The sequence below is a fragment of the Vigna angularis genome, chromosome 5 (genome assembly GCF_016808095.1).
Source record: "Vigna angularis cultivar LongXiaoDou No.4 chromosome 5, ASM1680809v1, whole genome shotgun sequence".
Taxonomy (NCBI): domain Eukaryota; kingdom Viridiplantae; phylum Streptophyta; class Magnoliopsida; order Fabales; family Fabaceae; genus Vigna; species Vigna angularis.
This window is the reverse complement of record NC_068974.1, coordinates 33,991,930-34,136,108: the sequence shown is the minus strand read 5'-3', so window position 1 is coordinate 34,136,108 and position 144,179 is coordinate 33,991,930. Positions and strand designations below refer to the sequence as shown.

Sequence of the window (144,179 nt, the reverse complement as noted above, 5' to 3'; positions counted from 1 at the left end):
CACAAATTTATAATTAGTAACTCAATTTTAATGCAAAAACAAATTTAAACCGGTATGAAACTACTAAAAATTTTGTTAAGAACATTTTGTGATATCTTTGTGTGAATGAAATCTTATATTTGACTAATGATAAATATAATTTAAGACCATTCTCCTTTATTTATATTTGAATTAGAAAGTTTTTGTTGTTTTTTAATTGATCAAAATTGTGTAATTAAGTGAGTCAATTTTTTTAACCCACCAACCCGTAGTGGGCCGGGTCAAGTTCAAATTTTTTTGGCTTGCTAATAAGTGAGTCGGGTTAACTCACTAAATAGTTAACTCGTGGTGGGTCGAGCCGAATGATCCGTTTTGACAACACCATTAACCTAATTAATGCTAATTTATTTTTGTTAAACTTACATTAATTTTATTTATCTTATTATTTATTTAAATTAACATTCATAAGACTAACACTAATATAATATATTTTTAATATTTATTTAACAATAGTTTATATGCTTTAAATTTGTGTTTTTTTTTACAACAATTAGGTATAGTATATTATTTTTAATCCACATGTCCAAATTTAAAGATGAGAAAAGTTTCCATTCATAATTTATTTTCTTTGAAAACATTATTGCCTTAGTTTATTGATTGGTTGTAAATTATTGTTTACACATTTGAATTAACTATTTTTTATTTGTATTCAATCTTAATAGAGTTTGATTGTCTGATTTGTACACGTGTGTTTGGTATAATATTTTCTTGTTAAAAATATTAATGTTTTTGATTCTCTTCTTTTTGTGATTATTGCTCTTATTCATAGTTATTATCGTTTCTTATAAAATTTGGTAAGTTTGAAAGAATTATTTTCACTTTATTGGAAGTCTCACATCGACAAGAGATAAGATCAATTTAGAGTATATAAGTGGAGGTAAATCTCACCTTATAAGTTAATTTTGTAGAGATGAGTTAGATTTATAAAGTTCACTTCTTAACACATTTCATACTTTTATACTTTTTACTGTTGTTTTTCTCATCAAACTATTGCATGGGTCTCTAAATATTAAAAATAAATAATAATAATCTTAGCCTAATTGAAGTTAATTTTATTTATTTTTAGCATTATATATGTATTCTAGTAATTTCAATTAAACTCAAATTAAATTTATTTCTCTTATTATTTATTTAAATTAAGATCTATTAGACTGACACTAATATAATATATTTTAAATATTTATTAAAATAAGTGTAAGTTAAGTTGACGCTAATTTATATGTTTTAAATTTGTGTCTTTTTGAGATAAGAATCAGGAAGAGTATATTATTTTTAATCGACATAACTAAATTTAAAGATGACAAAAATCCTCATTCATAATTTCTTTTTCTTTGAAAACATTATCTTTTTAGTTTATTGATTGATTATAAATACTTGTTTACACATTTGATTTAACTATTTTGTATCTATATTTGATCTAAGTAGAGTTTAATTGTCTCGCTTGTACACGTGTGTTCGGGATAATTTATCCATAATAAAAATATTAATGTCTTGTTTTGTGATTATTACTCCTATTTATTGTTATTATTGTTTCTCGTAAACTTTTTTGAAGTTTGAAAGAATTATTTTCATTTCATATTTTGATACTTTTTGATTGTTGTTTTCTCAGGTCAAATTATTATTATGGGTCTCTAATATTAAAAATAATTAAGGTTAATATTAACCTATTTCACGCTAATTTTATTTATTTTTAGTATTATATTTATTTTACTGATTAAACTCACATTAATTTTATTCATTTTATTATTTATTTAAATTCACATCTATTAGAGTGACACTAATATAATATATTTTTAATATTTATTAAAATGAATATTAGCTAAGTTGACGTTAATTTATATGCTTTAAATTTGTGTACTTTTTTGGGACAAGATTAGGAATAGTATATTATTTTTAATCCACATGTCCAAATTTAAAGATGACAAAAATTCTCATTCACAATTTCTTTCTTTTTTAAAGCATTATTATCTTAGTTTATTAATTGATTGTAAATACTTATTTGTGCATTTGATTTAACTATTTTAAATTTTATTTGATCTGGTTGATTGTCTAGTTTGTACAAGTATGTTTGATGAAATAATAAACAAACTCTAGAACGGTGGGACCTGAATAGAGTTTGAAAACTTTTTGAAGAAAGTGTTAGACGCTATTTGTGGAGATTAGATGATCTACGAACAATGTTGAATACTTGAAAATTTGTGTTTTTTTTTTCCTTTTCAATTCTTATTTATCTTGATAGTTTAAAAGGGTTCAATTGATAAATTAATTCTTATTTATCTTGATAGTTTAAAAGGTTCAATGAATAAGTATCTATAACATGTAACTTGATTAAAAAGATTGCAAAACAATATTTACACTTAAAAAGATTCAAAATTTTAAAATATCAATTTACCTCCTCTTGATCCGTGAGTACTAGTTGTAACAAATTTAACATATGCTAATTTATATATTTTGGGCTAATTTATATGTTTTGAATTTGTGTGTTTTTATGGACATGATTAGAAATAAGATATTGTTTTTAATCCACATGCCCAAATTTAAAGATGACAAAAATGTTCATTCAATTTCTTTTTCACTTTTTAAATAAATTTTCTCATCATACATTTATAAATATTATCATATTCATCGTCTTCTCCTAGACTCATATATTTCACCCATAATTATATTCATTAATTCATTCACACTCTTATTCCCATCACTACATCATCTCATTCGTACTAACTACAATTTTGTCCTCTATTTTTTTTTAGTATTTTATTTTGTTAAATATGAAGATGTTGTAAGATAAACAATTTCTTTTTAAATTACAATAATTATCATCAACTTAATTAATATAAATTAAATTGATATTAAAAATAAAATTTATTTATTGTTAAGTTAAATAAGTTATAAAATAAAAATATATTAGCGTCGAATAAAATGTTAAATTACTCTAATTAAAATATTAATTTAAAAATTAGTGATGAATTAATATTTTTTATTAAAATTGATCCAAAATTCAAAATTATGAATTAGTTTATTTAGTTTCAGAGTCACATGTACATAAATTACCTACATTACCTACTTATTTTTTCAAAACTCTTTTGAGCTCTGCAACGTTACTCTTTCTTTTCTTTTCTTTTTTTTGTCAAAATTACCTATGTAAACAAGGTTTAAAAAAATTACCAAAATAGATAAAGCTGTATATAGAAATACGATTCAAAATATTAAAAGTAACAAAATCGTGTTCCAAAATCACGAGTTTGGCTTTTATACAAGAGTCGTACTTCATGTCGAGGACTTCTCTTATTACATTTTAATATTTACAGTTTTATATATGTTTTTTTTATTTACATAAATCATTTATGACTTTTTTTTATTGCTTATATCCTCTAAAATTTAAGATTTTATATTTTTAAAAATTGTATATAAACATATCTTTTAATTTTAAATTGTTTCTTAATAATATAGTTAATGGATCTTCCAATTTTTTTTTTTATATTCCTAGTTTTGAAATGTTTGTTAATTATTTATGTTACTATGGGCTTATTTCCGACCAAACAGTAAAGGTGCAGGAGAGTCTCTACCTCACTTTGGGCTCATGAAAATTTATGACTTGAGCATCAGAGTGTCTTTTGCAGGTCGCCCCCTACTCGGTGTTCAATTGGCTGGAGCTAGGAGAAGAAGGACGCTCAGCATCGACAGGAGGACGTTCGACGAAGATCCTCGTCCCGTTTCAGCAAAAACATTTTGGCACCCATTGTGGGGCCGAGGATTTTCGAAGACACCCTAGCAAGACCACAAGGATGGCTCAAGATCCAGCGGCGTTTATGCAGGAGATGCAAAGGAGGGTGGAAGTCATGCAAACTGAAATTGAAACTCTAAGGGCCGAGCAAGATGCATCACGTAGAGAGCGTGACCCGGAGCGGAGGGCCCCGCCCAGTCAAAGGTCGGTTGCACCCACTCGGACGCCCATAGGGAAAAACAGTTCCTAGAGGAGTTCTGCTCGTCCGATTCATGCCGCTCGGCCCAGGGCACTTCATCCCTTTACAACTGCGATCATGGAAGAGCAAATGCCGAAAAGGGCACTCCCACTTCTGGAAAGTTATGATGGATCGGGGGACCCGGAGGAGCACCTGAGGTCATTTTTTGACGCCATGACAATCTATTCACCTAGTGAAAGGGTTTGGTGCAAGGTTTTTACCATGTCGATTAAAGGAGAAGCTTTGGAATGGTTTCACTCTCTTCATCCCATGACTGTTGATAGTTTTGCGACTTTGAGGCGCCTGTTTGAATGACAGTTCGCTTCTAGTAAGACACAAGACCTTACCTACATGGAGCTTACTAAAATCAAACAGGGAAAAGATGAAGACCTGAGGGACTTCATGGACCGGTTCAACCAGACCGCACAACAGGTGAAGGGTGTTGGCAAGAAGCTCATCATCAACACCATGCCGACAGCCTTAAGGCCGTGCTCCTTTGCAGATACCCTATTTGCTCGGCCACCTTCAACCATGGGAGAAGTGCAGGAGAGGGCCGCTGAGTTCATTCGAATCAGGGAGATGCGGGCTATCCAAAAAAGGCAGCACGAAGAGAATGATTCACTCTCGGCAGGCCGGGAGCAAAATGAGGGCAAGTGAGCGTGCACGCAGGACCGAACGACATAGTTGTGGCAAGAATAGAGCTAAGTTTTCTATTTGCTTTTTTCCAGTTTAAAAACTGTTATGTAATTTGCAAATCTGATATTACTATCAAATGATTTCCATCAAAATTTGGAGCAAGTTATGTCAACCGTTCGACCAAAGGAAAAGGTTCTAAAAAGAACTCCAATCAACTGTCCGGTTCAAAGAAAGGGTTCTAAAAAGAACTAAGAAAACTCTTATCAATCGCTCACATTGACATCTTCGACCCAGGGAAGGTTTCAAGTGAACTCCTAGTGTCGACCGAACGGTGAGGAACGTTCCTCGTGAACTCTCACCTTGATCTCAGGGCACGCTCCTAGTGAACTCCTAAGATCTAAACCAAATGGTGAGGAACGCTCCTCGTGAACTCTCACCTTGATCATAGGGCACGCTCCTAGTGAACTCCTAAGATCTAAACCGAACGGTGAGCAACGCTCCTCGTGAACTCTCACCTTGATCTCAGGGCACGCTCCTAGTGAACTCCTAAGATCTAAACTGAACAGTGTGGAACGCTCATCGTGAACTCTCACCTTGATCTGAGGGCACACTTCTTAGTGAACTCCAAAGATCTAAACTGAATGGTGAGGAACGCTCCTCGTGAACTCTCACCTTGATCTTAGGGCACGCTCCTAGTGAACTCCTAAGATTTAAACCGAATGGTGATGAACGCTCCTCGTGAACTCTCACCTTGATCTTAGGGCACGTTCCTAGTGAACTGCTAAGACCTAAACCGAATGGTTAGGAACACTGAGTTCTCACCTTGATCTTAGGGCACACTCCTAGTGAACTCCTAAGATCTAAATCGAACGGTGAGGAACGCTCCTCGTGAACTCTCACCTTGGTCTTAGGGAACGATCCAAGTGAACTCCTAAGACCTAAACAGATCGGTTATGAGTGCTTCCATAACACTCACCCGAGCATCTTCGATCTTGGGAAAGTTGTAAGCGAACTCATAGATTCCCTGCTCGGTAAGGAACGTTTTTGTAGTGCTCACTCGAGCGTCTTCGATCTAGGAAAAGTTCGAACTCCTAGATCCCCTATTCGGTGAGCGATGCTTCCGTGGCTCTTACATTAGCATTTATGACCTAGGAAACGTTCACAGGGAACTTCTAGTGTAAAAAAAAATTGCTCGGTCGGTAAGGAACAGATGCTAGTGTATAAATCGTCATGACCCTTGAAAACTCGAGTAAAATCCTGTGTCGATCGGTATAACTTGACAAACCCAATGCAATATCAAAAATTTTGCTAGGGCTTATGTTACTATGGGCTTATTTCTGACCGAATGGTAAAGGTGCAGGAGAGTCTCCCTCACTTTGGGCTCATATACTACCGATCGGTTAGGACGACATACGACCCTAAGGAACCAAACGGTCAACGTGCAGGAAAGAGCCTCTCAACCGTTCGGTCCCGACAACCGTTGAACAGAGTTAATGCACAAATAAATGTGATAACGACTACCGTTAAACGGTTAAGGTTTGTATTAATGACCATTAAGAGGTAAATTAATTGGTCAAATTCTTTTAAACTCTCTAAATAAGGGTTTAGGTTCGAGATAAACTCACGTTTTACTCACTACAAAATTATAAAGGCCTATACAGAAATTGTCTGACTTGAGCATCAGAGTGTCTTTTGCAGGTCGCCCCTTATTCGGTGTTCGGTTGGCTGGAGCTAAGAGAAGAAGGACGCTCGGCAATGATAGAAGGACGTTCGGTATCGACAGAAGGACGTTCGGCGGAGATCCTCGTCCCATTTCAGCAGAAACAATTTAATTAATGAACTAAAAATAATGTTTTTATTTCTTTTAGCCTTTAAAATATAGGTTTTTTTAAATTTTAAATGAAAATATTTTTAATTTAAAACTTTTAGATAATTTTATTTATTAAATTTATATTCAAATTTTTTTATTTAAATATATAAAAAGCTTTCCTTTTTAATTTTAATTAAAAATCAAATTATTAATAAAATATTATTTTATAAGTTTAATAATATATAAATTTATTCATCAAATTATTAAAAAATCTGAAATTAAATTTACATTATTAAAACTATATAATAACACTTTTTGAATGATTTCATTAATAAATTACAATTAAAAATACATATATTTAATTTTTAAAAATAAATGTTATAAATACAATTTCAAAAATAAAATAATCTAAAAATTTCAAAAATATTTTTATGTAAAATTATCAAAAAATTTAAAGATGGAAGAAATAAAAAAAAATTAATTCATTAATTGAATTATTCACAAATGTTTCAAAATAAAGAATCTATAAAAAAATATTTGATTAATAAAAATTTAAGAAAACGTAAAAAATTTGAATAATAATTAAAATGAAGATTAAAACTAGAAATATAAATTTTATATAGAAATTAAAAAAGTATACATAAAAGCTATACAATTTAAAAGAGAAAAAGTTGTAAAATATAAAATAAAGAAGTCGATAATGTAACGATTTCTGTATAATATATATATAAATATAAATATAAATATATATATATATATATATATATATATATATATATATTTATTTATTGTAAAGATGAAGTAAGGAAAGAGAAGTGGAGAATATAAAATAGAATATTTAAAAATTTAAGGGTAGGATTGCATTATTTTTAATATTTTGAAATCGTATTATTTGAATACCACTTTATCCATTTACGTAACTTTTTTAAAACCTTTATATATCAGTAATTTAGTTAAAAAAATTACACTAAATCTGTAATAGAAACCTATTATTTCCCATTATGAAAGTCAATCTGGCGATACACTTAAAAGTAAATTTAAATTACACAATACAAGCACTTTCTATTTTTTACTTTATTTTGGCAATATAATTCCCAACATTAAATTAGTTCCTCCATACAAACTCATATACGGTTTATAAAATCTAAATAAAATTTTATTTGTCGTTTTTACACCATTAACAAATGAAAAACATTTTAGATGAATTTCATAAAAAGCATTATAAACTTATTATAATATTATATAATTAAATGAAAATATAAAAAATACGTCGGCTGTCTATGTAGATTAATTAAAAATCGAATGTATCGGATTACATTATTGCTATAATTAATTATATGTATATACTTATTATAAATCTTATCAAAATTAAATTTAAATGGATAATTTAATCGTGGTGGATGCTGTTTGTTCTTAATTTTTCTAAATTAAATTGTAAAATTTAAATAAATATATAGAAATAAAAATGGAAGCACATTCCTTTGTCGTTTGTTGCGTTTTTTCTGTAATTTTGTTTTTGTTTTTCTCTCTCTTAGTTTTGGTGATGAATGCTAAAGAACATGTTAAGAAGAAGAAAGATGGAGACATCCGCAAGTTGAAGTTAGGTTTTGTGTAGTTGGTGAGTTATGTCCTAATGAAACGGCATCCTCATGCCTACTTTGCACTTTCCATTACCTTTTTTTTCAAATCATAAAGAGAGAACAACAAAACTTTAACGTATGTTTTCTTTTCTTCCATATTCAAAAGTCGGATAACTTTCTTTCTTATCTAGTTTGGTCAAAAAATTAACAAAAAAAAAAGTTTTGGTATTTAGACCAATTGAGAAATCTTTTTAGTTTATATTTGTCCCTAACCACCTATTATTATAAGGTATATACTTATGTCAAAAATATCTTAGTTTATGTCCGTAGTATATTTATTCTCTCTCTATATTTATTGCTCTTATAAAAGAAAACATCATTTTAAAAAGATTATATCCATCGTATTAAGGAATGTATGTATGTAAAAATACTTTAACGCTCAATTAAAAACTTTTTCGAATAATAATTATGTAGTAGTAGAATAAGTGATAGTTGTTTATTTTTACTATTTTAAATAGAATTTTATCTTCATGGACCATGAGGATGACTCATGTTATTTATAATCTTTATTTACTTGTTCTTAGACATGATAATTAGTTTTAATGCTGCTTGATTAGTTATGAAGATCCCACGTGTGTAATTATGTCAAGATAGTTTCGACTTTTTCCAACACTTTTCGATCTTGATAATTTTTTTGGAAATTTGTAGTCTCAATTTTCAAAATTGTGTCGTGTTATTAGTCTAAATTTTTTTGATTTATGAGATTATATATATTAAATATTATTATGCATTTAAGATTGAATTGTTAAGTATGAATGATATATTTATAAATATGTAAAATAAAAAGAGTGGATATAATAAATATGGAGAAAAAGGAAGTGTTGTAGGAAAAGTCGTGGGAGCATGATGGGGTTTAGGTGAAACGACATTGTCGTTACTTTCAATTAGATCCATTTATGATGAATACATGTCTTTCAGAAAGAGTTTAATGCATGTTTGTGCATGCGTGTATCAGTAAAGGAAGATAGACATCATGAATATCAAATCAATAACCAAAGAAGAAAAACAAAAACAGTTCATAAATCGACCCAAAATAACAAATCAACTTGCTACCGACACATAACATCCAGACAATTAAGAGCCAAAGATCAAATCATCAATGCCAGAGAAAAATTATTTTAACCAATCTCATTCTTTTCTTTAACTCAACCTAATCCCTCACAACTTCTTCTCAGAAATTTAATCATTATTATTATTTTTATTTTTATTCTCGTGCCTTTCTTTTCACTGTGCTTTTGGAATTGCTGGCTCATTTGTCTTTTGTTTTGCTGTTTTATATTTATATTATGGTCCCTTCCAGTTGGTGCTGAATAGACTCTTCCTTTTATTCCAAAAAAATTAAAAAATTATTCTATACTAAGGTTGTATGTATCACATATTATTATTATTATTATTATTATTATTATTATTTTTCAGTTTCTTGTCTGTTGCCAAGAATATTTTCAATGACTGACAAAATGGTTTGAATTGCCAAACTAGTTACATTAATTCATTACTTCGGGGAAAATGGAGATAAGGTCATCAACTTGTTCATTTTAGCTCATGAAAAAAAGGTTCTAGTTGAGGAGGGTATTATGTAAATATTTCTTTAACTAGGTAAGAAAAGTATAGAATTTTTATACTTTATTTAAATATAGATTGTGCTATTTCTAGGACTTAATATTACATTAGGATCTGTTTTTTTTTTTTTCGAATATTACCAACGGATAATCCTTGACATTTTTCTCTTCTTCATCTACCTATTTAAAGTTGTTCTCATACCTCATCATTAACAGATAATCCTTCTATTTGATGATATTGAAAAAAACCAATTTTTTTTTACTAATTTAACATTTTAAAAATTAAAACCGTAATTATTATAATACAGAAGAGCATAATTAACTACACAAAATAAATTGAGATGACTCGTTTTTAAAAACTACCTTAAAGTATTCTTTTTTAGATATATTGTACATAACGAGAGTCTCGGTCAACGGTCAACCGATCAGCCAACACGGAGTTGACCTGCTCATTTGCCAGTAACTGTGTTAACTAAAGATAAAATATGATTATTACTCCTAAACCAAATTAAGCACGTAATAAAGATTAAAACATGTTTAGAATGTAATTAGATCATTCAAAAAGATAAAAATTCAACACAAATAATATAAATACATAATCAAAATAATAAATTCAGTTAATTACTCTAACATTTATTATTATTTGTATTTAAATTTTTTCTATTTTAATATCGAAGTGTTTTCTATATACGATTAATAAAGTGAAGAGAAAGCACAGTGTGCAGATCCAGTAGAGAGAAACACATGAATTCCACATCACATCTCTATTATTACATGACAACTATATAATATTAATTAGCTTTCCCCACTTCTTGAATGTATTAAACCAAAAACAGAAGCAAATTGAAAAAAAAAAGGAAGAATAATTGAGTGAGAAAAGTTGATAAAAACTGATTTTGGTTGAGGGAAATTATGCAATAAATGTTGCCATTTGAGGAATTGGGTCCCAAGAAATTGACAAATGAACTGAAAGCTTTGCCATTTGTGCTTCTCTGTCACACTGCACAAAACAACAGGCCACCACCGCGCTCATTTTCAAAACTCAAAACAACAAAATAGGACCCTCACACACTCACTCTGACAGCAACAATTCATCGTAAACAAACATTTCTTTCCTTTTTCAACACAAAGCATCATTCTTTTTTTCATGTTTAACAAAGGGTTACTGTTACTAAATCAAAGTCAACATTTTTACTTTTTGAAGTGGAAACTAGATTAGTTGCAACGAGACCAAGTAATTAGCGACCACGATGTCGAAGTCGAAGAGGTGTTTGGCTTTACTTGAAAAACGTTGTTGTGTTGTGTTGCGTTTAACGTATGTGTAACAGTTTGATTTATGAAGGAAGAGAGAGTGGGGAAAAAGGTGAAAGAGTGATGAAGAATGGTACAAATGTGACAGCTAGAGACAAGTAACCCCAATCTATGTGCTATGCTATGATGCCATGGTAGGTGTGTCAAACTAAGACAGGGTCTTCTTCCTCGTTACCATCGATGCCATACGTAACATGTGGGTCCCACTGCATGTTGTTGGATTGGATTATAATTAGGGTTAGGGTTAGGATAGAGATAGTGACATACGGATACCTTTTTTTTCTCTCTCTTAGGTGCATGCAAGGAATCTCTGTCGTTGTGTTCTCTTTGTCACGGGTTGGACTCACACATGCACCAATGTCACACAGCCTTCACACCCTACTGCTACTACTACCACTATCCTCCATTATTAGTACATTACCCTTTTCTGTACTCAACCTAATCCATTTATTTCAACACTCAATTCAATGGGACCAATCTCTTGTTGAACCAACTAGGTTTTCTTATGATAATTCAGTTTGATTTTGTGAATTTTAAATATTAATCTTTGAATATTATAGTTTAGTGTGGAATTAGTTTGCTATTGATAGTGTTAACTAGTGATGAACGAGTGTGTGACTGATGTGATAGTACTAGGTAGCTATATGAGTAGGTAAATTGGTATGTGTGTTTTTTATGCTGCAATATCTGATCTTCACATTCATCTTCATATCAATATCTCCCTCTGTTCCTTCCTTCATCTTTTATATTTGCAGAAAAATGTTTGTACGTGTAACGTGCATAAACACTATTATATCATCTTGGAATTGTTTATATCACGTGTTTGCATGAATTTTTCTTTGAAAATGGACTCTCATGTTAGGTCTAGAATCAAGGAACATATATATATATAAATTCTATCAAAATTAATTTATATTTAAGAATTTTATCAAGAACACATTAATTAATATTTTAAATGACAATATTTGTATATAGAAGTTGAATATGAAAACGTCAATTTGTGTGCGTAACAAATTAACAATTGAAACTGAAAAAGATAAAAGATTAATCTTATTTATTGAATCACCATGCATAATTATGCAAAAATTAAATATATAGATAAAAAAAATAAATGTTAAAATAAGAAAACAAAATAAATAACAAATAAAGATAATCAAGTACCATAACAAATATAGTTTAGTTAGAAACTAATTTGAATAATAAGACGTATATTAGCCTCCTCAAATTGGAGAATGTATATTAATCATTTCTAGTTTGGAAAATATAGATCTAAAAGGTGCAGGTGTCAAAGATTTTGTATAAATGTCAGCCAATTGTTGTGATGAAGGGACAAAAAGAAGATGAATAAGGTCTTGGTTGAGTTTTTTCCCGAACAATGTGACAATCCAACTCAATATGTTTTGAATGTTCATGGAAGTTATGAGCAGTATGAATTGCTGAGCGGTTGTCATAGAAAAGTGGCATAAGAGACGGTTCATCAACTTGTAAATCCTACAAAAGATAAGAGATCCATTGTACTTTATACACTGTTACTACAAGTGCGCGATACTCAGCTTCACATAAGGATCATGCTACAATAGTTTGCTTCTTGGATCGCCACAAGATTAAAGAGGAACCAATGTATAAACAATACCCAGTAATCGATTTTCTAGAGTCAATGCAACCAGCCCAATTAGAGTCATTGTACGCGATGAGCTTGTGAGTGTTTGATGATGGATAGAAAAGGCCATACCCAAGTGATCCTTTAATATATCATAGTACTCTATGAGCAGTTGCTTGATGTTGATATGTGGGGGCAGATAAGAATTGACTAAGTTGATTCACCACAAAATTTATGTATGTCCGTGTAGTTGTAAGATAAATAAGTCTTTCTATCAATCTTCTATAAGAGTGGATGTCTGAGAGTAATTCTCCAGTAGTAGCTTCTAGCTTAACAAAGCTATCCATGGGTGTTGTTACTGCTTTACAACATAGAAGACCATAATTTGGTAAAAGTTCTAAGGCATATTTGAGTTGGTTAACCACTATGTCTTTGAAAGACTGTGCAATTTCTAAACCCAAAAAGAACTTGGCTTCTCCAAGATCCTTAATGCGAAATTGTTCATGAAGAGACTGTTCAACCTTATTGATTTCAGAAATGTCATTTCCTGCTAACAAGACATCATCAACATATAAAAGTAAAGTTGTGAAGGATTTCTCTGTTTTCTTAGTCTACAATGTGTGATCAGCTTGACTTTGAGAATAACCAAGAATTTGTAGAGCATGAGAGATAGTATTGAACCATTGTCAACTAGCTTGTTTCAACCCATAAAGAGATTTCTTTAATAAACAGACCTAGTTGGGCTTGGAAGTTGAGAGACCTTGCGGTAAAGCCAAATAGATTTCTTTTTCTAGATTTGCATGCAAGAAGACATTATCTACATCTAATTGGTGTAAAAACCAATTTTCAGAGGAGGCTAAAGCCAACAGAACTCTTTGAGTGATCATTTTTTCCATTGGGGAAAAGGTATCCATAAAGTCAATACCTTCTATTTGAGTGTAACCCTTCACAACCAATCTTGCTTTGTATCGTTCTATTGTCTCATCCTGTTTGTGCTGGACTTTGTAGTCCCACTTGCAACCAACAAGGTTTTTTTAGATGGTTTATCAACCAAGACCCAAGAAATATTTCTTGCTAGTGCCACTAGTTCTTGATCCATGGTTATCCTCCAACATTCATATTTGGTGGCCTTTGAATATTTGGTGGGGTCAGGTGTGGTGGTGATATTCATGACAAAAGACTGATATGAAGGTGTTAAACAATGATAGGAAAGTACTTGAGAAAGAGGATAGAGATTAACTTTGCTTGAAGATGGATGTGGTAGTGCAATGGAAACAACAAGGTTGCAATGATAATCCTGCAAACATGAAGGAGGCTTTCTAATTCTCTTAGGTGAACACTATGGTGTTGGTATAAGATTATGTGGTGTGGCTACTGCATCTGATGTTTGGTTTTCAGGAAGAGGATTTTGTGGTATTTCATGTTCTAATTCAGTTTGTGATAGAGTGTAATCGAAAGGTTCCATAGGAAGAAAGGTTGGCAAAGAAATATTAGAACAAGAAGTAACGTGGGTAGATGATTTCAATTGGTATGAAAAAATGTTTTCATGGAAGATAACATTCTAAGATACTAACAATTCTCTAGTCTTGATATCATAAACAATATAGCATTTTGTGCCACTCTTATATCCTAGAAAAATACACCTTGTGGTTCTAGGATCAAATTTGGTCCTATGACTAACAAGTGTGGAGGAAAAACAAAGTGAACCAAAAACCTTGAGGTGAGTGAGGTTAGGAAGACATTTATATAGGAGCTGATAAAGACAACTATTATATCCAAGATTGGTGTAGGAATTTTGTTGATGAGATTAACTGAGTGCATAATTGCATAAGAGCAAAATATTTTGGGAAGGTTAACTTGAAAAAATAAGGCTCTAGCAACATTGACAACATGTTGGTGCTTTCTCTCTACTATAGAGTTTTGTTGGGGATTTCTACACAACTTGTTCGGTGAACTATGTCCTTTTTAGCATAAAATTGGTTAAATTGAAACTTTTTACCATTATCAATTCTAATGGTTTTAACTGTTGTTTGAAATTTGTTTTCTACCAATGCACAAAAGGCTTGAATTAAAGGTCTAATTTTTTCCTTATTCTTTAGCAAATAAATCCAAGTATGTCTAGAGTAACCATCAACTATGGTAAGAAAATAAGAATGATCATATGGACATCATAGAAATTGGACCCCAAATATCAACATGAATCAACTCAAATATTGCAATGGTGAATGAAAAACTTAAGAAAAAACTCAGCTTTCTTTGTTTTGCAATATCACATATATCACAAACATGATTTTTATTACAATGAATGAAAGGAAATATTTTATTAATTGATTGACCTCTATCAAAAGACGGATGACCCTATCTATAGTGCCATAAATTGAGCAGACAAGAAGAAAAACTACAAGAAAAATTTTCTGAAATGGTGTTGCAAATAATAGAGGGTTGAGAAGAGTCGGCTGTTTAGGTGAAAATGTAGAGACCTCTTTCTGCTTTAGTTGTGCCAATCATCTTGCAAATATTGGAATCTTATATTAAACAAATGTCATTAGAGAAAGTCAGCTCATAATGAAGGGTTTGGATTAATTTTGTAACTGATATCAGATTGAATTTGAAGCTTAGGAGAAATAATACATCAGTTAAAACAAAATTGGATGAAAGGTGAATTGTGCTAGAGATGGTGGCTAAAACTAAGGTACCATTAGTTAGGGACACTTTGAGAGGTAGTATGTGCCTATATGTAGTAAAGTAACCAAGGGAATTTGAGATGTGATCCATGACACTAATGTCTAGGATCCAACTAGAGATTAGTAGATTACCATTGCTTATTGGAGTTGAATTAATACAAGCATTCACATGAGCAGTGAGCAGGGTTGAGTCTCTTTGATCTTGTTGTGGTAGTAAAGCCAATAGATTATGATATTGGCTTGTAGTAAAATCAAATTGTGCACTTCCTTGCGTGTTTTTTACCGATGATTCTTCTGGATAGTTGATCTCATTTTCTTCAATTACCACCATATTTGCAGAACTTGGAGGAGGGGTTTTGGAATTTCTAAACTTAAAATCAGTAGGGAAACCATGTTTCCTATAACAAACGTCAATTGTGTGACCTATTTTTGCACACCACGAACACTTCTTGGAAGTGTATATGCTATTCCAAACATTTTCATGTCCTTGATTTTTCTTGGAGTTTGAAGCTTCATTGCTAGCCGCAATAAGAGCCTTTGACATAGTAACACTATGAGTGGTAAATTGTCATTCTTGTTGTGAAAATTAGTGCAAAAACTTGATTCACATTGGGAAGATTATCCAGGAACATAAGTTGTGATCTAATACCTAAATATTGATCATTCAACCCTTGCAAAAATCTAACCACTTGATTCTTATTTCTTTCTTCTTTAATTTTATAGATTACACCACATGAACATTTAGGGTTGCATGTGCAAACAGGAAGGGGATTCAAAACATTTAATTCATCCCATAGAGTTTTCAATGTAGTGTAAAATTTTGATACAAAGTTATCACCTTGTCTTTAGCTGAAGATTTCCTCTTAAATTTCTAAAATTCTGAATAGATCAGCATGTGAAAAATGCTCGTGGAGCTCCCTCCACACATCTGAAGTCTTCTCATGCCAAAGAATGGGAAATCTCCACGTTCATTGACTTTATTAGCCAGATAAGAACAAGCATGTTACCTCGTTCCCACAAAGAAAAAATTGCACGATTCTTCGATAGTTCTGCAATCGTGTTGTTAATGAATCCTAGCTTGTTCTTTGTTAACAAGCTCATTTTTATTGCACGAGATCAACTGTGATAATTTCCATCTGTGAGCAGTGGTGAGACAAGGACAATAGAGAGACTCTCATTTGGGTGTATATATAAGGGATGCGATGAATTTTGTGCATCCTACAGAGTATAGGGGTAGGTGGCTTCATTAGCCATTGGTGTGCACAATAGAGCTCTCTCTAAGAGAGCTAGAGAGCGCTCTGATACCATAACAAATTAACAATATAAACTGAAAAAGATAAAAGATTAATCTTATTTATTGAATCACCGTGCATAACTATACACAGGGTTACATATATACACGAAAGAAAGTAACAAACAAATAAAGAAACATAATAAATAACAAATAAAGATAATCAAGTATCATAGCAAATATAAATTAGTTAAAAACTAATTTTTGACTAATATGTAGTGGATTCTAATTTCTTTTATGTAGAAAAACAAGAGAAAAATGAAAGACATTATACAAACAAAATAAAATTTAATTTTCTATTGAGATTTGTGATTCCTAATGTGAAAACTTAACAAAATCAAAAACACAGAGTCAAAGTAAATATTTATACGTATTAATAAAGAAATTTAATTTTGTGATCGTTAATAATTAATTTTTAGTTTATTAATTTCATTTTTATTAATATAAATTATTTTATTATTTTATTCTTTAAATTTTATAATTATTTTTTAAATTTAATTAACCACCTATAATAAAATTATAAAAAAACATTTTTTCATCTATTTCTTTAATAGTTATAACCAAAGTTACATTTTTATCATTCTAATAAAATAAATAAATACATATGTGTGTGTAAACGTATGGGTTCACTAATATTAAATAAAAAATAATTGGATTGTTATAGTAATATAGAAACTATCTTTCACATTACCTTGCAAATATGTTTTTGTCATGAGAGATCGTTCTAACCAAAAACAAAATTTTACATCATAATTCATATACTATATTAGTCCCAATAACACATTTATTATTGGACCCTACACACTCAATTCAAATAAAACAAGAATCCATGTTTTTTTTTCATCCCTGTTATATTTTCTACTTAACATCCTAAATTTGATGATTTTCATTTTTGCTTCCAAATGAAATAAAAAACTAAGTCAGTGCTCACACAACATACTAATACTTACTATTAACCAATCTTGAATCTTTTACCTAAAAAATTATCGGATGAGAATTTTTATCTTGCCAAAAGAAAGATATACAAAGTGACACTCAGCTTACTTATATGGTAAGAATTTAAGCCCTTGAAATTTTACATACCATTTATGGAAAACCTAACTGAGCAGCATAAGAGAAGTTATTACAGATTTAACTCTAATTTTTGTGATTTGTACTTGGTCACCATAGAAAGAAAAGGAAAAGGAATAATTTTGTAGAGCAAAAGCTAGCAGAAGGGACATTAATGATTCATACGATGATGATGAAATTGGAGTAAGAAAAGATGGAAGTTGAACAAAATTGAATTTAGTGGGAAAAAATGTTTATGTAGTTTGGTTTTTATAGGGATGAATAGAGTAGGGTGAGAAAGAATTGGGAAAATGTTAGTGTCTGGAAATAGAAAGTGGTAGAGATGGAGATGGAGAAGATTATGAATGGTATATATTGGTAGGTTAGGACATGCATTTGTAGTGTTTTAGAGTGGCAGCTAGGGCAACACAACAGAAGCATCTCATTAATTCAGAGTATATGGGTACATTGCAATTCACTGTTATTTCCCAAATATGGAACATGATGCACAATCAACCCATAAAACGAAAACCTACACATTTCAAACATTTAAATAAATCCAAATTCAAATGCTTTTATTTTCTGCATCCCACAAATTTTTAAAATGACTATTTTATTACATAAAAGTGTGTCTTTTGGAAATTTTCTGAAAAAGTTTTTTGGAACTTTTGAAAAAAACATTAAAAGAAAATTTCTGAAATAAAATTTTTGGTGCAAAATTTTTGAAATCAGATTTTTGAAACGCATGAAATATATTCTGAGAAAAGTTTTCTGAAATAGAATTTTTAAACAAAATTTTCAGGATATATATAATACTTTGCGGAATGAATTTTCCGAATCATCCTTACATAAAATATTTTTCAGAAAGAATTTTTCAAAAACATATAAAACACATTCTGAAAAAAACCTTTTCAGAAACAATTTTGTTGGAAGGTTATATTAAAGCGGGAGTGTAGTTATTATTTGTGTAATGTAGGAAGCAATAGCCTAAAGCATATCCATAATAATTAAAGCTTCCTTGGACTATAAATATTAGTGCAACAGTTTCTATTTACAAAATAAAACATTTTCAACTAATTCTCACCTTATACGTAAATGATTTAAATTAGTTAGAAGTAATAAATTTATCTGTAATTCATATTTTCTTTTCAAAAATTATTCTTACATATTCAAAGCTAAAATATTTGAGACTTTGGTGTTTGTAAGTCAACTGATTTGTTTCTTTTAAAGAATCCTTCAGTAACATGAAAATAAGAGTTTGATTATATTTTTATTTCTGATAATTAGGGTAAACTTTTTTTAGTTCCTCAAATTACGGAATATTCATTTTAGTCCTTTATTTAGTATTTTAAAACTAAAATTACATTTTTATTTTCCAGTTATGAGAAAATAAAAAAAATGTCTTTTCAAGTTTTTGGAATAAAAAACCAGAATTGTTAGAAATTTTAAGGATTAAAAGCGTAATTAAGAAAAATAAAAATAACGAAAGACAGTAGATAAAAAAAAGTAATAATTAGAAAAATACATAGTCAAGAATGAATAAAGAAGAAAAATGGAGAGAAATAAAAGGATGAGTAAAAATAAGAGAAAATAACGCAAAGGATAACTAACACCAATTTCAAAATTAATTATCCTCTACACTATAAAGAAACAGCAAATAATTTGTATCTGCTCAATTGTTTTCATCATCTAAACCAAAATATATTACAAATGGCAGTGAAACTACAATTCCTATTGAATAACAACACCAAAACAAAGTTAGGCCTTTTATTTAATTCTCTCAGAATTTTCAACACTGTCTCCTTGAAGGCTAAGATGCAGTGAAGCCACTTCCAATCAATTTAGATGAAACAAATTATGCTAATTTGCTAATAGCAATGTAAGATTAAGATGAAACCATAAAAAGAGGAGAACAATAACAAAGGATGTCCTAACACAATACTATCCTAAGAGAGAATGTCCAACAAGGTTCATTTAACTGTCACATGGGTGTCTCTGTTTCTAATTTCTAAGACCTTCTTGTGAGAGTTAGAGTGCAATGATGCTACAAAAGTGGGGCTAGCTGCAGGACGGTATTCAGCAAAGAGCCTGCCAGAGCGGTACCGAACTCCACAAGCGTTGCATAGGGTCTTTGGACCCATTGGTCCCTCTCTCCATTGTGGTGTCTTTGTCACCTCACAGTGCATGCATTTTCTGATACCAACTGATTCCTCTGATGAGGATTTCTTCATCTCAATTTTGTTACCTACCATGGGAATGTTCTTTTTCCTCTGCTTTTTTATCACGCTTGAAAATTTCCCAAATGGTTGTGCTTCAAATTCTGATTTTTGAAAAACTGGTGAAGTAAAGATGAAAGGAATGGAGTATAGTAGGGTGATGTTTGAGAGAGGCCTGCGTTTGCTTCGGGGACGCTTTGTTGGGATAGCAGGTAACTCCAAGTTAGAGTTCTCAACCGAAGAACTACTACTACTGTTTTCAAAAACAGAAACTGGGCTGTTAGTTTGGAATTGGTGCAAATCTTTTGCAGTGAAAGAGACTTTCTGGATAGGAACATTTTTGCTATATTTAGGACCTGCCGTCTTCGCTGTCTGTTTTTTGAGAAAAAACAATCGAATCCACCAAAAGGATAAAACCAATCAGATTCATAGACAGTTAATATGTGTTTGTACACAAAAACAGGATAAAAATTCAGCATTAGTTCATGTTTTGAGTAATGAGATAAGAGCATGAGGTAATATCTTCCAGCATTTACATGTGTGCCACAGCTCATAAACATGTGTGCTACTAAATTATCAGATGCCATAGCACAAAGTCAATACTATAATGGAACAGAAAAGAACCTGTCAATACTATAATGCCATATACTCATAATTCAAATTAACAAAAAGACTCCAACTTACAAGCATTGCGTAGAACTTCTGTCACTTTTTGAGGGCAATACCCATAAAGTTAAGAGGCACGAGTAACAAGATAATTTTGAGACAGATTTTCAATTTTTCATGGTGTAACTATCATTCTTCACAACTAATAGCTGCAAAGTATGCATACAAGATAAGTTCAGGATTTTGGACAACAACAAACCAATAAACACTTTAAGCATACCTTTAACTCCAAAAAAGTCCCCTCTCCTATTATTCAAGTTCGAAATATACAAAAAAGAAAAAAAGGAAGACAAAAAGCATAAGCAGGACACTTCAAGGGAATTCAGAGAATCACCACATGATTAGCTTTAGTCTTCTTGTCCCTGTATTGGAGGAGAAACCTAAGGAGGATGGAACAAACTCACTCGCTATATATACATGGCAACACCATTATCACAAATAAGTACTGTGTAACTTTCCCAAACTTTAGTTAGGCAACTATTTGAGCCATCTAAGCTTCTTCTTGGCTATAAAACTACATACTTTGTTTTCGTACTAGACCAAAATACAACATTTTTATTTTTTCATTTTTAAGAGAAGATCGGTGGACCTTTTATTAATGGAGGAGCCTTCCCAACTTGCCCTCACAACTCAAGTGTGTCCTTTGTTTCGTACAAAGGACCCTGACCCTTTCCAAGAGCTCCTCCAAAAATTTGAGGAGTTTGACACTTGGATCCAATAAGGTGTCGATTGTTTTGGAATTTTAGATTCATTTTTTTTCTAGAATATCCACTGCACACTTCCATTAAGATATGATAATCCCACTTTAGAACTATGCAACATATCTATCTCCAATAAATATTTTAGTTTGCTAAGATCTTTTGTTTGGAAAGGCTTGAAAGGATGCTCCTTCACTCGAGCGATACCAATATGATCACTACCTATGTTGACAATATTATCAACATAAAGAACCAGATATGTGCAATTAGCAATTGAGTGACAATAGAAAACAGAGTGGTTAGGCTTTTCTCTGAGTCACACCAAACTGTTGAATCACAATACTAAATCTGCAGAACTATGCTCTGGAGGATTCCTTGAGTGTAACGTGCACAAGAAATGTTGAAGAGAGAGACAAGGAGGGAAAGGTTGTTAGGAAAAAAAGCCACGTGGCAAGGGATCTTCAAGCTGAGGGCATTAGGAAAAGCATGAGGCAACAAACAAAGAATGTTTTATGGAAGGACTTTGGGCAGTGAGAGATGTGTATGTGGTATGATTCTCTAATTTCTCTCTGATGCTCTCTATTCAATCTCAGACTGTCTGATCTCTTTCATCATTATTCTGATCAGGTTCTGCAATGCCGTGGCCATGATGAACGTTCTGCCTATTAGAAGTTTCTGTTCTTCTCTTTGGATAATTGTTGTTGAGATTTTCAGTTGTTCTTTCTGAATATAATCTGTTTCAATTCCAGCATATTCTTTGGCTGTCTTTTAAACATTATACTATAAAAGAAACTGTTACATTGAGCACATATAAAGAATGTTGCAATCAATATATATCATCAGAAGAGTGCCACCGAGCAACAAAGCAAGATGATTGATCCATATAGACTTCCTCAAGCAGATAACAATGTAGAATGACATTCATTATGTTCAACTAGTAGAGAGGCTAATGTCAAATGGTAACAATGGACAAAATTAGTCTCACAGGAGATGTTTTGGCAGAGGAGAAGCATTACAAGTAAAACGTATATCATTTTGAAGAGCAATGGGAATTTTGAATTCAGGAGGTGGGATTGGAGGAAGATGTGAAGGAGTCAGCGCAAAAGCTGGGTTTGTGGAGTTGGAGCTAGGTGGCAGTAGTACATGAGGATAATATTGATACAGCTACAATGGTGGAGAAGATGGGAGGGGATGAAGACTCCTCTAGAGAACAAAAGTGGAGTGGAATAGAGGCAGGCGTGGAAGGAGAAGTCTAGGATACAGATGGTGCAGACCCAAAAATGAAACTATGTCAAAGGGGACGACATTAGAAATCAAATGCCTACAAATTGAAGGGAAATAACATTTATACCTGTTTGAGATTGTGGGCATCCGAGGAAAAGACACTTGTGAGACCGAGGAGAGATTTTGTAAAAGCCAAAACTAGGAGCACAAATAAACATGCAAAGCCAAAGACCTAAGATGGTAAAGGACGAAGAGAATAACAACAATTAATGGTGTGACTAGGTTTGTGGCAATGGTCACACTTAATTTCTTACAATATAGAGGAAAAAGTATACATGAGAATTCCTTCAGGTTTTAGGTCTACTGAAGGAAATAAAGTGTGCAATGGAGAGACATCTACAGGCTATGTACATAATCTTTCAATATTTGAAGACAAGTCCAGAAAAGGGATTATTGGAGGTATACACTTATGCAAATTATGTGAGGTCTATCATAGATAGGAAATCGATCTCAGGATATTGCATCTTCTTAGGTGAAAATTTGTGACTTAGAGAAGTAAGAAATAAAAATGTTGTTGTAAGGTCTAGTGCAGAGGCTGAATTCCGAGCTATCACACACGGGGTGTGTGAATTATTATGGTTGAGGATTATTTTTAATGATCTTAAAGTGACATGTGAAGAGTCTATGACTCTTTATTGTGATAATAAATCAGTTATTAGCATTGCTCACCATTTTGTTTAACATAATAGGACCAAGAGCTAGAGATAAATAGACATTTTATTAAAGAAAAACTCGATAATGCCTTGTCCCTACTTCTTATGTGCCATATGGACTTCACTTAGCAAATCTATTTACAAAAGATCTTTCCACAAAACATTTCATGATTTCACATGCAAGCTGGGAATGATAGATATCCATTTACCAACTAGAGAGGAAGTGTTGACTTGGAAGAAAATATGGTTAATAAGCTACATTAGGATATTAAGTGAATTGTTAGAAGCTGTTAGAAGATTCTAAAGATCTCTTCACTTCATGGTTAGAGTTATTTATATATAGAGATTGATGTACTACTTCATATCATTTCTTTTGTTCAAATTAATCCTTTTCAAGTTAGAGGATAGCCAAAAATTCCAGTATGAAACATACTTTCCACATGAATAGTTTTGGCAACATAAGCAGGGTTTCCGACATGAATTACGTGAAACAGAAAAAAAAAGAAGGAAAAACACAAATTGAACAACAAAAACCATTTCTAAAAAAGTTTACACCTATGAGCTATTCAATTTCAATTTATAGGCGAGAGAATATAATTACAATATTCAATTACCATATTTTAGGTTAATAACATAAATATAGAATCAACCAAATTAATCCTAATATCATCAATTAGTATATCAATAGGATCCTACAAGATTCTAACAATTCTAATAACTATGGCTTGGACACTGGATACGACAACATAATTGTAATTACAAATCTTTTCATTGTCTATCTAGGAGGAGGTTCACTGAGGAGATACAACACCATATCTGAGTCCAACCACATAAGAAATTGACACCATTCTCTGCCCAAAACCTTAAGGCAATGGGTTAATGAGTTTTTCACCTTTATATAGTGCTCTATTTTCTCATTTATATCCAATGTGAGACTTGGACTCACACTTGATTCCCAACACACTCCCCCTCCTGCGGAAGCATTCCCAACCACAAGTCCCCTTCGTATCGTCGTTCATCTTAACGGTACACACTTACCTGGAACCCTTCCCAGGAAGACTTTTGATACAGGGACCATTGTACTCGTCTGAGTCAGTCACCAAAACAAACTATTTTGATACCATATATTTTCCTCATTCCATGTCAAATATGTCACAAAAAAGGTCTCACTTCCATGGAATTGCCTACTATTTACTATTAACTTTTAGGATACAAAAGAAAGACATACAAGTAATTTTGATCCCAAACAAAGCATTAAGAAATAAAAACGGAGCATACTAATTGGGTATTTAACCAGGAAACCCATACACACAAGTCTCAAATGCGGGTAGCATTTGGGTTAACCTGTTTATCATGTAAATAAGTGGTGTTAGAATATTTATCATTTATCGTATTTATCATCATACTGTGTTTAGGATTAGGATTACTCTATTTATCATGTATTTTATATTAAACTTTCATATGCATAGAATGATATCATGTATTTTATATTAAACTTTCGTATGCATAGAATGAGAGTGAGAGTGAGAGGGATCTTTTAAGTTCTTGAGAATTATTTTACACTTTCAATAAATGGAAACCAAAATCTTCAATATATGATTTTACCACAAATTTTCCTTCTAAAAGTGTTAGAAAGTCATCTTAATTGTAGCCACTCTTCACTCCCCTTACTTACAACCATTTTGGAGGTTTTTCGAAATTTTTAATTTAACATTGAGAAGTGATACAACCACTGGTTTGGTGAGCCTAAATTCAAATTTGAAATTAGAATCGAAATCTATTATCCTAAATCCATTGTTGTTCCACTTGCAACAGAGGCATAAATTAATGGAGCGTAAACTGAAGAAAGAAACTCACAGAAGCATAGAAACTCGTTTCGACTTTCACATTCTCATTTTGAGTATGAGCACAGAGTTGAGACGATTGTCCAGGAAAAATTCCCAGTGAAGGCTCTTCAAGGAATTTGAACTGAGCATTCCAATCTTGCTCCGCACCATCATCAGTTTCCACGTCTTCAAAGGGGAAATCGAAAAACTCGATGTCCATGACATCATCGAGTAGGTTGTCCGACAAACCATTAAAATTCTTGTCGAAAAACAACCAGTCCTTCATGCTTGCAAGACCTCCAAAACAAACATTAGAAAACAAACCATCCATTATTGGTGGAAAAATTAAAAAAATATGATTACTGTTATTATTATATTTCGACTATTAAACCCAGGATACGTGAAAGAAACATAATGAGAAGCAGCTAAGGAGACGGTCACGTAGATTGCCTTGTAAACAATGAGGTGGTCGAACATTGTAGACAGGTAAGATTATTGTGAAAAAAAGATGGAAATGAATAATGGAGCAGAAAATGAAGAGGTACAGAGAGAGAGTGAGCGGGAAAAGGTAATTGAGAATGGAAAAAGAGAAGAGACTCACCGTGACAGAGAGAGGACAGGTGAAATTGGCACTACTCAACCGAAACTGAACACAACAGATTGAGTAGATTCCTTGGAATCTCTGTTTTCTTTTTCTTTTTTTTTTATACGGCGGTGGCGCTACCGGAAGCCCTTATCTCTTTCTTTCTCTCTTTTTTTTTTCAATTATTTCACATATATATATATATATATATATATCTCTTTTCTATATTTTATTCTACTTTTTCCTTTAGAAATAGTTACCTTAACCTTCAATTTTATATTGGTAGGATAAATTAGTATTTTAGTTTGTGTATTATAATAAATATTTATTACATATAAGAAGATATATCATATTCAGGACAATATTTAAATTTGAGATAAAATAAGTTAGTTCTCGTGTATATTTAGTTGATTGAGTTGTTAGTTATACATTGATACTGCATTTTCAGTGCAAACAATAATAAAATACACCTACTTTTAATTAGATTATACAAATCCAAAGTTGAAAAATATGTTCACGTACATTTTTCATACGCTGTGTAGCACGAATATTTACAGAGACACAAGTACTTCAACATATATATTCTTCTAGGACACGGAGACACAAAAATCCATATATAAATTAAAGTATTTATATCCTCAAAATCATTTATAAAAAAAAATAGTCTAATATAATAATTTAAATATATTATCAGTTAAAAAAATAAATCTAATTTATTTATCTAACATCCGAAAACAAAATATAGTAATCATATAAAATTTGTTTATTATTTCTATAATCATAATAAAAATTATACAATAAATTTACAAGTTTCAGTTTTTTTAAAAAATTATTGTATTTATAGTTATTAATATTGTGTTGAAATTATATAAAAATCATGTTAAAGACAAAATATTTTTCAAATTAGACATTTCACCAATTGTAATACGAATATTATACGCATTTTGGTGTTTAATAATGGATATGCCAGCTTAATAGTTCATACGTGATAAATAGAAAAATAATTTTTTTTTCATGACAATTACTTGTTTAAACGACTGTGTAGAAATTAGTAAATATTTGATTTATCAATTTAGGCAGATTTAACTCCCCTTTTCATCGCCCTCGGATAGAGGTAAATCTCAGGAGCCATTTTGTATATTATAACGTTCACATTTCTTCTTTCTTTCCTCATAATTCATTATTGGTAGTGAACGTGGGGACCATGCAGAGGCGGTTGACAATTACCATGTTCAATAAATTCAAAACCATTAATGCTTACAACTTCCAAAAGGTTGTGATGTGCTGTAAAATTTTGAAAATGTGTTTGTAAAATTATTTTAAGAAATTAATGAGTCAATAGCTACTTACGACCATAATTAATTTAGTGCGTTGAAAAAACAAAACAATTTGTTGTATCTTTTTAAATCAACTGAAATCTGAATAAAAGTATCAAACGTACTTACACAATACTCAATAAAAACTAAAGTTACTAAAATTCAACCCCATTTTAGTCGGTGTAAAGTAATGTCGTCAAATCAAAAGGAAGAATTGTAACAAAAGTGAAAGGCATAAACTCGAGAGGCAATGTTCTGATGAGGGACAAAACTTGGAGGAAAATCCAGTTTGAACTATACGAACGGGTATGAGAATATCGATCAAATTTTGTCTAAAATATATGTTCCCGAAAATATCTTTTAGACTCTGATCCCATAAATTATGAATTAATTACTTTCACTTCTTAACTTTCCACGTTCTTCTTCTCGCGTTTACAATTAGTAAGAATATGAAAAAGAAAAAGACAAAAGTAATTGCTAGTGTAACGACCCTCCAGAGGCCATATGCAGAGCTAAAGTTGTCCCAACTATCCTGCAATGCAACATAGTAAAATAAATCAAATTCAAGACAATTTCGGTGCAAGTCACCAAAGTCTTCAGGCAGTTGCCCCCTTCCACGTGCATATAGATTTAAGATTACCAAATGTGGTCGTGAGGCCAGCTTTACAGAGTAATACCTTACTCATTTTATGCTTTTTCTACATATAAATAAACTTCATTTCATGGATATACACACATCCTTCACATATATGTTTCACAAAGAAATATCGGGTTTTAAAATTTGTAGATGCCTTTCATTAAAATTCCAATGTAATACAGATGAGCCATATACAACAATTTGTTAGAAAGTTGTCCCAAGATTAAATTTAAAGAAATTATACGCATAACATAGTAACTATAATCAAGTCCTCGAAGTTACTATTAGAATGCTTCATTTTTTTTTTTAATTTCCAGTTGTGCAAAATTAAGACTCCCAGTCTTCTTCAACCATTAAATCCCGTGAATATGATCATCTTAATAGATAAAATGTATAAAACCAGCATCATACCTCATTAATCAGTAACGACGTTTTATGTTGTTTATTGAAAATGGCTCTTGCATATTCGTAGAGCTGCAAGTCGAGGTCATTAAGAGATCGTATCTCATGGAGAACCTCTTCAGGAACCTGAAGACGTGCCTGTAAAATCACAAATCATTAGAAAGGCACAACGCAATAGCAAAAGCTAACAGGAAATTTCCAATCTAACTCTAAAATCAGATGTCAACATTAATCAGACACTAAAGACTCGGTCTTTAATAACTAAAAATCCAAAAGAAAAAGGTAATAAATGTTGAAACAATTTGTCAATGTATGACAAGTTCAATACATTCATATCATATATTATAAATTTCTAAAATATATTAATGCGGTTTCACTTGCATACATTATAAATACCAATGAAAAATGTAACGATATATGCATTTTACCTATATATTTTATTAGCCTGTCATTGACTTCTAGAAATAACCAGTGTATGAACCCAATATACAATGCACGTAAATTTCTATGTCAAAACATCCTTGCTGATTTGAAAAGCCCGTCAAATGATTTGAGATACAAAAGTTAACATAATGAAAGAGTGCACACAGGTATCCCAGACAATACACACGAATTCAAAACCGAATTCCAAGTCTAAATAGCTCGAAATACAGGCATCACCAATCCATGTAAGAAATACATATTCTGGACAGCCGTTCGTGTCTATACCTGAAGAGTGAGTTGTGGAGGAATAGAAATTCACACCCACATGGTAGAATGACATTATGTGAACACTAGAACTACTAAGCTTACCTCCTTTGTAAAGTTCACTGGAGAAATCCTCTTCAAGGAAGCTATACGTCGGCGTGACTGAGCCTTCCGTAAATTGGCAATACAGAGTTCATAAGCATCCATTAGTTCTCCAACAGTCATCTAAAATAAATAACGGATCAACATGCAGTTTAAATATGAGAAACAGATAATAACTAGCAAGCCAATGAAACAGCCACACTTGCTAAGAAAACAAACTTACATTAGATTCTGTTGCTTCTCCCCCTTCACTTGTAGTAACCTCACTTCCTTCCCTGTTCAAGGTGCTATTCTGTTTTACAGTAAGAAAAGTTGTAAGAATGCTTTCCATATTCAAATTTCAATAACAAAGCTCTTACATCAAAGAGACGCTTCTAACCTGATGTTCAATGGTATCCAGATCAGAATTCGAAAATGAACTCCTTTCTGTAGTGCAAGTACACGATCAATGCCATATGTCAATGAAAATACATCACAATATATATCCAAGACAAGACTATAAATGTCAACACCAAAATACTACTCAATGGTCATTTCAAAATGTGATACTACACACATCAGAAAATGTAACACGTTTTGGTGCAAGCAAGAATATGATATGATCCTCAAACAAAAAAGAATGAGTGCTACCATCATTCTCAAAATTGTGCAACATTTTAGACACCTTTGCTTTTGTAACATCAGAAAAGGTTTGACACACAAAGTGTTTAACCACACTTACCTGTATTATCAGTAGTTTCCAGGCTAGACTTCGGGGCATTGAGCTGTGATATCACTTGAGTACCAACCACATTTGCAAATTTCGTTGCAGATTCTCTGTGTTCCTCTGTTAGACCAACGTACAACATATCATCCAGTCTCTTCTGCAATATATACAAGCATGAGTCGCTATAGTGTTGAAGAAAGGATCAGTATGGGAAGCAAAAACTAAATGAATACAACTATCTCACTTGAAAAGCTTATTTAATACCTTTGCAACTTGTAGCACATATTTACCAAGGGTTTTGTATTTCTGTACACAATGGCGCACTTCATGTGCCTCTGCTATATAAGAATTGTTTGTCAAACCTGCAACCTGATAATTGAGCGGTAAACCAAACTCAATTACATATAATACAGACAGCATTATCAAGAAACTCCATGCATACATGATTTCAGCTTTTAATTACATTTGGGGATTTAGATTTGGCAGGATATAAATACAACTAAAATTAAGCACTGCACATCCTATCTAGTTAGCCTTATATTTAAATGAAAGCTACGGTATTGGTGTTTGTTAAGGCATAAGGCAAGAGTAGATCATACAACAATAAAATGGGTAAGCAGTCTCGTGGCTAAAAAATTATATGCACCAATTTTTTATTTTTTATTTTTGCATTGATTATTAGTGATATTACAACACAGAGAAGTTCTAGGAAAGATACAGTTGAATAACGATGTCAGAAAACAGTGAGACATTCTAGTATTTCCTGAAAATGATGAAGCATAAGAATGTCCACACTGCTAAACAAACAGTTGCTGTAGTACCTGGAATGTGGCTCCATTATGTACAACATCCACAGCCACAGGATCATTGATGTATTCTTGTAATGGCATTGCAAAATCTTCCATGTCATAAGAATCATTGCTCTCATTGATATTCTGTCCCCTACTATACCTGGCATCTCTCTGTCAATTAAGATCTACATCAATCATGAATACATCACATAGAAGTACAGAAAAACATGTAAAAGTAATAGACTCTTAAAACCTTATACGGATTTAGAAGCTTGGAAATAAAATTCACAAAAAGGCCAATGTCAAACAACAAAATAAAATAAACATACCCTAGCAAATAGATCTTCTCTCATCCATGGAACGAGATACTTCCACGGCCATATATCCAGTGTGCTTACTCCTTTAGTCTTAGAGCTTAAGCGTAGAGCCATCTTTGTTGCAGAGGTCAAGTTTGGATGCACCAAAAATCTAGCTGCAACCTCTATTGAAAATTCATATGTACTAAATACACGGTCAACTGGATCCCTAAGTATGGTAACAACAGAAGTTCTCTCCCTTGGAAGTTTGGATGTCATGCTATAGTCATCATGTGTAACTAACAGCCTGCATTTTGGTTTACTGCAAATTCCAAAATACAATAGAACACAAAAATAAGTATTATGTTGGATTTTATAGTGTACTTTTTTTAATCTAAATTATGGGTTTTCAGCAATGGACTAAGACTATGGTGAGAGTGTTGTGACCTTATAGAAGTTGCTATGCTTTAGATGCGAAGAAAAAACAGCTGTGATGATCTGTCATAATTTTATTAAAAATATCATAAAAACTGCTGTGAATTCTGCTCATTTTAGTGTGTAAAATGAACAGAAAAGGAGCTGAAAATGTCCAGATCTACAGAGACGTGGGTTATAACTATGTGCAACAATGTCCTAAACTTGGCAAGGGAAATGTCAGCGAGCTTAACAAGTTCTGAAGGCCATTATTGATATTATAATATTGTAGACAGCTCAACAGTCACAAACTCACATCAGCTCAAAAAAAATGCAATTTAAGCCATTCCTAAAAAGCTTTAGTGACCTTTAATGTCAAAAAGCACCAGCATCAAAACCCACAAGCCCACAATTAGCCAGAGGGGGACTACTACTCACTAAAAATGCGACCAACTTTACTCCACCAACACCCAAAACACTCAATTTAGCATTTTAAAATATTTAGAAAAAAAAACTCACATGCAAGCATAATAATTAAAGAACAACAATGACTAAAATAACGAACTCAGGCAGCACCTTGGATCAAAGCGCAACTTATCATAAGAGCGAGGACACTCCAGATAGCTGGGATACAACTTTTTCAAAAAACTACAGAAACAACAGAACAACGAAACAGGTTAACAAATTGAATTAAGGAGAAAATGCTCAGAATTAAAACACACATCAGGAATTAAATTACCAGTGAAAATACGTTCTCCCTCCCGTTCGAGGAACATGCAAGAAAAACAGCAAATCCCTCAGCATATGTTTATCCTCCTTTGTCGTTTCCTCATCTAGCGAAGTACGTGTCCATCTCTTAACAACGCTTTCGCACTGTGCAAAATCATTTTCCGCAAAAGAACCGTTCACTGACACCAAAAAACATCAAAATCAACCACAACTCAATCCAAAAAAACCAGAACAGGACAAGCAAGTCCCAAAAAAAAAAAACGAGCAATGATTTTACCTAATCCGACAAGAACGAGGAAGAAGGCGCAGAGCTTGAGAGTAGGATCCATACACGAAATCCCCCTACACTACTCCTGCAAGAAAGAACAAGTAAAAACCCTAACGAGGCGTGTAGAGAGAGAGAGAGAGACACTGACATGGATGAATGAAAAATGTTAGGTAATGGACCTACCTGTATCGAATTACGGGATCTCGTGCTCATAAATTCGCAGAAGTGTTTTTGTGAGTTGGGACTCCGATGCGGTCCCACTCGCTCGCCTCGAAGCGCCTTTTATGTTTCTGAGAGAAACTCTGAGATTTTCTGGCAAGCCAAACAGAAACTTTCCCGGGAAAATGAATGGGAAAGAAACTGGAGGCTCGCGGCGTCGTAATTTAATTCAAAATACAATACGCAAGTCTCATCGGTAATTGCTACAACTACTTAAAGTGAGAGTGAGTGAAGCCAGAAACCCTTTTCTCGCGCTCAATGCGGTAAAAACTTTAGGAAAATATTTCCTATTCAACCCTCTACCACTGTTGTTGCACCGGAAATGGTTAGGCAAAATGGTAAAAACACACTTCTCAAGTCTTTGGTCAACTAATCCAACGAAAATCTCATTTTTCTCTGTTAACAATTTTTTTAACACTTTTTTACAATAGATTGTTTCATTTCACCAGTCACAAACTACCATATAAAATAATTATAAAAAAAATTTGTTAAAAATATATTTTTCTTATTATTATTGACGTGGAATGACTTATATGTCCCCGATGTTATAGTTAGTGGATCTTCACCCACACTTCTCATGACTTATCTAAATTGAAAAATGATAGTTGCATATGCATTGCATGTTACCAGAATCTTACACTCTTATCTTTTCTCCTTATAGTTTCAATTATCTTCAGTGACAATAGCTTAGAATATGTTAGACTTCTTCTATTTCCCACTAATTCAACAGTATCACATTTTCTGTGTGCTATAGTGTTTTTTTATTTTTTAATTTGTTATATCAGGTTTTTCTTATATTTATTTGGTGAATTAAAAAATGTATACAATATTTAAATATAAAAAAGTAATTGAGAAGCTACAGTGAAACGTTTTCCACTTTAATTTAAATATTTTATTATTTTCTTTATTATAATCAGTATTGCATCATCATACTTCGATTGTATTCCGTAGTTGCAGACGAAATAAAGAGGGTTAAATTTTTAAAATTTAAAATAATGAAAACTAATAATTAAAATTGGAAAAAATGTTGAAATTGCAACCGGAAAATTAAGATGCATATAAAATTAATATTTTTAATTTACCACTATCACACGTGAAAAATAAAATATATAGTTTTCGAAAATAATATTAATCAAATAGAAAGTGGTTTTGATAAAATTATTTCGTAGGAAAATTTCACAAAACTTATAAAAGATATTTATAAGAAATGACGAAGTTTCTAATGTTAATAATTTGATTAATGTTGCTATAACTTAAGAGATGAGGAGATCTTTGTCGTTACAATTTTTTTAAAGACGTAGTCATTTGATTTAATAAATAATATTAACTATTATGCAAATTATATATATTTGTATTATTCATTTCAAGTAAGTATTAAAGTTTCCATAAGGTTTGATACATATATTTAAGTTGTATATTTAAGTTATAACTTAAAAGAAAATAAAGCATAGACGAAAGATTTTTAGTGAAAATATCATTTTGATCTATATAATTGATTATTGGAATGGGTTGATAAAAAATCTGACGAATGTATTTGTTTCGGTTTATCCTTTCAATCATATGAAAATAAAATAATATAATAATTATTTCTTTCTATGTTAATATTTCCGTCATGAATAATATGAAAATAAAATAATATAATATGTTACTTTCTTTGCTAACTCTATTATGCATTGAAAATTTAATTGTGGATGGAGTGTTTAAAGACTAATTTGGTTGAGATTAAAAAAAGAAGATGCAGTGTGTTTGGGACGTGTGAGAGAAAAAAAAAAGGAAAATATGGTAACCTCATTTCCTTCTAATATTTAATTTATATTATATTATTATCATTATATTATTATATCGTTTTATTTCATACTATGTATACACGAGAGAAAGTTGACAAAGATGAATCAAAAGTAGAGCGAAACATGGTCTTTACAATTCTTTTCACAATCAAAATTTCCGTCTTCAAAAATTCATTTATTATAAGAAAAAGATAAAAGTATTTTTCATATCTTTCTTTCATCCCTCATTTTCCATCTTAATACTAATATAGAGAAGTCATTCTCCATCTTAATACTAATATAGAGAAGTAATACATTTTCTATCATACAAGGTTTCATAAGGAGTTATTCCAATATTCACGTGGTAGTTATAGGTAAATTTCACTAAAGGCAACACCTCATTCCAAGTGTTCACATGATCCAACATAAGATCTCAACAAATCTTCTATTGTCTCGATTGTTCTTTTAGATTGACCATCCATTTAACAATGATACAAAAAGTTCATCCTTAACCTACTCCCAAAAGCATCTTATAGAGTTTGTCAAAACCTGGATGTGAATCTAGAATCCTTGTCTGATATTATACTAGAAGGTACTCCGTATAACTTGACTATCTCATTGATACACAACTGTGCTAGTTTGATTATATCCATCATCGACTCATAGGTAGAAAATAGAGACTCTTTGTCAAACAATCCACCACCACCCAAATAATATCATGCCTTCTTAGTGACTATGGCAAGTTAGTAACAAAGTTCATTACAATTTATTATAACAAACCTTCAGGTCTCTAATGTACTATCTTAACTTTTTGACAAGTCGAACAAATTATTATATATTGAGCTACATCCTTCTCCATACCTAACCACCAAAATAATTTCTTTAAATCCTGATACATCTTAATCATGTCTAGATACAAATTAAGTCGACTTTTGTGTCTTTCATAAAAAATCATATGTTTCAACTTATCATTGGTACACACAATTTTCCTCTATAAACTTCAATATATTGTTAACTCCCATATTAAAATCCTTACCTTCATCAATACCTAATAATTAAGTGATCTTTCTCAAATTACAATCCAACAAATATTTTAGCTTGATTGTTTCCAAAAAAAAAGAAAAAATATTGGTTATAACCAATTATCCATGATTAATGTGATAGGTACCCAAAATTTAGATTTTTACATTATATTAATTTAAATACTATATATTTGGATGAGACGGTTGGCAGAGAAAGTAAATACATTATTTTATTTTCATATTATACATCTATACAAAGGTTTGCGGATAAAGAAACAATCATTATATCATTTTATTTTCATACACGGAAAAGTTAGCATAAAAGAAGCAAAGGTAGGCAACATAGAGTGGATGATGTATGGTTTTACAATTTTTATTATTATAAATATATAATGAAAACTAATTTTATATATATATATATATATATATATATTATATTACCCTCGTTTCTTCACAAATCTTCATTAGTGCGAAAAAAAGAATTTTGAACTTTCTTTGCATATCCGTGCCTGTATTTCCGTCTTCGAAAACAAAGAGAGCGTTAATAAACATCAGAAGAATGGATAGTAAAGTCAAACTTATTTTTTCTTCATCAATGACATATCAGTCCTTAAACAAGTCTTACACTATGCACAATGCACAACCAAGTCTGTTTAAGATTTCCTAAAACAAAAATTTAGGATAATGATATTTGAAATTCACTTCTTAACTATTTTAAAAGAGAGTTTAATGTACTTGAAATGAAATCTAAAAAAGAATTTTTAAAATCTCATGTTCTAATTAAGATCGATTCTATTTGGAAGGATTCCACAACACAAAGTTGGCATATAGCTACGTTACTTAAACTTGCAGAAAATCTTAACATAGTAATTTATGAATATCAACAATTAATTACAATTGTATCTCTGGGATTGCCTCTTGGGAAAACATGAGTTACCTCATTCTTATTCCCCAAACAGCAAAATTGCTGATCCTATTTTCCACTTAATTTAAAACCATAGTACTACAAATCATTCTTAACTTGAGCATCAGACAAAAAAAAAGAAAACAACAAAGAATAATTAATTAATTAATCAAAATAACGAAGTCTTTCAGAATTTGGAGCAGGTACGAGGTAGACCCGTGTCTTGATCAACAGCCACAACCTCAGTGACATTGTTGCATCTTAGCACATCCTGTCCCAGCTTAGCTCCAGCAGCTTTGAGACCCTTCAGAGAAACTGGTTGATTGAAGAGGTTTAAAGATGGGAGCTTTGATGCTGGAGGCATCTTCATTGCTGGCAACAAGTTTCTGAAGTCTTCTTTCAGTAGTGGCACCTCAAAGTCCTGTATGTTATGCTTAACAACGTTGTCTTTTGCACTGATATGTGCCCCTGGCTCCATATGGTTGGTTGAAAAGCTTGATTGTTGAGGGAAATTTGGGTAGAGACTGACATACCCTCTCAGGTACATCATGTCTATCAGGAACTTCTTCCATGAAGCCTGCCATCCATTTGTTCTAGATTTTGGAATTTGAACAGGGTTGGATTTGGCATCCTCAGTGAACCTCATGTTCATGTATACATAGAACTCTCTCCAATGCTTGGGGAAGAACACTGCCCCCCAGCTGCATGGTAATTGGTGAAGGTAAGGTGTGTTGGGGTGAATGTGTTTGAAGAATTCTGTGGCATTCCATTTTGGTCTCTCTTTGACAACTTCAACGAGCTTTGGAGTGTAGAGGGAGATGGAGGAGAGCTCTGGGAGAGAAACTTGAGGGTCATAGTGGTAAGCCATGAGTGCATATTTGATCCATAGGTAGTAGTAAGGGGAAACTTCAATGTCATCTTCCAGTAGGAGACCAAAGTCATCATCTGATGATGGATACCAACTTTCACTCACAGCACGAATGAGACCACCTTGGATTATTCTCCTTCTCAGGGTTTTGGGTCCATGAGGCCACTCAAATGAACCTACTACTCTTATAGTTTCCTCATCTACCCTGCTATCCATGTTGAAGGTAATGGGAATTTCATCTCCAAGATAGTAGGCATTGCTTAGAGATTTCAGAAGCCTTGTTAGTGAATTGGCTCTGTTTTGGGTGATGATGTTCACAGAAATCCTCATCCGATTCCAATCTGCAAGGCAAAGTTGAGTTTAATACGTATTCATTGGTTAAAATTTTACATGATCAACCATAGAATTATCATGCTTTCATTCTCTGCTTGTGATTAAATAACATGTTAAAGTGAATGCATAATTGAATTAGCTAACCAATTTTCACTAAGCAGAGACTCATCATCCTTTATGCATTATGTACTAGTTTGAGTTTTTATATTGAAGATAAATCAAGAATAAACTAGAGATGAACAATTGTATATTGAATAGTCTTACTTGGTAATGCTGTTGAACGCAGATCAGCCATCCAGAGAACTTGAGACACTGATGCCCTGGGTAAAAGAACCAATGTGGTAGCGTTTGAGTTGGTTTCTGAGGCCATCTTAAGAGCTTTTCTCACATGAGGGTTAATGTCAGCAACAGTGATCACTACACTGGGGTTGTGAATTTTGATCAAACCCTTCATGCTGGTATACACTGCGTGTATCACTGGTGCCTCTGAGTCTGATACCCCAGAAAGTGATCCAATGGCCAAATCAAAAATCTTGAATCGACGTTCTTTGCAGACCATTGTAGGCCATTTGAGAGCTGTTGCAGCATCTTCACAAGTGCAGAAACTGCCTCCAGAGACAACAATGTAGGCCTTCTTGCCAACTGTGGACCTAAATTTTTCAAGAAGTGGTGCCAGCACTTTCACTTCATCAACCGAGTGAGCATAGAAGAGTGCATCAACTTTTTGTGGGTACATTGCAGCCCATTGAGTCACATAACCAGTGGATAGTGCTTTCCACCATTGATCATCTCTGACCTGAACTATGTCCTTGAAAATCACTGTGGTTTCAGATACATATGCAAGCCTGTGTTCACTATCTCCCCAAGTTTCCTTGTCCTTAGGGTCTACTGGAAGAACAAAGGAACCAGCATTTTTGTACTTCTGAAGCTGATAGCTGCAGTAATAAAAATGATAACAAATTTTCAGCAAGTATAATCATGCAGAAGTATAAGAGTGGTTCCAGGGAAATGCTTTGTTGAAATTAATTCATGGATCAAAACTTTGAATTAAAAAAAGTGGCAAAAAATTGTCTTCCTTTTGTGAGGACAAATGAGGAAAAAGATAATTGGACTGTCCATGATACACGCATTTACTTTGTTTGACATTTGACAAACAGTATATTTCCTTTTATGACGTTTATTGCAACTTGTACTACTTATTAGTGTTTCTGAACCTAATGTCATCAACTAGTTGAACACTACCAGATCCTATTTGGCTTAGTCAAATCATGAATGTTTGACTTGTATGGGTCAGCTTTCAACTCAATTTCGCAGTCAGTTGGATCTTTTATCACCAAATAAAGTCATAATTTTTTATCACCCCAGAAGAAAAAATCTTCGTAAAATGGTAGAAGAAATTGTCGACATGATGTAAGAGTGTAGAAATTGACAAACCTGAGGTGCAGATCTTCACCAGTTGAGAAGGTAAAAGGTGTCTCAATGAACAGTGTCTTAACAAGATCAGCAGAGAGAAACCATGAACTAGATAGAAAATCCACCTGCACAATTTTATCAACTGTGATATCGTAAGCAGGATCGGGTAAATACAACCCTGCTTCCTTAGATCGAAATTTTCTGTAACTTGGAAACGTGAAATCCTTCTGTCTAAAAGGCAAAATCCTTCCAATACTCCCCAAAACAGAATTCTTGTATTTTTCTGTCCCAGCCACGTGCGCCAAAATCTGCAACATCTTCCTTCCAGGAATCATGTCATCATCAATAACGTACACAAGATCAGCATCAGTCTGAAGAGCCATTTGGAACCTTCCATAGTACTTGAAATCATAGCTTGAGCTTATGAAGCTGATTCTTGAGTCATTATAGGTCTCCACAATTCTCCTCAATGAGGCCTCATTGGGGCTCCCAAATGAAAGAACCCAAGCATGATGGAAAGGAAGGGTCTGTTGGAGCAAAGAATCAAGCTGAGCACAGAGTGTCTTTCTCTTGAAGTGGTTCAGCAATACAGTGATTTTTGGGCTGTTTGGACCCTTCAAGTCCCATTTAGATTTCATTGCCATAAGCTCCTGAAGAGTCTCAGTGCCAAATGTTTTGCTTTGGAAGTTCAACACCTCATCGTATAAATCTCTCTTTAACTTGATCATTTGGACATCATTGGACTTCTTTTGCTGGAAGTCTATCTTCTCATTCTCACACACCTGTGACGGACTTGTGGGAAGAACACCCTCCATGACGAGAGAGGAAGCAGCTTCTTGGTAGCGGCCAATAACGTGGGGTGTGATCATAAGTTGTTTCCACTGTTGGGCAATTTTGGTAGCCCATGTGAACTCTGGTTTGGTTCTTAAATCAATGGAAGGCCCCATGTAATACAATAAGAATGTTGCATAAACTGCAAAGAAAAACTGAAGACAAGTGAGTGCTGCAACAAACTTTGTGGAGGAAACTTTCTGAGCCTTCACTTTGTTTCTTCCTCCAACATAGTCATTAAGCATCCCTTCCAAGTAATCTCCACTTCTCGAGGTCGAAGTTCGACCAAAACCCATTTTAGATGATTCAATATCCTCTAACCTGCAAAACAACACAGACAAAGTTAGTACCTACACCTGGCAGTTTTACTGTCACAATTTTGCAAGAGAAACTCCAACTGAGTCTAACCAATAAGGATGTGTTTGAAAATCTGTGAAGCTTTGCACTTTTCAATGCATAAACACAAAAGCAACGTGAGGGATAGATTGAGTTAAACGTGAGATGAGTTGGATCAAAATGCAATCCAAACAAATTATCAGTCTTTCTAGATATATAACTGTTTCTGATGGAAATTGAAAGAGAAGAGAAAAGCAATGGGTGGTTTGTGAAATATGAAAAACCATGGTTTGTGTGCTTTATATTATATATTAGTAGAAAAGGTGAGAGATAGTTTAGAAGTTCCCATGAAAATTGCATCACGGGTCACATGGCCTAAACGCTTAAGAGCAAGAAGTTCATTAGCATACGCGTTACCTTCATTCACTACACACTACTTCGTGCACACTTTTTTTAAGAAACCAATGAAAGCCAAATTTGATGCCGTTGAAAAGGGTAACCCTTGTGTTTTTGGCACTGCATGCCCTCCTAATATAACTCATTTTCGTGTTCCGTATTCTTAAGTCCATGAAGATCACAAGATATCTCAAACTCCTAGAGAAGAAAAAAAAAAACATACATTATTCATTTGCATTTTGATATTCAGGTTTTAGATATTCAAGCATGATTTAAGGGCCCTAGTCAAAACCGAAAATAACCTCTACGTAGGAAACTTTACATAGCAGGAAAAGACATATAATATAACCTTAAAGGCACAATCAAACATGAGAAAGAACATGGGGTTGAAGTAATACGTACATTGCACACTATCTTGAAGGAAGGAGATAAAACAAAAGGCTTAGCTTCTTGAGCAAAACAAGTAACAGCCCTAAAGCTAGAGAAATAGGTATATGTATATGTATATATGATTCAGCAAAATAAAAGGGTTATTTGCTGTCAAAGAGTGAGGCCTAATAAATCAGTCAGAACTCGTTATATGTTGCATAATATATATATTAAGCCATCGATGGTCTGCTTGACCTTTTGAAGAAGATACGTGAATGAAATTTGCAGCAAACTTTTGTTAATGGCTGATCGCCGAACTTAGGCGGGTTCTGCGCAAGAAACTCATGGCAAGAAAATGGTTAGCTTGTGCATGAGAGAATTCAAATGTATCTTGTTCGCTTAGGCTATAAAAAAAGGGTATTGAAATAATGGGAACACAGCCTTTTTATTCCAATGAAAATACTTAGCCATTTTTTCAGTTTTCATTTTCACTTTCCTCCTTTTCTGGTGAGTTGCCATTGAGATGGAGAGAGAAGACACATGGGGTTGACATAACATTAATTGAATGGGACAAATCACCAGTTATCTTTCGAAGAAGTTAAATATTCAGGGCATGTTGATAAACAAGATGAATTGAAAATATTTCACAACTTGAAGTGCCTAATTGACATTAGTATAACTTTATTAGTCAATTATGTTCAATAATTAGTGTAAGTAACATATTTTATCAAAGAATTATTTCACAATCAATAAATTTTTATATTTAACTTATATGTATTATTTTATTTTTTACTTTTTTTACATATACAAAAGTTTTTTTTATCATTACCTTATAAAAATGTTTGCTAGAAGTACGATAAATCATAGGTAGGAATGTAAAAAATCATTTCTTGATAAATAAATAAAATTATTGGATGTTATGCTCTCTTTTATATAAAGAGTCAACTAAGAATGATTCAAATGATATTCTTAATTAGAATTAATGGTGGGTCTTCTACTAAAAAATGAAGAGCAACATGGAAGAAATGCATGTAGCTTTAGACCAAAAATTCATTATTTCCAAAAAAGACATCTTAATCTACATGAAAATTTAATAATACAAGGAGGTAGAAAAATTTATTAGATGAAAAGTAAATAATGATTACCGCAGTTAAAGTAAATAGTCAAGAATGAATTTGAATATATATGTTATCATTTTTTTTTCCTTTTTTTATTGTCTTTTCTCTGGTCATTTTTGAATTTTGCATAGTTCAATTATTTAATGAATAAAACCATATTAAACTTTTTTTTCCCATTCAAAGTATGCACGTGAGGACTTCTCAAAAAGTTTCGAGAAAGTCAACATTTATAATTTACAATGATTTTCATTTGATTAAAAGAATATATATGGTCGTGATGTATAGAAACTGTTGGAGGAAGTCAAGATTGGTGTATAAAATGTTCGTATTCCTACATTTGAGTTTGGTATGATTACAATGATGTTTGGTCTCTGTGTAGGAATGAACCACTTTAGTGGAAACCACGTAGAACATAGTTGGCCTTGGTGAATGTATTATGCACTATTCGAGTGTGTGGGTTAGGTTGATATTTATAATAGTCAAACCCTATGAAATAATATTACGATTTATAAAAAGAAACAAAAGTGTACTCGTACCTAAACGTAAATCTTCAAACCATTTAACCATTTGCTTCACAAAGTCTTTAACAAATCTCTTTATTATGAAATTATTGAATAGTTTCTTCGTTAGAAAAAAGAGAAACACTCTTTTAAGTCAAAAACTACATTAATACGCAACTATTAAATCACGTCAATTAACTTTGTAAAAATAAAAAACTATAATGTTTTTGTAATTTCAAAAACATTTTCTATATCAATTTATTATTTTACTCAATGTAATATAAAAAATTATATTTAATAAATATACTATTATTATGTTACATAAATTATATGAATAATCAACACATGAAAAAAAATTAAATTGATTATTGATGTAATCTTATATCAATAATGTCGAATGATATTGTTAGGGTTAATCATCATATTTGATATATTTTTTGCTGTGAAGCATGAAACTTTGTCATGATTTTATCTTAAAAGATATCTCAAAAAATTGAAAGATGAAGTTTTAAATTGTCCTTGATTTCGACTCTTAAATTATGTGAAACTATTGGAACAAGCCCACTTGAGGGTTAAGAGAGTTTTTGTTCACATAAAATGTGTCAATGTTATGATCCAAGTTTGATGAGATTATAACATTGCTAAGATCAACAATTCGAGTATTTTTAGGTTTTTTGTGTAAGCTTGAGCCTAGGAATTATGGTCCATTTGAGATAACAATTCTTGGTTTTTAAATTATTATAAGAAGTTAATAATATTTGAGTTTAGATATTGAGCTTCAAGAGAACAATAAGTCCTGATAAGAGTACTACTATTTCACTACTTCTAAGCATTAAAATGGAGAATAACTACCATTATCTCTATTGAATAAAGTCTGGTACTATAATTAAAGGAGATGTGCATATTTTTCTTAAATTAATGTGATATCTTTGTACTACATTTTACATAAAATCATATTATACATTATTACAAACTTTTACTGTTAGAATATGAATATAAGTATAAATATAACATTAGATAAAAATAAAAAAATAAAATATGTAAAAATCTAGTAATATGATATTTTAGGTTGAAAGTAATTTCAATCTATATGATTGAAAATAGATATCATTAATGTTGAACTCCTTTTCTAGTAAACCTAATATTTACATCTAAATTATATTCACATTTGAAAATACCACCATCACTGCTACACTAATTTACACATTAACCAATATTGAAAAGCTTTGATTCAAGTTGAGGTAATATGTCTTTTCACTTTTTTTTCCATCTTTTCTGTTTTAATAGCTAACACTCTGAATATAGTTCTTCAACCGTGGCAAGCAACATCCTTTGTATACAAGATTGTAGCCTTCTCTCTGGTTGCATTTTATAACGTGATGTTATTATAGACTTTTTTTTCTTAAGTTCGATGTGTGTGTGTATATATATATATATATATATATATATATATATATATATATATAACCCAATTAATGCTTTTAAATGTACGAGTTACATTAATTTTAGCTTAATTAAATTTTCATTAATTTTTATGAAATAACGTGATTTGTTGTTCATTTAATATGAAATTTTATTTTATTTCTCTAAATACTATTGTTTCATAGCATTTGATATTAATTTAAATTTGAATTGGAATTTAAATCTGAAATCTCCACATATCATATGAATGTGAAGAAATTTCTTAAGAAAGACTTAACTCAATGAATATTGTTAATTTAAATTTAGTTTTCAAATTTGACACACCTCACCTCATTGACTAAATGAAAACGATTATACACTTTAATTTAAATAATTATTTCCATATTTTTCTCACCAATTAACAAAAAAAAACGCATCTATTTAGTTTAGTCCTCTGTATACAGGTCTAATTGTATAACTTTATACAATGATTATAGTTGAAATGAAGTGAAATTGACTCAATAAAAACAAAATCTTCTCAAAACTCAATTCTAGTTTCACAGCTGAAATAAAAAAGAGAACAATTTCACAGTGTGAAATTACAGTCTCAAAACTCAAATTTTCAGAAACATTATGTTAGAAAATGTGATGTGAAAAACCAGAATTCACATTAAGCAGAGTAGTTAGGCTCGACAGCTACATTGAAGTCAGTTCTGTAGTTTACACTAGCAGATAGTTGCAATAGCATGAAACAATTATGGCCATAATAATAATAATAATACTCTCTTAAGCCATTAAACTAATAACTGTTTCTACACATATTCTTCCATAATCCTCTAATCACCTAGACATGTCACAACTTTAGGAGTAATCTATCTGCTCAGTTTCCCAGCTCAGCTTAGAGGCAACTCTTTCATGCTGTGGAAAATATTCCTGTAACCATCAAACAAAAAATCAGCAAATGAATACAGACATTTACATGTAAAAAACAAACCATCATATTTTTCCACAAACATAGTCTATAATATTAATCGAAAGAGAGATTGCAGTTACCTCCATCTTTTTGACAAGCTCTTTTGATGATGGGGAAGATACAATTATGTGACGAGCTTTGGGGCTAATGAAGCCTTCCTCCACAGCTTTGTCAATGAAAGACAACAAGGAATTGTAGTATCCATCTACATTCAGCAACCCCACCTTCCAAAACCATGATCATCTTTGTTAAGAAATTACCTTTTCATTAACAAAAACCATTCTTCAACTTAATACATTGTAAATCTTTGAACATTAAGAAGGGTCCTTACTGGTTTATCATGGATGCCAAGCTGAGCCCAAGTTATGACCTCAAGAAGCTCCTCAAGTGTTCCATAGCCACCTTCACACATATCAAGAAAACACATTATTATTAATTAATTTTTCTCCCTATTTCTTTCTGTGCCTCATTTTAAAAGTTTATATATATATACACAGAATTGAGTTTCAAAACTAGAAGATAGCAAGCAATTATTTATTTATTTATTTAATTGTTTTCTCAGCCATTGTTGTCGTTTTCCATTTTAATTATGTTTTTGGATATGGATATAGAAACTTGGAACCAAACAATGATAGACTGAATGACCCCTTTTACAGTTCTTTTATTGAATCATAATAGGGAAAGAAACGATATGGGACCCTTGGTTTTGTTTTTCTTGGGCCTGTGTGTAATCTTTGGAAATCTGTCCTGTTTCCTTTTACAATTTTAGCTTTTCAATATTTCAATTTAATAATAATAAATAATTTAAGAAAAAAATGTTTTTAATAAATTCTCTTATAGTGTATAATATATTTTTTATTACAAGATAAATAAATTTAAATAAGTCTCACTCTTTTTTTAATTAATTTATTTTTAATGTTATTTTTAGTGAAATCTTTCTTTAAGAATATTACTAGACTTTATAGATGGTATAACTAAATTCAAACAGGAAAACATGATTTAAACAGAAGAAAAAAAACTGGTGATGGAGTATTCTACACTGGATTTGATGTTGTTAAACTTAGATCCCATCTACAAATTTATTGATGCATTAGAGAAATAAAGTAGAGCATCTGCATCACAGAAGTTGAACAATCTCTCATAGATCATGTGGATTTTGTCCGAAACATGTCTATAAGCCATCTATGGATGAGTTTTAAAGTCCTGACATTCTATCACATAATGATTTGCAGTTGACATGTCATATGTACATTTTCATTGACACGTAACATCATCAAGAAAGTAGTGTGTATTAAAAAACCTCACATTCATAAAAAAAACTGACACGTAACATCATCAACAAAGTAAACAAAGTAGTGTGTACTAAAAAAACTCACATTCATACAAAAAAGAACAGAATTTGTACAGTGAGCATCAATTGCTTTTTCCTTTTGAAATCATAATCAGTGATAAAGAAGATGAAATGGAATTACATGAGGGTGGTTTTTGTTTTGTTACTCAGAAATCAAGATCATTGAAATGAGGCAGTGTGAAAAGTTAGATAGAGTGTGTATAATGTTGATGATATGTGAGTTTAAGAGGGAATATGGTGTGTTGTACGAACCGGGTAAGGCAATAAAGGCATCAGAGTGGCGAGCCATCTCTGCTTTTCTTTGATGCATGTCTGCTACTGCCATCACTTCCCCCACTGTCTCTCCAGTGATCTGCAAAAAGCCACAAGCCCTTCAAATGAATCCAAATTATCACTGAAACCATAAAGAGGTTTTTGTGTGAGTGAATGCATGGACAGGAATGGAAGAGGGGTAATGATGAGTACTGCAGAAGTGGGCTCAAGAGGGAATCGTATAGCTTGACATTTTCCTTTGGGAGATAAACCAAACAATAGACCAAACGAAGAAAGGTTGAAAAAGTTACTGATCAATGATAAGAAAATGGAGATCAAACAAGGGTTGCCACAAGAATCTAAAGAGGGTACATGGAACTTGGAGAGAGAGAGACAAAATGCCTCAGAAGGAATGACCCCAGGTTGCCAGGTGTATTGATAGATAAGTTTATAGAAAAAGACTCTAAAACGTGGAAAGCAAGCATTACTCCCACCTCAAAACCTAAAAGAATCACCACAAAAGACAAAGTGCAAAATTCATACACTGTCATTCGTAACAAAACTAAGGTGCAAATTCACTACACATTAACTTGTTCAAATATATAAAGGTTTAGTTTTACTACACTGATTATGTATCATAATTTACAAATTCTTCACACTGTCAATTTATAAAAGAATCATGTTATAAAAGAAGATGTTATTGGAAATCATTTTCTGAACAGTATCTCAACACTTTGTCTAAAGAGGATAGGTAGGATTGGATCAAGAAAAGCATATTGTGGTGGAAAGGTAAAGCGTCTGTAGATAATTCTCTCTGTCTCTCGTTCTGTGCCCCTCTCTCTGGGTGGATATTTAGTCATTTTCTTTTTATTTCCAATCATGATTGATGAAGTGCGTCCAAAACATCTTAACATTACCTCTCTTGGCATGAGTGTCTTGGGAATAACCCTGCAGACAATATCATGACATGAGATAGTTGAAATTAATAACATATCATACAATCCAACAACACTCATAAATCACAGCCAAAATTCTGCTCACCCTATTACATGGCGACCCCCGTCATAAACAGCCTGGGAAACCAGCCCCATCAAACCAATGCTGCCTCCTCCATAAACCAGATCAATATTTCTTGACACCTTTTCAAGATTTAAAACAGTGCCCAGATAAGTTAGTTCAGTTAATAATTCAACAATGGTAGTTACTCTTTCATTAAACTCTCCCACCATCAGCAAAAACTCTGAAACTTCCAAAGGTAGATGCTTAAACTCTGTATAGACCATACTACAAAATATGCATGAAAAAACCATGAAACTTAAAATTAATTCTCTCTCTCTTGTGAAAAAAAAAACAAAAAAAAGGATTTTTTTTTCACCTCGCTTTTCTTAAGGGGTTTTGTAGTTGAAATGTGGATGAAGAAACCATGTGGGGTACCGAGAAACATATGAAGAAACAACAAAGGTTAAATTGAACATTTAACCCAAACCAAGACCACCAAAAATAACAGGATGAACCAAAAACAACATGTGCCAAGTTCAATTTCCTTGAACAAAACAAGGTTGGCATTAAGAAGCAGAGTTTGAAATTAGCAGAAGAAACATGAGAGTGAGATGTTACCAACTCTTTCCCAAGCTCAACAGCAGCATCCTTATAGCCAGTCTTGTTCCCAGGGCTACTTCCGCAGAACACACAAATCCTCTTGAACCTGGATTGTTCTTTTATCTCAGTTTCTTCACCCTCCATGTTTCCTTTTTTCTCACACAGTGTCTTCTCTATCATCACCCCAAGGCTTGAGTTGAGAATTTCGATGAATGAACGGTTAATTGATGGAAGTACTGGTGCGTGGCTTTATATAAGGGTAGCAGAGGCACAAGCGAGGGTGCATTCTATTGTGGAACCATTATCACATCATGAACGATGACGATGATGATGACTCCTCCCAAGTTGTACGTAGGGGAAAACTTGATCCACAAACGTGTGTTTGTTTTCTACTTTACTATGGTCCCCTGTACCAGATAAAAATATAAAAAAAGAAAAAAAAAAGCAATACAATCCGTGGTCCTATGTCAAGATCATTGTGCGTTTTTGTTTCACCAAAATTGAATATTGGAATGGGAACACTACACTGGACGGTGAAATTGAACTCTCTGTTTTGATGTTCTAAAATACAGTTCGAAAGGGTTGGTTTGATGTTTGTTGCGTGTTGATGGATGCTATTTGCTTAGACAGTTTTTCCACAACATCGAGACTCGTATAATATAACATCTTTTAAGACTTACCAAGATTATATACTAACATACATATAGAAAAAGTAGAGGTAGAAAAATGAGATACGTGGAAGTAGTAGTAGTTAGTATCTTGGTTGTTTCTATTCGTAATATCCACGTGGGAAATGAGAGCTAGTGGAAAAGTTTAGTACAATGGTATATAGGTCCTTTTTATAGCAATGGAAAATGTTTGGTAGAGATAATTCGGGGTGAAGACACCTAGACAGGGATGACGAAAATATGAGAGAGAACTGATAAATGTCAGCCGTGACCACTGTAAGAGTGTTTATAGATCAGAAATGCATAACTATTCTACTTTAAGATGATGAAAGCTTTTCTTCTGTTGAATGTTGATCACATAAAATATTAAAGTATGTTTCTTTTTTATTGTGAACATCTATATGCTTTTCAATGTTAACAGATAAAGCCACTGGTTATACTTGAGCTTTAGAAAAATATCTCTGAGGCTGCACATGATTTTCTGATATCAATTTCATTTCATTGTAACCCACAAAATATCTTCCATTTGATGTATAACCAGATATTGTTAAGATAGAGGAACATGGCCCAGCACTGCATTGAGTAATCTCCAAATTTGTGGACAGATATTATGGGGTGTTTTCAATTCTTGAACCACAGTATCTAAATAAGATCTTAGTAATTTTATGAGAAATTCAACCAGTTCAAGGATAAAACAGGAGTTAATCCTTAACTGGCCATCCACAATGGCATTTGCTGTTTAAGAATGGCCCGTGATACTCTTTCCCCCTCCACAGTTCTTGCTTTGACACGACCAGTTCTAGTGTTTTTAGCTAAAGCATAGGTATCTTAAATCTGGGTTGACTTTAAATCAACTACTTTTTTATCACATTCTCTTCATTTTGGTATCCAACTAATGTGTCCACTCACCAACTCCCATTACCTAGCTCCTTGACTCTCTGTAAAAGCTCCAGAGATAAGACATGTAACTCTTAAACCACACAGACACACTGAGAGAACGTGTGTAGATCATGTGCTGCCTTAGATTGTAACGTGTAGGACATAAAATAAGTGTATTGTTATACCCTTACACCGAGACAAGGTTTAGATTTAAGCTCCCAATCACATGATATTCATCTTCCACTTTGTGATGTGTGTGCCCTCAACCACCTCTTGCTAGACAAACCTGATGCATGCCTAGGAAACATCCATTTTTTTTATCACTCAGATTTAGATTGGACATAAAAAAAATTACCCCCTTTGTTCCTGTTGTTTGTAGACAAAGCCTTGCTGTCCCTATTCTTGTAGACTCCCTTTGTCTTTCTAATGCTTCTTCAATGCTTGCATTTGGTTGCTAAAAGGATACAACAAGGATACAACCATACACAGGTGTGGGTATTACTGTTTATATTATCTATTTGGTTTTTTAACATGAATGGGTAGTTTATCCCATTATTAACAAAAATTGAATGGTTGAATTAAAATTTACAGTCGTATGGAGTCATGACGATTCCTCCATCAATGTTTTTTAACTATGATAGATGAAATCTAAGTGTTATGTAATATTAATAAGGTTAACCGGAAAGACACAACATTCATTACTGATACTTAAATCCAATCATATAAGGAATTGATGTCATTCTTTATTTAAAATCTTAAGACAATGGATTAATGTATATCCTTATATGGTGCTCTACTTTCTTATTTTTATTTAATGTGAAACTTAAACTTATACTTGGATTCCCAACAATCTCTCTCAAGGGAGTCCTTTTCACATTGGTAAACTCCCCTCCGGTAGAAGTATTCCTATTCACAAGTACTCATTTTCATACTTTCATTCATATGTGGATACGCTTACCTAAAATCTTTATTAGAAAGACTTTCGATATAGAAACCATATTGTACTTGTCTAAGACGGTCACCAAGACTAACCATCGACTCTTATACTATTATTGGATTTACTGAGAAAGGAGATTAATTGGACAGATACAACACCAATAATATTTAAGCTTAATCATATAAAAGATTGACACTTATCTTTGTTCAAATTCATTTTAAAATATTAAAAAATTTATTAAAATTGAAGTTGTCATGAGTGAAGACAACTTTAGTTTAATTAAAAGTATTCACGACTATAGACAACTTTTTCTAAATTGAAAGTTGTTATCCCTCGTAATGATTTTGATTCAAAAAATTTATAAATAAATTGTTAGGATTAATGACGATTTGATTTTTTTTTTTGATTTTATTGAATAAGTCGTCCTCACCCTCATGACAATTTCAATATAAAAAACTTATACTATAAATTTTTAATTAATTATCTTATTTTTTATAAGTAATGGGATAAACTATCCCATTCTTGTTAAAAAAAACCAATCAATTTGCTTTGTTGGTTTGTTTCTGTGAAATGAATTGAATTGAAGAGTGAAGAGCCCCAGTTGGTAAGAATATTAATAATGGTTTCCAAAAGGAAACATCACATCAAACAGGGTTTGGAAATTACAGTGGAGGAACATGTAGATTTATTTGTTTCTTACAAGCTACAGAGGCCTTGGGTTGATTTCCTCCCATACTCAAAGTGTGTATGTTTTGGTCAATCCACTAGCTTTTGGTGATGGATTAATTAAAATATGGAAGTTTGGATGGTTTCAGTTTCGTCAATTCATCCGTGCAATAATAGATGTCGATGAATTGAGAGCTTGATGAATAGAGAGGAAATAACAGTGAATGTGTACTTCACTGACACCAACGTTGTTTTCCTCTATTGAGACGATATAGATAGGAACAAGCACGTGGAGCCATTCTTTGTGGAGAAAATTATGGCCTTCTTGTGGTCACATAATCCCAATGGGAAGGACCAGGACCATCACCATTCTCTACTTCCAATTAAAACTTGACGCATATCTCTGTAATCCCATCACCATAAACTTAATCAAATTACCTTTTCTCATTGTTAAAGGAGTTATTAATATAATATGTTTGGTATTGAGGTAAGTTAAAGTGTAGCAGTGCATGAATAAAAATAATTGAAATGAAGTTGTGATTGTGTCTTTATTGAGAGGAATAAAATGTTAGTCCAAAGGTTGCCTTTTCGGATAAGGCAAGCATCTCTTTCATCAAATTGAGAGCTTATAAGAATTAGACCAGTCCATGCATAATGGAATCGCCATGTTCTCAGAAAATGTTGCTAATCAAAAGACTGGTCAATTTTTAAGAAAGTCTTTGATGCGAAATTGTTTCAGTGAAGGTGTGAAACTAAGAACTGGATAGAATATTATCAATGAGTGAGAAAGAAGGTCGTTAAAATAATAATTTTTATAGCATAACCAGTTTGCATATATATAATCAATGAATAGGGAACAAACACACCAGCCCTTTAAAGTTATGTAATGTGCAATTGGTCCTCAATGTTTGAAACTGTGACATATGCTAATTCTCTTATGTGTATAGAATTGGAATACACACTCAACAGGATATGGAAAAATTGACTGTGACTTCCGTATTAGAATGTTACTTTTCCGGATTATAGGATCGTATTATAGGTAATTCGACGTTTAAATCAGTTAAATATATTAATTAGTTATTATAATTAAATCTTAAATGTATGTAATCATTTACTTTTTTTATATTTTTTTATAAGTATTAAAATAAATTTTTGGTTAAAATTAGGCTAATTATGACCCAATAATTCATAAGTGAAATTTATTTTGCTAATCCTATTAAACTTATGTTATGTTGATGCTTCTAATCAGTGACTGAAAAGTTATATACAGAAATAAACGTTGATTATGTGATTCTAAAAAATATTTATGAGAATTGACCGATCTGTTACTTGATAGCGATGATATGATATAGTTATCATCATAATTTTAGAAATTAAAATAATATATTTAAGTTAAATTAGAGTTTATTATTTATTAGTTACGAGGTAATATGAACATAGTATCTATTTTATATGTGAACAAATGTAAAATAATTATGTTTTCTTTAGTTATCAATAACAATGATTTTTTATTAGGACGATGATACGGTCAGAGTTTATTTTATTTTAATCCATCTCATAATATCATATAATATTTGGTCTACAAATATGTGGACTAGCGTCCGTAACGAATGATTTGTTATAATTTTTTCTACCAATTATAACATGCAAAATATCATAGTGCGCAATATTTTAGTAACCTTAATTTTATTTAATTAAATTATTAAAAACGATAAATTTTATAAGTCTATTTTTTAAATAAGTTTCAATTTTATAATTTTGATTTTTAAATACAAGTACGTTAAAAAATTCATAACAAATATATATATGACTAAAACAATAATGAAAAAAAAATCAAATATTTAAAATTGTCATTGAAAAATAAGAAAAAACACTCTAAAAAATAAATTTAATTAATAATAAAATTACAGAATACTCGTATTAGTAGAAGGAAATTAAATGAATTAACGAGTGAATCCAACATTTTGTACGTTATCATTCTTATTTTTATTCTATCATAAAAAAAATTGAGAAATTATGAATTTAGCAACGGATTGGATTGGGAGGCCATTATCTCCATCCTTTATAAATTCCGTGGTTGAAAATGAGGTAGAATCACTTTCTTATTGGTGGAAAAAGAAGAAAAATATGCAGGATTCGTGGCACTGGACAGAAACGCAAGACATATATATGCTGTGTCCATGATTCTTAGGAACCAAAATACGTTTTCCGAGGGACCAATTCTTCCAACTCTTCTAGAAAACTGTTGTACTATTTTCTCTCTCTTTTCTTTTGTTAAATAATAAAAAATTGAGATAATATAAATTGTTGAAAGTACCTAAAAATAAAATAAATTCATAATTTATAAAAGGAGACAAGCCTCATTCTACAAGCCAATTTTATTTTATGGATTGAATTAAATTTAAAATTCACTCTTAACCTAAATTTAGGATATAAGTTACAAATTTCTTATGCATAAAACTGTCCAATATGGTGAAACTTATATGATTGCTTCACCTTTTAATCACTGTCAAAAAAATAAGCCAAAATCTTAGTGCAAAGTTGCGAATTAATATATACTTTTGATAATCTTGTCTAAATACAAAAAAAAAAAAAAACATTATTGACCCGTATAAGACTTTAGACCCTTCAACCCAATCTCATAATGTTCAAGTTACAAAACTAAAAGAGTTAATTAGTATAAGGTAATAAACTTAAAAGATTATTTATAATGTTTTTTATATAAAATTCCACAAATTTAAATATGTTAATATTGAATTAACTTTAATTCAAATTATAATTTATTAAATTTTAATTGTTTAATAAAATATTCCAATTACTGGGAAACAAATACAAAAAAAATATTAAAAATATTAATTACTAATGTTTTTCAAACTTAGATCAATGCTACTTTTCTTTACTATTTTCTTAAAGATTTTTTTCAATTGATATTAAGAAAAGGATTTCTTCATCATTGATTTGGAGTATTTTTGGCTTACTTTTGGACTTATGGTTGAAAATTTTCTTCTAACATTCGCCAAAGTAATTATATGTTCAAATTGATCAAAAAAATTCTTCAGTCAATTGGAAAGGAGTTTTTAACTGGCTTTGAAAGAAAAATGATATTGGTGAAATTGATAGAAAAAGAATCATGTTGACAGATTAAAAAGAACTTTAATAAACATCAATTAAAATGAAAACCTAATTCGCATGTACAAAAAATAGTGTTTCAAATATTAGTAAAGAAGTATTAACTAATATTGTCAACAAATATATTTATTGACAACCTTGTAATATTAATTGAAAAACCCCCCACTTACATCAATTATAATATAATCTCACTCGTATTGATAAAATAAATAAAAAATAAAAAATAAAAAACTCTACGAAAAGATCTACCCGATCGAATTATTTTATATTTTAAGATATAAATGTATAGTGTTTGAACAATCAATTTGTATACCTTGCTGGGTTTTTCTTTGGCATAAAAAAATACCTAGTATTTTCATATTTATATGGATAAATATTACGTAACCTTTTTTTGTTGTTATTTTTCGTTTTTCATATCATATTGATTTGATAATCCTTAAATCACTTATGGTTATGGTTATTGCTCATAAAAAAATTGAAATTTGTTTTTCAAACTTTAATATATTTTGACTTTCAAAATAGATACAATTTTTTAAGAAAATAATATTCATGTTTTTTGAATTATTAAACGATAATTCAAGCTGATATTTAAATAAAAACATATTAAATAGTATAAACAATTTAAATTAACATATTTAATGCATAAAAAAATTTAATGTCATTAAATCATAAGAATTATATTTATTCATTTTAAGTTTAGAAGTTAAATTATATTAAAATTTAAGATAAAAAAAAATTATAATTTTATGTTAAAATTTGAGATTAAAAACAAATTTAATTTAATTAAAGTATATGAGAAATAATTTTTTACATTATAGAAACGAACGAGATTAAGTTTGTTTGTAAATGGAAAGTGGAAGTTTCACTTATTTATTTGATACACATGGAGTTTTTTGAAATTTGAACAAGTTTAAGAAGGATGTTGAAAGAGTATTTGATAATGTTGTTGAATATTTAAAGGTTATTACGTAGTTTAAGATTTTGAAAATTTGACTAAGTACCCAAACACCGACTTCTCCTTTGTCCTTTGAAGAAAGTGCGTCACATCATTTTCTTGGCTATGCTATGTCTATGGCTATGCCAAGTCACTTTCTTCCATTTCAACATCAAAATAAAGAATGAGCTAGGAGAACCCGACTTGAATACGTAATTCTTTCTATTTTCCAAACTCATTTTCTTCTCTTTTTCCCATATTTTCAATGCATATTCCCTCCAAATTTAAACCTAAATTCCTTCTCATTTCCATTCACTCAAACCAAACCAAAGATATTTTCCATTTTCCACTTAATAATTATAATGGCGATTAATTATTTCTCAACACCAGTTGAAACTACTTGATTCGAGTGACTAAAAAAGATCAATACTAAAAAAGAAGTTTATTGCTTTAGCTTGTGTTTATCTAAAAGACTTATTATGGAAATATTATTTTAAAATTTGACAAATATTGGTAGAATGAAATGAACCTATAATTTGATATTGTGCGGACATAATTTACTGAAAGTGTTGTAATGAATTCCTTGATAAATGGTTAATGTATTTTGTTCCAAGTTTGAAAGCATATCTTCATTATTGGATGAAGTGATGGGCACTGAGGTTTCTTTATTTAGAATGGAAGTTTGATGATCTCGATTTTCTAAACAATAAAGACAAAAATTCAATAACAATCATTGAACATTTAATTAAACATACATTTCACCATTTTTTCAATTTAATTTTAAGTGTTTGTCGTATACATGATAGTTACAGAAAGTTGGTTGTTTAAATAATATATATATATATATATATATATATATATATATATATATACTTTTACAGTTTTTTTATCGGCAATATGTATTTTTATGATTTTACTTTTAATGTCATAATAATTATGTTAATATGAGAGTATTTTTAATTATGTAAATGATTTATTTATTTATTTGTTAAATTATTTGATATTTATTACTATAACATATTATATCATATATTTAAGACATATTATATCGGTTTAGAAATTAATATTGTTTAAGATGATGTAATAAGTGAAGCACATATAACATTGGTTGTATGAGAATTCGATATTACTAATTTTAAAAAAAAAACATGATGATGCAAAACAAGTTTGGGTTCAAACGGTGGAAGTTAATAGGGTTCAACACGAAATAACATTGACAACTAAATTATTGTGAAACCTTTTGCAACAAGACTTTTAAAGATGATTTAATTTGAATCATTATTATAATTCTTCCATCTAACTTTAACATAGTTTCCTTTTATAATCGTCATTTAAATTCTGAAATTTTATTATTCTATAACCATTTAAAGTAACTGTTATTAAAAATGTCTTATTAATTACAAAATTGCTATCACATTTTTTTATAAGAATAAATTTATAAATGTCATTGATGACTTTTTAAAAGTGTGTTTACACTAATAAAAATTATGCATGTGTGAATGAAATATATATATATATATATATATATATATATATATATATATATATATATATATATATATATATATAATTGATTGATGAGATCATATTAATATAGTGATTAAATTTGAAGATATAAAAAAATTGTTAATCTTTAATGATACTTTTAAAACATTAAATGTCAATTAAATTAGGATATTTTTCTTATTAAGTGATGAGTCTTTAGAGGATTTATTAAAAAACTTAATAAAAATAAGACTTCAACTAAACATATATATAAAGGTTTAACACTATACTTCAAACTAAAATCTTAAGAGAATATGATTGTAATTTTTCTTCTTTTTTTAACAAGTCACTAAGATTAACATTTGATTTTGATACTACTAAAATATTTTAAGATAGAGATTTACCGACAATATTTAGTGAAATATAAATTAAACTCACATAAAAACTTAATGTTATTATGAATTTAAAATATTAAGACAACAAGTTTATAATTTTTTTCATATAATATTAAACTTTTTCAAATTATTTAAGATATTAAGTTTATAATTTTATATCTTTTTATGTGAGATGGATTACGTAGACAAGTAATCAAAATCAATTATAATTTTGAAGGTTAAAATAACCATTATATAAGAGTCATGAGTTATATATATATATATATATATATATATATATATATATATATATATATATATATATATATATATATATATATATATATATATATATATATATATATATATATATATATATATATATATTAGCACTTCTATATATCCCATTCATAAATCCAGGATAAGAAACATTTCTATATCAGGAGCAACAGTGTTGACAAAGGGAATTAAACCAATTTTAGTAGTATACTACACTTAATTATGATTTCATTCAAACCCCCTAGACTAATCCTATCATATAATTAACTTTGCATGATGAATGCATTTAAGGACTCGTAAACTAATCCGATTATGCACATCTAGGTTTAACGTTTTAATTTCCCTCTAAGTATCGATTACTCATTCACTCCAAAACCTTCTTCTTAAAACATACAATTCAATGTATTCACAAAATCTATGATGAAATGTAGCAAATCAATAATCATCACCTTTCTTGCGATGCATGCATGTTTCCGCCATTCGACTTTGATGTCGCCTCTTCACATGCATGCCCGTCCTTATTAATTTCACACTTCGATACGTATTTAATTAACGTGCTAGTTTTCAGGTTATTAGTTACATATAATCTTAATTAATTGTATCCTCCATAAAGTTTGGTATTTTAGTTTAATTTTTATTAAATTTTTTTAAAATTTATTAAATATTCAAAAAAACATATATTCAATTGGGTTCTGAAATTTAATTTCTTCACTAGTTAGGTAAAGCGGTTGTTGTATTATTTCATCATCTCGTTTGTTTATTTGTGTTTACATATTAAAAAATGCAATAGAATACATTAAAAAATGTATTATATTGATAATAAAAAATAAGTAACATTATCTTGTTAAGAAAAAAATACTTATAAAAATGATTTTGAGTATCCATAGTTAAAAAATTTAATAGAAATTCGATTATTTGTGAGAATTTATATAGATGACGCGTGTATTGGGGGAAGAGAAAATGACAGAGTTATGATATTGAAAGTAACAATGATATGAAGAAGTGTGTTTGGGTCCAGTTATGGTGTTCCATTCCATTCCAGCGACACAAACATTGCACCCATAACTGCTAATTATGACAAACATTTCTTTCCATTTTATGTCAAAGCTTCAACAAAGTGTTTTTGACCAACCACATTATAAATGCCCTAAATTGAAAATGATGTCAAAGCTCTTTCTAAACGTGTCTTTAATCTATTCATGCTTTTATTTCAAAATTAACTAACAAAGATATAAATTATACTTATTATCTAAATATCTATAATTTTTTTTTCTCTTTTTCGTACAAAGAGAAAAAATAAATACTACCAAACAAATAATTATATATATCATTCCATGTCTTTTAGTAAATTAATACAACTGATTTCACTGGACAATGTTAATTCTAACAGTTTTTTTTTTTTAAATTAACTTTTTAACTTTTAATCAGTTTTCTAGCTCGCTTTCTCAAATTTACTAAGATATTGTATCTTGAAAAAAATACTAAAAAATAACAAGCACTTTCAAAATCTATTTTCAATTTTTGCACCGATTATAGAGATATTGTTTATAAAGGCTGAAGATGTTATACTCATTAATTTGCTATCATGTATTTCTAAGTTTAGATGTATCTTACAAATTTTAATCAGTAATTTGATTTGTATATTAAGTTTAAGCTTATTTTTGTCTTTAAATTATTTTTGTCTTAATTAAGTTATAATATTTTGAAAATAAAATTAATTTGGTTTACTTTATTATTTTGGTGTTGTTATCATTTGAAAGATGTTAATTGGTTGGAAGATGTTTTTATATATTTATGGATAATTGGATGATAGTCCATTGACAAGTGATAAAATAGACTTAACAAAACATGTTATGATATAAATTTTAAATATCAATTATTATTATATTATATAAAAGTAAACTCTAAACCTAACTTTGTTCCATAAAAAGTAATTTATATAATATAAATTAATCTCATAAAATTTTCAATAAGTTTAAGACTCCCAATTGTTTGTGATTATTGATGAGATGGTTGTTAATGGTGATAACGTGAAACGAAAAGGCTCTCATAAAAGTTGGTTTTGATTTTCAGAGGTCATTCAGAAAAGGTTGATTAAAAGCTAAAGTGAAAAATCAGAGTTCCAGATGAGAAAGAAGCTTGGCAGGCCAATTGTCAAAGTGGGTCCACAGTTAACAACAAATTGCTTAAGAAAACGATGTGAGTAATTAGGCAGTTAATGAGAGCAATATTTACTCGACAAGTGGCCCACGAAACTGATAATTAAGGCTTAATTAAGGGAATCACTTGATTAGCCATACAACCAAAGGGTCAAATCTGTTTCCCTTTCCAACCTATTGTCCTTCTTTTTCATGTCTAATTCACATTTCAACCTTTGATGTGTCTTCCCACCTTTTCCAAAGGGATTTTTTTGTGTGATTTGTTTTGTTCTTGTTGTTTTTCACTCCATTCTATCTAAACACTGTTAATTACAGTATACATGCAAGATTAACTCAATTTGATTTTACATTCTTATTAAATTTAATCATTAATTTAGCCTTATGGTTATACTTATTTTATATTTTTTTCCAGTATTTAAAACCCATTTCTTTTAATATCAACACATATATTTTGATATTTTTTTTAATCATATAGATAGTACTTTTAATCTCTGTTATTTACAATTTTTTTGAAATAAAATAGATTCAAATTAATAACGTGTAATTGCCAAAATATACTCTTTTAAATATAAAAACTAAAAGATAAGGTTACATATTTTGTTAAGTGTTTATTCTAAGAATGCTTTATATTATGTACCAAAACAATTTCTTTCCAAATCACTTCAATTTAACAAAATAATTTTAAATTAAATTTGAGGAATAAAAAACTTGCGTATCACAAGTTTTAAGACTTAAAATGAACAATATTGATTTTTCGAATTGACTAACATACATTGTTTTAATTGATTAAGTTTAAGTATCTAGACATTACATAAATGTAACTAGGATTTTAGAACTAAATTGGCAAAAGCAATTGGAAATCAATAAAGAAATTAAAAATAGTTTATAATTTTCTTTTTAGATTTTCGAATTTTTTTTATTCAACCAAACAGTTTCGTTCTAATTTCAAACCAAAAATCAATAAAAAATTTGAATAAAATCACTTATTCTATTTAAATATTTTTTTTTATAAGATATTTAAATATAATATTATATATTTAAATTAAATTAACCGCTAAAAATATAATTAACTAGTGTGTTTTTTATGGTTGTTTTACCATTATAGTTACAGTATATTTATATTAATCCTAACAAATTTGTGTAATAGTTTTTAATTATAAAACCACGCAACTTATTTATAAATAAAAGATAAATTATATTATTTGGGTATCCTTTTAAAGAAGAAACAAAATTGAGTCACAAACTTCTCTGAATTTGTCACTCATAATTTCACCTCGAGTAAAATTACAAAACATAGAAGAATTCTCGAAAAAATAAACAAAGTTGCTTTTTAAATACCATGAGTTAGGCATGCTTAAAAACCCAGTCAAAAAAACAAACAAAGGAAACTAATAAAAAAACTCGAAAATCTTTTTTCTTTAATTTTTATTTATTTATATTTCCCAAAATCTAAAAATTTGGTTTAAATTTAGATTAAAAAAAAGTTAAACTCGTTACTATATTTAAATTGATATAACATTAAATATTTATAATTAATTAACTACCAATAAATATATAAGCATATATATATATATATATATATATATATATATATATATATATATATATATATATATATATGTATGTTAGATGCCATTTTGTATTTTTATTTTTGATTTAGAATAAGTTGATACAATGATAATAAATTTATATAAAATAAGTTAGAATTACAAAGTAATTTATTCATCAATACAAAATACAAAAAGAAAGTTAAAATTATGAACATAATACAAATTCAAACTCAATCACAAACAACTTTATCATAAACTCGAAGATACATCATGGATTGTTGGGATTAAAGTCAATAGTTCAGTCTTTTATGGGTTGTAAAGGATCAAATGTTTGTCTTCATACTATAGTATGTTTTTGTCGTTCGTCCCTTACTTTTGAATATTACCAGTAGAAGGTATTTCGATATTAAAGTCAGTAAAAATTTAGTTATTCAAACATTAATCTTACACTAAATGCAAAATCAACTACTTCATTATTGATATTTATATTTATAGATTTAGGTGTATACCTTTTATTAATGATAACCTAATTACAGTCCAATTAAAAATAATCATATTTTATTTTAATTTATTCAACATTAAAAATAATTTCTTTATGTTTGGTCCGACTTAACATCCTTTTGATTGTGAGTAATTTGATTTATTTTGCTTAATTAACTATTGATTGTTCATTAATCTTTGATGAAACGTATGTTAGAGACACTATAAAACTCATTCATATTCATATTTAAGATGGAAGAGATGAGAAAGAAGAAGAAAAAGAAATTCTGCAGAGTTAGTTGCACATTTTTCAAATCTCAGCAGTAAGACATAATGTATGATTGTAAGAGAAAGTGTAGAAACAGTAAATGGCTGCTAATTAAGCAAGGTTGTTTGTAGCACTAGCAGTCAAAACTTGTCTGCAATGTGTTTCCATTTTTACGTGTTCAAAATCACACAACAGTATTTCAGGCGGTTTGATACAATTTTTAATTTTTCACGTTGCAGCACATTTTATAAATCGATGCTGTATTGGAAATCTCAAATTAACTGGAAAGAAAGTCAATTTATAATTTATAAGTAAGTATTAATCTAACTCTAAGTTAGGTTTAAAGTTAAAATTAGATTTAAAGTTTACTTCTAACGTAAACATGTTGATGATTTGAGTAGAATGTATGAAGTGGATTACACTATCATGAATTCATTTTTAGTACGTAAAAGAGAGTGCACAAAAAAGAAAAGTAAAAAAGGAGAAACCAACGACAGAATATACGAGAGAAAAATAAATGATTGCCACTTTCAACTACAGTTCGTTCCTATTTTTTAGGAGACATCAAAATCCAAAGGGAATCATATAAAGCACTCTCAACTAAGCAATATCCTTTGCTTATCCAAACAAAAGACAGTCGGTCAAGATTTATGACTTTTAAAGCATAATTCTTCATTTTTATTATGCTTTCAGCTTTTCTTATTCGAAATTATATATTCTCAGTTGTCAAAATTTGACTTTTACAGTATAATTTTTCATTTTTATAGTGTTTTATGTTTTGGTGATTTTTTTAAGATATTTATTAAGAAAAAATTATATAAATGTGATTTGAGTTTAACGGAATTCATATCATTTTTTATTTAACACAAGATTTAAACTTACTTATATAACAGGGAATTTATAATAATGTTATGATTGTGTTATTGTATTTCCTTTTTTTTTAATTTTTTATCATTTTGAGTTTTTATGATGCTTTTTTTAAAGAAAGATAATTAGATAAATTTTATAAATGTGATTTAAGTTCAATTCACATAAAGAATTAAATTATTTTAATTTAATGTGAGATTTAGATTTATTTATACATTTGTTATTATGATTGTGGTGTTGTCATCTTATGATAAGATAATGAGTTTATGTCGTTGTTATTATGGTTGTTATCGTGATATTATTTTTATTCATTACTTTTAGGTAATAAATTTATTATTATTTTTTTATATAATGTTTAATCTTGTTTTTTCTAGTAAATAGGAAATTTAGACTCACTTTATATTATTTTCAACATTTTGTTATTTAAAATAATATACTTTTCATTAGACTTTTTTAAAAGAGACACAAGAAAGATTGGATACCAAATTTGAATAAGTCTTTAGCCAAAATCTTAATAAAATAATTTTATAAATTCTTCTGCTTATTTCATTTTACTTTCCAACTTATTTTGAATTCTTTAACACAATTCTTAATAAAAAAAATATAAACATTAACAAATAAAATAAATAAAAAATAAAAAAACAATACAAAAACTTAATGTAATTTACAATATTAACAAATTTGAATCTACATTATCATATAATTTATTAATAAATAAATATTATAACTTTAAGTTGAACTTTCATTCAACTTTTATAATTTTATATTATTACAGTTGAACAACAATTCTAAGAGTATCTTTCAATAGTAAATACTAATTTATATAACGTCCGTCTATTGAAGTTTAGAAATAAAGTTGTTTTTTGTGATTACTAAGGAGTGGGCCTTGGTGTACGTTGTTTAAGAGTTTCTTTTTGCACTTCCTTTTTCTAATTATACTTCTTTTTGCTATTTTTTCTTTGTTGAAAACAATGTTCTTATGCAGGGAATTGATTTCTCGTTAAATTATTTATTTAGTCTCCGTCGTTGAACAGAGTTGACCTTTCAGTATTTATACCAACTTAAAATTCCTTTTAATCGTATATGCTATTTTTAATCTCTTTTAGATCCTGTTAGTTTAAATACAAGAACTGTGAGATTAAAATGATATTTTTTTAAAACTAAAACGATACTTTTCAAGTAGAGATAAAAGATTACTTAAATTTCTGAAATCAAATTTTGAACATATTTTTAAAACTAAAACTGAAATCATATTTTCAGCCCATTAATTAAAATAACAATGACAACTTCATTTAAATACATAATCAGATCAAATTTCATTTAACTCATCAATTGTCAATTTATATTATTATTGTTGAATATATTAAAAAATTATATATACAAGATTAATATTTCTAATAAAAATATAGATTAAGCTTAAAATACAAATAAAAAATAATAATAAATTAAATAAAGATAAAAAATAAATATAAAATAAAAATAATATATATAATAATTATGATACAACTTTAAAATAATTGTTCTACTCTAAAATAATTGTTCTAATTATTGAAGTATTATTTTTGTAATTGAAAAGTTTGTTTCTTCTTGCATCAGGTGACAAGAAGGTGTTCCACCATTAGTGGACCACAATCATATATATGAGTGCGTGCAACTTTTACTGTTCCATAAACTAGTCTCTCAAGTGTGCTCCAAAAACCATATCTTTTTAATGCAAGGCACACATGATTCTGAACTGATCAAATCTAAGTCCATATTGTAAATTACCCTGTAAATATGATGCTCGATACATGGAATACACTCAACCCACTTTAAATAAGTTTATATTTTATTGGTTTACCAAATAAGAGATTTTAAAAAGCTTACATTACAAAGCCTCTTATTAAAGTAAATTATATTCTCATCAAACTGAATTTGATTTCTTTACAAAAACTATTTATTAACTTTTAAATACAATAATTTTTGTCTAAGTCAAAATTTTTTAATTTAAATCAAATACTTTAGTTAAGTTAAAGATTTACTAAGTCAAATCGATTTATGTTGAAGGTCAAATTGATTTGATTTGGGTTAAAAATTAAAATTAGTCAACTCAAGTTAAAGGTTGAGTCGAGTTGATTTGAATAGAAAGTTGAGACGATTTAAATTTTTTTGACTTGAATTGACTCAGGTCAACTTGAGTCAACCTTCGGTTCGGACTAACTTAAATCAATTTCAATTTTTGGCCTAGGTTAACTTACCTTAACTTTCAATCTCAACCAACTTAGTTCAACCTTTCACTTGGGTCTCTCAACCTAAGTCGACTCAGTTCAATTTTTGATTCAGAGTAACTCAACTTAATTCTTCAACCTAGTGTCGTCAAAATGGGTTGAAATCTGTGAGCCAACCCGGCTCACCACGAGTTTGAGTCGGGTTGGTTGGAAAAAAATGTGAAAATTTTGATGCGAGCCAATTTTGATCCGGCTCGCTAAGAACCCGACTCACTCGAGTTGAACCCGTGGCGGCTCTCCAATCCACCTTTTTTTTTATTATTGAAATCAAATTAATTAAATTAATTATTCAATTCCTATTTTTTTATTGAAATCAAATTAATTAAATTAATTATTCAAAATGCACAACCTTTACCTCGTAGTAGAGCTTTTCGTGCTGCTTTGTGCTATTGTCTATCCAAAAGTTCCCCTCTGCTATATATTTTTGTTAACGGCTATATGTAGTTTCTTGGTCAAACAGTTGTGTATGTCTCGTTAATCTAAATTGGCAAAATTTTATGCTTGATAGCATAGAATATATAACAATAGAGTTATTTTGTTTCATTTTCTTTTATATCAATTGGTCCAATTATTACTGTTTCAATTTGATCGATCAAAGTAACATGTTATAAGAATTTCAGAAGGAGAGGGTGAAAAAAAGTTAAGTGAGCCAATGAGCCAACCTGTTTAACCCACCAACCCGTGGTGAGTCGGGTCGGATTCAAATTTTTTTGGCTCGCTAATAAATGAGCCAGGTTGAGTTGATTTATTAAGTGACCAACCCGTATGGGTCGAGTTGGGTTGGGCCGGATTACCCGTTTTGACAACCTAGTTAACTCAAGTTTACATTTAACTTTAATTGACTTGACTTAACTTTTGATCCATGTCGATTGTGACCTTTCGAGTTGACTCATGAGTAGGGATGACAATTTTACCCGCAACACGGGTATCCGCGGGTAAAATCCGCGGCGGGTAGTAAATATCCTACCCGCGGGTAATGGGTAGCAGGTATTTTAATACCCGTTTCTAAACGGGTCAGGTACGGGTAGTATACTACCCACCCCGCGGGTACCCGCTACCCGCGAAAAATTAAAAAAAAAATTATATATTTTTTAATTAAATTAATTAAAAATAAAATAAAATTATATTTTATTAGGTTAAATTTAATTAAAATTAAAATTAAATTTTAATTTATATTTAATTTATATTATATTACATTATATATATATATATATATATATATATATATATTGTAATTTTATTTAAATTTTATTTTAAATATGTATTAAATATTTCTTTTTTATTTTTTGCGGGTATCCGCGGGTACTCGCGGATTTTAAAATACCCGCAAGTATTTTTTAAACGAATACCCGACGGGTAGCGGGTCGGATGACGGGTACAATTTTATCCGACGAGTCGGGTTATGGATAGGCACTATCCGTGCCCGACCCGACTCGTTGTCATCCCTACTCATTATGTGTGTATGATTTCACTTGAATTTCATTCATCTTGATCTTAACCCAATTTTATATATCTTAACCTAAGATCAACTCATGGTTGATCCTAATCTATGGATTGACGTTTTCTTTTTCTCGTAGGACTTGTGTTTTTTTTGTTGACATTTTGGTCTTATAAATATTTTTTTTGATTTTGAAGAGCAAACCCTGAACCAAATCGACAGATATTTTCTGTCTTCTGTCTTGGGTCAAGAACTTATTTACCCATCATCCTATCCTATGTTATTCAGTACATTAAATTTAAATTTAGGTTTAATTAGTATTTTGGTTTTAATTTTTGTTGAATTTTTTTTGGTCCCTTTGTTTAATTTATTTATTTTGTTTTAATTAAGTCTCAATTTTTGAAAACCTGATTTAATTAGATCATTTAGGTTAATAGTGTACCAATAATGTTAAAAGACTTCTCAAGTGTCATTTGTATTTTTGTTTAATTCTTTTATTTATTTTTTCCAAAAAAAGATTTTTATGTGTAGGTATGTGGTGTACCATGGCACTCTCAATGTCACTTAACTATAATATTATTACATGTTGTGAGGTATCAGTATTATAATTATTTTATATTCAATTTAATTTCTAGATTTTATTTATTCAATTTAATTCCAATTTTTTTAAAAATAAAACAACATTGTCTCTCTTTACATTAAAACTAATTTTTTATATATAAATCTTATAATAGTATTTTTATTTTAATATATATATATATATATATATATATATATATATATATTTTTGGTACACTACTAATGGAAGATTTAATTAAATTAATTTTTAAAAAATTGAAACTTAATCTGATAAAAAGAGAAAGAGAATCTATTAAGAAAAAAAAACTATTTAAATAATTCTTAAATTAAAAAAATATACATTATGAACAATTATCTTAGCACCGTAGAAGAAATTGTATATCCTAACTCACATGAATAACCAATAAAAGAATAACCCTTTAGAGGGCATACAAGAATCCAAACTCATCACTCACCAAGAGAAAAATCTGGTTCTTCTGGCTTCTGCAAAGCGTTGACAACTTCATCAGAATGCACAGAACCCTTCCTAGTCATCCTCGTACCATACGCAACCAACCCTACTGTCTCACTGTCACTCTTCGACTCAACGTAGTAGCTCAAATCTCTCACTTCTGCTGCTTCCTTTCGCTTCTTATACCGTCTCCATGCAGCTTGTATGAAACACGCAGCCCACGTTCTCCACTGGTGCGAGTAAAACCTAAATAATAAATCACCGTTAATATATCAACATCAAACTCATCAAATCACATATTATCATCTCTCCAACCTGAACTTGTGTCTCAGTTGTTTGCTGTGTAGTCTTCTGAACTGTGACGCCACGAACTTTAGGTCTTCCGCTATGAGGGCGAAGGCCTCCACTTCGGAGATGGCCTTCACGGTTCGAGTGGAGGACGGCAGGATGAAGCTGGGCCGTGGGCCCAGGGCCCATGTCAGCAGCTCCTCGCCGCAGAAATCGCCGGGCCCGATGCGGCACGAGTTGAAGAAACCGGTGCGGCCTCCGTTGGTGGTGTAAGAATCGAGGTGGCCCCTGATTATGAAGAGAGTTTCGTTCACGGGATCGCCCTCGCGAACTAGGTACGTGTTCTCCGTGCACAGCGCCGGCTTCAGCCTCTCGCATATTGCGTCAAGCATTCTCTCGTCCATTTGATCGAACAATGGCACCTGTTCATACGTTTCACATCGTCGTCATCATGATCATCATCAACAACAACAACAGCAAACATGTTTTAAGTAAAAGAGGTAGGTTATTCCAAGATTCATTTCATGTTATCAACTTGTTGGTTGAAATGGTTCTGAAATAGGGTATCAAGTTCCAAACTCAAAGATGAAAAGAGGTGACTAAAAACAAGATGAAATGTGAGGGTTGTTGGATAAAACAAACAGGGACCCTCCACTATCTATGTTTTTGATCTATGCCTCCCACTCTGCACCGAAAGTTGCAATATTTGCAACTTTAAAATTGCCAACCATGCTCTAGTAGCATGAATCACGGAACCACTGCACCAAATATATTTTTGGATCTTTGCTCTTTATTTAATTATAAAGAGGGCATAAATGAATCCTGAGAGAAGCACAGAGAAGGAGAAGAACCACCGAGAATCAAAACCGGTGAAGAAAGAAGCTAAGAGAGAAAAAGAGAAGTGAAGCGTGTGAAAGAAAAAAAATAGAGAGAGTCTATTTTGTGAGTGTGTGATACAGGGAGAGTCTTGTATACCATCCGAGAGGGTGAGATTTATTGAGAGATCCTCAGAGAGTGAGAGAAACACTGTAATCCTACTTTCATAGTGGAGATAATTTTCTGGACTAGGTCCCGTGGTTTTTTCCGAGAGGATTTTCCACGTTAAAATTTCCAGTGTTAATTTTCTCTTTTCTTACGTTTTCATTTTTACGCTTCCGCATAGTGCCCATTTTGGGGTTCACAGAGGAGGGAACAAATACCGCTGTTTCCCAACAGTGGTATCAGAGCTACCGGTTCGAAAAAGTCAGAATCCTGTGAAATTCAAGATGGAAGGAGACATGTTCAAGTTAACTGCAGATAATTACTCGTACTGGAAGCCGATGATGGAAGACCATCTATACTGCAAGGATTTGTATGAACCGATCACAAATCCGGAAATTCCAGAAGGGAAGGCCGAAAAAGACTGGGAGATTCTGAATCGTAAAACAGTGGCTATGATTCGGAAATACATCGATAGAAGTCTCTTTGAGCATGTATCGACTTATACCAATGCGTATGAGTTATGGACAAAGCTTGAATCAATGATTCAAAAGAAGACTCCCAGGAACAAAGCTCACCTAGTCAGACGACTCGTAAAGTTGGAGTACACTGACGACCAGAATATGATCGAGCACCTCAACACCTTCAAAGGTATTGTGAATCAATTAATGAAGGCGGATATGAAGATTGATGACGAGCTACAAGCTCTTCTACTACTTAGTTCTCTACCGGAGAGTTGGGACACGTTGGTGGTCACTCTCAGTAACTCAGCACCAGATGGAAAGCTCAGTCTGGATAACATCACAGACAGTTTACTGAATGAAGAATCCAGAAGGAAAGAAAGGGGATCAAGTAGTCACTCAGAAGCCAATGTTGTTGAGAATAGAGGAAGGAGTGAACACAGAAACAAAGGAAAACGTGAAAAGTCACGAGGAAGATTCAAGTCTCGTTCCAAAGGTTTGACATGCTTCTATTGTGGAAAAGATGGTCACAAGAAGCCAGAATGTAGATTCCTGAAGAGAGATCAGAAGAATGGAACTGTACACCCTGATGTGATAGATCCCAAAAAGAAGTTGGAGGAAAAGACCACAACAGCGGTGGTATCAAATGATGAGAATGTGTTCCTTATCACTGAGGTAAATTATCTAAATATTGCTTTCGATGATTGCACTTGGATAGTAGATACCGGAGCATCTTTCCATGTTACTCCTCATGAGGGATTCTTCTCATCCTATCAAAAAGGAGATTTTGGAACAGTGAAGATGGGAAATCATGTCACAAGCAAAATTGTGGGCATAGGAGAAGTGACTTTGACGACAGAAAATGGAAACAAACTTGTGCTGAAGGAGGTAAGACATGTACCAGAGATACGTCTAAACCTTATCTCAGTCGGTAAGCTAGATGATGCTGGAATGAACAACCAATTCAGCGATGGAAGATGGAAACTCTGTCAAGGAAGCATGATTGTTGCTCGAGGCAAGAAGGAAGGCTCCTTGTACTGCATGCAAGGAAAAATATACAAAGGAGAGACGAATGTTGCTCAAGAAGAAAGTAAGGAGTTGTGGCACAAAAGACTGGGCCACATGAGCGAGAAAGGATTAGAGATCCTTGCGAAAGATCATCTCCAGAGTATAAAAGGACAACCACTTGAATTATGTGAAGACTGCCTAGCAGGTAAGCAGCGTAGAGTGTCCTTCCGTAGATTTGAAAGTGGAAGAAGAAAAGAGCATATTTTGGATCTTGTACACTCAGATGTTTGTTCAACATCTGAAAAATCCCTTGGTGGTGCTCAATATTTTGTTACCTTCATTGATGACCACTCCAGAAAATTGTGGGTCTATCCATTGAAGAGAAAAGATGAAGTTCTACGAATCTTCAAGGAGTTTCACGCCTCAGTTGAACGTGAAACTGGTAGAAAGTTGAAATGTCTGAGAAGTGATAATGGTGGAGAGTACAGAGGTCCGTTCGAGCACTATTGCAAGACTCATGGGATCAAACATGAGAAAGTACCTCCCAAGACACCTCAGATGAATGGAGTAGCTGAAAGATTCAACAGAACGATTGCCGAGAAGGTCAGGAGCATGTTGTCTCACGCAAAACTTCCCAAGACATTCTGGGGGGAGGCAGTGGTGACAGCAGCTGATTTAATCAACTTATCACCTTCAAGACCATTAAACGGTAAGATTCCAGAAGAAGTATGGTCCGGTAAAAATGCCTCATATCGCAACTTGAGAGTCTTCGGATGTAAGGCATCAGTTCACATTCCGAAAGATGAAAGAGCAAAGCTCGATGCTAAGGCGAAAGAGTGCATATACCTTGGTTCTCCAAGAGATGAATTTGGTTTCAGATTATGGGATCCTGCAAACAGAAAGATTGTTCGAAGCAGAGATGTGGTGTTCTTTGAAGATCAGACGATCCAAGACATCAAGAAAGTGGAGAAACCAACATTTAAGGTGATAAGAGATCAAAGCCCTATTGTCATGAACAACTTAGGGGGAGAGACTCGACAAGCTGAGACAGTTCAGGAGTTACAACTTGATGAAATGGCTGAAGAAGCAGATCAACCTAATCTGACGGAAGAAGATCAACCAATTGAGGATGCTCCGCAAGAACCCCAATTGAGACGATCAACAAGACAGAAGCAACCGTCAAGAAGGTATTTTTCAGATGAATATGTTAATTTTACTGATGAAGGTGAACCTCAAAGCTTTGTAGAAGCAATGGAGATGGAAGACAAAGGCAAATGGTTGCAAGCCATGGAAGAAGAGATGCAATCCTTAAAGGAAAATGAGACTTATGATTTGGTAGAATTACCAAAAGAAAGGAGAGCATTGCAGAACAAATGGGTGTTCAAGCTCAAGAATGAAGAGAACAACCCAAGCCCAAGGTACAAAGCACGAATTGTCGTGAAGGGGTGCAACCAGAAGAAAGGAATAGATTTTGACGAAATATTTTCACCAGTGGTGAAGATGACATCCATTAGAGCAATTCTCGGTCTGGCAGCAACACTAGACCTGGAGATTGAACAACTGGATGTCAAAACAGCATTCTTACATGGAGACCTAGAGGAAGAAATTTACATGAAGCAACCAGAAGGTTTTGAAGAACCAGGCAAAGAACACTTGGTGTGTCGTCTGAAGAAAAGTCTCTATGGTCTGAAGCAAGCTCCAAGACAATGGTACAAGAAATTCGATTCCTTCATGATTCAACATAATTTCAAGAAGACCTCCGCAGACCATTGTGTGTTTGTGAAGCATTATGAAAATGGTGAGTCCATCATACTTCTCTTGTATGTTGATGATATGTTGATTGTAGGGAAGGACAAAATTAAAATAGCTGCTCTCAAGAAAGCATTGAGCAAGTCTTTTGCCATGAAAGACCTGGGTGCAGTAAAGAAGATACTTGGAATGAAAATCTCCAGAGATCGTTCTAGAAGAATGCTATGGATATCTCAAGAAGATTACATTGAGAAGATTCTCAAAAGGTTCAACATGCACAATGCCAAATCTGCTCGTGTTCCAATTGCTGGACATTTCAAACTTAGCAAGTCGCAATGTCCAAAGAATGAAGAAGAAAAAGAAGAAATGAGCAAGGTACCCTACTCTTCTGCCGTGGGTAGCCTTATGTATGCAATGGTTTGTACAAGGCCAGATATTGGCTATGCTGTAGGAATTGTGAGTAGATTCCTGTCAAATCCAGGAAATGAGCATTGGGAAGCTGTTAAGTGGATACTAAGGTATCTAAGAGGATCTGCCAAAAGAAGCTTGTGTTTTGGCAATGGAGATCTAAAGCTAATCGGATATTCAGACTCAGACATGGCTGGAGATGTCGATTCAAGGAAGTCAACATCAGGTTATCTGATTACTTTTGCAGGGGGAGCTGTTTCTTGGCAGTCAAAGCTACAAAAATGTGTGACATTGTCTACTGCTGAAGCAGAGTATGTAGCGGTGACTGAAGCCTCTAAAGAGATGCTATGGATGAAGAATTTCCTAAGTGAATTAGGACATGATCAAGATGATTATGTGGTGAATTGTGATAATCAAAGCACCATTCATCTAACCAAGAACCCCATGTTCCATTCACGCTCGAAGCATATCGACGTGCGGTATCATTGGATACGAGAAGCGCTGGATGAGAAGAAATTGAAGATAGAGAAAATCCATACAGACTTGAATTGGTCTGACATGATGACTAAGTCAGTACCAACCAAGAAGGTTGAAGATTGTTGTCAAGGTGCTGGTGTCATGGTACCTTCCAACTAAGTCAAAGACCGGATGGAGGACCCATTTTTTTTTTTTGTTTTATGGGGGAGTTTTGTTGGATAAAACAAACAGGGACCCTCCACTATCTATGTTTTTGATCTATGCCTCCCACTCTGCACCGAAAGTTGCAATATTTGCAACTTTAAAATTGCCAACCATGCTCTAGTAGCATGAATCACGGAACCACTGCACCAAATATATTTTTGGATCTTTGCTCTTTATTTAATTATAAAGAGGGCATAAATGAATCCTGAGAGAAGCACAGAGAAGGAGAAGAACCACCGAGAATCAAAACCGGTGAAGAAAGAAGCTAAGAGAGAAAAAGAGAAGTGAAGCGTGTGAAAGAAAAAAAATAGAGAGAGTCTATTTTGTGAGTGTGTGATACAGGGAGAGTCTTGTATACCATCCGAGAGGGTGAGATTTATTGAGAGATCCTCAGAGAGTGAGAGAAACACTGTAATCCTACTTTCATAGTGGAGATAATTTTCTGGACTAGGTCCCGTGGTTTTTTCCGAGAGGATTTTCCACGTTAAAATTTCCAGTGTTAATTTTCTCTTTTCTTACGTTTTCATTTTTACGCTTCCGCATAGTGCCCATTTTGGGGTTCACAGAGGAGGGAACAAATACCGCTGTTTCCCAACAAGGGTTTGTTCAAGTAAAATTTGACGAGTGAGTGGCTTACTCGTCGAACTAGTTCGAGACAAAGGTGGCGCTTGATGTCTCTCCGAAGATCAGCAGGAAGTCCTTTGAGAAGAGCTTCTTCGTCTACCCCTCGTGTGGCTAGCCATTTATATTGGTTATATTTGCGCACAGATTGTCTAAGTTCTGGTGGTAGCTGCCTGTGATGCATCCATTGTTCTGTATCAGTTCTCCTCACCCTCCACTCTTCCAAGCGAACAGTTGTTGATTGGAGATATGTCTGCCAAATATAATGATGAAGAACAAAGTTCATTCAGGGTGGTCAAGTATTTTCTTACATTTCAATGCTATAAGACTAACTAAAATTATAATAGTTCTGAGGTTGATTTTAGGCTCAATCTCTATAACAGAAGAGGACATGGAGACTCAGGCATACATCAAACAAATTTTGTTTCTTGTAGTACTGGCTGGTAGAACAAAGCCATCTTCAAACTATGTCATGAACTTATATGGAATTGAAGATTTCTATCAACAGAGTTCTAAGAATGAAACAGATGAGAATTCTGAGCAAAATGTATGAAGCACAAATACCCTCCAAGTAATTAACAATGATTTTGGATGATACAAAGCAGATTGTGGTCCTATGTTGCGGCATTACTTTATCAAGACATTAAATTAATGGCTGAAATATGCAAATTAAGCAGCAGTAGCCTAAGAGAGATAATTTATAGACACTTAACCTGCATATTGCCAATAAGCAATGCAAAAAGAACCAGTCCAAGGGTTGCAACAACAATGGCAAACATTATTTCTCCAACAAAAGTGCTGGTAAGAAGACCTTGTCCCAATGAACTGCACAGAATATCACAAACCATTAATGCTGAAGGGATAGAAGATAAAACGCTTCTTTTAGTGAGTGGTTGTCACCCAGATGAGAGATTTTGCTCTATTTGCTCAAGAAGACAAAATGAGATAGAGAAGTATAGCATTTTGAAGCGTATGATTAAATGCTTAAGGCTAGAAATTCCTACTTTCTTTTGTTACAGGTCTCTGCATTTAGTTGACCATATATCCTTCCAAATAAGAGTTACCTTAGATTCCTTAGGCCCCACCAAAGACAAAAGAAGTACTTGTGAAAGAATGATGAGGTGGTAACTTGGGATGCCACAGCATCACCGTATATACCAAACTGATAGAACTTAGCCTTTGGCGAGCATAAAAGTGTGATATTACTTGCAATAAACCAGGAGACCCTGGAGGAGTCTTCAACCCTTTTGCAGTCAAAGAATCCATATTGGCAAGATTGCTCCATATCACAGACACTCCTCCAGCAGGCTTCTTGTCTTTCAATTGATAGAAGGTACCAGCTAGCTCCTAAAACCTTCAACCAAAACAAAATGAATATTAGTAAAGTATGCTAAATTTTCTTTATTGATATCATTGAGGTCATAATCTTGTAAATGTAAAACTAGATTTTCCTCAACAAAAATGTTAAGAAAATTGTAAAGAATAAAAAGGAAAAGGCTGGCACATATACAGTGGGAGTGGTAAGGTGAATTTGCTTGAGCAACAATCAAGGAAATGCAAGTTTCAATATACTCACATGGCTAGCCAACATGTACAGAACCAAGTTGTAAACAGCCCCTGCCCATGCTGTTTCTGTCACAACTCCCGTAGCTTTTACAATTTGGGATGAAAGTGGAAAAATCAGAAACAACCTTGGTAAATATTGGAAAATGATGATAAAGCGAAGCACATTCTTTGTGTTTGCCATGGTTGAACCTCCGAGATTGGGGATCACAATCCAAATTAACACCTGTGGCAAACATAACAGCATCAATTTTACCTATCAAGTCAAAGAAACACCTTGGCTTTCATCAAGATAAAGGAAAAAGTATAGTAATTTACCTGAGGAAGAGGCAATGCAGCAATGAAGTCTAGACCAAAACCCTTTCTCAGGTACCTAGTAGCTATCTTGGTAGTGCCTATGACAAGTTCTCCCCTCCCAAATACCCGAGAAGAAGGAGCAACATAAGCTGTTCGAAACTTCATGAGAATCTGAATCATGTAAAACACATCTGCCATTGATCTTATCATTGTGAGGAAAACTTCAAGTGCTGTTCCAATATCAATGCACACTTCATCTCGAACTAGTGGCAAATAAAAGAACAGAGGGTCCACAAACAACGAAACTAGACATACTACCAAGAAAATTTTGTTCCATCGGTGAATGGTTTGTCCCCGGGGATCTAATAGTGTTTTTTTTCTAACTCTCTCGTAATCCTCTGAGAATACTCTCGACAATACTCTAGCCTTCAAGAACTTCCTTGTTTCCGTCAGACCCTTTTTACCCCTTATCTCAGCTAATCGTGTTCCATTGTTCCTGATTCCCTTGCCACTATTTGCAGTCGGCAATTTTACCAATTCAGGGTCATCTTGAAATCTGTAAAGTGAAACTTTACATTAGAGGCTAATAGTATAGATTATGAAAATCACTTTGAAAGACAGCAGCAATTGACTCTTGTGTAGTATACAAAAGTATAAAAGCTACACAATCTGAGAAAAGAGTACATAGTAACTTAGAACTTGAAAGGTAAACTAGGAAGGAGACTCACCTTACAAATCTTGAACAATCAGAAGCCATTCTGACTTTCCACAAGTATCAGTTTCTCTCAATCAACAATATATGTAGGTATGTATGTATGTATATCACTGGTTGAATCAATGTTTGTTGGACGAATCCATGTTTGTTGGGACCAGGGATTTTGTGAAACAATGATTAAAATATACATGAAACTTGGGGATGAAGCTATCCAATTGAGAATAAAAGTTACCTATGTGATAGAATCTCTGAATAATAACCTTAAACCTTAAATAAATTGCAGTTGTTAAATTGAATGTATTCAAAACCCAAAATTTATATCTTATGTGCTTGTATTCTTATGAAAAGTAGGAGTTAAAGAAGGCACCAAAAGTATACAAATCAACCACTAACAGTAGCCAAAAGATGGAACTTTAGAAATAGGATATGGATAAAATAAACCATATATAGAGTCACGGATTGTGTGAATAAAAATGCAGTTTTTGTGAAAGTTTAGCTGCTTACAGCTATTCAAATTGACAGACAGTGAAAAAGCAGCAATTAAAGTGACACAAATTCCAAAGAATTTGACTAAGCCACGTCACATAAAGCCAACCAATTCGCTCTAGCAACAATCTCTTCTCAGTTCCAGCCCTTGTTTCACCATTAGCATATGACATAAACGCAGAAATGTAAGAGGGTTGAAAAAAGGTTAAAGGGTTGGTTGCAAAATGAGAGAAGACATTATTACATAACACCCCCTAAAAAATGGATGATCATGTACAGCCAAAACGAAAGACAAAACCGTATTCACAACCCAAATGGTGAATTTAAAAGAGTTGAAGACGGAAGAGCCAATGCAAATAGAAAGAAAATGACTTGAATGCTAAAAAACTAACACAAGAAAGAGAAATGAACAGGGAGAAAAGGTAGTTTTTGAAAAGCGTGTAGGTATGGATGAGAGTGAGGTGTGTGAAAGTCCAACCAAGTAAGGTATCTGGCTGGAGACAGAGAGGAAAAGATGACAGTTGCTGTTTGCTTTCTTCAACGTGTGAAGTTGACTACGTTAGATACGTTTTTAGGGAACCTTAACATGTGTCATTTTCTTCTCACTTTTCAGCCACTTTATCTCATTATTATATCATACATCTACCATTCAAAACCATAAGGATACAGTAACACATTCATATACAGATTTGAGCAAGTTAAGATAAGGTGTTGCAAGTTAAAATGATTAATAATTCCATAAGGAAAGGACATGAAAAACGATGTGGGACACTTGACAGCAATTTCTTTTACGACACTGTTCCACGTAATTATCGGAACAAAGGGGTTGTCGGTGTGTTGTAGTTTTCTTTTTCAAACTTGAGTTACCACAACGTTATTCTCATATTGCCATCAATAACAACACTCAGGAAGTAGTAGAAACAAACTGATTTACGTTTGATTCTACTGTAACTCAATTATAATCCACTAATCTTGATTTTTTTTTTTGGAATCATAGATTAATTCGAAAGAGGATTATTATAACTAAGTTCTTGTGATTTATTAAAAATATTTTATGAGTTTTATAAAATTGTTAAATGTTTTATTAATGAGTAATTAGTAGTTTTATTTGTAAAATAGTTTCTTTATTTGTGTGAGATTCTTATTTACTGTGTGTTGTATTATTGTTTATAAAGAAACTATTTGTGAATGTTAAAATCTAACTTAAACAAGTTATATATGAATTAATTTAGTTTAGGTAAATTGTAATATTTATACCCTTATTTCAATTAATATGCATATCTTATTTATAAAGCATCTTTTTAATTTTTTATACTCTATTAAATAAGTTTACTTTAAAGTAATATACATATTCCTTATTTCTGCGTAAAAAATCTTTGCAATTAATGTTAAGTTATAGCTTTATTTTCTTCCTCTCTTAGATTAATCTTTATAATTCATCTTTGTTTATTTTGTGCAGACCTTTTTGAAAAATATTTATTTAGTTATTTATAAACGAAAACCTTCTATTTATGTACAATAATATTTATTTTATTCTTAGACTATTTAAATTATGCAAATCATGTCATGGGAAATTGATATGAAAACAATGTTATTAATATTTTAAATAAGTATATGAAGAAATTACGAGTTTACACTCACATATTTATATTTTAGATGTTTCTTGAAATTATCAACGCTTTTCCTTTGCCACCTGTCTATCATCACTAATTTCAAAGTCAATGGTCATATTAAAATTCTTCTATTCAGCAATATTTATCTTGTAAGTGAACGTACATAAATTCATTCTTTAAATAACATTGTATTTTAAATATAGTTTAAAGTTCTTTTAAAAAATTTAAGAAAAATGATAAATTTTCTTAACTCTAAATAAAAATTTGAAAAAAGTATAGTTTAAAGCTATTTTAAAAAATTTAATATAAATAAAAAAATCATATAATCTGAAAATTTGAAAATAATAATAAAACAAAGTAATCTACTTTTAGGATAAAAATTACCCTTCACTTATTTCTATTGAGCACTTTGGTGTGTAAATAATAAGAACTTAATATATTTGAGGCTATAAAATAAGAATTATTATTTTTTATATTATTTTGAAAGTTCATGTTTAGCCTATGTGAAATTGTTTTTAAGTAAAAGATTGGTTGTGGGTTTAGTTTGAGATTTGTGTTAACAAAATTAAGTAAGTGGTTAGCTGAGTTAGTTAATTAAGTAAATTTAAAAGTTAATATGAATACTGAACGAAGTAAAATAGTTGATGTTACTTATTAGTATATTAGTACATTGGTATAAGATATGACAAGGAAATAGCATCAACCACAAACAGAGTGGCCCATTGAAAGGGACACACTTTATATTGTTTAAATATTCTAATTTTTTTTTGGACAGGCAATACTATCTATGAAAAGAACCATAAAGCAAAGTGGTGCTTGCATAAATCACACCTAAACAAGAATAACATGGTGTGGACAACAGACTCATCATTAATGGCTATTTTCATAGACTTTATCAAATTTAGTAACCAAGTAAGGAATTTTCTATCATAGTAGGAAATGATGGAGAAGAAGAACCAAGTAAATTATATATGGCAAAAAAGCATATATATAATTTTATTTTGTATATATATATTTCGGTTTATGGACTTGAGATAATTTTTTCATACAAATTCAAACTGCAAACTTAGGTTAAAGTCTCAGTCTTGGTTTTCTCTATATACTCTTTGGTGTGTGATTAGTGTGATAGACAGAAAACACTTCAATATTAAAGTTACTATTTGTCTCGGTACTGTGATAATAAGTGAATAGTAAAAATAATCAACTACTTAGCTTTACAAATTTTAGAATGACTTCTTATTAGTGTCAAACTAATTACCATCCAATTCAATAATGATTGGGATTAAATTAATCTGATTATTTTTATTGTTAATTATATATATATATATATATATATATATAATAAATAAAGAAATAAATAAAGGGTCCTAACAGCCCTTGTGTAAGCTTTAAATGAAGAAGTATAATTGAGTGTACCTTCCAAATGATATGAAATGAACATGTGCTGAGTGTGTATGGTGTAGAAGCAACCAAGTATTTAAGAATTCAGAATGAGTTGTTTTTCTTTTCTTTCACTGATGAGGATCAGTTTGTGACACATACTATACATGTTTTTACACAAAACATATCATTTTATACTGTCCAACTTAATACATTTTATATTGCTTTATCACATTCAAAGTTTGATTACGAGCATAAATAATATTAATATTAATATTAATATATTACTTGTTTTTATCACATTCAATAATTTCATATCATTTAATTATTAAAATTTAAAACAATTTAAATATTATATTTTTGTATAATTTTCTAAAATATCTTTAACAAAAACAAATTTTAAAATAAATTGGGATGGGATCACGTTAACTGACCCAAATCATTTTGATCCCACCAACGGTCACACCTATTAAAGTAAAATTCAACAAAACATTTTGGTAGAACAGCTTATTTAAATTATGAATGAAGTTGACTGATAGAATTTTAATAAAATTATTTCATTTACGTTTGACTATGTAGTTTCATTTTTAGGTTAGCTAATTTCAATTTCAAAACAAAACTTCTACTTTACTATTTTATCGCCTAAAAATAATATAGAAAACTAATTTTCAAAATGCTATTTATCTCTTAATAAAGTATCTTTTCATTGAGAAAATATAACTATTTTAAAGAATTTTTTTACACAAATATTACTTTAATTTTACATAAAATATTTTAGATTGTAGAAAATTTGAAATAAATTAAGAAACATTTATAATTATTAAAAATGTATAATTACTTAATATTAACATTTAATTCAATATTATCAAACATTTATACCGTAGTTTTTTCATTTTCAGTTAATTTTACCTTAATCTTATTACAAGTACTCAATTATTTTGATTTAACAACTCTGAAAACTTATTTTTGTATGAAGTAAAAATTCCGTCTTTTAATATCAGTACACAAAATAGCTTGGTACAATTCAAATTAAATATTTCCCTTGCAAAATACTTTTCCAATCTAGTTTAGTTTTCATGCAATTAATTCAGTTAAAATTAATATTTTTTTAAATAACTTTAATTCTCTTTATCTTCCATTGTTGTCTTCACTTTTTAGGCTGTGCAATTTGGTGGTTTGAGACAGAACAGAAGAGCAAAACTGTAACTAAATCCATTCTGAGGATAAAAAAAATAGGGAAAAAATTACAATACTAGTTGAAATGAATATTTGGTGACATGCATACAGTTTTTTTTTCCTCTCTTTTTCGAGAGAGGGTTATGAAAAATTGGAGGGTTCAAGAACTGAGAATTTCCTAATTCAGAGGAAGATTGAATTGACTCGTCAAACAATGTGGCCATCATATAGCTGTTGCTATAACAATAATTTTCACTTTACCTTTGACAAGCTCATGAGCACAAAATTTTCAGGATATGCACAGCACCTCTCTCTACTATCTCCAACACAAAATTATCTCTCAATATAAGAAAAAAAATTAAAAGCACATATCGTGATTTTTATTAATATAGAACTGCCATTCTACTCCCTGGAATCAGAAGCAGCTTCTTTCAAGCATGATCTCATAATCTTCGCTAGCTTTGCACAAGCATCCAAGCACAGCTGCATTCCCTGCATGTGGGAATCCAAAATGTCACTGAGACTAACCAATTTGGAAGAGTTTATCAAGACCTCCAGACATAAATTCACGACTTCGAAATAAACATCTACATAAATATATTACAAAAACATGAAAATAGGCAAACCTCGTTGATCTTCGGGGAAGACCATTCCCCGGTAACGGTGAGTTGGGTGATTTCATAGCGAGAGGGCATGCATGTAATCGTTAAGCTACCATCTTGGCAGTTTTCCTCCTCCAAAATAGGATCAATCACAAGGTTCTTACTAAAACTTGACTACAATAATTAGCAAAAATAATTATTAGACTCTCAGCAGCAAGATAATCACATCATGAAGGAACAACTTATAGCAGTCCTAATTGGTTAAATGTCATTAACCTTCATAATGATGATCTCATTTTATCATAATGAGTTTTGTGAAGATGAACATGGTTCCAGAAAGATTGTACACTCGCTAGCATACAATTATATGCCATAGATTTGGTATCCACAGAAAGGTAGTTGGAATGCACAAAAAAAAAAATATTTAAAAACATATTTTAGGCTACAGAAGACAAAACTCTTACATGAAAACGTAAATTAATAAAGCACAAAATGTCAGGCAGGTACAATGTCTGACATTGTAAGAGAATATGAAATTATACGATTTTATAATAACAAATTCAAGATAAGGTTTTAAATGGGAGAAAAAGATTATCCGCACTACAAAACAAGTACATATTAGTGACAATATGGCTGAGTGCAAATGTGAACAAGATTCATACCACAGAAACCGAGGCAACAAGATCATACATCATTATTCCAGCATCAGCCAGGGCAAGGCTAGCACAGGATATGACAACTGGGAGATCACCTGCAACATGTTCAATAATATTATTACCTGCTAGAAACTAAATGATTCTGAGAAAATATTAGAATTATATTGCATCTCTGACTGTTCCAAACTTTAAATAGGATCATTTATCATTACTTCCTACAATTCTAAAATCCAAAGGCATAATACTATATCTGAAACAAATTCATACAAAATCAGATTACTACAAATGACTATTTCATAAAAGCTGCTAAATTACGACAAAAGCATACGTTCCTTGTGTTTGTCAGTGTTGTCACTATGGCCATAACATAAATGAGGCAACATTATTGCCTTGCAAATAACAGCTGATCCACTACTGCATCGCTGCCACCCGCAAGAAAGGTCTAGATCTGATAAGAGTTGCTGGGTATTTACTCCACAAATACCAAAAACCGAAGTCTTACACATGACAAAGTCTTTTAGGACACCAGACTTTTTCGCTACACTTGAAATCTGCAAGTATTAAACTCCTCCAGGGCATGGCTTTTATCCCACTCAAAACCTATAAAATATTGTGGCTTACATAAATGACATTTGTGTTCTACTTACAAGTCACAACTTCAGTTAACGTAAGGGCCAAGGAATGACTGATAAAGTAAGGAGGGGGAAGTAGTCACTCCTCTATTCACTCCCTCCTACAATCTCCAGAGACTTCATGTAACTGTTGTATTCCTCTCTTTTTTTCATTCTCAATCTTTGCCTGTTTCTTTTTCACTTGGATTGTTTTTCCTTTGTTTTCTTTCCTCTTTCATTATTTTCACGCTTTTGCTCTTTCCAATTTTTTCATGTTTTTCTTCCTCTAGTTTATTGTCCATCTTACTCATTCTATCTTATGTATGGTATAGTATGGCCAATTTTTGGCCTTCTGCAATCTGCTATTGACAACATTGTTCTTTGTGCATTTGGAAACCTTTATCAATGAATACTTCAATTGTTAATATTTGCTACGTGGAATCTCATCATAAGCAACAAAAGCCTCAGACAACAGAAGCTCCAGCTGACATCTCTTGCCACAAAAACTATAGAAATAGCTGAACTTAAAGAAACTACATTTTTCATTCTCTGACAAGCTTTTCCACCCCCAATAGTGTTAAATAATTCCCAGTCAAGCACCTGGTGGTGTGGTCTTGATCACAAATTCTGTCCATGAGATCCAAAGCCATGCATTGCAGGTAAGTTCATTCATATACATTGTCAATTGAACCACACCTAGTGGTTAACTAAAACAAATGTGTTAAAGCCAAATACCCCTTCACAGTTATAAGAATAAAACTAGGTTGACACAAAGCAACCATTAAATAACAGCAAGGTATATGAGAATACAAATACACATTAGCTTTCTTCAATAATCTTTTTCAGTATATTTATGTCCAGCACAATTTTTGTCTGTAAATTTACGACAATAAAAAAATACCATTACAAATTAGATTGAAAATAAATATGAAATAGTATAATACTTACTGCCGCTAGATTCTAGCACCAATGCAAAAACATCCACAGTTGTCTTGGGGAAACTTTCCAGTATTATTGCACCTTCCAGAGCTTTATTAAGCATCGCACTGTACTCTTTGTGGTCTGAACCCTAGCTTCGTGAGATTTAACATATTAGAAGTCACTTCAAATAGCCATGAAGATGGAGAAAACAGAAAAAGTTACACAGCCTTTATATACCTGCCCTCGTACTGGAGTTGCAAACGTTGTAAAGCTCACATTGCAATTCAAGCGCCCTATATCACTGTACATCATTGCCTTCTTGCTCTCTCTTGGCCCAAATCTATATTAAAAATTATAAATAAAATACCCACATTAGGGAGAGCATAACAAACAACAAAGTCAGAAAAAAAAACCTCGACAAGCTAACTGACATTTTTAAGACAAAGAGCCACTCACACAGATACAATGACCTTGGTATTTCCAAACTCAGCATATGCAGATCCAGATGCTGCATTCACAGCACCAGTCCTGAAAACTGCAAGTCGCAAAATATCAATGTTCATATTAAAATACCAGGTCAACTAATCAACATATCAATAAATATAAGTTGATTATTTCTTACTGTTGATTTCAATGATCAGAAGTTAATTAGTCTTCTGTTAGATGATTAGTTATCAGTTTTAATGACAGTTAGAGTTGCTCTACTTCATTTGCATCGATGTACCTCATTGTGTAAATAAACTCTATTGATGAATCAAAATGTATTCATTTACAATACTAAGTTCTTTTAGCGCAGTATCATATTCTACATCCATCGTTGTCCCGTTTGCCATATTATCCATGCACCAAGACCAATAAGTGTACGATGTGAAGGTGCGTATTTGGAAAAAACTAAACCCCGCATTGATTAGAAATAGTATTTGATAAGAGCTTATTAAGCAATACACATCCCTCACCTTAGCCAGCTTAGAGGGTTGAGTTAGGCAATCTATCCAGTCCTAACAGCACAATCTACAACATGAAGAATCTAAATCTCAATCCCCATCCCTTTTCCAAGAGCCGCACACATAGCATGAGAAATAGGAGCTCCTCTTTCACAATAATTCCATGCCATATATTATCAATATCAGGTTGGACAGAAGCAGGTACTACTATCCTAATGACTGGACTGGATCAAGGTGTTTGGAAACGAACCACCACTATCAATACCCTGGATCAATTACCACGATCCCAGGCCCGGGGAGTAGGCAGCACACCTGGAGCAGGAGGAGATGACACTTTCCAGTTTGGATCCATACTATTTTTAGAGCAAAGACCCTAAAACTTGTGGTGCATGCCCTCTTTTGACATCAGATAAGAGGTTGAAGATCTTGAGGACCAAAAGGTCCCATCGGGACATGAAGTTCAAGGTGGCAATTGTCCAGAAAAATTAGCTGGTACCACAGGACAACTACAACCAAATACATCTGTTCTTAGTAGAAATGAGTGCTGATTAACAAATTCATCAAGTATAGAAACTTTATTTCCAGCACAAAACCCAAGGTAATCTTTGCCATGTGCAAGTGACTGCATGAATACATAATCTTACTCTAGATTCAACAAATGAAACATGCATGCAGGAACACTCTTGGTTCTCTACATTTCAAATCATGTCATTGTGGAGCATTGATTGTCAATTTGAAAAGAATTAGGTAAACCTATTAAAAAAATTTACTATGTTCACGGTTCTCCAAAAAGCGCCCATTTTAATCCCTAAACCGCATTTATTCAAACAGTTCGGCGTCAGAAATCGCTATAAACACTCCGTATATGAAAACCTTATTAGTTGGCAGAAGAAAACAAAAAGTAACGTCCATTGATAACAAAATACATAATAATAGATAATGGAGAAGCATACTGAGATCGTCATTGCATGGGGACAAAAGAGACAGCAAAGTTGTATTTGAAAGCAAATAGAACTTACATGCAGGTCTGCACTGGTGGAAACCTCGGCCATCGGGCCGAACCCAATCTTCCTTGAAAAACGGTGGTTTCTTTTTATCGGCTGTCAGAGATGGCGAGTATGTCGCCGGAGCAGCTCCACCTTTGCCGGCCATTTTCAACCACGGCAAACACTGTACCTTTCTTCACCTCTTGTTACTTTCATTTTTTGATGGTATTTATATAGGGTACATGGAAGACTTCGTTCAAAAATCACATTAAGGAACTGTTGTTTCTTGGACTGGGCCTCTCACTTTCAAGCCCATCAATTTGAAGAAAGGTCTTTGCTTTCTCACCCCATAATTACTTCTTGTTCCTTACATTATAGTAAAACTATAAAAATGATTTTTTAAATTATATTCTTTACATAAGTGAAAATACATATGTATATTTACAAAATCATTATTATAATCTATATTATAAAAATAAAGATAATTCTATTTTTTGTGTACATATTTTATTTTCAATAATAATAATAATAATTTTATTACTTTTTATTATTATAAAAAAATAACACACATGTGCATGTGTTTTTCTTAACTATACAATAAAATATTTTCAATTTTTATAAACAATTTAATTAGATAACAGAACCTACAATATAAAAATAAAAAGGATAAAAGATATACATGCAAAAAAAAAACAGTTATAAAATCCAATCTTCATTATTAATTGTTATTGATTAAAAAAAATTCTCAATTAATTTCAAAATAAAAATAATTTATTACTACGGAGTAATAATTTTGGAAAGAAGGTGTTATATAAACAATCTCAACAATTTAAATTTATTTTTGTTATTACATAATCGAAAGTTGTGAGAATGTTGAAAGAAAAAAAAAAACAATTGTTCTATACCACAAAACATATTTGGCTAGAAACAAATGAAATGTCAACATCGACCTTCCCATCAGTGCTATAGCTCATATTTCATGGAACTCTAATTTTATAAATGTAAAATTAAAGCAAAATTCAAGAAGAACATAAGAAATAATATAGAGGAATATAATGCAAAAATTTATACCATTATATGGGAGGTCTCTTTTGGTGTATATATTTTCTTTTTCATTTTATTTTTTAAATAACAAATTTTTAAATTAAAATAATCACATTAACAATTTTATCCTTTACATATTTTTTAAAATTTAAATATTTTTTATTTGATTATTTTTAACCACTATTTAAATTTAAAATTACTATCTATAATAAAATAATTATTACAAAATAAATAAATATTTCCATAAAACTTAATTATTTTTATTTTTATAATTATAATAAAAAAGTTTATTATTTTTATTATAAGAAAAATAATACACATCTATATAATTATACAGAGATGATGATCTCTTTTTGGTATACATATCTTTTTTTCTATCTTTTAAACAGTTTTTAAAATTAAAATAATTACATTAACAATTTTATATTTTACATGATTTTATTAAAATTTAAATATTTTTTTCTAAATTTGATCATATTTTGAACTTAACCACTTTTAAAAACTAAAATAATTACTTATAACAAAAATATTTCTTACAAAATAAATAAAAAATTATAATAAAATTATAAAAATTGTTTATTTTTTATTTTTATAATAATAAAAAAATTATTATAAAAAAATAACTACATGTGTTTTAACTAGAATAAGATAAATAAAAATTATTATTGTTTATTTGAAGAAAATTTTTACAAAAGAATTTATTAAAAATTCCTTACTCCGTATTATTAGAAAAATAAATATTAAATTTTGAATGATGTGCGAGGAAGTTTTACAAAGATAAAACATAATTAATTTACTTTTATATAAACAGATATAAACAAGTATAACATTGATATACTTTTTCTCTTTACCATTGTGATCTCATAATCTATCACTTATTATTTACAAAGTTTGAATAAATGACTCTCTAATTTCTCAGAACATATGAGTATTGAGAGACTTATGATTTTTGTACATTCGATATTCTAATTTCTTCATACCTAGAAATATAAGTATTGACATTATGATTTGTACATTGAATATTCTAATTTTTTCAGACCTATAAATATGAGTATTGACACCTATGATTTGTACATTAATTAGATACAGATTGTGAACCATAAGAAAGTTTGGTAGACAATTATGCAGTTGGGTAAGAAGCTAGCATTGCTATGCCACACAAGCCTTCTTTAGAAGGAACATCCCTTTGCATTCGAATGTATCCTTTTTCTCCCCACTTCACTCCCCATGAATTCTTCACCAACCAATACTTAGTTCCATCATCACTCACTCCATATCCCACAGCAGTCACACCATGATCCAAGTTAGTGTCACATGATCCATTGAACACACCACTTGAATAAAACTGAAACTCATATCCACTGGCATCAATAGCTACTGAAACTGGTTGATTAGCAACAGCTTTCAGCAATGCACTCTCACTGTTGGCAGGCACATCCTCGTACCCCTTTATGGTAGCTGGGTGGCTGCTTTCTGCTTTTGCATTACAGATTCCATCAATTCCCTCATAAGGGTATGCAGCTTCTGTGGTAAGTCCTTTGTTTTGCAGGATGAATTTGAAGGCATCGTCCATTAAACCTCCTTCACATCCTTCGTCCTCACCCTTTGTGTCACAGTCAATAAGTTCTTGTTCTGATAAAGAGATCAGTTTGCCCGTGGTCAGCTTGGTGATTCCTTCTGTTGCTGCAACAGCAGAAAATGCCCAACAAGATCCTAAACACAAAAATACAAGGAAAAGTTACACACACAAAATGTTTTGCTTAGATAAATATATGAACATGTTTTCATTTAAGTTGTCGAAGAGTGTTAAGAAATGGTTTTTAAATCTAATTAAACCTTACAAAATGTGTTTATACTTTGATGTTTGCACTTATTAATTATATAATGTAAATTTGTTTTAACTTGTAAAATAAGATTTATATTTATATACTATGTTATGAATTGATTTTATCTTTAATTCACGTAAAATTTCCAACAAAAAATTAAAACAAGTATAAGATACTTATAATTAAAATTCAAATAGTCATCGATCCAAGAAGACATATATGTACATACCACATTGTCCTTGGTTCTTAATGGGTGTAACAGCTCCTTTCTGTCTCCAATCCAATGAAGTTGGCACTGCTGTCACATGTTCATACTTAAAAGAGGGTGTTCTTGTTATCTTAGAACACATATGACCCTTGAATCTATTTCTGGCTTTGAATTCCTCATTTGTGAGATCAGCAAATTGGTTTATGCCAAGCTTGTAAGGCTTGTTTCCAGCATTGTTAAATGACTCAATGCGTTGCACGTTTTCCTTGAATACTTGGTATTTCTGCTCTTTCTCGTAAGAGTCCAAGTAAAGTTTTCCATGTGTAATCATCCACTGTTCGTGCATTTCACGCATTGAGGCATCTTGGAGAGTGCGAGCATTGGCCTCCAAAACACAAAATGCAAAAGCAAAAAACAGCAAAACCAAAGTGCTATGGAACAGTGTTTTGAAGGCCATGGCAGTGAATGATTATGAAAAACTTCACTGCTTTTGTGAGAAACTTAAGTTGTGAGATATGCATATTTATACAGACATATTTTTGGAAACTGATATGTGTTCTTAACAAGACATGCACTTAGATGTGCCTCAGAAAATTTTCTGACTACGACCCATAAACATGAATCATTGATATTAAAGTTTCAACTTCATACGTAATTATATATCAGAATCAATAATTGTTCAAGAAAGGAAAATATTTTGGAAGTGTATATTGGTACAAATTGCTGAGACGTATTTGGGTGGAATTCTAATAGAAGTCATGTCAAGAGCTATTTAAACAAATCCATTGTATATTATATATGATATATAAAGGATCAGATTCGAGTTGAAATATCATTTACTAATTTTATTATTTTAGTCATGTAAATACACTTCTATCTATTGTTCTCTTTTTAACAAATCTTAACCTTATCATCGTGATCACAAATTAATAACATTAAATTAAAACTTTATACTGTACCATTTTGAGTAACTTTTAAAAGTGTCATCCTTACTTCACTAAAACTTTGATACTATTATTATATTAAAAGTTAATAACAAAGGGTACAGTAATATTATGTTGATATTGTTGTCTATAAATAATCTACCCAATTTAAAGAATGTGGTCAAAGAAAAAAAAATATCACAGCAAGATCAATTTTAGTTTATACCATAGAAAAGTAGAGAGTTTTTACCACTCTCTAAATTATTTCATTATAGAATTATAATAATAGTGTAAGTTTTAAAAGAAATTTGAGTTTAAACAATTCATGCCAACACACGATTTCAAAACAAAGAATTTGTGTCATTAAAACGATTTTATTGTAAATAAATTAAGGTTTCATCATTCCCGAGATCTCTATTTAAGGTGAAAATCTCAAATTGGTCTTTCTTTTTTCGCATCTTAATTCTTATTTTCTGAAAATTGTAACAATTACATTCCTGCCGTTAGATTAAGTCCAATGGCGTTAATGTAAGGTTAACATGACATGATGATCCTCGTTTTTAAATGACGTGGAGTTTCTTATTTAATGTATGTGATTCTGATGAGGTTTTTTTTTTAATAAAAGAAATTGGTAAAAATGAATTAAACATTAAACTGAATACTTTGTTCGAATTAAGGATTGCGAAAAAGGAAGTTTGATTTTAGGGTTCATACAAATTGAGAATTAATTTCAGAAATTGTTCTCAATGATGCTTCTATCTTCGGCTCAACTTCTGATGCTGGTTCAGACAAGATAATCTTTTTCTTTTCTTTTTTAGATGAAGATAATGCACGAGTTATATCTGAAATCATAATAAGGAATTAACACATACGGCAAAATTGTAACAGCTAGAATTGCCTCTGAAATTATTTTCTTAAAGAAGATATAAAAGAAAGACACTTTTTGGTTGATTTTACATGGAATCGTTGATATTAGTTCATAGAAAGTGAACGTATGACTAAAACAAAAGGTCCATAACCTGAATAAAGGGTAAAGTATATGCCACAAGAATTTCTTCTGTGAGAGGTAAGAGAAATTTTTTTCTCTGCAATAACAAAAGTCCCATGAAAAAGATGAATCGCGCTTAAGTCGCGAGACCAATTCACGAAGCCAGTGTCAACCTGTAGAAAACAATATCGCAGACTAGTAGAAACTCTAGAATTCCAAATCGTGCCACCATCACGATTTAACCTGCTAAACTCTCGTGCATCCAAAACCTTAAAACCAAATCTCATTTTTTTATGATTGATTCTCAAATTTCTGTTGTGATTGAACCCTAAAACCAAATTTTAATTTCTCTTATTGATTCCCAAATTTCTGTGATTGAACCCTAAAACCAAATTTTAATTTCTCTGATTGATTTCCAAATTTCTCTGATTGAACTCTAAAACCAAATCTCCAATTTCTCTTGATTTTCAAGTCTGTGTAATGAATTTTTTCTAATTTTTTAATTTTAAAAAAATATAATTTCACATCAAACTTTCCTATTAGTAAATAACACAAGTCATGCCATCTAAAATCGAAGATCAACATATCACGTCAACCTTATGTTAATGTTACTCGACCCAATTTTTTAAAGATTTAATTATTGCAATTGAGATTTTCATCCAACAATAATATCGCGAATAATTAAACTATAAATTAAAGTCATACCAAGTGTCATAACAATTTTTGTAAAAATATTTAAGTAATATTTTCATATATTGAGACAATTTAGTTTTATGACTTCAATTATGTAATAATATGAACTGAAGTTTGTAATATTGTGATAACTTTAATTTTATAATAATTTTAGTTTATTTTATTATAAAAGTATGAAGTTGTCAACTGCATGTTATTTTATTATTATCGTCATATGCCTTCAATTTATTTCATTACAAAACTAAAATTCATAATACCATTTCATTACAAATATGACACGATTTCAATTAAATCCGTAGTGAAATTGTTTCAATTTTTGTTTTTAAGTCTTGACATGACTTTTGTAAACTTGAAATTCTTTTAAAACTTTTGTAATTTTATTACACGTAAAAGAAAGGTCGAAAAAGTAGAAGTTTATGTCATATTCTTTTCAAATATATATATATACTTTTTACATTTTGTTTTGATTTTTTGAGTTGCAATTTTTTTTTTATTTGCTAATTTCGTAGGATGTAGTATATATGTAAGTAACAATGTGAACACATATATCATCTGCATTGAATACTATAAGAGAAAGTTTGACATTTATAGAGATGTTGCTTACTTTAAACAAGATTCCTCGGGTTTATAAATTGTGGTCTCTACCATCAAACCAACATAGACTTTTAGAGTAATAATTTATCGACACAAAAAGGTGCATTAATACCTATATATATTTAAAGAGAAACAAAAATAATATGTTTATAGGTTGTGTAATGTGATAAAAGAAAAAATAAATATGTTATAGGTGCAGATAAAATAAAAGAATCCATAAATAATTTTCCCAAACTTTATTTTGTAAAACCATACTAATTTAACATCAATAATTTTTTGTAATATTATTATCATTTTTCCAATATAGAGTTTAGATTATATATATATATATATATATATATATATATATATATATATATATATATATATATATATATATATATATATATATATATATATATATATATATATAAGACTCGTATAAAGTGGTCTTATCCAAATTATCAGCATGAGTACAAAAGAAGTGAGCAATTTCAAATTTATATGCTTCTTAATCCACATATTTGCTTGCTAATTTACAAAAAATTTAGTGATTGGATTAAAGTTTTCAATCCATCATTTGGTCCATTCTCTTTAACTCATCAAACTAGTACACTGAAGATAAGATTGGCTTGTTTTCTTAAATTAAAAATTAAAATACAAACATTTATATATTATATTGTCAAAACGGGTAACTCAGCTCGATCCACGGGTTGATCATTTAATGAGCTAACCCAACCCGACTCAGTTATTAACAAGTTGAACAAATTTGATCTCGTCTTAACTTACGAGTTAAATGTGTTGGTTTACTGGCTCATTTACTTATAAGTTATTTTTAAAATAAAAAAGTTACAATTTGTTTTAATCCAAATCTAAATAAACGCCACACTAAAAAATGATATTAAACTACAAAGACAAATACCATACAATCCAAGCGTAATCCAAAAACATGTACAAAAAGCAAACAAATAAATTTTTAATATTGATAATTTTTGTATCACTTGTCTATTTATAATATTAGAGTCTTGAATAAATAAATCTATAATATTTGTTTCTCTTGAAACATTTTCTTCTTTGTCACCATCTACAATATAATAAAAAAAATACTAATTAATAATATTGAAACACAAAATAATAAATAATTAAATTAAATTAGGTGGGTTGGTGAGCCAACCTTGCTAACCACAGGTTCAACACTGGGTTGAAAACTAGCCCGCATAAAAAAATTACATTTTTTTTAAACTCAACCCGGCTCAAACCCGTAGTGAGTTGGGCTGACTCGCGAGTTACAACCCATTTTGACAACACTAATATTATTTAAAGACGTAAATATGTAATGTTATTATAATTTAAATTATTAATACCTATAAAATAAATTTTAATTATTATTTATAAAAGAATAATTTAACATATAAATAAGATAATTATTTTAATTTATTAATTAAAGACATTAATTAATCTCTAAATCCTAAATATTAATTAATCAATTAAAAATGTTAAAACATATTTATATAATTAAATATACTTAGAAAGTATTTGTATAACTAAATATATTTTTAATATTGATCATACAAAATTATTGGATTGAAAATATAAGAAGAAAGGAATCTAATTGTATATGTTTGATACGATTGTGTGATGGATTGAAAATAAAGATCCGTCTAAGATACTAATATTAGCAAGAGTCAGAGTTTCTTGAAAATATGGTTACTTCTACGTTTATAACTTCTAACTAACACTCAACAATCAACAAATATTGTTTTCATCATAAATCATTCACATGCACACTCATTATCACATTATTCAACACGCTTTCTGCATAATACACTATTTATTCATTCATCTCACAAAAACTATACAAATCATACCATTTGAGTAGCAGCTACTATCTTCTATTTCACATTTTAAATAAACACAAAAAAAAAAGCAAAGATTCAAAATTCAATCTTTATTTTACCTCTTAATCAACTGTCAGTGGTGCATTGAAGGAAATGCTCATCAGTAGGAAAGGCAAAACAATTTTGTGTTACTTACGGTGCCCCTTAATTTTAAGGGGTTTAGATGCCCTGGTGTAACCCATAAAAATGTGCCAGACATAAAGTTAAGATTCAAATCACGGATTGAAATTCAAATGAGGGATGGCATGGTACACAAGGGCAAATTGGGGAAATGATTTTGTGTGTGTTTTCGGAGATAATATATTAAAGTGTTGGATGTGTTTATTTGATAGGACGTTGATGACATTATTTTTATAACTACCGTGATATCTTTTCAAATGAAACAATACTTTTGTTACGATTTTGACTAAAGATCTTAACAAATTTAGATATTTTTTTAGTATTAAGATATCATAATTTAAAGATGATATTGTTATATGAAAGAAAGTATGTATTGGATATTTTGAAGAGAATTTGATTGATGAATTTAAAATCAGTTGACACACCCATGAATTCTAATACTAAACTCCTACTAAATTAGGGAAACTTATTTCAAATCCTAAGCAATATAGAAGACTGATTGAGAAATTAAATTACCTTACATCTACTCGTATTAACATTTCCTTTACAGTCAATGTAATGAATCAATTTCTCAATTCTCCATGTAAAGATTATTTGAATGTAGTCATATGTATATTAAAGTACATTAAAGGATATCTTGAAAAAAGTTTGTGATATGGTTCCAATAACTATACAAAAATTGTTTGTTATTAAGATACTGATTGAGAATGATCTCCTTTTGATAAAAGATCTACTTTCAAATATTGTATTTCCATTAGTGGTAACTTGATCTCTTAGAAGAGTAAGAAAAAATGTCTTTGTTGGATGTAAAACCAACAACAAGTGCACCAGTTGTAGCTAAGTGATAAATATCGTAATCTCCCAAGAGACTTATGCAATACTTGACAATTCTCACAATTCACAGCTCAATTAGATATAAGAATAACAAAACCACAAAAAAATCTTTTTTTTATTTTTATCAAAGAATTGGTGTGGAATGAAATGTAACATAATAATTTACAATTCCGAAAGGAAATTTATGACTACCAAAATGACCCATCTATATTATCCAATCTGGAAAGGTGTAGTACATGTTATGTGATCTTTAAGTTGCTTTTTACCCTTTTTGAACTGTTCAAGAATGTAATTGTTTCTCAAAATGTGATGTATTATTATTGTGTGTGTTTGGTACGTACGTGAAAAGACTTTCTTGAATGGGTTTGAGTTGCATTTGAGATTGGATTTTCATATTCATATGGAATTCAAATACAACAAAAGATTCTAGAAAGGAAGATATATGTGCTATTAAGTTATAAAACAGGTATCAAACTCAAACACTGCGAATAACATTTACAACTCAAATGTAACTAAAATGAGAAAATGTAATTGTCCTTTCAAAATTGGTGAAAAACTAGTTTCTAAAAATGAAAAATAAATTAACCATGAAACATAGGTTTAACTCCCAAGATGCTACATATAATGTCTAAATGTAATATTATACTAATTATATTTTTGTGTCAAATTGCAAGCAACATGATATCATGAGCATTTTCTAAATTTTTGTCAGACACAATTGGATCTTCCTGGCTCTCTCATACGTACTAAAATAGTAGGTCTTTATTTTTCAATAAGTTGAGAATCGTAATGCCATGTCCAAACCATAATAATTTGCACAAAAGAAATTATGAACATGAATATCAACAAAATGAATCATGGATTATTAAGTTTGACAATGCATTTTGAATTGTTCAGTTTGGATATGTTTTAGATTGAGTAATATAGATATGTTTTCTGAATTGAACGATCTAAACATTTATTTTAGATTAAACACTCTGAAAATACATTTCAATATTACTTATTAAGAAAATACACCGTGGATTTATCAATTCGAAAATGAATTACAAAATACTTAATTTGATTTACAATAATATAACAAAATACAATGTTTTCAAATTATATAATTCATAACAAGGTTTCAAAAATTCTTACCAAAACCTTAAAAGTTAACTCTATTTAGTTTGGATTGGTGAATTTGAAATATATTTCTAAATTTTGCAATCCAAATCCTTTTCAAAACAATTGAAATGCTATGGAAGCCTAAAAACTCATCTGACTGAGAATGAAGAGCTTGACAGCAGCTTGTTATGATATTCTGAGGAACATTTACGGATGTTGTTACTCGGATTTTGCAACTTACTTTACCAACAATACTTTAACCTGTCTCAGGACTTGGGTATATTTATGTAAGAATTTTGTAAAATTAGTTATTTTTAAATATCATATGTACTTCCTAAGAGACACTATTATTTCCTAAACTACTATCCACTTTAGTTATTTGACATTATTATTATTATTATTATTATTATTATTATTATATAATATTAAAAATAATTAAGTATCTTCATGTTCAATTTTATCTAAAGTTAATAACATGGATAAACAGCATATTTTTGCTTCCTTTATAGCTTTTTGTTCCCAAAAACAAAAAAGATAAAATAAAATATTACAGTTGTATTTTTTATTTTTCTTTTATTGAATAAATTAAGTCTATATAGTTGAAGAAATTGTATCATAAGTATTTTATTAATTTTAAACAACTTATTTATAAGTAATTAAAGAGGTGCTTTACTTTTACACCAAAGTCTTAAACAATATGGTTATAAAAATTATTCATATTTACATTTACATATACATACGATCTACACTCGTATAAGTAAATAAAGAAGTTAATATTTTAATATAAAAAAGATAAGCTTAATGTCCCTTTACGTATCTCACATGACTAAATATAGGATTAAATTGTACAGTATAGATAGATGTCAATTTCAACTAGCTGGTTGTGTTAAATTAAATTAGACTTAAATGCTACACTTTTAAAACATCATAACTATTTAAAATCTATTTTCTTAGGTTATACATAATTTGTTATTATTTAAGTAAAATACAATGTACACCTATTTATATACTATAATTTAATGTGATAAAATAAAATTTACATCTATTTATATATTATAATTAATAATAAATAGATACTGATAATTAAAATTGGGGTATACGAAATAGATAGAACTAGTTATTTCTTTTAATTATATTTATAATCAATTTCTAAAGATTAATTTCTAATCATGATTTAAAAATCTAGAATCTGATTAACTTGGATTATATTATCTATAAAAATTCACAACCAAATATTTATAAAGAGAAGAGCCAATGTTATAAAAAATATAAATCAAAAGATGAAAAAAAAAGTTAAAATCAAAAAGTAAGATGCCAAAAAATCCTTAAATCAAGTATACACCTGAATCAATGTTTCAACAAATCTACAAAGAAAGCGTGCACGAGAGAATTGAAATGGAGAAAAAAATGAAGATAAACTTTTTATTCAACTCAAAGGTGTGCTTACAAAAGCATGACTTACGTATTTATAGAAGAACAAACAACTTATAATTAAAGCCTAAACAAATCTTAATGACTGCTAATTCCAATAAAAAGATAAACTATTCATCCTAATGATGAGAAAAATAGTATTCTTCTTACCCTAATGGTGGGATAAGGCAAAAAAATCCTGAAAAGATAAAACTTTGTCATGGATGCCTTCATTTTATTTGAGACTTCAGTTAAACAAATCTTGGTGTTTTCATGGAAGTTTTAAACCATTTTGTTCTTCAAATTTGGACACTGACTTTGTGCCAGCATCGATCCAACTTCTACAGCTTAAGATATAAAAATATTGCACCTAGACGGCATCAACTTCCTGGCCACTTTGCCCTTCAACCCATATGAATTAGTTAAACTCATGAGACATGAAAATACAGATCTTATATTTTTGAAGGACACATTGTTTCAACAAGATTTCTGTAGATCCAAATATTCCCTGTAGAAGACAATAGGTCAAAGAACTAAAAATCGTAAATCAACAATGATTTTCATTAAAGTCCATTTATTGAAGTCTTTGCATTTTAAACTCAACTAGAAGGTTCGTATTCAACAATCGTGCAATAAAGTCTGTATCAACAATAATAAATTTATAAAAATTCTAGCACAAAACAAATCATTACTAGTTTACCGGATTATGAAAGGAATATGGGTCTATATAGTATATCTATAACTAAATTTAATGAATGGATAGATGGTATGAATTGGTCACCATATTCATTACATAAAGATAATTCTTATTTCACTTCTTTTAAGTTTCTTCTATGTGAACAAAACATCCAAACAGCATGAAAGTTATTATGGAAAGGCTGATCTATAAGCTAGTCAGGATGTCTTATGTACATTCTTGTCCACAAACTTGAGGAAATCTGTTAGACCTTTATAGAGAAAGAACGGGTTTGGAAGGTGTACTATAGGAAGAATTTATGTAAGAAGTATTTTGTATGTGTCGGTCTAGGAGGTGTGATGGTGATAGATTTGGCCTTGTGTATAAAAGGAGGAGTAACTGAATGTGATAGTTATAACCTCCTGTAGATGTTTTCCATGTAGCTGACTATTATAAATAGTCAGGGTTTTGTTTTTGGGAGGTTAGCTTGTTTTCTAGAAAGGAAAGGAGGAGTGGGAGAATAAGGTCCTCTCAAAAGAACCTCAATTGTTGTACTCTGTTACTGTTTTCTACCACATTGGCAGAAACAGTCTTGTTAGTAATAAAATCATTCAAGAGTCTGTCTTGAATATTTCTGTAAGTTCTATTTGCCCTATCAATTGGTTCAGAGCTCCCTTCTTGGTCCTGTGGTCACTATGTTGAACGTGCATGGTTAACTCCATAATGGAGTTCAAATTCGAAAGCTTGGAACGCATGATTCAAGAAGATATACGTGATAGGCTAAAAGCGGAAAATGAGCAAATGGAATGTTTTCAAAGAATGGAGAATTTGATCAGTGGATTATCAGGAGTGGCAGAAAAGATCACCTGCAACCCACATCTGGGTCTTCTAATAATGACTTTTCAGCCCAAAAGTCTGTTGAAAAAGATCAAGGCGGCAAACCATATGGAGGCTCAAGGTGGCGCAAACTGGACTAATAGATTGGACAAATATTTCCGTTTGCAAGAAGTCTCTATTGAAAGAATGCAAGTAGTGATGGTGGCTTTGGAAGGAAAAGCTTTAGTGGTGCAACATTTTCAGCCAAATATGTTGAGAAATCCCTTCTAGGTTTTGCTGGCATTAAATCAAATAGGAAATGTAGAAGATTATATTGTACAATTCGAGCAATATGCAGGTCTGTTAAAAGGAATGGATCAAGATTATCTCATTGGGATATTCTTGATTTTAGCTGTTGACACTCTCCTAAGGTCTACAAATGTCATGTATGAACTAAATCCATTCCACTAACTGCACAATAAGTAACATCTCGACATTTATCAAGGATCAACATGGTGAACAATAACTGTAATACATATTTTACTATATTGGCCTATACCCATCTATATGGAATGCAATGTACACTCTATATAATCCATTGCTTTTTGTACTTGTCACACAAATGATTCCATCATATGACTATCTATCATTTATTTCTACAATAATTAAACTTGAAAGAGATAGATCAAGAATTTTACCAGATTCCATGCTCTATTTATAGCCAATTTGTACCATCAAATGACGATAATATCGTCCACGTATTATTCTATGCCACATGAAATGAATCAAATTGTGGGTATTCAGCTGCATCCGCTGCTGTACAAGCCTACAATCAAACATCATTTAAATAAGTATTTCAACCCATTCCAGTCTATTATCAGCACATTGAAACTTGAAAAAAAAAATCACTTACCATCTCACTAGACACCTTTGAATTCCCTTAGATATGGGACGAATGAATGGCGGATCCCGTTGAGCATAAAACAGTCCCACCTTCAAAAATACACAAAGGGAGGGGGATAAGGCAGTGGAATTTACTCATACGACGTTTCTTTGAAGATGCAGATATTAAATTTAAAAATATATGACATAATTACAAATACTAAAACCATGTCTTTGTAATAAAAAATATCAACAACATATTTGAATTACTCTAGGCTCATATCTTAATTATTAGAGATTATCAAATATCATGCATTAATTGTATTGATCTCTTTCTCTCAATATAAATACTCACACTATCACAAAGGTGTGATTTCAGTTCAATGTTTTTCTTCGCTTATAGTTTAGCATGGTATCTAAAGCCTCTTGAAAATTGTGTCGGCCACACTATCACAAAGGTGTGATTTCAATTCAATGTTTTTCTTCTCTTATAAGCATAGTATCTAAAGCCTCTTGAAAATTGTGTCAGCCTAGTGGATCCATGGTTGTCAAACTCAGCGTTACCTCGTGCAAGTTTGCGTTTTTATATAGAGATTTCGAGTTAATTCAAAATTAAACTCGCTTTTGACCTAAACTTAGTAGAATCGATGGTGAACTCAATGAATTTACTCAAACTCGCGAGTTTGCCATCTGAGTTGGCAAGTTCAGATGAGAAATTTTTCAAACCCCCAAACAGTAGCCATCATAGTCATTTTGTGTGCAAAAGTGAAGAACGCTAACTACTTAACCACGAGCGATCCTTTTCTTACTGCACCGCCTTTCGCCAGTCGCTGCTCCATCACTTGCCCACCGCACCCTTGTTTGCTCTTTGCTCGTCAAACCACTGTTCACTCATTGCGTTGTCTTTCGCTTGCCGCACCACCGTTCTTCCACAACTAAGTTTTTGCGACTCGCAGTACTCTTCTCCATTTCAAAAGCTTGGATCATGTGGGAGGAAAGTCTGGTGGGATGGTTTGCTACTTTTAGGATAGAAGAAATGAGAGATAATATATTATATTATTTATAAAATTATTTTTTAATCGATTTTTATAATTAGGAATTAGGTTTTAATTTTACTTTTAAATTAGGAAATGGAAATTATTTAATAATTATGTAATATGCTTTTTAGTTTTGTATTTGAGAATTTAAAGTATGTCTGGGAATAGATTAAATTAAATTGTAAGCAATCCAAGAGATCAAATTATCACCAATGGAGACACAATAGAAATGATAAAATGGACGGCATGCCTCCCCCTTCCCCAATACAATCTTTCATACTAGATCTGATCTAATCTTTTGAAATTAACGGATCTATTGTTTAAAACGGTATATGTTCTACCCATAACCCTTCCCACACTAAGTAACCTAAGATATCATCGTCTTTCCTTCACACATTACACATGTTTGTCCTCTGTCTCGTTTATCTCTATTCCTAAGTCTCTTGCTGCATGGAGATCTTGATGAGGAAGTATACACAGCACAACTTCCTAGATTTGTTGCTCAAAGGGGATGTTTGATAAGGTGTGTCATCTTCATCAGCTCTAAAACAATATCTTGCTTAATTGTTCCAGACAAAAGACATTGACAAACAATGGTAATTCCTAGGCATTGCTAACTCCAAGGGTGGTTTGGTGACATCACATAGGAAATATACTTTGAATATTTTAGAAGAAATAGGAATCCTACACCGGTAGACCGCCAGGATCCAAGTATCAAACTTGTACCACATAAAGAAGAGTCAAACTCAGATCCTAAGATACAAATGGTTAGTTGGTAAGCTGCGCTATCTCGCTATGACCCATCGTAATATTCTGCAGTTAGTTTAACAAGCGAGTTGAGGACATATGACTTATATGCTCCAATGAGAGGAAATGTTATAATTACAAAATATCAAGATCATATCATTATAACCCGAGATATCAAACATATTCTATGATCATATCGTTATTAGTAGATGTATCAAATATCTTTTATTTATTGTATTGATCTCTTTTCCCAATTATAAATAAAACACCCATATTGTCACAGAAACACAACTTCAACTCAATGTTTATCTTTTTCTTATAGTTTGACAATATATTTTAAGGAATTTAGGTCAGGTTGTCATTGAGATATTCAGTAGTAAAAAGCTCAATAATTCACCTACGCTTGTATTTGATGGTTTTTGAATTTTGAAATTAAATTTTTACCATAGTAAACAACCTTTCACAAAAACAAGAAATAAAATTATCAAAGCAAGCCCTTTCAAAAATAACTACTAATGATCATCTACATCTCAAAACTTCAAATTGAATAAGCTAGTAATATAAAAATTGACAAGGAAGATCCTAAAAGGCCAATGGCTTTTATTAAATTAACATACCTGTAACAAAGCAGCCATAGATGGATCATCAAAGATTTCTTCACTATAATCAATTCGGTAATTGACCTGCTTGAAGACAAGGATCAACACTACTGAACAGATTCCAACCACATCTTTGCATAGTTGATAAATAAACAAAACAGCAATACCTTCTTGTAATATAAATATCTAAGCACAATACCAATGTTATCAAAAGTGAGTCCTTCATTGACCCGGTGATACAACATGATATTTACAACAAAACCTAATCCAAATGCCTAATATATAGCATCAAACTTTGGGTTATTAATTATGAAAGACAACCAAAAAACAATGTTATTGTTTTACTTAATCTTTAATTAATATCTCTCTTACAATTCATATCAACCCTAGATAATGACATGGAGCAATTGACCAGAGCTGAGATAGCAAATATAGTCGATAGTGGAATGATAAGAATCTGACTGAATATTAGAAAAGATTCTTTCCTGTAAAGCTTATTCTGAAAAACAAAAAGAAAGAAGTCCTAATTATAACAAATCCTAATATTAAATGGACAAAATCAAATTGTATAACTATTCATTCCCATGCATCAAATCCATGGTTCTGATAGCTTTTCTTAATTATCAACAAGAGTAAACAAGGAACAAAAAGGGAAAACAAGTCAAGGGGAAAAAAGAATAAGAAACTTGTTATAATAGATTGTGCAAATAAAGTGAAAGTGTAACAACAAATTTTGTGGTTCAGCTTTGAGCTTACCTCCACATGCAAATAACAATCGCCTTATGCACAATAATAAAATATATATTATGCATACTACAGAAGAGTCACACTTCACTCCATATACCTCTTGTTTTTCAATACCAGTTTATAAACTCAAAATCACTAATAAACGAGGAGTTTTATTGCTGACAAACTTCTCGAACCAATGCTTCCGTAACATTACAAAGATAATTTATTATTATACATGACTTGGAGGAGGCTTGAATTTTAAGCCAGAAGTTCTACCCTAACCATCCAAAAAACTATACAAGGATATTATAGTCCTACTACCATTTGTTATCAACCTATGTCAGCAATCATATTTTATTACTTCCATATTAAGCACACTATAATAAAAAGTGTATAATGGAAATATCCCTAAATCATAAGAATCTAATTATACACTTGAATCGAAGGGATATGCTAATGTTCCTGAATCATCGAAATCTGATTACATTAAGTGCTGATATTATATTTCCTAAATTAGTATCCCATCTTGTGTAGTGTGTGTGTGTGTATTTCAAAAAGAAAATCCGATATTATTCATAGAGGAGCAATTGCTCTTAAATAGATTACATAGGCATAACAATTGAAAATCCTAATTTACAATGGATATAATTTATCCTTATAATTGAGGATCAAAGATCTTGTACAATAAATATAAAATACACTGTCAGCCTATTAATCCTACTAATTTTGAAATGTAATTAAATATCCTAATTATGAAATTAAAATTGTACAAGAAAATACTAATTGCAGCAAAAATCAAGGGATTTTGACACCCCCGTCAAGTTGGTGAGTGGATGTCATCCATTCCAATTTACCAACAGTAAACTGAGTTGTGCACCGGTTATCCCTTTTGTCAATACATTTGCATGTTGACTTCCAGAGGATACAAATGGTGTACATACTGTACCATTATCCAATTTCCCCTTTAACAAGTGTCTATCTTCTTCAACATGCTTAGTTCTATCATATTGTACAAGAGTATGCACAATATTTATTGTTGACTTGTTATCACAATACATTGTCATCGGCTTCCTCCATTGAATTTTTTTTTAAAACTCTTCCAATCAATCTTCAGATATTCTAAAGTTATCTTTCTCAAGTTTAGAAGGAAATAATTTCTCTCTTATTCAGTCTCATTACATGCATCTCATACATATACATACATTAATTGGATAAATTTGGACATAAGTACTGCCTAATCTAGAAAACAAATCGCTAAGAAATTGGGATTGATATGCTATTAATAAAATCAAGATACAACCAATATACATAATTAAAAACAATAGGAATCAAATCTAAAACTTCCTAAAATATCTCAATCTTTAACCATAGTAATTCACATATCACTGCCATGGCTTCAAACTCTGACACTGTACTTGATTCGTTTCTTCCTCCTTTAGGTGACTAAATTTCCTCCACGAAAAGTTTAATATCTGAAGGTAGACCTCCTGTCGTCCATTGAACTACATAGTCAGTGTCTATGTATGCTTCTAAGATCATTTCATTCCCCACTGTAAATAGAATTCCTTTTCCAAGAGTTCCTTTCAAGTATCGCAGAATGCGATAAATTGCTCTGAGATGAGTCTCTTTAGGATTATGCATGAACAGACTTACAAACTTTACAGCATAGGCAATGTCAAACCTAGAGTGAGACAAGTAGATCAACTTCACGACAAGCCTTTGATAAGATTGCCTACCCATGGCTACATCTTCAATTGATTCACACCAAGTTTGTGATTCCGTTCAACAAGTGTCTCTACTGGTTTGTATTCTAACTTACCAGTTTCATGAAGTCAAACCTAGGAAAGGGGCTATTGCTTATGAAAAAAGACACTTCAATCCTGAAAATAGATACTAATGCAGACAATGCAGGATTTGTCATTGACGAACAAAATCTACCTCAGGATATTGTATATTTCTTGGAAGAAAGCAAAACAAAGGATAGAGTAGATCACATTCTAATACAGAAGCTAAATTATGAGTCCTAGCTCAAGGTGTGTGAAAAACTCTAGGTGAAACTTATACTAGATGGCCTCAACATAAAAACGAACATTCATATGTCATTATACTGTGATAACAAGTCAGCCATGAAAATAATCCATAATCTACTGCAACATGATAAGACAAAACATTAAAATTGACAAGTACTTCACTGAAGATAATCTTGATAAAGGTCTTATGGCTACTCTTAAAGTGAAATTTAAATTCAACCTCAAAATCAAATTAAACGTGAGGTTAGCACTCACTTATATATTATAATTTGGTCATACTTTTATCTTTAACACACTCCCTCACATCGAGGATTGAACATCTAAAGTGTAGGACTAGGATAGAACCTGATAGCAGGTGACATAATAGACCTAAAAAACATGAGCACAATAAGCTCTAAATGGCTCTGATACCATTTTAAGAAAGTGAAATTTAAGTTTAACTCAATATTTGAAAACTAACTTGAAATGTTAGGTTTGCAACCACTTATATAATATAATTTGGTTATATCTTTAATCAATATGGAATCTCCAATAATTACAACCATGAACTTGCAAGACTTCAAATAGCAAACATTTCACTAAGGGGCTTCAGAACAAATTACATGATCTTGTAGACAAGTTGGGAATCATAAATATTAGTTTACCAACTTGAGAAAGAATGTTGTAAATAGCAGATTATTAGGATAAATATCTACAATATCTCCACACTTAGAAAAAAATATCTTTAGAATCTATAATTTCAGCATATTTTTTTTCCCTTATTTGAAAGTGTTTGATTGTAACTGTTAGATGTTAAGATGTGTGTTTCTGTTATTTGGGCTTAGTCTATTATGTATTAAGGGCATTGGCCCATATCTTACAATATAAATAAACTACCCTATGTGTAGTCTAAACACATAAGGGATATTTTCTCCCAATCTTCTTTATTTCTCATATGGTATCTAGAGCACAGGAATAGTTCCAGTCAACTCCACGGTCTCCGGCACCCATCACTGCTGCTGTTGTCGCGTCGCCGCCGCTGCCGTCGCCACCGCCGCGCCGTCGCCGCCGCCGCCGGAGCTCCAGAATCGACCGACGACCACACCATCCGAAGCGTCTCGGCCGGGCGACCACCGTCGCACGAAGATCGCCGCGATCGGAGCTCTCACGCGCCTCCACGCGCCGCCGCAAGAGTCGCCGCTGCCGGCGCGCGTGCCGGCGCGTGCCGGCGCGTCGCCGGAGCTTTCCGCCGCCGATCAGCACCGCCGTGATCGCCTCCTCGCCCTCTTTCTGGATCTGTGGTCGTTGCGTCAATCGGAGCACTTTGAATTTTTAGGGTTTCTCCCTCTCCATGGCGTCTTCCTCGTCTACAAACACCTCTATTGGTGGCTCATCTTCTGATCCCTCAATATATACTAATTATGTGAATGTACACTTGTCCATTGACAAGTTAGATGGCACAAATTATGCAACCTGGGCGTCCGACATCAAACTTTGGTTGAAGAGTCAGGGGTACTTAGATCATCTTACTCAAAATGTGACTACTGCTCTCATAGATGACACTTCCCGCTGGATGAAAATTGATGCTCAGTTATGCATTGTTATAAAGTCCACCATTCACTCCTCACTGAAACAAATGTTTCGATCCTACAAATTATGCAACCTGGGCGTCCGACATCAAACTTTGGTTGAAGAGTCAGGGGTACTTAGATCATCTTACTCAAAATGTGACTACTGCTCTCATAGATGACACTTCCCGCTGGATGAAAATTGATGCTCAGTTATGCATTGTTATAAAGTCCACCATTCACTCCTCACTGAAACAAATGTTTCGATCCTATGAGACATGTTCAGAAGTATGGGCACAAGCGAAGTTGTTATACACAAATGACACTCAGCGTCTTTATGGTGTTTGTCAGGACCTATTAACTGTTATTGGTCCGCGCAATCCTGGTCCCATGGCAGAATATTTGGGTAAAATTCATGCCCTTCTTCATGACTTTAATGATATATTACCTCCTGCTTCCACTCCTGCTGAAGAATTGGAACAACGATCAAAGTTCTTCATGTTGTTGGCATTATACGGACTCTCTGATGATGTTTCTCATGTCCGTGATCAGATTTTGGGTTCTCCTGTCATACCCAACTTTACTTCTACTTGTTCTGCTCTTTTGCGTATACCGAGCAAACCCGTCACTGAGACATCTCCTCGTACTGATGATTCCTCTGTTATGGCTGCTCAACGTGATGATCGAAGTCGGTCTCGCAAGCCAAGTAAAGGACGTCCAAAATGTGACCATTGTGGCAAGTTAGGCCACAAGATTGATAGATGTTATGCTCTCCATGGACGTCCTCCTCGACCTGTAGCAGTGGCAAATTCTGATCCACCTCCCCGATCACCGTCTGCAGACCATCCTACTTCATCTAATATCATAGACAAACCTGCAATCTTTAACGAATTTCTCAGATGGTATGAGGATCATCAGCACTCTGGTTCCACTACATCTGCATATGTTGCACGTACAGGTACACCTTTTGTTGGTCTAACTCACTCCCTTGGACCTTGGGTCCTTGACTCAGGCGCCACCGATCATATCACTGGTAACAAGTCCTTGTTTTCTTCCTTGTCATGTCCAGCTAATTTACCCTCGGTAACAATGGCTGATGGGTCTAGAGTCTCATCTCATGGTATTGGTACTGTTAATATTTTTCCATCCATATCCATTGATCATGTACTTTATGTCCCTGGGTCTCCCTTCAACTTATTGTCCATTAGTCGTTTAACTCGTACTCTTAATTGTGTTATTTCCTTTACTAAAGATTCTGTTTGGTTGCAGGACCGGAGTTCGAAACACATGATTGGCACAGGATGTGAGTCTCATGGCCTTTATCATCTCCGCCCTTCTCCACATGTTGGCGTAGTCATGGAGTCACCATCCCTTCTTCATGCTCAGTTCGGTCATCCTAGTCTTGCCAAACTACAACAACTTGTCCCGAGGTTGTCCACATTATCAAGTTTGTCGTGTGAGTCTTGTCAGTTAGGGAAGCATACTCGTAGTTCCTTTCCTCGTAGTGTCTCACAACGGGCGTCGTCCCCCTTTTCATTGGTTCATTCTGACATTTGGGGACCTAGTCGTGTTAAGTCCATTTTAGGTTTTCAGTATTTTGTTACCTTTATTGATGACTATTCCAGATGTACTTGGTTGTTTTTAATGAAGAATCGTTCTGAGTTGTTTTCTATTTTTCAATCTTTTTTCAATGAAATAAAAACACAGTTTGGGGTGTCTATTCGAAATTTACGTAGTGATAATGGCCGTGAATACCTTTCTCAACAGTTTAAACAGTTTATGGCTTCTCATGGCATTCTTCACCAAACCTCATGTGCTTATACCCCTCAACAAAATGGGGTGGCTGAGCGTAAGAATAGACACCTTATTGAAACAACTCGTACACTTCTTATTCATGGTCAAGTACCCTCACGTTTTTGGGGTGATGCAGTTCTCACAGCATGTTATCTTATCAACCGCATGCCATCTTCCGTCCTAGATAACAAAATCCCTCATTCTATCTTATTTCCTCAAGACCCTCTGCATCCATTACCTCTTCGAGTTTTTGGGTCTACATGTTTTGTTCATGATTTTAGTCCTGGTCTTGATAAGTTATCTCCTAGGTCTCACAAATGTGTCTTCTTAGGATTTCCACGGTCACAAAAGGGCTATAAGTGTTTTTCCCCTTCCCTCAATCGTCATTTTATCTCTGCTGATGTCACTTTTGATGAGTCTTCCTTTTACTTTTCACATCTATCTTCTAGTTCTGTACCTCTCCCTGTTACTGTTGATATTCCTCTTATCTGTGATCCTCCTGGTGATGCTCCACCCCTTTTGTCTTCTCCTTCTTTAGACTCTCATTCACCACAGGATCATCCTTCACCTCCACCCCTTCAGGTTTATAGTCGCCGTAATTGTCTCCCTCATGACTCACTTCCGGTGCCGCCTCATGTGTCTCCTCCGGCTCCAGCAACTGAGTCTGACTTGCCTATTGCCCTCCGTAAAGGTATACGCTCTACCCGTAACCCTTCCCCCCATTATACTGTTCTTAATTACCACAGATTATCTCCATCTTTTTATACTTGTCTCTCATCCATTTCTTCTGTGTCAATTCCCAAATCTGTGGATGATGCCTTAACTCATCCTGGTTGGCGTCAAGCTATGATGGATGAATTAAGTGCTTTACAGGAAAGTGGAACTTGGGAGCTTGTCCAATTACCATCTGGAAAGTCTGTTGTTGGTTGCAGGTGGGTGTATGCTATCAAGGTTGGTCCTGATGGCACAATTGATCGTTTGAAAGCTCGACTGGTTGCCAAAGGCTACACACAGATTTTTGGTTTGGATTATGGTGATACTTTTTCTCCAGTGGCAAAAATGACCTCTGTTCGCCTTTTCATTGCCATGGCCGCTCTTCGACAATGGCCTCTTTACCAACTTGATGTCAAAAATGCTTTTCTCAATGGTGATTTGCAGGAAGAAATTTATATGGAGCAACCGCCTGGCTTTGTTGCTCAGGGGGAGTCCTCTGGATTGGTATGTCGTCTTCGCAAATCCTTGTATGGCCTAAAACAGTCTCCTCGGGCCTGGTTTGGTAAATTCAGTTGTGTTGTTCAACAATTTGGTATGTCTCGCAGTGAAGCGGATCATTCAGTGTTCTATCGCCACTCGAGTGCTGGATGTATCTATTTAATAGTGTATGTCGATGATATTGTTCTCACAGGAAGCGACTATCTTGGCATCTCTCAGATGAAACAACACCTTTGTCATCATTTTCAAACCAAAGATCTTGGCAAACTCCGGTACTTTTTGGGTATTGAAGTAGCACAATCCAATGATGGTATTGTCATATCTCAGAGGAAGTATGCGTTAGACATCTTGGAGGAAACAGGGTTAATGAACTGTAAATCTGTTGAGACACCTATGGACCCTAACATCAAACTCCTACCAAATCAGGGGGAGCCTTTCTCAGATCCTGAACGGTACAGAAGACTAGTTGGTAAATTAAACTATCTTACTGTTACGCGTCCTGACATTTCCTTCGCAGTTAGTGTGGTGAGTCAATTTCTAAACTCCCCATGTGAAGACCATTGGGATGCAGTTGTTCGTATACTGAAGTATATTAAAAGATCACCTGGAAAAGGTTTGCTATATGGCCCTAACAACGATACAAAGATCGTTTGCTATTCAGATGTTGATTGGGCTGGTTCCCCTTCTGATAGGAGGTCTACTTCTGGATATTGTGTCTCTATTGGTAGCAACTTGATATCTTGGAAAAGTAAGAAGCAAAGTGTTGTGGCAAGGTCGAGTGCAGAAGCAGAATATAGAGCTATGGCATCAGCTACTTGCGAGCTTGTGTGGCTTAAACAATTGCTTAGTGAATTGAAATTTGGAGATGTCACTCACATGATACTTATATGTGATAATCAAGCTGCTCTCCATATTAGCTCTAATCCTGTCTTCCATGAGAGAACCAAACACATTGAAGTTGATTGTCATTTCATTCGAGAAAAAATCATATCCGGAGATATCAAGACTGAGTTTGTTAACTCAAGCAACCAGTTGGCAGACATATTCACTAAGTCCTTACGAGGACCTAGAATTGATTATCTTTGTAACAAGCTTGGAACATATGATTTATATGCTCCAGCTTGAGGGGGAGTGTTAGATGTTAAGATGTGTGTTTCTGTTATTTGGGCTTAGTCTATTATGTATTAAGGGCATTGGCCCATATCTTACAATATAAATAAACTACCCTATGTGTAGTCTAAACACATAAGGGATATTTTCTCCCAATCTTCTTTATTTCTCATAGTAACAAATAAAGATGATGAGAATGTAATTGGTGTCATTGTTATCTATAAAATGATTTTTTTATTTTGTTACACAACTCAAGTATTATTATCCGAGACAACTAAAAAGAAGGCTCAACATAAAAAAAGACTCGTTTTGAAATGCTTTCATATCTCGCACCATGGAGAAGGTTCTTGTTCATAGAAGATCCAATGTGCACGGCAAGTGCCACAACAGAAATGGCAGAAGACACCATATCCTTCAAAATAGCAGATGGCAATGACCAGAAAAAACGGCCATGCTATACTGTTATGGTGCCTGCCATAATACCTATCTGATGATACTTCCGTACAAGCTTTCATATCTACTACAAGAATCATTCAACAGGGAATTAAACATAAGCTAATCACCAACATTGGTACAAAACGTAATTTGACAAAATGATATTCTAAGAATATACCTCTTCTCATCCGGTCCTTGCTTATAAGACATGACAATAATTATAATAAATTGTAGGTACGTAAGAACTCACTTTTCACATTTATTACATGTAGCAAGTAGGATAGTATAGACTAAAAATTATAATAATTTGTAGGTATGTAAGAAATCACTTTTCACATTTATTACATGTAGCAAGTAGGATAGTATAGCCTAAAAATCACCTTCAACAAACAAAAGCTCAAAAAATAGCGACATTATCCCAGAATTTTGAATTCTATGTTTGGAAATACTATGTAACTTGGCATCTTAGCTTTCCTGACACCACAAAGGACATCTATCATTTGTAATCACATGAAAATTTATTAAACAAAAAGAAAAACGAAGAAACAAAAAACATGGGATCATTCCATGCATTGTGTTTCCGTATGCATGTTCTTATGTTTTATATAACTTTGCTCCAGTGTCATTCATTTTTCAAAAAAAACTATAGTCACATCAGAGCCAAAATATAATTTGATGAAAGATAAGAAAGTTTACCGCAAATCCTGTATTAGCAAAAGACTGAACAAAATCCATTAATTGAAGCTTTGCCCATTCCTTGTGCAACATAGGGTCATCAATTTGTGGGGGGTGCCTCCAAGCTGCACCAAAACGTAATCTGTCTTCTGAAATTTTTCCATTGTGTACATCAACTGCAAATTTTTGCAACAACTCCAAAGCTCTATCCATAGCAGGATTCACAACAGTAATCTGAATGAAGAGAATAATACATGTTATTAATCAATGAATACAGAAGACAGAAGACCAACAAAATTAATTGAAGTCAACTAGAAACAAAAAGAAAATAAAATGACACCTTATATTTTCAAAAAAAAGCAGTCCACAAATTCAACCTCCAGAAAAACAAGAAAAACTTACAAATATTCCCTCTTTTATTTTAATTCATCATATTTTTCCTAATTCAATTTTTTTATTATTTGTAAATAAATTAGAGTAAGTTTGAAACGATCATGTGAAATTTCATTAAACTGTAAAACTGAATTGATTACACACAGAGCAGGATCCATTGAGATTAGATATTTTAGGAAGATTTAGATTTTATTCTGTCAAGAAACTTTAGGAAGTTTCAGATTTTATTCTTATTTGTTTTACTTTTGTATATTGGTTGTGTCTTGGTCTTATTACTAGCAAACCAATCCCACAATCTCAAGGATTTGTTTTCTAGAATAGGTTGTGCTTGTTTCTTAAATTATTCAATCAATGTATGTATATATATCATGTATGTAATGAGACTGAAAAAGAGAGAAAATATTTTCTTCTAATTTTGAGATGGAAACAAGCCATGGATTTGGAAATGGAGGCAATAGAGAAGAGCAATACTTGGAAAACCTGTTGGGAATTATTATCAAACTCACGAGTGTGTGGCAAACTCGTATAAGTCTGCAAGTTAGGTTACTGTTCATGAGTTGACTTGTTCGCAAAGTCGTTTTCAGTAGTCTTAGAGAATTGGAACAGAGGGAAGAGAGAAAATAATGATGAACAAATGTGTATAATTCATATTCTTACTCAATCACAAGTATACTGACTTATTTATATGTGTCAGTTACTGACAGTTGTACAAGAAAAGGGAAAACAATATTATAATTTGTACAAATACAAAGAAAACACCATAGTATATAAATTATTAACTATTTAACAATAGTATACTAACATTAACGGCCCCCTCAAACTCAAGGAGAAGAATTTTCTTGTGAAACATTCTTCACATTGAGTTTGGCACGAAAAGCAAAACGAGTTGAAGGAAGAGCATTTGCCCATTGATCAAGAGTTGGAATGTGAACAATGCACAATTGCTGGGCCAAAATTTTTTCCCACACAAAAACTACATCAATTTCCATATATTTTGTGCGATTATGGAAAACAGGATTATGAGCAATAAAAACAGCACTCTGATTATCACAACAGAGTAGGAACTGCGTAAGAGACATGAAGTTATATGAGCAGTTTTGAAATCCAAGATAGCACTGCAGCAGTGTGAGCTAGGCTTCAATATTCAGCTATAGTGCTAGAACGTGCAATAACTTGTTTTCTAGACCACCACGAGACTAGATTAGGGCCCAAGAAAATGGTTGAACCAAAAATAGACCGTCTATCATCAAAGTCAGATGCTCAATCAGCATCACAAAAAGCTGCTAAAGATACAAGGCTGATGCAGGAAAGCAGGTTTAAAATGAAGACCATGAAACAGAGTCCCTTTGAGATACCTTATGATGCGCTTAACTACTGCCCAATGAGAATCAAGAGGATTAGCCATAAACTGGCAGACTTTATTAACAGAAAAACTGATTTCTGGTCTGGTTACAGTAGCATACTGCAAAGCATCTACAACAGATCTGTACAGTAGGATCTAAAAAACATCAGCACCATGTTTGGACAATTTACGATTAGAAACCAGAGGAGAAGATATAGCATGAGTTTTAGCCACGTGAGTTTTATGAAGAAGATCACGAATATACTTGGTCTGAGACATAAGGATGGAGTTATCAGATAAGTATTTGACCTCAATCAAGACCAAGAAAATAATCCAAGTGAACAAGTTGTTTCAAAGTAAAAGTGGCATGAAGCTGTGCAGTAATATGCTTTATGAGACTAAGAGAACTCCTAGTGATAAGAATATCATCAACATAAACCAGAAAGTAAATCATCTCAGAACCCTTTTTATAGATGAACAATGAAGCGTCACATGTACTAGGAATAAACCCAAGTTGACGAAGTGCAGTTTCAAGGCAAGTGAACCACCTTGTTTAACTAGCAGACTGATGATTTATCAGATGCTTCAAATCTAGGAGGCCGCTGCATAAAAACTGTCTCATTCAGAAATCCATTTAAAAACGTATCAGTTGAATTTGTCAGACAAAGGATAGAGCAACAGTGAGAACAATTTAGATTGTTACTGGTTTAATCACTGGAGAAAAAGTTTCATGGAAGTAAAAACCATGAACTTGATGAACCCCTTAGCTACAAGTCGTGCTTTATACTTGTTTATAGAACCATCAGCATTTTCCTTGACTCTAAACACCCATTTACAGCCAACTGTTTTTCTATTAGATGGTAAGGGAACAAGATCCCAAGTTCTTTGACTGATTAAAGCATCATATTCTTGTTGCATTGCAGCCTGCCAGTTTTTAACCTTAGTGCTTGTTTCACACTAGTTGGTTCAGAATGAGACAGCAGCAGAGATGGATGAATCCGATGTTGAAAAATAACACAGATTTGGACCTAGTTTGCATTGGATGAGTGTTTAGAACAGGTGCAGGTGCAGGTGCAGGATCTGATACAGAGGGCGTTGAATCATTTAAAACAGAAACTGAAGGAGAATCATGAGGAGATGATTCATTATCAGATAAAATGGAAGTATTGGACACAGGACTGGTAGGCTGTATAAGAAACGACAGATTTGGAAATAAAGTAAAATATTGATAAACATTTTTTATAGTATCTGGAGACTGATGAAACAGATCAGAATAAGGAAAACGATCATCATCAAATAAAACATCCTTTGATATAAATACATAACCATTAGAAGACAAACATTTACAACCTTGATGAAATTGAGAGTAGCCTAAGAAAAAACATTCTTCACTTTGAAAATCAAGTTTGAGTGTGATATGGTCGCAAGAAAGGAAAACAGGTACATTGAAAGGTTTTGAGAAACTGAAAATCTAGAGATTTATTGAACAACACAGAATATGATATAAAATGCTATAAAATGCTTAAGCCCTTTAAATTTGAAAATGCTATAAAATGAAAGTTCACCTTTTATTCTACTTCCATATATCAAAAAGTGATAGAAAGGAAAAGATATCTTTCATATATCCACCCACCTTGTCTACTTTTGTCAAAATGATGGAATCTGTAATTTATCTCTTCATAGGAGAAATTTTCCCATGCTATTGCATTACCGTAATTGTGGCAAAATTAATGCAATTTACAAAAATATACAATGCCTTTTATGAGGGTTTCCTTGAATAATCCGAAAAATATATCATATAAAGACATCTCTTTGAAAGACGATATATTTCATGCCCAATTTTGAACTTACTTGCAAATAGGCTATGTATGCATCTACAATGTCCTCGAAAGTACTAGTAGTGTCTTTTGTTTGTCTACAATTAAGCAAAAGCATGAACTAGTAAGACATTCAGTTCCATTGACGTGTAACAATGGCACAAAACTTATGATAATATAAAACACCTGCAGACAATGGTCAAAAGAGTAATATTGCTTATAATAGTTTTTTATAACTGTATATAATTCAAAAAAGAAATGCTTACTTCAGATGATAATTGCTTTGTTTAAGTGCATAAAGTTCAAATAGATGTCGAGGATTTGGCCCAAGTACCTCAGCGATCACGTTCCACTGAATTTAAGAAATATTAATTAATACTTGCAATGATTACTTGGAACTAAAATAAGAATTTAAACAATAAAAAAAATCATCTAATGGTTGAAATATTCATACTTCTGAAAGACTAAAATAGTCAGTGACGACGTGCATTTTGGCTTCTTGTGGAGTCCATCCAAAGGTCTGCAAGAAAAAGTTGTTCAATAAAAAATATGTACTAAAACATATGGAAAAGAACTTATACACAAACTATAAGGGCATAAAACCACCTCGACTTCATCATAACCAAATTGGAGGAGGAAGCAATATAATAATTAAAACAAAATCTTTTCTCAATAGGTGGAGTCAACTACATGAATCATTTGATGCCATAATATATCTTCGAAAGTGAATTTAGGCCTAACTCAACCCTGTACCGCTGACTTGCAAAGTGTAATGACCATGGGAAGAGTTGACAGTAGAGTAGACGAGTTGGTGGTGGACACTGGGTGCAAATACACATAGTAGAAGGTATGTGTATTTGCATTGGGTAGAAAAGGTGGTGTTTTGTGGTGCCACTGCAAAACGAAAGATTAAAAAAAATTGATAGGTTTCTGAGTATGAAACCTATCTAAACACCACGAACACACACCAAACAACAAGAAAGATAGCAAAACTGAGTATTTCTGTATTAATCTCTTCAGTCTGTACAACCCAAAACCTCCAAGGGAGCCTAATTCCCCCTCCACAGGGTAAAAGAATCATGTCTATACAAATGAATTCAAAACTAACTTTGTACAAAGATACATCAGCTCTTTATATGAGCTCTTTTCCCCGCCCCCCTAACTGTTATTACAGTTAGACCTCATTAACTCGGCTCTCCTCCTCTCATTAACTCTTCTTTTTCTCTCATAGACTCTCCATATCCTATCAAAAATAGTGACTCACCCTATGTTGTAAGTGTGGAAAACTGCCACTTGACACACTAAAAGATCAAAAAAAATTGCCGCTCCTCCTTGACCAAAATGTATCCACACTGCCGATCCTCCTTCTCTAAAACAGTCTCATTCTCACTCTTCCTTCAGCTATTTATTGTTTTGATACTGTTTTGTAACTTGGAAGGACTTACTCCTACCTATATAGATAGGATGTTATGTTCGTACCTAATGATGTACTTTTGAGTGACAATCAATTTTGTAGGATCTTGCAATCCACGTTACGATCTTCCCATTTACAATTTATATTTTCCTTTCCGATCTTGAGTAAGATCTCGATTTTGATTACCTTGGAGACAACCACGACAACGCAGTGGGCGAACAGTGGTGCAGAGAACGAACAGACATGCAGGATGCAGAAGGGAAACCCTAATCTTCTAATCAGGGTGAGTTTTTCACTTTCACACACCAAACAAAGGTGGTGGCTGCTGTTTTGGGCTTTAAAAAATTTCTCTTTTGAACTCGCCAACTCGGTTGCAAACTTGCTAGCTTAGGCAAGTTCACCGAGTTCACTCATGATTCTACCAAGTTTGCAACAAAAGCGAGTTTGTTTCTATGTTAACTTGAAAGTTGTATAGAAATGTAAACTCGTCCGAGTTAATGAGTTAACTCGCGAGTTTGACAACCATACATTTGAGTTTAACCCAAAGATTATAGATTACAAATAGATCTAGTACAAAATAGTTTTTTCTTAAACTACTCTAGCAAAAGTCATGATTCTTATGAAGATGATTTGAGAAACACCAACAAAAAGACAGGCCTTCACCTCTTCATTTCTTCTTTTCTATCCTTGTGATCTTTTATCTGTGTCATGGTAGGGATAAGCTTTTTTAGTAGCTAAATAACATTAAACATTATGGAAACCCAAATATACCATCACAAAAAATTAAAAAGTGATGGGTAGTTTCAAGATTTCAAGCAAGAGTTGACGAAAAATCCTAAATCACACCAAGAGCACAATTGCAACAATGCCTTGCAACACCTCCAATCACAAATGCTCCAACCATGATTCAAAATTGCAACGCGTAAACATGTTTTCATGCCTCACCACCACAATAGCAGCCTTTTGGCAACTGTAGATAACATTGATTCACATATTGTGTTTTACCCTCAACTTTCCTTCCTAGGAAACTTAACCTTAAAAGGTAGCATAGTGTATCTTACCTTGTTATCAGTCACATTTTTCCTTAGAAAGGAAGGTAGACATCTATACAATTCAATTGTAGACTAATCCTATATTCCATATTTCATGCTTAATTCAGAGGAATCAGCATGTTCGTCCATGTATCTTAACCTAAATATATACACAAATTCTCATAATGATTTGTTTGTATTGGTTTGTGTAGAAAGAAAGAGCGGAGGAGGAAAACATTGGCTATTCAAGTACCTCACGTGAGATAAATATCTGCATATATCCAAACTCCAAGAAAGCTTCATATGAGTAGTAACTGGGGCAAATAACAAGGTATTGGAATTAGTATTAGAAAGAATACAAAGGTAAAATAAATGTAGAAAGGGCAGCACCAAATATTAAATTAGCCCAAGTCTTTCATAAGTATGAAAGAATTCAGAATACATGAATATGTATAACATGAAAGTCAACCTAGACCCAAGACCATGAAAAAGCATTTAGTCATTGTTATAGGAATTTTATGCAGCAACAGCAGTTTTTTTTTGGAGGTTATGTTGCTGAAATTGTGCAGCATAAATACATATACATACAACCACTCTTTTTTACTACGTGGTTGTTATTAATTGTATATTTGCATGTTTATATTTCTTGTATTTAAAGTATGTGTTACATTTTTAATGTTCATGAATCTAATGATTCACTATACAGTTCAAAATATAAGTTCTCCCATACAGAACTTGTATCTCGATTAACTACTATGTTTTGTCACTGATCCTTTCAACATACACAGATAGTTCCCCTGCGGTCAAAAGTTGATACGTATAATAAAAAGGTTCCAGTGCCTTCAATTCAAAAAAGTAATTATGAGAAAATTTGACAACCACAAGATTCCGAAGTAAAAAGAATAAGCAGTGTTAGCTGGAAAAAAATAAAACCAAAATCCAACCACTATGTAAGAACTTTGTATGGTAAACTGCGCCAAAAATGAGAAGAAAAGAAACAAAGTTTAACATAAGAAAATCACCTATCAGATGTCACCAGGATAACAGGCAGACAGCGCTCGTTTGCACCCAAAGCAATTATTCTCCATATTAGACTATCATGATATAGGGGTCCACTGACTGATAACTTGTTATTTACCGTGGCGTGCTTTAAAACTTCAATATTGTTAATAACCAACTTTGGCTGCAATTACTTGAATATATCATCAGTTTGAACACCTCATGTCACTAACACACTATACAAAAAGAAAGAAAAAAGCAATCCAACATGACTTCGTAGCATAGATAAATAAGCATACAATCTTACAAAAATCAGTCATTTCTGGATGTATATTAGCACGAAATGCATCTTTATTATTGTCAATTTAATTCAAGGTTTATAATTATGGTCCAAAACCACAACTACAGCTACAAAATCATGGTTGGAGGTCTCCCCAACTGCAACTGAGAATACACCAGCCACGATTGCCCGAAATGACTAGAATGGAATTCATGAGTGCAATTCAAAACCTTGATTAAATTGAGTATTTTGCAAAACAAACCAATAATGTACCTGAAAATGATCAATTTCAGCAGCTTGTGACAACAACTCTAACAACAAGCAAGGCCAATCAGTACAAGAATGTGTCAAAGTCCTGGAGAACACACCGGTGTGATTCATATGAGAAATGGCATTGGCCTTCCACCCTTGCTGAAGCTCGATCACCTTCTTCGCCAGCTTTAGTGCCGCGATTGATTCTTTCATGTAAGAAGCCTCCTCAAAGGACAAGCCATTCTTCTTCTCCCCAAATCCCAAAATCCTACCAACCTCCGCACCGGTGCATTGCCCAGACATGGCCAATACGGCCCGATCCCATAGCACGGCAGGGGACGCCCTGTCCGAAGCACGGGACTTGCTCTGCAGCACCTGGCGGAGCGCGGTGGTGAGGGCGTGCCATTTGTTGAGGGTAGTGAATATTTGTTGGGAGCTTATGGAGCCTGCGCGGACACCCTTCTCGGCCATGGATTCCAGGCAATGCTCGAGGATTTTGCGGCAGTCGGAGAGGAGTGGCGGCGGGCAGGTGGACCAGGAAGCCCACGGACCGTGTGATGGGCCATGGTCAACTTTCATTTGCTCCGCGAAGTCGACGTAACCGGTGAGATGAGGGCCTTTATTCCAGTCGGGTAGTAAACCTGAGAAAAAGAAGGGAGAAACGTGAAATGCGTCTTAGAGGGAGAGAACTTAGAGAGAGAGAGAGTGGGAGAGGGAGTAACAAAGGCACGTTGAAGAATGAGGGTGGTTTTGCCGACGCCTCTGGGGCCATGAAGGAGGAGGGGTTGGGGGACACGGTGGTGCTGCGCGTGGTTGTTGAGGATGGTTTCTAAGAGGGGTCTCGGAACGATTCTCCATGCTTTCTTTGATGCCATTTTGCGCGTGTTTCTTTGCTTTGTTTTCACTGAGTCACGATACTTAAGGAACAGCTTTGTATTCAACCTAGAAAACACAAGTAGACCACATGAAGAACATTCAGCACCTACAACCTTCTATAACGCCTAAACGTAATCATAAAGATCACCAATTACCGGATAACAAAGCACAATTACTCCTTCCCTGCCCAGCTTTACAGTGAACATGAGTAGTTTTGCCGCAGGTTGCATTCTCAGCAGAAAAAAAAACAAATGACGAGATTCAAGGTGGAGCTTTCAAAAACGAAAATGGTGAAGAAAAATAAAACCTAGATGAAGAAAAGGAAAATTAAAAGTTAGTAAAAATAATGGAACGCCAAATTAATGATATTGAGATTTGCAAAAGAAAAATTAGATGAAAACCTTAATGAAGATTCCTGAAATCTTAGAAGAGAGGGTAGGAAGAAATTAGTGAAGGTTTTGAAAACATGAAGGAGGGGAACACTCTTTTGTCTCTGTTGATAAAATATTTTATATTAATGTTTCTTTTTTGTTAAATACTAAGTCTTTGTTTTTGGTTTCTTCTTTCAAGGATTTCCCTTACTTATTTTTTGTTTTAATTGAATTTTTATGTATAAAAAATTGATTCAATTAAATTTCTTAATTAAATTGGCTAAACGGTATTAAATGTGAGATAATGTGAGATATTAACATGGTTTAATTAAAAGATGCGGCAGATAGTAGATTGATTTAGTTATTTTTAAAATAAAAAAATTTAGGATTTCATGAATCCTAATTCTTGGAATCCTTAATTAGAGATTGTTGTTGGTGTCCTTATACATTCATGGGTTTTAGCTTTTTCTTTTACCAAGTTTTAGGTTCTTCTTATATCAGGTTTTAACTTTTTTTTTACAAGGTTTTAAGTTCTTCTTTTACCAGATTTTAGTGTCTTCTTGTACGATGCTATCGTGGGTGGTTATTCTTATGTTGTGAAATTTGTGATCCTCGTTGATATTTATTTTGTTTGTTAGCATGGTAGTTGGAGTTATTCAAGTATGTCTATGACCATTTATGTTCGTCTTCCACGTATAATGAGTGGTGGGAGAAAAATTATAGTTTATTATCGTGGTGATGGACAATGAAGGAGTTTCGATGTTTCACCTATTTGTCATTGTGGAGAGAAATCAGTATTGAGAATTGCGAAAAAACTAAGAATCGAGAGAAATAATTTTGGGATTACTCTAAGCATAAGGTAACATGGAATCTATTTTATTTGTTTTATTGTTTCTGAAAATGGAATACTCAGTTCCTGTGGTTGGTGATTTTTTTGAACAAAATGGAAGTGAAGACGTTGGTTGCAATGACTTCAAATGATGCATTGATAATCGGTTCAGCGAAAGTGGTACTTATGTGAATTGCGAAGGAAATGATGACAGTTTGGTGAACACTAAAGAAAAGGAAGTTGATAGGAAGATCATGCATAATTTGGAGAAAGTTATCTTGATTCTTTAAAAGTGGATTAAAGTGTTGATAAGGGTGGTATGTGTTTATGTGTCATCAACATAATTTTAGTTTCAATGTTAATGAGATGTCCATGATGTGTTGCAACTATCCTTTTATCTTTAATTAGTTAAGTTGATTTCTTTGTTGTTAAGATGTATAGTTGGCATTGTGTAGGATGTACCATTGACATTGTCTATTGTTGGTGTGTTGTTGAATGTAATATTATTCAATGAATTGAAGAGTTGCACAAGTTCATTGGTTGTCCATTAATTTACAATGAAAATGGTTGAATGAAAATGGTATAATGAAAATGGTTGAATGAAAATGGTATAATGAAAATGGTTTAATGGAAATGGTTGAATGAAAATGGTCTAATGAATATGGTTGAATGAAAAAGGTATAATCAAAACTCTTTGAATCTAACATACGGCAACAATTTCAGTACACTTGCTACTAAACTTACTACAACAAAGTAACTCCAAACGTTTAGATCAAAGATAAGGTATCAATTTCCCCGTCATACTTCAGTCTGTCATCATTTACAAACTTTCCCCATCATGGATAACTACCTCAAAATTCTCCTCCATCACACACAACAAAATATAAATATTTTTACACCTATAAAATAATAATATACCGATAAAATAGAACATTTATTAAAAATATAACACTGAAAATGACACTACAACATAACTTTAAAAATCGGGGACAACATGCGAGACCATAACACAATAAACACAAAAAGACATATCAACATTGTGGCTTTGGAAAAACGAAAGGTATATGATGACAAAAATTACCAAAAGATAAGTTGAAAACTCCAATATAACATTTATTCAACTTTGACGCAATTCACCTTGAACTACCTTGCGACTTACCTACAACCACCTCGCCATTCCAAACAACAATGTCCCAAAGATGAACACAAACATCTAGATGTCTTCATTGAACCCTAATTTTACTCAATCAACCCCTAATCAATCTCCAATTTAGATAATAGAACCCAAAGTGGATCAATGAACCTTAATTTCGCATCATTAAATTCCCTTAAAACATTTCAAATTTGATTTTAATTAAATTAATAATTTTATAAAATTGTCTTAGTAAATAAATATGATAGATAAAGCATTAAGTATGTTGTTTCCTTTCTTAATTTTTATTTTCTTAAAATTATAATTCTTTTACTAAAGTTAAAGTGCATATATCTAATTTTTTCATCTTATTTTATTGTTTATTCTTAATTAATAATTAGGGTTTATATTAATACTTGTTACATTATTATATATTTATTATAACTTGATTGTCATGAAATTCTTTCATATTTACAGGAAATAAATATATTTTAACTTATTTATTGATATTTATAATTATATTTTATATTTTAATATATGCAATTATATTTTAAAAAATAATTTTAAAGTATTTAAATTAAATAATTTTAAAATATTTTAATTATAAATCATTTTTAAATATTTAAATTAAAAAATTAAATATTTAAATTAAAAATTATTTATTTTTTATTTAATATTATTTTAATTGAGAATAATTAACTACAAATATATGTTATAATAAATATGTAGTTATTTTGTTACAAAGGAATTGTAATTTTATTTTTTCATTATTTTTTTTTTGTAAATTAGTAGAGATATATGTTCTGGTAAATCTATAGTTATTTTGTTAGGAATAAGTTACAATTTTATTCTTTAGCTATTTTCACATAAATTAGTGAGAGATTAGTAACAGATATTTTCATTCTAATAAAACTGAAATTTTATTGTAATGTATTATGTTTATTTTTTAATTATTTTTATTTTATATACTATTTTATTTTACTATCATATAAAATAAAATCTATAAAAATTACTTTTATAATATTTAAAAATTCATTTAATTTATTAATATTTAACTTTTATGTTTACAGATTTTTAACAAAATAGTACTAAAATAATTGTGAATAGTCTACCACCATACAGTTGATAAAATTACTTGAATAAAAAAAATGTTTGTAGCTTCAACTTTTCAAGCTTAAACAAAAGAATCTTCCTCAATCTTGCCTTTGCACTTTTCCTATAAAAATATAATTACCACTTCCATCAGAAAACTTTGCACTTATAGTAGTAGTTAGCATTTCACAAAAATTTTACAAAAAATTATATTTTTTTATTTACTCTTAGTATTACATTAGTCATTTCATTTTAAATGAAAGTTATTTGTGTTTTTCAATTGGATGGTTTAAAATACAGATTAATAATGACTCTAATTATGAAGTAATTTCTCCACTTTTAAAAGAGGAACTAATTAGTCATAAAATAGGAAAAGATTTCTGAAACAAGATAAACAAACTATACATTTGTAAAACCATACATCAATATAATAACAAATAAATAATGAACCAATAAAAAAAATACACATATACTGCATTAAAATGTTATTAAAAATTTTGTGTAAAAAATAATTTTTTTTTCTTAATTTTAAAGAAGAAGATGGAGTACAAAGAGAAACTTGATGCATACTTTTATATTTTGTAAACAATAGGACTATCACTAGTCTCATATCTTTGTCCAAGTCCTCTACTATTTGTCAATTCCAGTAAATATATAAAATACATGCCAAAAAAAAGGTGATTTGGAAGTTAGACATGTAACATTTTCTCCATTCATAGTCATGAATTATCAAATTGGAAACTAATACTTAAGTGAGACATGGAAAAACCTCCTCCACCCATAGTTGCACCTTCTTCGCCTAGTTGAGGTCCTCGTCGACGATGTTAACTACCACTAGAGATCTCATCAGCATCATTGCTCCATCTTCTTCCTCTCACCTTTGCAGCTTCGACTGGCGTTGTTACAGCCGACTTTCTCTTCTCTCAATGCTTTATTCTTCTTCTTTCCATGAGGCTTAAATTTCTCCCCTCACTGTGCTACGCTTGCGACCAGGGGTACCTTCAACTAGAAATACCATCGACATCACTAGCGAGTTACTGATGTTGTAGATGAACCATCGGTGTGCTATCCACGCACATCCTCTCCTCCCTCTCTGTTTTTGGATGCAATCTTGAATGTTGAGAAAATAAAGAGATCAATTTTAGTGAGTTCTTTAATTTTTCTGTTTATCTATAAAAATGGTTTTGGGTTTTTGATAGTTCGAAGAGTAAGTGTGGAGGTTAATGATGTGGGTTTTGGAAAAGGTTGCTTTATGGAAGGCATGAAGGGAAGAAAAGGATAAAGGTGTGTATTCTTGTTGGAAGTCCCACGCCAACTAGAGATAAGACCAAATTATAATATATAAGTGGGGTGTCAACCTCACCTTACAAGCCGATTTTGTGGGGTTGAGTTAGGCTTAAAGTCCACTTCTAACATGGTATCAGAGCCATGGTTGGAGCCTATCCTAGCGATATCTATGTAGACATTCTGTTCTTCTGTTTCACCCGTTGTTGGGCCATTATCGGACCACCCATTAATTCTACTCTCATGCTCGAGATGTCTATATCTCAGCGTGAAGGGGTGTGTTGGAAGTCCCACGTCGACTAGAGATAAGACCAAATTATAATAAATAAATGGGGTGCAAACCTCACCTTACAAGCCGGTTTTGTGGGGTTGAGTTAGGCTCAAAGTCCACCTTTAACAATTTTGTTGTGTTGTTACCTTAAAGGATAATAGAGTGTGTTGTTAAATTTGTGAAGGAGAATGTTGCATTGTTATGTGGAGTTTGTGAGTAAAGGGTAATGGAGTTATGATTTTTGTGCGTGTTGTCTGTGTGATACAGGTGTTTGGAGTATGTTTAGAGTGTGAATAATGGGATTTTCAGTGGTGGTAGATAAAGATGAAATTTTGTAGTATGATGGAGATGATGACGGTCAAGAGTGTGTGGGAGATTGGTTTTGATGAAAGATGAGCGTTGATAAAAATGTGTAGAGTGAAGGTTTTGATGAAAGATTGTGTGTTGGTTGGAAGTAGAAAAATAGTGAAAGCTTTTGTGTGGACATGGATGTGGAAGAAAATGAAACTCTCTTCCATGTTAGAGAAAATGGACCATGTTAAACAAATTGTGTCATATTATTCACATGTTGTTAATTATTTAAAAGGTATTATAAAAAAAAACTTAAATCGACAAATATTAACAAAAATTAGAAATTTTATTGAAACTAAATTAAACAAACTTAATAAAAATAAAAACGAAATTAGCATTTAAGTCTTAATTATAATAGAATAATTTAACATATAAATAAAATAATTATTTTAATTTATTGATTAAAGACATTAATAAATATTTAAATCTTAAATATTAATTGATTAATTAAAACTTAGAAAATATTTATATAATTAAATATACTTAAAAGATATTTATATAATTAAATGTGTTATATATATATATATATATTAAAAATAAAAAATTTTAAAAAAATTGAGAGACCAATCTTTCAATCTACTAGTTTGTCGATATATAAATCAAGATTTTTGAACTTTTTTTATTTCGATAAACCAATTCAAACTTCTCTATTTTATTTATAGAGAAATGACAATCGAGTCTAAATTGATTAAATTAGTCTATTTTTTTACTCCTATTGAAAAACTGACTAAATATTGATCATAAAAATTATTGGATTTAAAATATAAGAAGAAAGGAATCTAATTGTATATGTTTGATTTGATTTTGTGTGATGGATTGAAAATAGAGATCCGTCTAAGATACTAATATTAGCAAGAGTCAAAGTTGCTTCAAAATATGATTACTTCTACGTTTATAACTTCTAACGAACACTCAACCGACCATCCACAAAGATTATTTTCATCATAAATCATTCACCTGCACACTCATTATCACATTATTCAACACGCTTTCTGCATAATACACTATTTATTCATTCATCTCACAAAAACTATACAAATCATACCATTTGAGTAGCAGCTACTATCTTCTATTTCACATTTTAAATAAACACAAACAAAAACAAAGATTCAAAATTCAATCTTTATTTTACCTCTTAATTAAGTGTCAGTGGTGCATTGAAGGAAATGATCATCAGTAGGAAAGGCAAAACATTTGTATCCATGATATCCGAGCATAAAATCCACACAAATATTAAGTAAAAACCTTTAATAAATATTTGTGAATAATAGATATGCACATTTTAATTATCTGTTCCTTCATATCATGTTTAAGAGTTCTCTGAAATTTGATTAAATATATTTTTATTTTTCTATTTATTTATCACTAAAATGGAAGCTATTTTTAAAGATTAATTTTTTAAAACTTGTCTTCGTGGTAAAATTTATTCAAGTTTATCTTGAAAAAAAAGCTAAATTTATTTACACTAACATATAATCCAATTTTATTTAGATTATACATTAAAATCACTTTTTCTTGTCTACATTTTAAAGAATGATTATATAATTTAAAAGTTATTTAATTTTTGGATCGCACAATTCAGGTATTTTTAACTTTCGGATTATATAATTTTGAAGTTTGTAAAATTCAGAAGTCATTTTTTAATTTTTAAATTGTATAATTCAAAAATTAAAAAATAAAGTATTATGTGAGAAGGACAATTTTTATAAATTATTTTGGTTGTTATGAGATAAGTAATGATTCAATACTAGAAATTTATCTAGGAAAATCATGGAGTCATCTTTTACTTCAATAACTAGTGCATCTTTCTCATTATTTTTTTACTTTTCCATTTCATATATTTGAGACTGGAATCATTTATTATCAAATAATCATACAAACATTTCATGTTATCATGGGCCAATATGTTTCATGTTTTATCGTCACATCGATACACTGTTAAATAATTTAAAAAATATACCAAAATATAATTGTAGCATGAATATATCTATGATCAAAACCTTTAATTTAATGTGTATGTAATCCGGTTCTTCTTTAGTTCTTTTTCACATAAAGAAAACCAGAAATTTGTATCATCCTATATGTTTTTCTGTACAAGAAACAAACGAATATGATCAGAGCTTATCTAACACCACCTAGTGCTCTTCCTTTCAAAACAAAGCGAAAAAAATGTGTAGACCATGATAATCTCCACAACAGATTAATTGCAGAATCGCTTATAGTATATCATTCTGCCATGCACAAGAAACACAACGTAAACTCCTCATAATTCTGCCAGCTGCTATGTTTTCAAGGGGCTTTGCCAGAGGTGATGCAAAAGGATTCAAACCTAGGCTCAGTTAGGTCTACCATTTCCTCTTCTGATACACAAGAGCCATCAGATTTTGCAGCCAAGATGATCAAACTCTCCATATACTCAGCTGAAACTGGATCTGCTTCATTACTTTTGTTCTTAACAGAATGATTATGATCAAGATATATTGGCAGTGAACTATGCGTTGGAAATTTACTGGGTGTGGCTTGCCTTTGCTTTTCTTCATCCTGCGTCCATCAAGAAAGAAAATATCATGATATGGTTTATTTTTCGGTTTACATGCCACTTCAGAATGATTATTGATACCAGCAAATGTAACAACCAGATAACCGAAGTATACATCAAAACTTTGAAAAATAAGAAACCTGAAACTAGAAAGATCACAATTAGGAATCAAAACAGCATTAACCTGAAAGAGGCTGCCTGTAATGTTTCTTCTCCTCCTAGATTTTCCTGGGGAAATACTTAAAAGAATCTGAACAACCTCACTCATGGTTGGTCGAGTGTCAGGATCTAGCAGCAAACACTCCTTTGCTAAGTATGCCATCACCTGCACCTCTTCTTCTGGAAAATTTCCTTTTAATTGTGGATCAACCAGCTCAATTATTACTCGCCTACTATCCTGTAAGCGAGGAGTAGCCTAAAACAGAAGTTAAGAAACATATATCAATGCCTGACTGTCCATAATCTTTTGTAGTTGAATTCACTAAGCTATGCAATATCAAGAACACAACCATCCTAGTTCAGATTGTAAATGGAAAATGAAATATATTATGGGGATGCAGAAGACATGTTGAATCAATGATTGAAATGGAAAAAACAAAAGAAGTTTAAGCTATCATAAGTCAAAGATCCTCATGAAAATGATGTCCTAGTATGGGCATCGAGTTAGCACATTGAAGATCTTCCTAATATGAACAAATGTAAAATCAAGGTTGTGGTTATTAGTTATGAGGATAATTTAAAATACCCATATAACAAGGCTTTCTTCTTTGCCAGTTGATTTATGGATGGGCTGCCGACCACTGATAAGCTCAAGAAGAACCACACCAAAACTAAAGACATCTGACTCAAGAGAAGCTCTACCAACAATGGCATACTCAGGTGCAAAATAGCCAAATGTACCCTGCATTCTTGCTGGAGAATTTGAACAGCTAGGGAGGTCATCAGATCTCAGGTTTTTAGCCATGCCAAGATCAGTTATCTGCAAGTTGAATATTTGAAAAGATTATGGTTTATACCTTTCGATTTAACCGACCACTACCAGCTATGAATCACTAACTCTACTTCCTAAACATAGTAGATTCATAAAAAAAATTTAGCGGCCAGAAAGGTGTTACAGGATTCTAGTCCAAAACCACCATTTTTTATTTGCTTTCAGTATCTTACTGGCTCTGTATCATAAGCCAAACTCGTATTCATGTGCAAATCCAGGTAAAATATTTCATCTAATTCCCAATTTACTACTACCGTGAACCCAGAACACACAAGATTCATACTTTTGCTTGCCAATTTTCATCCAGAAGAATGTTAGTTGATTTGACATCTCTATGAAGAATTCTTGGAGCAGCTGCTTCATGGAGATACTCCAAGCCCTTCGCAGCTCCTAACGCAATCATTACACGAGTAGTCCAATCTATATGTTTTCCAGAAACTCCATCTAAACAGTCCCTCAAATTTCCATTAGCCATGTAGTCAAATACAAGTAACCTCTGAACATGTTTTCCTTTTAACTCTGAACAGTATCCGAGCAAAGGCACCAAATGACAATGATGAAGTCTAGATAATAGTTCAATCTGCGCAAACAAAAACGATTAATCAATAACTAATGTAAATGCTGTGCAGCGATAACTTCAAATGGGACATTATTATAACTTCAAATGGAAAGCCAAAGAATACTGATATTGCAACATTAGTAACAACCTCCTTGAAAAATGCAGAGTCTGCTTCTGGCCCTCCTTGATCTTTTAGTCGTTTAACTGCCACATTGCTACCATCTTTCAGCCGACCATGGTATACATAACTGCTTCCGCCTAGTCCAATCAGGTTGGAAGAGGAAAAGTTTTCAGTGGCATTTTCCAGTTCAGCTAAGGAAAATGGAAAAATATTTCCATGGTAAGTTTCTTTTGGGCTCCCAAATAAGAAAGAGGCTTTCTGAAAGCATCCTACAGAAAAGAAAAATGATAATTGAGAACCAATGAACAATAGCAAATTAACAGAAAATCCCCGGAGTTGCATATACATTCATAAAATTTGAAAAGGGATATGCATTTGAAGCATGAAATTAAAACCAACTCACCTGTAATATGACAAATTGGAGAATTTATAGCAAATTTTGTTTCTGGCACCGAGGAAACCCCTGACCTATGACTAATTAAGTTGGTGGAACTACCACTACTTGTTTCCTTATATGTTGAGAATATGGGTGATTGAATAGTACATCTGTCCCTTCTGTATACATGGCATAAGAGTGAGACAAGAAACGCCATGGTTGTGCATATAACACATATTAATAGGATAACTACAACAATCTTGATGGAAACACGTTTCTTTGAACCTCCCCTATTGCTGACAGTTCCTGAAGAATACATAAAGAAATCATACATTCAGTAAAAAATTTCCAATATCATTAACTCAAAAATACGATGAAAAGAAGCAAAAATTTGAGAAACAAAAACATCTTCAAGTAAGAAGTGATCTGCTATAAAAAATCATGTATTCAGCTTCTGAGTTGCTTGATATAGGAATAAATCAATAATTCTGTGTGAAATGGTATAATCTTTTTCCAGTATCAATTGGATAAGAATATGATGAAAATAGGTAAAAAGTTGAGAAACAAATCCAATCTTCAAGTAAAAAGCTATCTGTTATAGAAAAATTGTATTAAATGTCCCCAAAAAACAGCAAGTGAAATTTAAGAGATGGAAATTCAGGACTAGAGGAGGAGATAGAGGGAAAGTACCCCAAGTGCAGTTGCAAGCTTTAAAACAATTAGGGCTATGACCATCTGCTGCCACTTGGGGAAACCCATTTGAATCGCATATGCATTTCCATACGGATGCACTTTCTTCAGCATCTACATGGAAGGCAAAGCAGTCACCATATAATACTGAAGCTGTGATCATGGTATCCCCATTTCAACCGAAATGGAGAAATACATTGCATTCCTACCATGTATATTGATTATCAACCACAATTAGGTACTTTAGCATCTTAGCTCCAAAATTTCTCTATGCTAGTGTGAACATTTAATATGAATTCTACAATGAAACATTTGGAGGATCAAAGTTAACCTACACCTACTAATATCCAATGAGTTTTTGCCACTCTACAGGGTGTTCTGCTATCAACAAATATAATTTGAAAAATTTATTACAAAAGCACCTTGTATAAATCTAGGTTAATTCACTATACCAGGAATGTTTTTCAAAAATGCATCTACTAATCATACCCAAAGTCAAAGATCAAGCTAAATAATAAAGGGTAAGAATATAATAGGTGAAAAGAAGGGTAAAAACTGATGGGACATAGTAATAAAGGAAAACAAAGCAAGGTAATCAGAGCGGTTTAGAATGAGCTTGAGTTGGCTAAGAGCAGTTCCTTAAAGAATTGGTTAGGTGGTTAGCTTAGAAGGGAGTAGAAAAAAATTCATTCTGAATTTTGATTGTATTGGAAAACTGAGCACCAGCTCTGTTGTGAAATAGAATTATTGATTTTCTTTATTAAAATGTAATCAAAGTTTGCAGATCTTCTTTCTTTCTTTTCTCAGCTGTCTTGCTTGTAGGTTCCTAAAAATATGCAGCAGGAGGCTATCGGTCTTCATTCCACTAAAATATTAAACGCATACCTGAGTGGCAATCACAGGACTTAGAACAATTAGCCAGAGAGAAACTCCGATTCCCTTCAAAAGAACATCTACATCTCCACTTGTTTAGGTTATCAGAAGCTTCATCTGTAAAGAACAATAGAAGGCAAAAAAAAGTATTTTTGGCTCTTTTGGATTTTATTTATCACTAAGATGAAACATGTAAAATATGGAACAGAGAAACTCAAAAAACTCCATATTAAAAGAACATGAAAGTGAAACTAATTATCAATTATCAATTATCTCACGTTGCAGGAATAAGTCCATGTAATGTCCCCGTTTATCAAATACAGCTATTTTCCATTTTTCTTTATTTATGCAGAAAGAACCTAAATATCAGTATTCAAGGTAAGCTATGCTATACTACTCACAAAATCAAAAAGACAAATTAATATTTTTTTCGTAATTTGTGAATTAACTAGTGCTAAAATACAGAGCAAACTGAATGTATATACTACCCGAAGTGTCCATAGGATTCGTTTTTCATTGAAGCAGTAAATCACCTAAATTTCTGAGCTAAGCTCTAAAAACAATTGGAGAGCCAAATACATAACATTTTCTAAATTGCTATACTAACCACAAAATGAGCTCTGAATCCAAAGCAAGCTAATAACTAGAGCAAGAGCAATTTTGAGCTGTGGCTTCATTTATTCCAACCCATACACTGCAAGTAAAAGAAAGTAAAAAAAATTACTTTAGATGCCTACAAAATGCTTGAGCAAACATGAAACTGAAGCAACTAACAAAACTTAATTATGACTTAATCTCTGTATTGAAATAACTATGCCATTTTAATGATCACAGTTGAAAAAGAGAAAGAAAATAGCATCAAATGTTAAACCAGTATTAAGAACAGGCTTAGTCTTCTAATATTCTGAGTCCAATCTGCATCTGTGGAAGCAAAATGGAAAAGTGATCCACCTCTTAAACTAATCCAAAAATTACAAGCTTCACACAAATAAATCAAGAGAGCCAACAGCACACCCATTTTTCAGTTTCTACCCTGTGCTACAGCAAGGAAATGGATGTCAATCATTTCATTCTCAATAAGGGGATATAAAATCTCGTTTCCTGACCTAATTTCACAGCAATGTATGCAATGGAGGTAACAAGGGTAGGAAGGAACAAATGCTGGGTTTGCCAACAAAACATCAGAGTCAAGGTTATTCTCCCTCAGTACCATATACTGAAACTATGGCCGTGGGGAGGTTATTGACTTAAAAACATTGCATGCAGAGTTAGGAAGTCAACAAAAAAGGTTGCAATAATGTTAATCAGCTGGAAGACAGATCGACCGACAGAATTGTTACATCTTAAACCACAAAAAAAGAAATCAGTACAGGTAGTGAACTGGTAGAAGCAGGGCTTAAGAACAGCCTCGAAAGTCTACAAATGGAATGTACCACAACACAAGAAACCATCACGGTTTTTACCCACAATTCTGCAAGGCTTTTGAGTTTTGGAGATAGGAGAAGAGGGTTTTGGTGCAAAGAAAGTCAGAGCATAAGAGAAAGAAAGCTACAATGATCATCTGAGAAAGCAAAGACTAAGATTAATAATATAGCTAGGAGGGTTTGCAAGGTTTTGTAATTTCCCCTCAAATTATGCACATTTTCTCTGTTCTGGAAAGAAACTAAACTATTCCACTAAACTGAAACAAGGAAAAAACAGAAGTAAAATAGAGTAATGAGAACCCTAGTCACCAACCTCCAAGTTTCATTATTGGAGAACAATAAAGGGCAATCAGAAGAAAATCAATCACACAAATGGTAAACAGATATGGAGGATAGAGACCTATCCAAATGAGTCTATTCTACAAAAACAACATAAGCATCTAGATATGAATTTATTCAATTGAAACTTAAAAAGGGAACCATCTAATCCTCCACCTCTTTGAAAATAACCCTTTGCTAACTGAAAACAACACTTCAACCTCCCTTCCAAATTTACTTGCATTTATCCAAAATAAAACCACCTCACAGCTCAGCTTGTTTTTCACCCATTCCCTGATCAATTCTTCCTTCGTATGAACTATCTGACCCACTGAATTTACAGAATTGTCTTGTAGTCGTAACAGAATCTGTACTTTATTTAAAAATAAATAAAAATTTAGGGTCAAGTATATCCTTTTATCACAAACATGAAAAACGAAGTGGAATAAGTTAGTTTCAACTTTGGAGCACCAAATTTTACTTACTTCAAAAGAATAGAACAATAGGGTGTAGCTAACGACCAAAAGATAAAGTACTGCTTTGTCATTTCTTGAATGAAAAGACGTGAGACAATGAAAAAACACTGACGGTATACACAGTTTAAAGGATTTAGATACATAAAGCATACCATAACTTCATGTTACAAGAGAACCGTTAGTAATATTCTGTGGTAGTAGTAGAAGACTTCTTTGAACTCAGTTAAATTTATTAAAAACCACAAAAGTTTGAAAGTCTCTCTCTTAATAAATTTTAATCAATAAATGTATGATTAAGATGCCATTGAAAATGTGACAGAATACAGATCACACATTAATAACGGCTACAACAAGATCTTTTTAAACTCAGTTTCTACTACTTGTATATGTAAACCAAAACCACAACCTTTTAATCAATAAATGTTAATTAGTAATTTAACAGTTACCAGTGAAAATGTGAGAGAACCCAGATGAGAAATGAATAGGTTTATTTATAATAATTATACTGTTTGTCCACTGTTTCATGACTGTTTCTATACATATCATATAACATAACTTAGCTTGAAAGACATGGAGCTATCTACATATGGTTAAAATGTACTTCATCCCGTAAAGAAGAAATTCAACGCTGAGTTGTTTTGATCTAAAGTGTGGGCCCCAAGTGACATGTTGCTTTGTCGTTTGTGGGGTCAGTGTCAATCGTGAAGGAGAGAGATGTCAGCACAGAAATCAATCAGAAAAATGAGCATTGCATTCCTCAAGAACAATCTTAATCAGCGGTGGTGACTCTGAGATCGTTATTGGAAAGCATGTTAATCCAAAAATGCCATCAAATTATGCTGTCAAGCATCCTTAATCAATCATGTCCTACACCAATAAACATACCCTCTTAACTTTTTCCCTTAATTTGGTGGGGTTGATGTGCCAAACCAAACAACAATGCCACCGTCTTTAGGTACAACTACGTACGAGAATAATAACACCATCTATATTTTTTGAAAAAAAAAAACTAGGACTCACCACAGTACATACCTCAAAGCCTTAGATCTGCTAACTGTGAAACATGCAATGTTGGGGAAATGAGAATTTGAGTGCAAGTTTTGGTGAAGAATAGGAAGGACTTTGAGAGTGTCGAAGGGCTTATAATGAAGTCACAGCGAAGAAGAGATTGATGAAGTGCCCGAAGGTAGCTCCATAGCTAGAGAGAAACAAGTGCGTAGGTGGCAACCATTGCTTACTTTATCAAACACGTTGTCCTACCAAGTTTTTGTCATACACATGCAATAAATTCACTGTAATAGTTAAATGAAATTTTTTATATTTAAGGACTTAGAACCAGTATTTTAACTTTCTATATCATATTAATCTCACTTGCTTACAAATTAAATATCTAACCCCAACATCGTAGCTGTTCTAATCTTCGATTAAACAGATTAATTATCTGCATCAAAGATAATTTATTACGTAGATTGGTATGACAATCACGTGACTCATGACTCACATTACGAGGTATATCCAATCATGTAGTGTCCATACGTCTCCATGATCATTATATGTTTAGGTTTGCAATCAAAGATCCGAAAATGAGTAGGTGCAGTTTTACTTTTCTGGCCCATGTCATATAAAAAGCAGGTCAAAACGGAAAACCTATAGAACGTGGGAGAGAGTGGGAATATAATATAGGATTTGAATTTTGGAAGAAAAATATAAGGTTTGAGTGGTGTCTTTTTAAGAAAAGGAACATGATTTCATGTAGTGAATGAAGAGAAGTAAAATATATGAAACTTGATAACTTGATGTAAGTTTAGATTGAACATTGAAAACAAGAGAGAATGAACTCATGAGTTAGGCTTGGATGGAGACATTAGAGAATGAAATTCAAGATGTTCTAGTAAGGAAACAAGTTGTGGGTATAAAACACGAGGAATTCTTTCATTTGTCCAAAGATATATTATATATGTTTTATATAAAAGTTAGAATTTTTGCTTTTTCAAAGAACAATATATGCTTTGAAAGATTAGATTCTAAAAGTGGCACCAATAGATTTTGAAATGTCATCCTTTCTCATATCACAATCATGTCTTGCTTATATTAGAATATGTTCAGAATCCTACATATTTCATCTTGAACAAAGTCGTTTTAGAGAAGAATGCAAGTTCTCCTTCATTGTTGCCAGAATATTGGTCGATTAGAATCCAGAAATGGTGGTTCTTGAATTTTAAAAGAACTATAATAATATAAAATGAAAGCATGCAAACTAAAGGGCCATAAAATTAAGGAAAAGCATAATAAAGAAGATCACCACTGATGAAAAGAATCAGAAGCACATATATTATACCATATGTATATAATCCAGTGATGAAAGTCACCCGCACAATTCAACTGAAAAACAATAGGTTATGTACATCACTCGGAATCACACTGAAATATTCAACCTGTGCATCCTTTTTCGCCATTCATTCTCTGCAGAGCCCCTTTTCCAGCCTATGCATTTACACTTTTTCATATTGGCAAAATCAGGAATTTTATCCACCTAAAACTCCTTCCTTTCCATTATACCCCACCTTCACAAAACCAAAAACAAAAGGGTAGCTTAAGATACGAAGAAACATGAAGGTTTCCTCAGAAAGTATAAGTATAGGCCAAATAGTATTTCCCAAACATAGTTTTTCATTTCTATTGTCTTCTCTGTCTATCAGGAAATGACTTCGCAGGCCTGAGAACTCGTTTATTTTGCGGAGCTCCAAAAACCATGGTCTGGGAGCGCGTCACCATGTCAACCATTGAAGGAGTTTGGTATGCTTGCACAAGGCTAGAGCTGTCTGTGGAATCACCACGTGCGGTTGCCCTCTGCCATGAATGTGAACTCAATCCTGACAAGACATAGGCCCTTCCAGACTGCTCATAAACACGTTGATTAGCCATCCTCTCCTGCATCTCCTTCAACTCTGCAGAAAGAGCAACACATAATCTATCTGCAGCTTGAGCAGAAATGGTTTCAGACAATGCCTTGTGACAATTATCCAGGACTGAAACTGCACTAGACAAATCACCACGTTCAGCTGCAACTCTAGCCTCAGCCATGGCCTCAGCAGCTTGAAGCCTGTTTCGCTGTCTGTCTACCTCTATTGACACAACTAGTTCTTCAGCGATGTCAGGTCTCTGAATTTTAACTTCACTGTTTTCTTCCAAAGCCACCATTTCTTTTGTTATGGGATCTCGGTAAAGACCTCTCACAATCAACAGAGGCATCTCATCAGTTGACTCATGAACTGGAACATTAACTGTCACCAAAAAGTCTCTTTCCTCTTCGGCGTACAAATCTCCCACACTGATAGTAGCCAGTCTTGCATTCGCCATCAAGCTTGTTTGGTAGCTTCCTGCTTTCACAGAACTAAGTTGTAAATGAGGATGAACACACCCCACTTCCACTTGTAATTCTTGTACCACCACACTCAAGAGTCCTCCGATACACTGTGCAAATGCATCCTGGATCACATCCTCAGCTTCGATAAAAGAAAATGTACCCCCAGATATCTCTGAGATTGAATGCATTGAAGTGGCATCATGATCAGAGCCAAACCCAAATGCATGCACTGGAATCTGCATGCCAACACCATTATTTCGATGAATGGAGTTTGGAACAAGTGACTGGTAATCTGTTCCAGTATTAGGCCTGCTATTGACTGTATATGTATCCTGGCCATCAGAGAGTAATATGATGCTGCTAACGGAGTTCTTCCATTTGCGATCAGCAAACACCTTGGCACCTTTTCTCAGGCCTTCAGCAATGTTTGTGCCCCCATTTGAAACCAGGGAATTAACAGCCTGCAATGCCTGCTGTCGTCCAGTCTCAGTCATCAACCGAAGAGGGAAGATGCGACGTGCTGTGGAGGAGAAGGCAATGACAGACAGCCGGTCTGATGGACCAAGGTTCTGAATGACAAAACCCATAGCACGTTTTAGCAACGCTAGTTTAGTACCTGCCATGCTACCACTCACATCAAGAACTGTAACAAGATCAACTGAGGCTCGAGTATTCTCATCCGGAGGTGATGATTCAACATTTTGTCCAATATGTGGTTTTCTCCCTGAATGAGGAGCTTTGAGATGGATTAATACAGCAAAGGCATCATGAGAGGCCGATTTTGGAACAGCTGAAACCTCAGGAAATGTTTTGATCTCCACTGTATTTATCTTATCATGGTCAGTTTCATCTTTATGATGGGTAATTGAAGTTTGTTGATCCAGGGCTTCATCATCATCAAAAATAGCAGGTTCATTAACATGATAAAGTGAAGAAATCGGCCGAGCAGCATCACCTTGAGGAGAAGGAAGCCTCCGTACGGCAGTTGGCCAGCCTTCATCTCGAGTAGCAACAAGGTTAATTCGAGGCAAGTCATGGGGCATATTAGAAGTAGGACTCTGAAAAGGAACTTCTTTCCATTTTGCTCGGCAGACAGGGCAAATCTGGTTCCCATGTTTCACATTAGAAGTGATGCAGTGAAAATGGAAAGAGTGAGAACATTCTGCAGTGAAAATGGCATGGCCCTGCCCTGGTTTCATTGTGTAAAGGCATATTGCACACGTACCCTGCACACCGTGGATAAAAATATTAGGAAAATATAGCCATATTGATGCACTTATAAGTGAAAAAGCTCTTAGAGAAACTGACGCAAATAGTTGGTGGAAACAATAATTCCAAGGTTCAACAAATCCCACTGTCTGTATGTATAGATGAAGGTTTTTGACTAAAATAAATTATAACTATGATTAAAATTTTCTAACAATGAAAAACGTGGCCACACAGATATATCGATCCAACAATCCATACTAATATCTGAATTAGCAAGTTTTTAAAAATTAAAAGAAAAAGCACTAAATGGATTGAATAGGCGAATCTGAACAGTGCCTAAAATAAAGTAATCATTGATAAGTGTAACATTTGCAAAGGTCACTGTTACACCATAGTGTATCACACTGCAGTCTTCTGTCCCGATGCAGGTCCACTAGTAAGACCATTGCATAAAAAGATGAAATTGAATGCAACCCATCTTTTTACCACAGAGGCCTAGATTCTCAGCCGAATCCACATCTTAATACAGTACAAAGGTAACACTAGGTCAACGTTCCCTGGTCAAAGACTTTGAGGTCACCAAGGAAAAACAAATAACAACAATCAGCAACCCCCTTTTAAAAAAGACACTAAGACAAATTCACAACTAAAAAATTGCAAATGTCATCGAAAGAAAGCGAAACCAAACATGATTTATTCACTGGTCTACCATCTTTATCTTTATTAATCTGTATAATTATTATATATTATTATTATTAAATAATCTATGCACTGTCATCCAATTATAAATTACTACATCTTTCCCTGTTTATCTTAGAAATTACACTAATGATAATTTCTTGTTGATTAATAGTATAAAGTCTTACCTGCCAGGAAAACAATTAAACTTTTTATTAATGTTAATTTCCTAGTTTATATTGATTTTCATTCAGTAGATTGATTATCCTGCAACTTTTTTATTTTGTTTGTATCTGGGAAATTTCCTATCAACGGTTATGGGGTCTCAAGTGGGGATAACAAAGTAAGGGAAACGAGAGAGAGAGAGAGAGAGAAATGTGCCCACAAAATTGAACAGTGCAGAGTAAATTTGAGAAATGGACGAAACAAGAAGGGTGTAAAATGCAAAGCATGTTTTGTTGAGCCAAGCAACTGGTCCATAAAAGGGTAGGCATAGTATTCCACTTTATGCCATTCCCCACCCATAATGGAGTTGAAAATAACACAACAAAGAATAAAACGCTTCAGCAATAGTCAGAATGCGTCACACTCCACCATACCCTAATTAAGAATGCTAAAGTGTGATTAAAGCTGAAGTTGATGTCCATCAACTCATATCTTAATGGATAGCATGAATTATAACATCTAATATGCCAACTTAACGCAGAAAACAAAACAAAAACGATAAAGATAAGAAATGTAACGAATGCGGTTCAACACAGACAGTGAAAACCAGAACCTTCCAGGGAGATTCACGGGTGCAGGTGAAGTAAAAAGGACAACTTTAGAAACTAAACAAGAAAAAACAGAGGTTAAAAAACAGAACTTTATCCGAAAAGGTTCAAAGGGTAATGCTAAGTTCTTCTAACCTTGGGAGATTTGGGTCCGGATTTGGGTAACCGTAGACCAGAGGAGGACGGCGTGGGAGTCGATGGGCGATAGCCGGAGGTGTCGCCGGCCGGCGACACGACGCTGGGTGAGACGCTGCCGGAAAACTTGCCTGTGGCGGAGGAATCATCAAAGGTTCTAGGAATGTGAACACAGGAATCCAAACCAAGAGCCAGCTTCAATTTTCTCCACTTGCTTCCCATTTTTTTTCTTCTTTCTGTTCACCCAACAGGGTTGGGAGATAGATCTTCTAGAAATGACCCAAAAGGGTGTAGAGGTTTGAATGGAAGGAGTGTGTGAGAAAAATTTGAACTTTGGGATGCCCAAGACGAAACATGCTACAAATGGACATGGGTATGAAGGTAGGCTTTAGGTATAGAAGAGAAGAACCAAAGAAAGCAAGTAAGAAGAGAGAGAAAAAACGGTGGCTGTAATCAATGAGTTGAGAGAGAGAGAGAGAGAGAGAGAGAGAAAGTTTGGCCCTTTTCAACTGCTGGAGTGGAGTGAAGGAATGAGATGATGAGTGGTGATAGGGTAGAGAGAGGCAACAAGTAGCAGCAGCTTTCTTAGCTGAGATGGAATTCAATATTATTGATTTTTCTCTGTACTGAGTACCAGCTCAACTCAACAAAACCACATGCATTTCATTTTTTAGATGTATGGGTAAAAAGAAAATAAATAAAAAGAAAATGATAAATGTTATAGTAGGACAAAGGTAATTAATATGGGACAGAGAATTAATAAATGTTACCTTCAATCTTGGTTATGTTCCAACCAATATCACTTCATCTTATATTAATTTACAACATTTTATTACTTATATTACATGAGAGGACAAATATTTATCCTAAAATGGAAATATGAGATATTAATACAAGTTAATTATATGTTTTTTTATAATATATGATAAACCTAGTTTCGTGAAAATTATTGGTTTTACTTTAACATAAACCAAGAATCTTATATAAATTTTGTATTGTCATTTCTGTATGGTTTATTTAAATTCTATCTTTCTTAAAAACTCTAAATTTTTAAATTCCGGATCCGTCCTAATATATTTGGAAGGATTTATAAGATACAAAAATCAACAGACAATAATTATTCTAGTTTTTTTTAATAAGTTTTGCTGTCATAATTAGAAAAGTATTTTACAAAACAAAAATCAGATGTGTCATTTAATGTAATGCTTTTCTCTCGTTATGAACGTGATTACGTCATTGAATCATTCTTAAGTTCTGCATACCACCATATTTTAATTGGTGAAGAGTGGTCCTTAATATTTAAAAAATAATAATTATAATGTTCGTAGTGATTTTTATTTAATTTGAAGAAATAGACTTGATTGTGATATTGTATATAAAAAGTAAAAAAAAAAGGTAGGTTTTTTAAGTTATAGATTGGATTGCTAATCATAATACTAGAACTAATTTGTTAATAAACATATAAATTCTCTACATTTAGATTAACACAAAAGGGAAATATCTTTTTTCTTAAGAATAAAAATAGTTTTCAAACATGAATGAATGAGCCACCCACCCTATCCATATTTTCAGGCTCCCATTGTTACATGAACTGTCATTTTTAAAACAACATAAGCACAAACAAAAGTACCAAGGTGTTTCCGTTGAATTGGATGTCTTTGCACAATAATGAGAAAGATAGGTTTTACCTAGAAAAGTTGAAATTACCAAAATAAAAACTTCATATTTTATTTTAATTTTATCAAATTAATAAAAAGTTGTCATCAAGTTATGAAAGAAGTATTATCTTCAATTCTTACTTACGAAGAAAAAGAAAACAAGTCATGAGTTTATTATTTTATGTTCTATACTTTTTCATATAATATAATAAAATACACAAGATATAAGAGTCGAGATAACATATTTATTAGATATAAAAAGAAAAATTATCCTATACTCGTATAAGACATGAATATTTTTTTTGTTTTAATTATTGCATTGTATGATTGTGGGGTCAGCAAAAAATTTGATGATTTTGTTAATTTGAAATTTTAAGAGAGTTTAGTCGGTTAGTTGAGTGATCAAGTTAAATAAAAATTAATGCAAATAATGATTACGTTAAACTGAAAGAAGATTATTACCAATTAATAATTACGACAATGTTAATTTAAAATTTATTTTAAAATCTATAAACAGGTTTGAGATATGATAAGTTGAGTAGATTTAATATACATTGAATTCTTATTAACTTTCACATTAGAATTTTTTGTATGCCAATAACTCTCCAATTTAATTAAAATGGTAAAAAAAAATACTAAATAGAATAAGAACTTTGAGCTGATGTTAGATTTAAAAAAACTAATTAAAGAAAGGAGTTTACTTCATGAACCAAAACAATTATATTACATTAAGCTTATTATATTAATGTAATTGAATTTAAATAGGAAAAATAAAGTGTTGGTCAACTAGTTTGAGTATCGTGAGAAGCACGAAAGCGAACAAAATAATTTGCAGTGATTCGATGTTGCCACATGTAAAATTATGGGATTTGGGAATTGAATATCACCAAAAAGTGGTGATTATGTTGGGAAAAAAATCAGTGCCTTATTGATGATATATAGAATTGGTATATATAAAATTGCATGAAATTCAGAAAAAGGAAAATGGCAAAGGAGGACTATTTCATTTGGTCAGCAATGTTATATTTTAAGAAATTTATTAGCAATTGAAGATTGAGTCTTTCCTTCAATCTTTTAGGTTGGAATAATAACTTTTAAGTTTTGTTATTTCTTACACGTCTTGTATGGATATGATAATCAAATTTGAATTCTAATTATCCCCTGGTTTTGAAGAACGTACCTACTTTCATTTGGTGTAGATTTGGATTTTTTTTTTCTATTTATAAAAATGAGTCATCATGGTCAAGTTTAAAGATGTAACTAATTTGATAATTTCTTTGGTTATAGAAACATTTACTGAATAAACTATTTAATTTTTTTTCATATATTAGTTAGTTTTTGACTTGGTGTATAAAAGCTAATTTAGAATTCTCAATTGGAAGATATAATTTGTACATAAGATATTCATATCATTTTGAGTTTGAGTTTTTGCATTGAAAAGTATAATCCACTCTTATAAGCATTAGATTCTTTCAAACTTTTGCATGAATATTTATAAACAAAATTAACTTCAATAATATATTTTCCTTTGAGGAAAAATGAATTGCATACGTAAACGGTTTCCTTTTTCAAATTCAATTTCGATATTACTAAAACAAGTTTATAAATACTTACTACAACAAGTTATTATTATTATTATTATTATTACTTTTATTGATATTTAAAATTTTTTTTATTAAACAGACAAATAACATTAATAAAATTTTCACATAAGACATTGACACTATTTTCAATTTAAAATCTTAAAAAGATAATAGATTTTTTGATTTTCATCCTTTTCTCATTTTTATCAAATTTTCCACTTAAACTTTCATTTAAATTTTTAACATTTTCCCTTTTAATAATGATTTTTTTCCAGATTGGTTCACTCACTCCAATGTTTTCTTCTTTTTCGAACTTTCAATACAAAAATCATATTCTAGTGATAGATCATTAAGATTATCATCAACTATTATACTATAAACAAATTAATAAAACAGGAATCCAATTCATATAAGATATTAATATTACTTTTAATCAAAATATTTATGGTAATAAGTTTAATCTTTGTCCTTGATTTTTTTTCATAAATATATATTTTGTTCATTTCTATCTTCGTAAACCTTATACTCATGCTTGAACTAAACAGAAAAAAAATCATATTCAAGAAAAATCTCCAAAGAAAATTAAAATATAGCCATTAAACGTAGTGCATAACAACACACGACAAGTCTCGCATGTTAAGTGACGTGAAAAACATCTTACTATACATTAGAGATGAAGGTAGCATTTATTTGATAGAATAAATAAAAACATTAACTTGAGAATAAAGATTTACGGAATATTCATTTATGAATACGTGTCACAACTTTTTTTCATTTTGATTGACGGAAAACCATATTTTTTGTCATAATAATTAAACGTAAAATTATAATTATTTTATAATAACTAACAGTACAGCATATATATTATTCTTGAGAAAATGTTTAATCTTACAAATCACACATTTTAATTTTTCTAGAAAATCATTATTATAAATACATACCAACCACTACCTCATAATACAGAGGTGAAATAATATGTTGATTAGTAGTTACGATAAATTCCTTCTAAGAGATATCTATAGTTGATATTGTGAATGAGTTCTCTCTTTTAAACCATATATTTTTATTTACAAAACTTATCACGAAACTCTTTTTAAGTTTTTTTTTTCATATTTACATAAAATTATATATATTTTTGTAAAAGTGAAATGAATGATATTTCCAGAAAGTTTAAGCAATACAGAATGTGAGAGAGACAAAGGCCAACCACTCCATTGCCGGCCAATCGTTTTCTTTGTCTAAGTTAAGAAAATTCAACGTGCTTCAGTTGACTACTGCTTTCATGTTATCATAATCAAATTTCAACATTAATTACTATGCAACTTTGCACACAACTTTCTTTTGAAGACTGCATTGTCATTATCCTCCTCCAACAATGTTTCATAACATTCAATTTTCATTACTAAAAACCTTCACAGTTTTTCTTTTTTCTTTAACTTTTGCACCGTCTAATCCTTTGGTCAAACATATCAACACTACCTGCAATATTTAATTTATTATTATTATTAGATTATATAATTTGTGGCTTAAGTAATATAAAAATATTCCTTCAAATAAGATGTCATTTTTAGACATATATATAGAAGAGTTAATTAATTAAATGCAAGTTGTTGAGTCTTCTCCAATGAGAAGGAAACGTCTTAGACTCAGCAACCTCTTGTTAATAAATGGAAACCCAAAGAAAGCAAAGAAGTTCAACAAATCACG

General features: G+C 32.0%; 10 protein-coding genes across 19 annotated transcripts; all 10 read right to left on the bottom strand.

Annotated features, from left to right (window-relative positions):
- Positions 1–19,252: 19,252 nt before the first annotated feature.
- Positions 19,253–25,688, bottom strand: LOC108340817 (GATA transcription factor 11). 2 transcript variants are annotated; one of them, XM_017578406.2, is made up of 3 exons: positions 25,527–25,688; positions 24,957–25,222; positions 19,253–20,170 (listed from the first exon to the last, which is right to left on the bottom strand). In XM_017578406.2, exons 2-3 carry the CDS (start codon positions 25,209–25,211, stop codon positions 19,553–19,555), a joined length of 873 nt encoding a protein of 290 aa, XP_017433895.1. In that variant the 5' UTR covers positions 25,212–25,222; positions 25,527–25,688; the 3' UTR covers positions 19,253–19,552. The 2 variants fall into 2 exon arrangements, with proteins under 2 accessions (XP_017433895.1, XP_052733758.1); XM_052877798.1 differs by having other exon boundaries at positions 24,957–25,212; positions 25,527–25,678.
- A 1,445-nt stretch (positions 25,689–27,133) lies between these two features.
- On the bottom strand, positions 27,134–32,300 carry LOC108338836 (protein-tyrosine sulfotransferase). The gene is made up of 13 exons (XM_017575877.2): positions 32,040–32,300; positions 31,866–31,941; positions 31,599–31,767; positions 31,436–31,507; positions 30,479–30,767; positions 30,180–30,320; positions 29,623–29,727; positions 29,374–29,515; positions 29,032–29,078; positions 28,876–28,944; positions 28,656–28,775; positions 27,873–28,001; positions 27,134–27,356 (listed from the first exon to the last, which is right to left on the bottom strand). Exons 2-13 carry the CDS (start codon positions 31,915–31,917, stop codon positions 27,222–27,224), a joined length of 1,470 nt encoding a protein of 489 aa, XP_017431366.1. The 5' UTR covers positions 31,918–31,941; positions 32,040–32,300; the 3' UTR covers positions 27,134–27,221.
- A 3,411-nt stretch (positions 32,301–35,711) lies between these two features.
- LOC108339850 (uncharacterized) lies at positions 35,712–40,136 on the bottom strand. 2 transcript variants are annotated; one of them, XM_052877304.1, is made up of 4 exons: positions 39,959–40,136; positions 38,403–39,533; positions 37,233–37,903; positions 35,712–36,976 (listed from the first exon to the last, which is right to left on the bottom strand). In XM_052877304.1, the coding sequence occupies exons 2-4, from the start codon at positions 39,506–39,508 to the stop codon at positions 35,955–35,957; spliced, it is 2,799 nt and encodes a 932-aa protein (XP_052733264.1). In that variant the 5' UTR covers positions 39,509–39,533; positions 39,959–40,136; the 3' UTR covers positions 35,712–35,954. The 2 variants fall into 2 exon arrangements, with proteins under 2 accessions (XP_052733264.1, XP_017432557.1); XM_017577068.2 differs by lacking the exon at positions 39,959–40,136 and adding an exon at positions 39,621–39,797.
- A 3,847-nt stretch (positions 40,137–43,983) lies between these two features.
- Positions 43,984–47,861, bottom strand: LOC108339606 (cytokinin riboside 5'-monophosphate phosphoribohydrolase LOG1). Its single transcript, XM_017576763.2, has 7 exons — positions 47,526–47,861; positions 46,950–47,047; positions 46,826–46,856; positions 45,909–46,008; positions 44,637–44,707; positions 44,386–44,529; positions 43,984–44,265 (listed from the first exon to the last, which is right to left on the bottom strand). The coding sequence occupies exons 1-7, from the start codon at positions 47,685–47,687 to the stop codon at positions 44,194–44,196; spliced, it is 678 nt and encodes a 225-aa protein (XP_017432252.1). The 5' UTR covers positions 47,688–47,861; the 3' UTR covers positions 43,984–44,193.
- An 18,927-nt stretch (positions 47,862–66,788) lies between these two features.
- Positions 66,789–76,462, bottom strand: LOC108339434 (protein CNGC15b). Of its 2 annotated transcripts, XM_052878599.1 has the most exons (8): positions 75,700–76,462; positions 74,993–75,527; positions 74,688–74,900; positions 74,176–74,465; positions 73,825–73,936; positions 73,128–73,364; positions 67,233–67,627; positions 66,789–67,163 (listed from the first exon to the last, which is right to left on the bottom strand). In XM_052878599.1, the coding sequence occupies exons 1-8, from the start codon at positions 75,726–75,728 to the stop codon at positions 66,914–66,916; spliced, it is 2,061 nt and encodes a 686-aa protein (XP_052734559.1). In that variant the 5' UTR covers positions 75,729–76,462; the 3' UTR covers positions 66,789–66,913. The 2 variants fall into 2 exon arrangements, with proteins under 2 accessions (XP_052734559.1, XP_052734560.1); XM_052878600.1 differs by lacking the exon at positions 73,128–73,364 and having other exon boundaries at positions 66,790–67,163; positions 75,700–76,461.
- Positions 76,463–80,398: 3,936 nt separating this feature from the next.
- LOC108340667 (exosome complex component RRP41-like) lies at positions 80,399–85,286 on the bottom strand. The gene is made up of 7 exons (XM_017578184.2): positions 85,095–85,286; positions 83,588–83,666; positions 83,369–83,471; positions 83,159–83,279; positions 81,606–81,694; positions 80,968–81,117; positions 80,399–80,833 (listed from the first exon to the last, which is right to left on the bottom strand). The coding sequence occupies exons 1-7, from the start codon at positions 85,225–85,227 to the stop codon at positions 80,744–80,746; spliced, it is 765 nt and encodes a 254-aa protein (XP_017433673.1). The 5' UTR covers positions 85,228–85,286; the 3' UTR covers positions 80,399–80,743.
- A 1,633-nt stretch (positions 85,287–86,919) lies between these two features.
- On the bottom strand, positions 86,920–88,596 carry LOC108340666 (senescence-specific cysteine protease SAG39). The gene is made up of 2 exons (XM_017578183.2): positions 88,161–88,596; positions 86,920–87,818 (listed from the first exon to the last, which is right to left on the bottom strand). The coding sequence occupies exons 1-2, from the start codon at positions 88,594–88,596 to the stop codon at positions 87,226–87,228; spliced, it is 1,029 nt and encodes a 342-aa protein (XP_017433672.1). The 3' UTR covers positions 86,920–87,225.
- An 8,063-nt stretch (positions 88,597–96,659) lies between these two features.
- LOC108340442 (uncharacterized) lies at positions 96,660–119,868 on the bottom strand. Its single transcript, XM_017577835.2, has 14 exons — positions 119,774–119,868; positions 119,528–119,679; positions 119,227–119,438; positions 118,518–119,137; positions 117,988–118,148; positions 117,219–117,279; positions 114,975–115,040; positions 114,787–114,872; positions 114,555–114,618; positions 110,990–111,202; positions 101,455–101,520; positions 99,085–99,164; positions 98,870–98,997; positions 96,660–97,187 (listed from the first exon to the last, which is right to left on the bottom strand). Exons 3-13 carry the CDS (start codon positions 119,369–119,371, stop codon positions 98,883–98,885), a joined length of 1,677 nt encoding a protein of 558 aa, XP_017433324.1. The 5' UTR covers positions 119,372–119,438; positions 119,528–119,679; positions 119,774–119,868; the 3' UTR covers positions 96,660–97,187; positions 98,870–98,882.
- A 6,789-nt stretch (positions 119,869–126,657) lies between these two features.
- LOC108340385 (receptor-like serine/threonine-protein kinase NCRK) lies at positions 126,658–134,241 on the bottom strand. 7 transcript variants are annotated; one of them, XM_017577739.2, is made up of 10 exons: positions 134,102–134,241; positions 131,459–131,545; positions 130,864–130,968; positions 129,979–130,092; positions 129,316–129,594; positions 128,940–129,181; positions 128,516–128,812; positions 127,987–128,220; positions 127,426–127,656; positions 126,658–127,243 (listed from the first exon to the last, which is right to left on the bottom strand). In XM_017577739.2, exons 2-10 carry the CDS (start codon positions 131,526–131,528, stop codon positions 126,992–126,994), a joined length of 1,824 nt encoding a protein of 607 aa, XP_017433228.1. In that variant the 5' UTR covers positions 131,529–131,545; positions 134,102–134,241; the 3' UTR covers positions 126,658–126,991. The 7 variants fall into 7 exon arrangements, with proteins under 7 accessions (XP_017433228.1, XP_017433227.1, XP_017433226.1 ...); XM_017577738.2 differs by lacking the exon at positions 134,102–134,241 and adding an exon at positions 132,771–132,933; XM_017577737.2 differs by lacking the exon at positions 134,102–134,241 and adding an exon at positions 132,589–132,720.
- Positions 134,242–135,377: 1,136 nt separating this feature from the next.
- On the bottom strand, positions 135,378–139,814 carry LOC108340500 (E3 ubiquitin-protein ligase WAV3). The gene is made up of 2 exons (XM_052877910.1): positions 139,232–139,814; positions 135,378–137,662 (listed from the first exon to the last, which is right to left on the bottom strand). The coding sequence occupies exons 1-2, from the start codon at positions 139,451–139,453 to the stop codon at positions 135,746–135,748; spliced, it is 2,139 nt and encodes a 712-aa protein (XP_052733870.1). The 5' UTR covers positions 139,454–139,814; the 3' UTR covers positions 135,378–135,745.
- Positions 139,815–144,179: the final 4,365 nt, after the last annotated feature.

Coding starts and splice junctions, on each gene's coding strand:
- LOC108339434 (XM_052878599.1), bottom strand. CDS start 75,728: ATGGCTTCTGATTGTTCAAGATTTGTAAG. Junction 73,365..73,824: donor TGCTTATTGGCAATATGCAG/GTTAAGTGTCTA, acceptor TATATTTGGCAG/ACATATCTCCAATCAACAAC. Junction 67,628..73,127: donor GTCTCGAACTAGTTCGACGA/GTAAGCCACTCA, acceptor ACGTATGAACAG/GTGCCATTGTTCGATCAAAT.
- LOC108340500 (XM_052877910.1), bottom strand. CDS start 139,453: ATGGGAAGCAAGTGGAGAAAATTGAAGCTGGCTCTTGGTTTGGATTCC. Junction 137,663..139,231: donor CCGGACCCAAATCTCCCAAG/GTTAGAAGAACT, acceptor CACGGTGTGCAG/GGTACGTGTGCAATATGCCT.
- LOC108340666 (XM_017578183.2), bottom strand. CDS start 88,596: ATGGCCTTCAAAACACTGTTCCATAGCACTTTGGTTTTGCTGTTTTTT. Junction 87,819..88,160: donor TAAGAACCAAGGACAATGTG/GTATGTACATAT, acceptor TTTTGTGTTTAG/GATCTTGTTGGGCATTTTCT.
- LOC108340385 (XM_017577739.2), bottom strand. CDS start 131,528: ATGAAGCCACAGCTCAAAATTGCTCTTGCTCTAGTTATTAGCTTGCTT. Junction 130,969..131,458: donor GATTCAGAGCTCATTTTGTG/GTTAGTATAGCA, acceptor TGTTCTTTACAG/ATGAAGCTTCTGATAACCTA. Junction 129,595..129,978: donor AGCTTGCAACTGCACTTGGG/GTACTTTCCCTC, acceptor TGTATTCTTCAG/GAACTGTCAGCAATAGGGGA.
- LOC108340667 (XM_017578184.2), bottom strand. CDS start 85,227: ATGGCCGGCAAAGGTGGAGCTGCTCCGGCGACATACTCGCCATCTCTG. Junction 83,472..83,587: donor ACCAAGGTCATTGTATCTGT/GTGAGTGGCTCT, acceptor TTTTTAATATAG/ATTTGGGCCAAGAGAGAGCA. Junction 81,695..83,158: donor GGTGCTAGAATCTAGCGGCA/GTAAGTATTATA, acceptor AACATGTTGCAG/GTGATCTCCCAGTTGTCATA.
- LOC108340817 (XM_017578406.2), bottom strand. CDS start 25,211: ATGAAGGACTGGTTGTTTTTCGACAAGAATTTTAATGGTTTGTCGGAC. Junction 20,171..24,956: donor AAACGAGTTTCTATGCTTCT/GTGAGTTTCTTT, acceptor CTCAAAAAACAG/ACAGCGAAGACGGCAGGTCC.
- LOC108339850 (XM_052877304.1), bottom strand. CDS start 39,508: ATGGGTTTTGGTCGAACTTCGACCTCGAGAAGTGGAGATTACTTGGAA. Junction 37,904..38,402: donor GGTGAAGATCTGCACCTCAG/GTTTGTCAATTT, acceptor TTATTACTGCAG/CTATCAGCTTCAGAAGTACA. Junction 36,977..37,232: donor GCGTTCAACAGCATTACCAA/GTAAGACTATTC, acceptor TTTGCCTTGCAG/ATTGGAATCGGATGAGGATT.
- LOC108338836 (XM_017575877.2), bottom strand. CDS start 31,917: ATGGATCCTACTCTCAAGCTCTGCGCCTTCTTCCTCGTTCTTGTCGGA. Junction 29,079..29,373: donor GGAAACTACTGATAATACAG/GTAAGTGTGGTT, acceptor CTTGCACTACAG/AAAGGAGTTCATTTTCGAAT. Junction 28,776..28,875: donor GAGAAGCAACAGAATCTAAT/GTAAGTTTGTTT, acceptor TATTTATTTTAG/ATGACTGTTGGAGAACTAAT.
- LOC108339606 (XM_017576763.2), bottom strand. CDS start 47,687: ATGATAGAGAAGACACTGTGTGAGAAAAAAGGAAACATGGAGGGTGAA. Junction 46,857..46,949: donor GGGGGTCGCCATGTAATAGG/GTGAGCAGAATT, acceptor TATTGTCTGCAG/GGTTATTCCCAAGACACTCA. Junction 44,530..44,636: donor TTGGCATCCATGATAAACCA/GTAAGGACCCTT, acceptor TGGTTTTGGAAG/GTGGGGTTGCTGAATGTAGA.
- LOC108340442 (XM_017577835.2), bottom strand. CDS start 119,371: ATGGCATCAAAGAAAGCATGGAGAATCGTTCCGAGACCCCTCTTAGAA. Junction 114,619..114,786: donor CAAAGCAATTATCATCTGAA/GTAAGCATTTCT, acceptor GCTTAATTGTAG/ACAAACAAAAGACACTACTA. Junction 101,521..110,989: donor TTGCTAATACAGGATTTGCG/GTAAACTTTCTT, acceptor GTCTTCAAGCAG/GTCAATTACCGAATTGATTA.